Source organism: Tachypleus tridentatus, chromosome 4 (genome assembly GCF_004210375.1).
Source record: "Tachypleus tridentatus isolate NWPU-2018 chromosome 4, ASM421037v1, whole genome shotgun sequence".
Lineage (NCBI taxonomy): Eukaryota > Metazoa > Arthropoda > Merostomata > Xiphosura > Limulidae > Tachypleus > Tachypleus tridentatus.
The window spans coordinates 79,834,793-79,978,971 of NC_134828.1; the positions used below are offsets into that span (position 1 = coordinate 79,834,793).

The 144,179-nt window shown below is 31.9% G+C and overlaps 1 protein-coding gene across 2 annotated transcripts; it reads left to right on the top strand.

The window, feature by feature from the left end:
• The first annotated feature begins 1,330 nt into the window (after positions 1–1,330).
• LOC143248367 (zwei Ig domain protein zig-8-like) lies at positions 1,331–113,320 on the top strand. 2 transcript variants are annotated; one of them, XM_076496729.1, is made up of 6 exons: positions 1,331–1,747; positions 60,054–60,253; positions 106,655–106,865; positions 108,227–108,523; positions 111,510–111,699; positions 112,733–113,320. In XM_076496729.1, exons 1-5 carry the CDS (start codon positions 1,642–1,644, stop codon positions 111,635–111,637), a joined length of 942 nt encoding a protein of 313 aa, XP_076352844.1. In that variant the 5' UTR covers positions 1,331–1,641; the 3' UTR covers positions 111,638–111,699; positions 112,733–113,320. The 2 variants fall into 2 exon arrangements, with proteins under 2 accessions (XP_076352844.1, XP_076352845.1); XM_076496730.1 differs by having other exon boundaries at positions 111,513–111,699.
• Positions 113,321–144,179: the final 30,859 nt, after the last annotated feature.

A 144,179-nucleotide genomic window follows, 5' to 3' on the forward strand; every position in this document is an offset into this window, starting at 1 on the left:
GACCTCGCGATCTTCAGATTACGAGTCGAATGCCATAACGCACCTGGCCATGCCGGGCCAGATTTTAAAAAGAGCATTACTTGTTTGCAGCTACTGCCGATTATTTCTATCAATTTTCGCGCAAAATTGTACGAGATATACCTGCCTTAAGCCATCCCTAATTTTGAACTGATAGAGAAGAAAGATGACAGATAGTAAACACTACCCACCACCAATTTTTGGATTACTCTTATCTGACCAAAAAGTGGGACATAGGTTTGCAGATACAAATTTAGTCTAATTAAAAATACAGGAGGAACTGCTAAGTATTCATAGAGGAAAAAATAAATTATCAAGATAAAAAAAATTAAAGTGCGAATAGCGATATGTTTTTCAGTAACGAGATGCGAAATGTGAAACCCAATTTTCACTATTCGCTATGTCAATCATTATTCCGCAAGATATTTGTTCAAAGAGCGAAACTTTTATGCCATTTCAACGATCACAGACCTTCTTTAACACTAGTTTACAAATTGGTGTAAACTTTCTCTTAAAAAAGTTTGGTACTATATTAATATAACACATTTTAACTTAATGTTATAACACGAGCGAAGATGTATCCACTGGAATATATCTACTTTGCACTCATATGATGTATTAGAATTTAGTTGTTTTTTTTAAAGATTTCTAAATTATCTCTGTATTATGAGTCCTACTGAATTAAAATTTGTATTCCTTTTTGGACAGATGGTGTAGCCATACTACGTAGCTGAACCGAAAGAAATATGGCCAATCAGATAAGATGTAGAGGTGATCTTAGTGGTGGTTCAAACATCATCAGACCGTCACAAAACTGTTCAAAGAAAATCTTTTCGACTTTCTTTTTGACAATTAAAAAGAATAAATAGAAAAAATTAAAGGCAAAAAATCCCATTTCTTTTCTATTTAATAGCAAATGACTAAAGAGGGGTTCTCTTGCACATGCTCCCAAGCTGTCTTTTTCCCTTTTCTTCTCCCAAATAAAAAAATCCTGGAATCTCCACTGAATTCGAGGCAATAATTTTATGTTAATAACTAAATCTTCAACTTAAGTTTTTAGCGTCATCATAACGTAATCTTTAGTATCACATAAAAACAGAATAATAATAAAAAAAACAGTTCGAAGGTTTGGATTTCTGTTATAAGTTTTACATATTACTAATGATTGAATATAAGCTTTTGTTACCTTTACTCCGCATGTTCCTAATCACAAACCGTTCACTCCCGTAAGCAACGTCATACTATCACGTGACCTACACCGCCTGTCTCAGAGACAGTCGACTTCAGAATTGTATAGTTTTCTTTAAGAATGTAGCCGGTGTTGTCACGTAGTTTCCTTTCTACTATATACCTCTCTCTACATGTAACTACTGTTCAAAAATAAAAAAAGGGGAACATTTACAGCAATTATTTGAAATAATGTTAGTTATAGTGACAAATAAAATTAACCCAAAACTTATTTACCCAGTTGTGACGAAAGTTAGTTCGAATTTTCAGATAGACTCATTGTGTAATCAAATATCTTTCGTTAACTTTATTTCAATAGGACAGAAGGAACTGTAAGGCTGACACAACGGTTCAATACTCTGATCTGTACGTTTTACGTCACCTAACTAGTGAAATATGAAAGAAACTAGTCTCAGTAGAGTGATCCTCTTCAGTCTAGTGAGCGTGCTATATCTTTGGGCGAATCTCGCGCTTCTGGGCCGACCGAGTAGGGCTGAAGACGGTAAGAGCTTGTCGTCTCTCTTCTTAATCTAATTCGTGAACTATTTCAAACTAGAACAAAGTTTCTCTTATTTAGAACTTTGCATAAGTTTTGTTTTCTAAGATAATAACGTAATTCCCAGTCTTAGAGTTTTGACTAAATATTCTTTACTTAGCAATCAAGATACTTGTAAAATATTTTATAAAAGACGTTTCGATAAACAAATACGTACAGACACCAATAAAATGTGTAAATTATTATACATGAGATGTAGTTGGTCTCTCAGAAGCATGTCATACGTTAATGATTGGTTTAAAGTCCAGTGAACATGCACTTCATTTTATTAGACCAGTCCCTCTTTCTTCACGGAATACTGTTGGTCAGATTAGCATCATATTAATTTGTAACTTTAACTAGTTACACTACCATGTAACTGAAGTAAGAGTCAAAGATTTAGTCTCTCTAGTATTAGTGATACATTTTGCAGCATATGGTTAGTATAACCACTAACGATTACTCTTGTTTGTAAATTTTTATCACTTTTCTGTATAAATATGGAGTTTTATTTGGTTCCATAACCTCTTCAATGAGCATAAGCTTGCTGTCTTTGCAGGGTAAAACTTCATTTATTTGTAAAAATGAATATTGCTTCCCATGACTTTGTCTCTTTGGAATCGTTTCATGGAAGTGTTTTATTCCTTGTAAGTGGAATTCGTATTATTAAGCATCTGGAATACATGTCGGACCAACGAAATCCTGTATGTATATTTTCGTCATGGCTTCCATTCGTAGTTACCTACAACTCATTCAGTATAAGAAAAGGTACTATATGATTGCGACAAGCCAGAATCAACAAATTGTTGTTGTCTGCCTGTCTTATGGACTTTCTTATGTTCTTTATTGTCTAGAAGTCAGAGCAATCATATGACTTGTATAGGTTCCACATCCTGCTAACGATACCTTGAGATAGTGGCAACACCATGCTCTGATTATCCAGCTTTTATTCATCCGATAGCTCTACACGTGAAACCTAATTATGCTGGATGAAACATTCGTAGGAAATGAAATCTTGTAATTCATTTAAAACTGTAATCCGAAACAGGATTCTGTGAGATCATTATATATGTATCTTTCTCACATGGCAAATCATAATTTGCCTGATTTACTTTGCAATGAACCTTAGTGTCATTTCAGAAATGTTATAAATTCCAACTATTCTTTAATTATTTTGCGTAACGTATCTTTTTCTTATAAGTTTCGTGTCATATAAATTGTGTGACAGTTATTAGATTTCAATAGCGAAAACGTATTAGCATTGAATGTTATATCTTCCAAAAAATAAGCCTACAAAATATTATTTAACCAATAAAAACAATTATCAAATATACACCATTAGTACTTACATACGATGTTTTGCATTTTGATGAATTAGGTTAGATTGTTTTACAGCATATATAGTAGGCAGAAAATTATAAATTTCTACCAGATACTTAAGCTGTTCAGTAAACTTATTTGTAGTTTCACTATTGTTGTATACTCATCACTGTCATAAATAAAATGAAGACAGGTTTGAGACAAAATCGGTCATAAACACCCATATGTTAATCACTTTATTTTAACATGAGAACTGGGCATACTTACATATTCCCTCGTTATTATTCCATCATGATTATTTCTATTACTAAACGTGTTTCTACTCACACTGAGTTCTGGAAATGAAGCCTTCGTATTTCTATAATATGTTCTGATGTAACATCAGTATTACAGAACATATATTTTACAAATGAACCCGGGTTGATTATATTGTTCTCGTTTTCCCGCTAAATCAGAATTGTTAGTTTTAATTCTCAATCGTTTTATGTGGATATCTAATTATATATTCCTGCATATGTATTTATCTATGTATGTGTGGATGTCTAAGCATGTGCACATTTGTGTATAAATGTATATCAAATAATTTTGAATAATTATTACTTCATACTTGTTCTATAGTAGATACTCCGAAGACATGTATTCTGTTTTAGATATATCGTTCATGTATGGTATAATTTCCTTTGTAAACTAACACCTTCATGATTCTGAAATAAGTACTATCAATTTTGCATGCTTAGGTTCAGTTTATATTGAGTTGAAATTGCGTAACAAGTTGTTTCTTTGTCTGGTGTGAAACAATATTATTCCAGTAAATTGGTACGATTATTCTCTGTTAATATATTAACAATGAATAATTAACATGTTTTTAACAAACTTACCTGTCCCTTATGTTCATATTTATAGATTTAGATTAAACATTATGGTATGTAATTTCTTTTAGGTAAATTATATGCATACCCAGCTATTGTAACAGAAAATATATATTTTATACATTACTTATGATACATTATACATTATGATATGTATTTTTTCTTAGGTGAATTATATTCATACCCAGTTATTGTAACAAAACAATATATATTTTATACATGTGAATTTCATGAAAACGTCAAATTTAATAATATGTCGAGGGGAGCTTGTTATCTGCTTGTGTATTTATACAACAATATACATCATGTACCCAACAAAGAAACGGATTTAGAACATATATATAGAATAAATATACAATACAGTTTTCATGAAATTCACAAAACTGGTTCTCCACCCAATAATGTTTTTTGTGGGTTACTTGTGTAAAACAAAAGCATAAATTGTGTTATATATATATTATTAAGCGAAAAGAAAGCGTGTTTATATCTTCGACTTTAATTGTGCTACGTAATTTGTTAGTTAGGAATGTATTTACATTTTCTACATGGGGAAGCCTTATATTTGTTTATTTTGGGATAAAAATACCTTCAATGTGTCTTTCTTTTAGTAGACAGTCTGAAAGTTTATAATAAAAACAATTGGGTTTTGATACCCACTATAGTACAAGCTCAAATAGCCATCATGTAACATTGGCTTAACAACAAATTTATGTAATAAACTGTGATACGTTTTCTTTGTATAATAGTTTTAGAATTTGAAAATAAAAGAGCTAGTACAATTTTAATTCAGAAATGCATCAGCAGATAGATAAATATTTCATAATATTTGTAGAAAATATCATTTTGGAGGCTGAAAAAGGTGTTTTTTACTCATTTTGTGATAACATCGTTTCTAAATATTTAATTTTTTAAACGTCTTGCAGTCTTAAAACTGATTAACTTTACTTGGAAAATGAAACGCCGTTTCTCTCTGGGACAGTCGTAAGTCTTCGGATTTACAACGCCAAAATCAGGGATTTGATTCCCCTCGGTGGACTCAGCAGATAACTCGATGTGGCTTTGCTATAAGAAAAACACACACGCACATAAAACGCCTGGTTTGTTGATATTTGTGTTAGTGCAAAATTTTTTTTTTGAAACTACTGACAAAGTGAATGTGTTTTATATTACGTTTTAAAGGTTTCAGGGGTATTTTTACAAAGTTGGTACGTTTTTCAAATTATTTTAATCACTTTTAATTTATACTCTAATCTTGGAACTTACCAATTTTACCACAGTCTTTGTGAAGAAATGGTAAGGAAAAACGTTTATGATGTATTTGAAGTCGTATGTTCCGATGCTGATCTCTTTTGTACAAAACGAATCTTTCATTACTGTCGCTTAAGTGAGAAATCCGTCGCACATACATCATATAAAAGTTTAAATACTTGTGGTGAAACATCTGGAAAGTAATACTTAAACTATGAAGATTTTTACGATGATTTCGGTCTTTGGGATAATTTGCCTTCATTTTAAACTATTGAAATTTAAAAATTAAACGGACAAGGTTTTATAATTAAAATTATTCTCAATCATATGACCACGAGATCTCAAATTAGAGTATATTTTATTTTATTTTATGATTATTTGATCACTGATTACAGTTAATGAATTTGTTTCACAAAGATGTTTTAACTGTAACCCATGAAGCATTAGTGTCCTTAAATCCAAAGAGTTATGACGTAGGGTCTGACTAAATCAATAGTTAATAAATAGTGTTGACTCCAGTGGTATCAAACTAGTCTCTTCATTTCCGATCAGATAGCAGATGATGATATAGATGACTTTGTCTTAAATCCACATTTGGTCTAGCAAAACCTCAAAGACAGACAACTGAATATATATCAGGAGCTTTGCTGCCCAATCCATGTCTTCTCTGTTTGTTTTTAATCACAGTCTCTATAATTAGAAAAGTAATTTGTGTGTGTGTGAATGTATGTGTGTATAAGAAGCTTTTTATATTTCATTAACTATGCAAAAATGAAATTAGGAATAGGGAAGTGCGGATGACGTCATTATTTGTATAATGGAGGTGTTGATGCAGATAATATTATACATTGCAAAGGAAAATGTATTTGTTACCTCTCGGAGCCACATCTCTGACAACAATGTTTATATGTGAATTGTAGTCGCGAAAAGTATCTGAAACTGGGTTTAATACCATATAAATTTTTCACGAGTATAAAATCTCTGCTATCGACAACGTTAGATCATTGTCTGGAGATCAACTATTTGTTTTGTTTTTGAATTTCGCGCAAAGCTACTCGAGGGCTATCTGCTCTAGCTGTCCCTAATTTAGCAGTGTAAGACCAGAGGGAAGGCAGCTAGTCATCACCACCCACCGCAAACTCTTGGTCTACTCTTTTACCAAAGGATAATGGGGTTGACCGTAACATTATAATGCTCCCACTGCTGAAAGGGCGAGCATGTTTGGTGCGACTGCGATTCGAACTCGCGATCCTCGGATTACGAGTCGAACGCCTAAACACACTTGGCCATGCCGGGTCCGGAGATCAAAAAAAAGTATTGCCAAGCGTAAGATCTATAGTAGGAATAAAATATGTCTTCTCATATTTTTTTTTTGTGAATTAAGCGCAAAGCTACACAATGGGCTATTGGTGCTTTGCCCACCACGGGTATCGAAACCCGGTTTTTAGCTGTTGTATGTCCGCAGACATACCGCTGAGTCACTGGGGGGTCTTTTCATAAATAAGCCAAGATCATATTTGTTAAACTTTACCATAGTTTCATTCATAATTACTCTCGATGCCCATGTTTTCAATATTTTTCGATATTGTAAACTCTTCTAGCAGTTTGTATTTTCTTTAAAACGCCCATTTACCTTCCCCTGCAATGGTGTCTTACAATTATCAGAAACTAAAATCGAAATTCAAGCAGAAATCTGTAACATATACGGGTGATAAGAATCATTTATCATTAAATACTATGTAATTAATAGCAAGCCTTAAATTTTACGATTCATCTTTATAACACAAGAAAGGTTTATGGACACTATTTAACTTTTTGGTCCGTCATGGCTGTCCCATTCTTTGAACTAAACTCAAATTATTAAAAAAAAAGAATAAATGAAATCACAAAGCCAGCCTTTATCTTTCATTTAGTTAACAAGTTTTCATTTAAACTTACTTAACTTCTCTTACAAAATACAAAGTAAATCTGTTCCAAATTACAATAACCACGTTTCAAAAATAGCTGAAGATGGTTTATACCCTGCCAGATTTATATTTATATCACCTTGTCCTGCTAATCTCACCGTTAAGTATGAAAAAAATTTATTCGTCAACACTATCAGTTCCCTTTACGATCTTAAACACCTCAATCCGACACCCTCTAATTTTTTTTGTTTCAAGATAAAACATTTAAAGAGATTTTAATCTTTCTTTGAATAACAAACTTTCCATCACAGACACCATTCTAGTAATCCTTCTCTGAATCCTTTCCAACCATTCGATGTCCTTCCTGAGGAACGGAGCCAATGGTTCAACAAAATTATATGCATAGAAATTATAACTAACCTCTTTAGACTTGTATTCAATATTTCTCTAGATACAATCTGAAATTCTATTTGTCATTCATCTAGTAACAACACGGTACTTGGATGGCTTTAAAAAACTGATCACCCACAACACCAAGATCTCTTTCTTTCATAACACTGTTAAGGTTACTTCCTTCCAAATTATACATATGCTTCAAATTATAATCACTCACACGAATTATCTTTCATTTATTGTAATTAAAACCTACCTGCCATTTAGTAAATGATCTGAATTAGTTTTCAAAGCAACAGCTTATCTTCACAGCTAGCAAAATGCAAGGTATTAATACCATCAGCAAATTTATGTAATTTAATGACCATCTTTTTATTTTTGTCAGTCATGTAAATCAAGATCAAAGGTCCTAAGACTGAACCCTGAGTTATAACACCAGTAAATTTTGACTAAACTCTGTTTGTAACAACCCTCTGCTTCCTTCCATCTTGCCACCATTATATCCAATTTGCCAATTACCCCCATACCTATAGGAATAGTCTTTTATTCAAGCCTTTTATGTGGTACTTTGTCAAATGTTTGTATTTTTAACTCCATATATACGAAGTATACACCTTTACTCTTGCCTGTATAAACATTAACCTTTCAAAGAATGTCAAAAGATTTTTAGGCAAGATTTTCCCTTAGTATGTTATCAAAAGTGTTATAAAACTGTGAAATAAAGTCCGTATTTAGAAGCAGTGTATTGTTAGAATTGTTTGTTTTATTCCTCTTTCCTTTTTAGAGTGAATAACATTGTATTAAAGCTGGTAAAACGTAAATTGAAAGTTTTTAGTGTCAATTTTGTTAGATTGTTTGCCTTTAAAATTTTGCTAGAATATAAATCACTTTGAAGCTGAACAAATGTTTAATTTGTTTAAGAGAAAAATTATAGTGTTTCGCTAAAGCAACGTATTTACAAAAGTTATCTTCAGATTCTCTGATCCACTACTTTGAATTTTGATAGCTCATAATCAAAGATCATGTACTACGATAATGAATTCATTTATAATGTTCAAACGTAATTAATCCCAACATTTTCATGCATAAGTAGAGTTTAAGTATGGATCATCAAAACTAATTTTAAGTAAAATTATTTCATTAATAAATTATTTTTGTATATTCACTAAAAGACTTCATTTGAACAGACTTGGAGAAATAAGTGAAATTTTCCAAGTACTTTATAAAGACTAAATGTTATTATTCACAGAGATATTTTCAACATAATAATCATTGATATTTTATACTAATGCTTATTTCATAAGTTATAATAAAGATATAATGAGGGTGTACCGTTGCGTAAGCTAATTTTTACAACTTTTACAGTTTATAGTAGCTAAAATGAAACTTGTGAAAATAGCTGTAGAATTGATATGGAAAAAATGATGATTTAATTTTTTTTCACGAAAACGAGAATGACATTTGCTTTTAAACCGTATTGATGCTGACATATCTCTTTCTCACCTATTAATTCTATGGGTTGCTTTTTACATTTTTTCTAACCTATTAATTGTATAGGTTAGTTTTATATCTCTTTTTAACTTATCACTTACACATTTATTTGAGCTTTGTTATGAGATAGAAAATATCGCAAGAAGTCAGAGAATATACATATATAAATATATATACATACGCATAAAGGTTAATCCTCTAGGTGTGAATAAACGTTGATATTAGCTCTGTAACTTAGAGAGTTTCTTTTATCCATTTTGTAGATCACACCATTTTCGTTCTGTTATCAGCTTTCCAGTATCATAACTAATGAAATTTTGTTTTTACATATCATAAACGTCTCTTACATTTGAAACAATGATTGATATTTTTTGATTAGTTGAATAATATGTTTATTCCTAGAACTAATTTTATACTTGAAGTATGTTTGGTTAGTGTCACTGATTAAATCTTCACTAGCTTTTATGACTTATCAGTCGTTATGATATAGTTAGATTAAGGTAAACAACATCATTTTTAAGTAAGGGTAAACAAACTAAAATAAGAGTATTGTAAGATAGTAATTATGCTTCACAGATTTAACATATATTTACCATAATTCTTATAGTATTGTATGGATCAAAATATTACAATATTTATTATATATAATCAAATACTGTATATGCATAAATTACTTCCCGCATCAACTGAGGTCCAGATATAAAAACCACTTACATTTGTTATAACCTAATAATTTATTGAATATGAATTTGAATTTTATAACTTATAATTAGGTCTTATAATTTGTGGAACATTTACAAGTCTCAAACAAGAACAAATATCTTACCGTTTTATTGCTAATCTCTAATTTAATTCACAAGAAATAAAACGCCATGCTTTCTACTCTTCCACTTCTTTGCTGTCTATCCATTTAGCTAGCTAATATGAACAACAAGATTTTTAAGATATTTCAAATTTTCTCTGAGAAGATTTTTTGTTTTGTTTTTTAATTTCGCGCAAAGCTACACAAGGGTTATCTGCGCTAGCCGTCCCTAATTTAGCAGTGTAAGACTAAAGAGAAGGTAGCTAGTCATCACCACCCACCGCCAACTCTTGGGCTACTCTTTTACCAACGAATAGTGGGATTGATCGTTACATTATAACGCCCCCGTTTGATTACGGGGCGAACGCCTTAACCTACCTGGCCATGCCGGGCCTCCTCGGAAGAAAAAGAACAAATATTGAAGAATATAATGTGTCTTTTCCATGTGAAAAATTAGAAATAATTGTGTAAATGCACAGATATATGTATATATACTCTTCAAAAAAAGAAACGCAAAAGGGATATTTTTGTTATTTTAAAGAGAAATATATCTAATAACGTTACAAGCTCAGAGTATATGATGTTACATGTGTTAAGGCACTGATTGTCAGACCAAAATGACAATAAAAGTTGTGCACTTTGAAAACGGAGGAAAACATCGGATTTTTGGCCAAAACGCATTCGTGTCCAATAAATTTGTTTGAGAGATATGCATGTTCTGCAAGTGCAACATGTGCAAAATCCCTATAAAAGTGACGGGTTCTTTGTTTCCATAGCTCAGTGTTAAGCCACCGACACGCAATACAGTTACGCCAAGACTGACTGAAGCACAATGCAACAACGCCATTGGTCGCTTGGAAGCAGGCGAATCTCGATCAGATGTTGCCAGAGCTGTGAATGTCCACCCAAGCACCATCACAAGGCTATGGAATCGTCACCAAAAACATGGATCAATTTGTGACCGTCCACGATCTGGCAGACCTCGTGTGACCACGCTCACACAAGATCGCTACATCCGGTTACGTCACCTTCGGGATAGGACCACCACTGCGACGTCTACTGCCTCAACCATACCAGGGCTGCGTAGGATTTCCGATCAGACCGTACGCAACCGTCGACGAGATTCTTAGGTCCTATGTGCAACCCATCATGGTGAACGTCAACGACGTTTTTCAACATGACAATGCCCGTCCTCACACAGCCCGACTCACCACTTTCATCTTGAGACACCACAACATCAACGTTCTTCCCTGGCCCTCCAGATCACCAGATTTAAATCCCATCGAACATCTTTGGGACGAGTTGGACCGACGTCTGCGACGGCGACAACCTCAACCGCAGACTCTACCTCAGCTTGCAGCAGCTTTGCAGGCTGAGCGGACAACCATTCCACAGGATGTGATTCGTCATCTCATCGCTTCCATGGGCAGGAGATGCCAAGCAGTTATTGATGCTCACGGGGGCATACTCGTTATTGACGTTGAGTGACGTTAAACTTCAACTTGTGAGCGTGGACTTCGCCTTTGCAGACTTTGGATGTTCAGCAGTGAATGTGCAAAGTTTCACACATGTCACACAGAACTACCCGGAATAAACTTGTTAACAATATGTCTTAAATTTTGCCTTTTGCGTTTCTTTTTTTGAAGAGTATATATATGAACACAATAAGTATTTGCAACTAAATGGTCAATATTTTATTAGTTTAGTACATTAGTCCCATGAATAATAATAATAATAAAGGTAAGCCAATAAATTATAAAATACACTCGTATTGCATTACGCGTTAATGAATGTGTGACTGTAAAACATTGTTTCTAATCTCAGCTTATATAAGGTGTTGGGTTGTCTTTTGACATTGTAAGTTTTCATATAAGCCTATGCTGCCTAAATGATATTTATATCGATAGTTTGTGTTGGTCAAGACATTGTAGCAGGTGTTCCACCAGTTTATTTTTACTTCTAGTTTCATTTCACCACATTTGCTGTATGCATGGAATAACTGTCTTCCTGAACTGGTTGAACATGTCTTTTTCCTGAGAGAATGGTTAGATGCATACAAACCTGATGTAGCTAATCATCAGTCATGGTGCATCAGTTTTGAGTAGATTTCCGAATTCGATGACTGAGAAGCAGCCTGTCTTGAACTGGTATACCAGAATGTTTCACTATATTTGTTATGGAATGACATTTTCATGATTGTTGCTATCAGTTTGAATTATTTTAAAGAGACCACTTTCTCTCTGGTTTTACTACTTCCATTGTTTGAATTTCAGTTCCAATTTCAGCTTTGTCCTTTAGAAATCTCTCATATGGAATGGTTTGTGAGTATATGAACATCCATTGAAATCACTTTGTGCTGATTTTTATGATATTTTTCTGGAAGTAACATACACCTATACTAGGTTATTGAAAAATTTTATAATATATTTTTGTCACTTAAAGAGTACACATAGAGTTATTTAACACCAATTTTGAAGAGTTTGAGCTCTATACCCTGATCTCTTCTCTTATCAAATGTACTTGTTTTGCATACCCTTTTCAGAGTTTCTTTAGATCTTCTACTGAAATATAAAAGTTCGTCTCAACTTGACGTAGGGAGTAGCTTTCATCAGACAAATCTTCGCTTTCTTTTAACAACAATTTTGTTCTAGAAGCAACGACTATAATCACATCACTCGTGCTTGAATTTTTATAAGCATATATTGGATTGGCGTTGTCTGATTGGTTAGATGGAAGCTAATTATAATGTAAGCTGCAAAACTGTCGTTTCTCTGATGCAGATCGTTTTCACATGCAGTCATGTGAAAAAGTTAGCACACCATATGAAAGCCTGTGTAGTTTTGAAAAGTTTTTGGATATATAGATATTCAATCCCAATTTCAACAATACTGAGATATTATAGGAATATAACCATACAATTAAAACTGAAGAAAAGACTTTTTAGGATCTTCTGAACATGTAATTTTACAAACATGCATATTCTAACTGAGGAAAAAGTTAGGACACCACTACATTTATTCCCACTTTAAAATGGCTCAACTCACACACAGATGTATTACACCAGGTGCACATGATTAGAAAATCGTTGCTCAGCATTTTGAATGAGGCTTGCCCTATCTAATCCTCAGACATTTAGTTTGGTGTGCTCCTGACTGTCGAAATGAAAGTGATCACCATGGTTAGAGCAAAAGAGCTGTCTGAGGCCTACAGAAAGAAAATTGTAGCAGCTTATGAGTCTATTAAGAGACTTAAAAAGATCCCAAAAGATTTTGAAATTAGCCATTCCACTGTCCGGAAAATAGTCAACAAGTGGAGGGCTTTCAAAACAACTGCCAACATGCCCAGGTCTGGTCGTTCAAGCAAGTTCATCCCGAGAGCAGACCGCAATATGCTAAAAGAGGTCTCCAAATACCCTAACATGTCATCACGGGACCTACAGCAGGCCCTGGCTACTGTTGATGTGAAAGTGCATGCCTCTACAATCAGAAAGAGACTGCACAAGTTTAACTTGCATGGGAGGTGTGCAAGAAAGAAACCTTTGCTCTCTAAAAGAAACATCAAGGCCAAACTGGAGTTGGCCAGAGAGAATGTAGACAAAAACCAGGACTTCTGGAATAATGTTCTTTGGACAGATGAGTCCAAAATTGAATTATTTGGACATCAGAACAGAGGACATGTTTGGCGTAAACCAAATACAGCATTCCAAGAAAAGAACCTCATACCAACTGTGAATCATGGAGGTGGAAGTGTCATGGTTTGGGGCTGCTTTGCTGCAGCAGGACCTGGACATCTCACAATCATAGAATCCACCATGAATTCTACTGTGTATCAGAGGGTGCTTTAAGTACATGTGAGTCCATCTGTAAGAAAATTAAAGCTGAAGCGGAACTGGACCCTGCAACACGACTATGACCCAAAGCATACCAGTAAATCCATCAAGGACTGGCTGAAAACCAAGAAATGGGGAGTCCTGGAATGGCCGAGTCAAAGCCCAGACCTTAATCCCATTGAGATGCTGTGGGGTGACTTGAAACGGGTTGTACATGTAAGAAACCCCTCAAACATCTCACAGCTGACAGAATTCTGCATTGAGGAGTGGGGCAAACGTTCTTCAGACTGGTTTCAGAGACTGGTAGATGGCTACAAGAAGCGTCTCACTGCAGTTATTTCAGCCAAAGAGGATAACACTAGCTATTAGGGGGTAGGGTGTCCTAACTTTTTCCTCAGAATATGCATTTTTGTAAAATTACATGTACAGAAGATCTTGAAAAGTCTTTTCTTCAGTTTTAGTTGTTTAGTTATATTCCTATAATCTCTCAATATTGTTGAAATTGAGATTAAATATCTATATATCCAAAAATATTACAAAAATACACAGGCTTTCATAGGGCGTAATCCTAACTACATGACTGTAATTGTTTTGTGCACATTTTATTCATTGTTTTCATAGCTAATTCCAACTGATACTTTTATTCACCTTTTGATACAACCTTTTTTCTATCGTCTGAAATAGGTCATTTCTCCAGGTTACAACACAATGGAAATTTAGTTTTAAAGGTTTTCTTTTTCTCGGCTTTCTGATATTGAAAATATCAGATCAAATCGCATTGCTTCTCCAGTGTTGTAGCTCGCTTGAATTTTTACGATGACATTTACTTTGGGAATCCTAGGAAATGGTATAAAAGAAAGCACAGAAAAACTACTACCTCAAAGGTTTAACGAGAAACTGGAACAAAGTCAACATGATAGAGTATGAAATGAAAAACAAAAGTTTTAGTTACTGTGAATAGAAACTGAAACTGCATGTAAAGAAAATCCAAGTACATAGTGTTAATTAGAATAGTGTCATTAATGCATTTTTTTTATATGATGATTGATTGTTATAAAACATAGATCCATTGATGCATACCATTAATTGACAAAAATAATAACGCTTTGTTATCCTTTAGTGTATGGACAATATGTAACTGTAGATAACTTGGAATTCTGGGAAAGACGTAACAAAACTACCGCTCCATGTCATATGTCTTAAAAGCAGAAGATCGAAAAATTCTGGCGCCGATTCATAAGATTTTCTCATGTATCGAACAACTCCTGGTAGTAAAAGACCGTCAACTAGAATAATTGTAACTTTGAAATGGCCAACATTGATTAAATATTTGACGTATTCACACATGGGATGCTACTTCTGTCACGCTGTGCAATTACAGTAAACTCTTTAATTAGTGATTAACCACTTAAATTACCTCTTAAAATAGCTCATCTAGGACATGTTCTACCTCTGGGCTTTAAGACCAGAGATTACTTTGGAGTTTTGTTTGCTGTTATAAGGTGATAGTAATTTATCTTGTCTTGTAAGCTTAATGAAGACATTGAACTGCGTACACCAAGAAGTAATCAAACAAGATTTTGAATGTTATAGCATCAGTAAACACATGATTAGTGTGTTTGAAATTACAAGAGGTTAATTCTAGCTCTCACTTGTTTAGTTGTTGTCAGTTTTCAAACATACACATACGCTGTATAGTCTATATTTATTTTATAAATAAAATGCTATTAGATATTATTTGTTCTCTTGTAAATTTGACGATGGCGTTTATACTTTCTACTTCACGCGCGAATATTAATGTTATTTAAAATGCAACTGTTGAATATTTAAAAAAAATACAGTGAAAAATTCAGTCTTTTTTTTCAAGTGTTAGAAGTATAAAAATGAATTTTCACTATCATACAGATCTTTTATGGTAGAATTCATATCTGTAATAATTAACAATGATAAACAGTCTTAATAGTTGTAACGTTTATTTAGCAATAATTATCTAGAAATAAAATAATACGGTTGTATTTTGGGTTTAATACTGCAATTTTAGAAATTATACTTTCAAAAACAAGTTTAAAAAGTCTTCACGTTTAAGGTTTCTTAAGTTGTTTAGGTTTGCATCTCATATTTATAAACTACTCTTTTGTTTTATATTTACTATTTTAATTTTACAAAAGTAATGCTCACTTTTACTACTCCCAGATCCCGCCATATCAAGCAAGACACATTTTAGTGTGTCGTGTGGCCAAGACAACCTGCTCTAAGACACACTGTGTTATTAACTGTCATCTACAATTTTGATTGGGTTTCTTCCTTCTTTTTAATACGCACCAAAAATACGGTAACTTTATTTGAAAGAAAGCATGCTTAACTTTTTATGTACTTTTTTCACATTTATAACACGGAGAAATATTTTCGACTTACAATTTGAAATCTCAGTTGGTGAAAATATAAGCCACATTTGCAGAGTTATTCAAGAAAAGCTGCTCAAATTTATTAAAATGTTTGTGCACGCACACGCAAAAAAAGCTACGTGAGATATCGGTCTAAAAGTTTTATGCCAACTTCGACTAAGAGATAGAGATGAGTATTTTAGGTTTTGTAATTTGGATTAAGGACGGCTGATCTGGAGCAGCAGAAATCTAAGATGAAAGTACTGCAGATGCATACTTATTGGTTAGGCCAAGCAATCTAGATTAAAGGTTTCTAGCTCAAATTTTCAAAATATCATAGGGGTGTACGGTTATTATTAGTTATTCATTTGCAACTATTCAGCACAAGTTTACTAATTTTTTTATAATGCTGTCCTAATTAAATAGCGTTTAGCGTCACTTGATATTAACTTAAGTAATTAACAAAAATAATGATGCTTCATACGGCTACTTTACCACTTGCATAAGGGTAATGTTATGAAACTGTTTATCTAAATTCCATGGTGTTACTATAAAGAAAGCTACCGCCATATGTTTTAAAGAAACTGGTTGGTTCTGTAAAGTAAAGATCTGTTCTGAATAATAGAGTTGCCACCGTGAAACTAATGACTTGTGGGTTACTATCGAGTTTCACTTTCTTACTTTCTGTATTTTATTGGTGTGTATTGACATAAAATCACGTAATCTAATCGAAACTGCCTAAGGTACGTAAAAGTGCAGCTGAGTGTGCGACTTAAGAGAATAAAATCAAAGTTAGCAGCCAAACTTGTAGCTAAATTTATGGCAATGCTAATAATTTTACAGCAAATATTTATTCATTAGTTACTTGGACTGCTTACAATGAATGAGGATTTACATTATAAAATTCTTATCAATGACGAAAGTGTGCTTAACAGTTTGGCTGTCAATTTTGATTTTATTCCTTTAAGTTGCACTTTCAATCCTTTTTTTGCAGCGCCCTGTTCCATGTTTCCACACTTAAGATGTTTCTGATTAAATAAATAAGAGACTGGTGGTGGTTACGTATATGGTTAATAAACTATTAATACAGCTACCAGATGTCCCAGTAAAAGTGGAATCGTCGCATCTTTAGCCGCAGATGAGCAGCTCATAGAATGTGTGTGTGTGTGTTTTATAGCAAAGCCACATCAGGCTATCTGCTGAGTTCACCAAGGGGACTCGAACCCATGAATTTAGCGTTGTTAATCCGTAGACTTATTGCTGTACCTCATAGAAAGGCTCTGAGTTTGTTGTTTTATTTCAAGTACAAACTTTTGGGTCATAGCTTTGTCATCTCTTGACCGATTTGAGATCTAATTAAGAGTTTTTGACACAGAAGGTCAAACTCTTTCGACTGATATTTTCGACCTCGCCTATGGTCTCATACACTAATGTATTCTAATTCTGTCTAAAAGAATTTCAAGGTAAGGTCCTGACGAGTAACAAAATCGAATCGGGTATACGCACATCCCAATGTGTGTTTTCTTATAGCAAAGCCACATTGGGCTATCTGCTGAGCCCACCGAGAAGAATCAAACCACTGATTTTAGCGTTGCAACGCCGTAGACTTACCGCTGCACTAGCGGGGGGCCGCACATCCCAACCAGGAACACAAAAATAATAAGTTCTGTGGATATTAATGATTCCCTTTTGTTTAGTCTGGTACTTTAATTCAAATAAAAGACAGTAAAAGTATTAAATTATCTCAGATTCTATGTAAGCTTCGTATGTACGATTTGTTATTATTCACTGTTCCTTTGAATTTTAAATTGAGAATTACCTAATCACACAGTGCAGTGTTTTTAACATAACCTCTCACTATGCGGTCGCAGTAATTGAGATTTGAAAACCTATGAAGCAGCACTTGCTTTTAAATAGGTTCAAAACAACTTAAGCGTTTTTATTTTATTATATTTTTAAACTATATAAGCTATTACTAGATTTTGTTTTTCTTTGGTTTTAGAGCGCGATGCATTAAACATCAGGTTATTTAGCAAATGCAAAACTATGTTATGTAGTTTTAACTGTTTATAAAGAGTTGTAATGTCAATCCATACAGAGAGAAAAGGACCATTTTTCACTCTAAAAATACTGTAATTCTGATAAAAATATGTGACCAAGCTAATTTTATTTTTATGTTTTTATAACTTAAATCTTATTATTATTATTATTACTTTGCTCACTAACCATGATATCTAGTAACCTATAAATAAACTGTTCCGATGTGTTAAGCTGAATTATAACCAATTTAAACATCTCAAATGAATCAAATCAGCGTTAGCGAACTGCTTGTTTCAGAATACGTTAGAATCTAACCAAAGATCGAAGTAAACAAAACATATTTGTGTTGCTTCCTTAATTCAATAAAATATGTATGTTTTATATCATTCTTCCATCGTGATATCTCTCATCGATTACTGTGACATTTTAACTGAAACTATCTCAATTTCTAGAATTCACCTATAAATAAGCTATTAAGCCTAAATGAGTAAAATCCTACTGAAAAAGATGTTGTTATTTGATATTTTTAGTTAGAATACGCGCAATAAGTTATCCGCACTCTACCCACTGCACTTGAAACCAGTAAACTTACCAGAGGACAAAGAAAGAGTAAAAAGTTTTTCTTATAACATCTGGCTATCTTATAACAAAGCCACATCTGGCTATCTGCTGAGCCCACCGATGGGAATCGAAGCCCTGATTTTAGCGTTGTAAATCCGTAGATTTACCGCTGTACTGGTGGAGAGGCCAGTAAAAAAGAAATAGTATATTTACTGTTTAGTTACATTTTCTTGATGTTACTACCAGTACGATTTTTAACTTGACAAACGTTTTTATTTTATAGGTTTGTTTATCGTTCAGTTAAATATTTTCTCAAACGTTTACATTCGTTCTTGTTAAGTGAAAACACATCTATTCTTTGGCTGCCAAATATTTAAAAACAACAAGACCTGTAGGAAATAAAAAGAATCGTTTAGCAAGCATCTTCACCCCCTCCCTCATAAAAAAAAGTTCAATAAATGCATTAGTCCCAGCACATCACAGCTCTCTGAACCATTAGTATGATCTATTAACATACGCAGTAGAATACGAACTTTTAGTCGCGGCATAGTGACTTACAGAATGGCTCCAAGTTTGTTTTTTTTCTATTTCAAGTACAAACTTTTAGTTCATAGAGCCATTACTTCTTGGCCGATTTGAGATTTGATTGCAGTTCTAAACTCAGGAGGTCAAACTCTTTGGATTAATTTGTTTGACTACATTCAAAGTCTCAAAGATGAACTTACTGTAATTCTGCCTAAAAGTATTTCAATTTCAGAGTAGGCTGGTAGAGATTCTGATGAGTAATAAAATCTAATAATCTATACACTCGCCCTGTGCTTGCTTGAATTTGCTGGCGCACAAAAATATGGCTGATAAATGTATATATATATTTTAAAAAAGGTCTCATAGATTAATTTACTCTAATTCCACGGGTGCTAAGGATCAACTTCTATTTTATATTTACTTTGAATACCCCATTTGGTTAATGTCCTTCTACTAATAACATAAAAAAGCATCAGGAACTTTATCCATTTGCCACCCAGTGGCACAGAGGTATGTCAGCTGACTTACAAACCGGATTACAACACCCTTGTTGGGAAGAACAGAGATAGACAATAGTGCTTAACTTTAAACAAACAATATATCTATTCATTACTCAGCGAGAACGCTTATTTGGTTTAGACCACCATAAACACCCACTTTAAACAGAAAATGCGACGTGGCTAACGAATGAATGTTTTATGTTTTTGAACTTCGCACAAAGATACACAAGAGCTATCTGCGCTAGCCGTCCCTAATTTAGCAGTATAAGACTAGAATAAATGCAACTAGTTATCACTGCCCACAGCCAACTCTTGAGCTACTATGTTACCAAAGAATAGTGAGTCTGACAGGTTCATTATAACATACTTACGGCTGAAAGAGCGAGCATGTGTGGTGTGACGGGGATTCGAATTCGCGACCCTAGGATTACAAGTCGAGCGCCCTAACCACGTGGCCACGCCAAGTCACGAATAACTAAATATTTACTGTAATATTCTTACCGGTGTTATTAGTGTAGTTTGATTGCCACATTTTTTCTTCTCCTCACTGAATCCTCTTTTGGCCCCACTTCTTTAATACCTATGGTGTTTTTGGCTAGATCTGTTTTTGAAGTCAAAATCTGACTGGAGTTGTTTCTGATAATTCCAGTATTAAAATAAATATTGACATAAAACTGTTTAACTTCTAAATGCAAGAGTTAACTATAAATGGTTTTGTCAGAGCCAACTTTTTGAAGTAAATGTCTAATTTTCAAATATGTATCTATGCTAGTGTTTATATATAGTAATTTATTTATTACATTCAATTAACTCTCACATGAGCCCGGCATGCCCGCCCTTAAAGCCGTGGGAACGTTATAATGTGACGGTCAATCCCATTATTTGTTGGTAAAAGAGTAGCCCAAGAGCTGGCGGTGGGTGGCGATGGCTAGCTGTCTTCCCTCAAGTCTTAGAGTGCTAAATTAGGGACGGCTAGCGCAGATAACCCTAGTGTAGCTTTGCACGAAATTCATAACAAACAAACTTTCACATGTGTCCAGTAGATGGCTCACTTTTTATACTCTTGACAAGCTTGTAATTTATATTAATAAACATATATTAGTTGTGTTTATTCTTTTCTTATCGTTTGACATCTTAGCTTTTCCTGACATCACATTTTCTTTTGTTTTTGATTCCAATCACGATAATATTTATTTCAGCTATCTTAATTAAGTTACAGTATTCTTTGTGTCTTTTTCTTCGCTTGTGATAATTTTTTAGAAACAAATAATGAAAATTTACGTCATGACTTAAAATTGTTTGATGAATAATATCTACTCTAAGTATTATAAACTATATAAAAGCTATTAATGCTAATGGGTTCAATGACAATTAGATTTTTCAATAGATTCCCTTTACAGTTGCATAATTAACTTCATACTTCGAATTTTAAAACTGTTCATTTCGTTTAGCTGTAAAAAAAAACTTCGTATAAAGTATGCAATTTCACACGATCCAGCTATATTTAAACTGATTCTTTTCAATGTCAACTAACAGTTACGTTTTGAATTTTAACACTTTAGTTTATCTGGTTTTCGTGGTTTTATGTTTGAATCTACCATGTACGCTAAGCCAATCACAAGAAATATCTCTGCAGAGTTAGTCTCTTAGTGTAATACTTTTTGCTGAGATAAAAATATTCATCGCAACGTAAATGTTCCTTTTGTTTTATCTCTGTCTACATTCCACAGTTTATTCATGTAGTTCAACCTTATCTCCATAAATAAGGGTTACCAACTTCCAATTTTTACTCTTTACGTGCCACTGTGGCTGGTCATAACTTGAACTTTAACTACAAATATATCCCCAAATACCCATATTATATCTGCTTATAAACTTGGAGATTTGATGATCCAGTAGAGATACAGGTAGACGCCATGTTTCAGTACTTGTGTTTAGCGCCACTCTGAAGTATCTTATAGAAAGTAATGATATTGGAAAAGCTGTCTTCATGTAACACATGCATATACAAAATTGAAGTGTATTTCAATAAACCTGTCAAAAGATAAAGTGGCATCTACCAAGACTGACTTTTTTCATTCATATAATTGTTCTCGGAACAAGATATAAAACATAATACAAATATATCACTACCTAAATAATAATGATTTTAAGCACAAATAATTCTGAAGATTAACAGTTGATCAATAAAAGATACATAAACTTGTCAGATTTTGTAATGTGTTATTTATATCCTCGTTATTATGAAAAGAAACGTATTTATGGTTCTAAAATGCTTATATATTAAACTCAACTTCCAAGAGTCAGAAAAATTTATAAAAATCGTAGGCACTGCATTAAAAAGTAAGCAATTTGTTTAACTTGTGGAAACAATTATCTGAGACTTAGCAGCGTCGTCTATGTATAGTGTATCTGAGTAACGTCTAGTTTCGAGGAACGAATAACTGGAGTCAATAAATTACTAATTTTTGTAGTAGAAGGTAAAATTTATTATTATAATATTATTTTCTTTCATCAGACTCGTATCCAACTTTCGTCATCTGAAAATTCATTGAGCTCATATACGTAATTGTGAGTGCAACCTTATTAAACAAAGAAAGACTTTATTAATTTATTTATAGTTAAGCATATGCTTAAGAAAATGGGCTATATGTGTTATCTGCACCATGGGTATTGTTGCACGAGCAAAGGTAGCCCATTGTGTAGCTTTGTGCTTAACTTCTGTTACGTATTATAATTTATGCCGGTTAAATCTCTGATGTATTATGTTATATACATTACATATTACGATTTCAAGTAACAGAAAATTTTAATTTTAATTTAGAAATTACTTGAATGCCGATATGTATTTAATTTATAATATTTGCCAATAAGATTGATACACGCAATTTTCTTTCTTAGCACAAATATATTTTAACACACATACAACAATACAATTTATAATAACGAATATTCAAATTGGTTATCAAAAATTGTTATTTATATATACTAGAGTTTCCAAACTTATTAACTGTTCTAAATCTTTAATCTGGTCTAGAACTGAATATTTTTCGATGGTTCAGGTCCATGAAGAGAACATTAATTCTGATTTAACATTGTTACATCTCGCTTAAGTTCGGTAGCTAGGTTGGCCTCACGCTGCTTCTAAGCTGACATTTATCAACGAAGATATTTAATGTTCTCATATCAATGCTAGTATCAGGAGTTTACTGAGTTGAACAGTTGATAATGTTCGAAATCTATAAACGTTCCTAGTCAAATTCTGTAGTTTTCCGATTAATAAGCGTTAATGACAGATAAAGCTTTCGAGGCTTATAGTATACCGATCGTGGATGACAAACAACATAAAACTGTCTCTCGATGGCGTTGGTTTTATATATTTATCATGCGAGATTCTCGAACTTTCAACAATCTTGAACAACATGCTAGCGTTTTAGTAAAACAAATATTGTTGATTCTTACTCTCGAGACTCTTCTAGACATTTAGAAAGCAAGTGAACCTGTACAATACCCATTTAACTATACACGTCACGTGCATCAAACTGATACACGGATAGGTATTAAAATAAACGTATAATAGTAAACCCATTACAACGTTACTACTTGTATAACTGGAATATTAAACTACAAACATATCTTCAAATATCCATATTATAGTGGTTCAAAATGAGGGGCCCTCATAGAAATGTATCATAGACCAAATCATATACATTATTGTTTGGAACAAGAAACTGGACATTTCATATGGTAGTTAATGACTTTTATCTTTATAAGTCCACATATTTCTTAACAGCTAAATACTTTGTAGGCTATGAAATAATTCTTTGTAACAGCAAACTATAACCAAGTTTCCACGTTTCTGAGATTTTAATAGCTGAATAATTCAACTTACTGAATAACAGTAAGTTTAGTTTCAACTCAAGTATTTATTAAGCAAATATTAACAGAAAACTAGCAGAGACTCGCAAAACATTTACTATCACATTAGCATATTTATTGCAACAGTACTTCTATAACAGTATTTCTAAAATAATACAAACAGGCACCAATATCCATAAGTATGCTTGTCTTAGGCCTAACATTTGTTAACCCTTTATTAACTACGGCCTACACTGGATAAAGATATAAGTTAACATTGTAACTTCTGTAGCTTTTAGTTAAGGCTAAACTTTTTCTTACTTAATGTTATCAGTGAATAAACTTGTAATATCACTCTTCAATTTAACATTAAACATTTTTAAAACTTTGATAAACTTTTAATATGTTGTTGTGCAAAATGTCCATTAAACTATATTAACGCCTGCCTTTTATTCACGTCCCTTGAAATGAAGTGCACGCGCATGCATATTTAGATCTAAGATGCGTCAAGTTTATAGGATATACAAAATCTAAGTATTATTGTAAAGGGTTAAATGATTCTTTATTGTTATAGGCCAGCATTTTATTGTCGCATTTCTCAAAAAGGAATACATTTATGTTAATGTAAGTCTCAAGACTTTTTTTTACGTATCATCCATGAATGTATTATTAAATGTTGTCAATATAAGAAATAAGCAAAATAATGTCATTTAATTAACTTTCGGTTTCCCACTTGCATCGGTTTTCAATAGTTCTTATTATTTCTACTGAAATACACGAGAATTGAAAACATTTTACAGGAGAATAAATCAGCGGTAGTTATGAAAATGTAAGTGTGATTGAAATAACTTTATGTGGTTAAACATATACAGCTTTATTTATATTATAAAGCTGTGTGTGATAAGACCTATTACGGGAATATTATTAACTCCAAGTCACGAGTTCGTACTAAAGTAATTTTAAAAGTATATAACCAAGTTATATATTAACTCACAAGTGTATTTATTTGTTTTAGAGCAAAGTCATATCAGGGAATCTACTGTGTCCATCGTGGAGAATCGAAATCCGAACTTTATTAAAGAAATGGAAGTTTAATAAACCTAAATTTCGAAAAATCTTCGTAACAATTTAGTTTGATTTGCACTATTTATAATGTAAGGGAATGATGTCTAGGCGTTAGAATAGGTTATGATTAAGTAAGATTGTTTTTCTTCAACTTTTAACTGGTAATTTTGAAACATTACTTTTAGGGCTAAACAATTATGATATAATTACACTAGCTTTTTATTAATGTTTGCTTCACCTCATGCGTCACCCTCCAGTGGTGCAGCGGTATGTCAACGGACTTAGGTTGCTAAGAGACCGGATTTCGATACCCTTGTGTAGCTTGGCACTTAACTACAAACAAACAAACATCTGGTGAGCGTGCTGTGTCTCAGTTTAGTAATATATGAAAATATTGACAATTATTCTTTGTCAAATCGTATAAATATATAAATACCTATCATAACAATAAATACTATTGTTTTTTTTATAAACTTGTAATAAAATGCATTGCTCATGCTACTCAAGTAAACATGTTAGAAGCTTAACTGCTGATACTTCCAGGTAAACATGTTGACTCCATCTAGCTTTTTTTACTCATCTCCCGAAGGTAAACATGGTTAGTTATGTTTTATGTAAATATGAAACGACTGTAATGCAGCGAAATATACAAGTAGAAAGAAAAAGCTGCCTTCCCTAATTTAGCAGTGTAAGACTAGAGGGAAGGCAGCTGGCACTCTTGGGCTACTCTTTTACCAACGACTAGTGGGATTGACCGACACATTATAACGCCGCAACGGCTGAAAGGACGAGCACGTTTGGTGTGACCGGGATTCGAATCTGCAACCCTCGAATTACAAGTCGAACGCCTGAACACGCTTGGCCATGCCGGGCCAAAAATGTAATACACAAGTTGCATCGGCCGGAAATCGAACCCGGTCCGCCCGCGTGGGAGGTGAGCATTCTGCGACTGAAACACCGATGCTTACAACCAAAAGACTTCAAAGTTCAAGGTACAAACAATAATTTTTGAATATTGCAATTAAAAAATGAAAACAGCAGTGATTTGGTGTATTTTTTAGTATAAAGTATATAATTTATTGGTTTGATCAATAAGATGTTCCTAAATTTATTGTACATCAGTTTACAATATGTTTCTTTTCTTAAGCTTTCTGTATTTTTCTGCTCAACAAAACAATAATTACAAGAACATTTGTATAACAACTAATACGTTTTGAATTATCTTAATCAGATATTTATTCTAAATACATGGCATAAGTTTTTCCTAATTTAACATCTTGTTGACATGTATGTATTATATTGCATGTACTTTCCTAATTAACTTGGTTTTGTCCGAAGTGCAAAAGAAAGAAATGCTTTCGCTCTCAAAAGTGAAACACTGTTATTGATTTATTTTAGAATACACTATGTGAAATATTGTAAAATAGCTACTTATTCAATAATTCTGGTTAACAAACCTATATATAACAGTGATTTCAAGTTACAACTCAAAGATTGATTTGAGTTCAAATACAAAAGCTAGGAAAGAAATATTAAGGGGTTTATTTTCCTTTCCATATCACAAATAGAGTACAAACTACAGTAATGTATCTGTTATAGTAATTTTATTTTGTATTCTCCATTTGTGCTAAAAGCTTTTCCTTTCGATGGGAGAGGGAGGTTAAACAAATGTATTTATAGATATAATGTTCAGACGAGAAACTTTGAACAAACTTTTGGTTTGAGTTGCAGCATCTGAAGATTTTTTATTGATCTGTAGTTTTTTTCTAATGTAATTTTAACATCACGTTTTAGATGTGTTTTGTAGTTCTTTTTTTTACTAACTTACGTATCTTGTCCGAAGAGACTCATAATATGGCTCTAGGTGAACAGAGAAAAATTCCACATTTTTTTCTATTTTAATCGTATGTTCGCGAAGTTTGCATGTTTATTATTTTTGTTTTGATGAACGCTTGGCATTCGTGAAGTAAACCGTATGATGTCAACAAATCGAACTTGTAATAAAAAATAGAAAACAAGATATGCAAGTTTCTTATACTTTTTGTCAAGTTTTCTGTTTCACTTTTCTAGTATTTTTGAGAAAGTCGATAAGACCTGTTTATCTTTGTAAAAGTAGGACAATTATTCTCTTGAAGTATATAATACATGCATTATTATTTTTATAGAATTCTATAATTCACATAACTTACTTCAATCCCTAATTAATATAGAATGTTCAATCAAGTAATACTTCGTGCTATTTAAATATATTATAAACATTAATAGGCTTATAAGCACAAATTACGTAACGAAGGACAAACACAAGTTTACAAAATATAAAGATGATTACTCCGACTAGTTTCGACGAACAACTTAGAGCGACATCTTGCGAGTGTTTTTTCTGGGATCTTCGCACATATTCTCTTGAAAAATGTTTTCCACAACTGATTCAGTTGAAAGCCCATATCTTTGTTTATGCGTTTGTCTGCATTGTATTTCAAAATTTTCTTTACTATTTCTTTGGTAAAATATTTAAGTTTTGCAATAAGTTTCGCTCCTCTGAATTTGATTATGTGGTCATTTTGGTTTACATGAGCGGTGATGGCTCAGTTGCTTTTTTCCTATTTCCAAATGACTCTATATGCTCTTTTATCATTACGTTCAACGACCGTTTAGTTTGACTTATGTATATTTTTTACCATTGGCTCGAATGTATTCCTTGTCTCTGGAACCAATTGATGGCGTCATTCCAATGAGTTTTAAGGTTGGTTTGATTTGGTTGTTGTTCAATAATGTGCCTATTCTATTTTAGACTACCAGATAATAACGTAAACATAGAAATTTCGTTTTGCTTTCATATTATTTCCCATGTTTTGTTCATGAAACGTTTTTTTAAGCCTGAAGTTTGTACTTTGTGTGTGATATGGAAAGGGAAAAGAATCTCCTTAATTTTTCTTTCCTAGCTTTACTATTTGAACTCAAGTCAGTTTTTGAATTGCAACATGTAAAATTTTAAACCACTCTTATATATAGGCCTAGGAGTTGTTAATTAATTAATTAAATCGATATTAAATTCTTGTGAAACATCAACATCTTTAAGTAGTTGATTTGTGGTTTGAGCAGATTTTAAACATATGTGAAGTTAGTGTGTTGTAGCCACCAATTTTTGGTTATGTGCTTGGTTTGATCTCTTTCATGGGAGTAGACCAACAGTGTTTGGTTTTCAATAAACTTTTGTTTCAATTGTGTCATCGGAATTTCTTGGGACTAAAACATCGATTTTGTAATACTTTCGGCTTCGTGAGTGAACTGTATGGAAGAATCAATGGCGTTTAGTAAGTCACGAAATTTTCTTATCCAGTAGTTGTCTTTGGATATAACAGTGAAAGTGTCATCCACATAGCATGTTAAAAATGTTTTTTTAGCAGTTACTGGTTGAACAATTTGTTTTTCAAAGTCATTCATAAAAATGTCAGAGATGAGAGGTGATAGAATATTTCCCATTCTTAATGTTTGATTCTGTTGATGGTGTTCATTGTTGAATGAAACATGAGAGTTGTTAAAACATAATTTTAACAAGGTAATTAGTTCTTTTTTTTCGCTGAAGGTGTGCTTGCTCATCAAACTTCTTTGATAAAACATCAAGTTAATAGAACTCCCGCGAACAAACTTTTTTACCTTAAAATGATGACATGCATTTCATTTTGAAGTTGATGTTTTTTATCTTTGAAACACGATTTTTGAAGTTCTTAATAGTGTATTTGTGTAACTCTTTTGATTAAATATTTTGCTAAAGAGTAAGTTGAAATGTTGCTGCATGTGATTATGGGTCTAAATGGTATCCTTTCTTTCTGTAATTTAAGTAAACAGTAAAATCCTTAGAAGATGGTGTTGAAAAGTATTACTTTTTTGGATAAGCATTTAATGCTTTTTATTGTAGTTTTTAACTTCTTGTGTGGTCATTTTTGTGGGGTCACTTTTTAGTTTTGTGCGCTTAACAACAGACAATAATTTAAGAGTTTCTTCATTATAATGTTGTCTGTCTGCTTTTGTTACGATCATATCTTCATTTTATTGTATAGATTATATAGCTTCACCTTTACGTTTTGTTAAGTTATATTTGGGTTTACGACTATTGTTCAACATTTCATACGTTTTCTATCTAGTATTGAATCGAGTATTGTCATCTAAGTTACGAACGACTACTTCTATTTTTGAAACGAGTTCTTCAGAGTTCACTTTGTTACAGGAAATTGCAAAATTAACCTCAAGTCCAATATATGTAGGTGAGTTTCTGGTAAATGGTGGCGTAATATATTTTTAACGGTATTAGTTTAAACAACTGGTTTAAAATTCGGATCCACTTTTCTTTTCTTGGTGAAACATCTAGAGCATCAGTTAACGAAACTTTCGTCATGAATTAATGGCAAAATAGTTCTAAAGTATTTTAAGGTATGAAGTTCTTTAATACTAAATAGTTTTTTGTATTCTGTAGGATTATTATTTTGAAACATTTTTTATTGTGATATTCTGTAAAAATACTTAAGATCTTATGTTCGGCGAGTGATAGAATGAAAATGTTTTGTCTCGTAACAAACAGGTATGTTGAGTATAATAATAAAGCATACAAATATCAAAGCGAAAAGCAATGGATACTACGCATTATTATTATTACTTTCTACTACGCGATCTCACTGTCATTCTAACAGATATAGGACTTCGGTACGGCTAATTCTTTTTTCAAAAGAGCAGACTAAAACTATTCGGAATGTCCAAAAGGGAATAACCTATCACTATATCGTATAATCTATACACTCGTAGCTCGAGCACCAATAACAAGAAGGAATTCCGAAAAACAATATCATAAGGGAACTGTTACACTGGTTTGTGAAAGTTGACAGTTCATGAAGCACGTGTTAGAAAAGTCATGCGTTTATGACAGACCATTGGAGTTCTTCAGCTAGAAGAAACAGGAAGTAGGTTTTTCTTCATTACAAATCAATAGTCAGCCTAGAAACAGCAAACATTTGTTTAGCATACTATGCTGTTCGGTAATATAAGTAGTTCATAATTTTACAAATTTATTTTTAAAGATAAAACACATTTTTAACACCCTCATTGAAATTCTCGTTATCGTAAGCATTTCTTCTTACCATTTGGAAAAATTCTGAAATAAATCATGGTTCAATTTTTACCTTACATATGGTTATACATAAACGTCCCATTTGTTTACCACTAATCCTAACTAATGATACTTTTTTGTAACTCAAGAGAGGTAAAAGTTTGAGTGATTAAAGCATTTTACTTCTTGGTGAATATATTCAATTTCTAAAACTATGTTTCTTAACGGCGAAACGACCAATTATACCTATAGGAAGAAGAGTGCACAAAGAGTGCAAACGAATAAAGTTTTCTCTTTTTCTAAATGTTTTAGTTGGAATTTTACCCAAAGAGTCTATTTATATGGTTATAGTTTCGAGTCCTTATTTTTCTGACATGGTAGAGTAGTTCCAGATCAAGTTTCACAAGTTTGGACTTAGAATCAAACTGAACTTGGGTCTTGTAATCTTGGACGAAAACTTGTAACTTTGATGATGAGCAGCATAAGACACAAAATCGAATTCGACTGAAATTCAATACATTCTAACAATACAAAAGAGATATGGATTAATACACTCTTTGTACATTTTTTAAAATAAAATAAAAGTAATAGACTAAGAAGTGATAAGTACAAAGTATAACGTGTTTATCAGACAAGAGCCTGTTGTTACTACATTACTATTACGTAACACTGGTGAGAATTGGTGAAGACTATGTATTAACATGTAATTAAATAACATATTGAACAGCCCGAAGTTTTGTACATATCTTTCATTAAAAGAATGAAAACGTTTCGAGCTAACCAGATCAATGTCTTAACTGAATGGTTTGTTTTGTTTTGAATTTCGCGCTAAAATACTCGAGGGATATCTGCGCTAGCCGTCCCTAATTTAGCAGAGTAAGACAAGAGGGAAGGCAGCTAGTCATCACCACCCACCGCCAACTCTTGGGCTACTCTTTTACCAACAAATAGTGGGATTGACCTCACAGCTAAAAGGGCGAGCATGTTTGGTGCGATCGGGATTCGAAATCGCGACCCTCAGATTACGAGTCAAACGCCTTAACCCACCTTGTCCTACGGGGTCCTTTACCGAATGAAATGTAAGGAATGATTATTCGAAATATTTAAATTCGATACAAAATACCGGGCCTGGCATGGCCAGGTAAGTTAAAGTGTTCGACTCGTAATCTGAGGGTCGCGGGTTCGAATTCCCGTCGCACCAAACATACTCGCCCTTTCAGCCGTGGAGGTGTTATAATGTGACGGTCAATCCCACTATTCGTTAGTTAAAAGAATAGCCCAAGAGTTGGCGGTGGGTGCTGATGACTAAATGCCTTCCCTCTAGTCTTACACTGCTAAATTAGAGACGACTAGCGCAGATAGCCCTCGTGTATTTTAGCGCGAAATTAAAAAACAAACAAACAAAATACCGAAAGAACGTTTTCAGAGATATTTTACACAAAAGTGTTTTGTATTTGAGAATAAAAACTACTCAATATTATAAGCAAATCGAATGCAATTGTGAACAAACAACACTGGTTAAACTTTTGCTTTATTTGTTGCAATAAAACTTTTGTTATAAAATCACATGTTGATTATTACAGTGAGATCATCTTTTTTTTTTTTCTTGAAAATTATAGTTTTCTGAACGAAATGAACCAAGTAATTTTTTTCGTAGTGGACATGAGGTTTTAAACGTTTTTGTGAAATTAACCTAAATAAGACAGAACTATTATTCATTAATTTATTTATAATAGAAAAAATTATTTACTATATTATTTTATCTATATAAAACAGAATCATTATTTTGTAAAAGCAATGCTTAAATTTTAACTGTGGTTAGAATCTCATAGCCAATGATTTTCGCTTATATATTGCATTAGGATTTTTCTTTTATCAGTGTTTAGTAATGATCAGTCTGTATAGTTGGATTCCACATGTCGTAATAGCAATTCTCCATGGCAACGTTTTGGTGAAACCTTTCACTATGTTCATCACTCACGTCACCAAGGTCGTGTAGGAAGAAACTTCGATGAGAATGAAGATAGTTTATCTTCAATGACATGTTACATCGCATTATCTTGTAAATTTTTAGGAGTTTATCAACTAGCTGTTTGTAGTTTGATGCCTTGTTATTTTCTAAAAGATTTGATAATAACTTGAAGGTATTCCATGTATCAAATTCAGTATCATTCAGAGCATCATCAGAAGTCACTATCATTCATTTCTTCTGTGATTTGTGGACCAGCAGAAATATCTTCCTTGATTCTGGCATATCTTATTCTAGTAAAGTTTTGTTTGAGATATAGAAATCCTTCTTCATCTCTGTTGCTGGCTTTCACGAAATATTTCATCAATCTAAATTTGAGGTGAATTGGTATAAACTAAATAATACTTCCAATGCCCACGAATCAAGCATTGACAAAGTGGCTAGCCTTTCACTAAGTTGTTGGCATTTTGGGCGTGACTATTCCATTAAAAAAGAAACAAATAATACTATCTACACTAAATACTAAGAATAAATTCTATGACCTACAAGTGCCCAGTTCTACGTCAGTTCTACTTAGTATACTCTATATGACGAAGAAAGTCCACATTTTCGTAAGACTCTTGCATATGAACAACGCTCAATGGAAACGGATGGATGCACATTCCTAACGTGTAATAACACAGACTTTAACCTTAATTGTAAAGATTCAGTAAAAAATCGCTGTTCACGTGGACATGTTCCAGACTCAGAGCATTAATCAAACCATTTATTTCATTGCAATAACATAAGTTTATTCTCATACTGAAAAATGAAGACAGGTTTGTTTGTTTTTTCTGACGATTTCTGAAAACAGTAATCATTGTTTTTTTTGGCAAGGACATTCCTCTCTTGTTCTCTAAACCCCAAAATTTATAGTTTTCTTTTAAAAACATTTAAATCTCGAACAAGATAATTCAGTTCAACTTGACTGATTACATGAGATTTAATGGCTACCAGCTGCCTGAAATTCTTCACCTGAATTTGTTGATGTTCCCATGGGATTATTTACAGGATAAAGGTCTTCTAAGGTCCAGCTTTTAAGAGGCTTCAATATTGGAAGATTCTCATTGCAAATGATTATATTTGGGTATTAAAAGTTTTATTGGTTTTCGGAAAAGCTATTCATACAAATTTGAGGTAACCACTTTTACATTTAAAATGAATCATGACTGTATAGTACACGTCAAGAAATAAAGCTAGAACATTTCTACATTCTGTTGGTCTGCTTAGAACTTTAACCTTCAGTTCATGAGCTTGTAGTAAAATAAGCATTCAAATATATAATATAATATAGTTTCTTAAGAGTTTCATATACAAGATCGATTTTCACATTAAGAAAGATAAATAGGTGCTGTGTTCCATGAAAGAACACGCTGATTTAGCTTTTCCGTTTAGCTCCTTGCACGCCATCGGAATTACCCTACAATATTTTATCATATGAGGAATATTACCTTCCATTAAGTACATATTATTCACATAAACTTTTCACATAATATCCTTTCCTAGAACAAATACAGCTATATCCACTTAAGCTCAACCTATTTTCTTTTAACATATTTATGTATAACTTTTAATTAGGGGTTGTAAACAAATATGCTCTGTCAGGCAGTTTGTAGTAAATTAATATTAGTTCGACACTATGACAAAAAAAAAATATTTTCAACAATACAAAGTTATTTAAAATTTCAAAGTCAAAGGCCCATATTTTCACCCACAAATAAAATAACCTATATTTGTACTAATTAATTTAACTAAGAATACCGCTTTATCTTGATTAATGTTTGCATAAGGACATTCTTTATTCGATACATTGGTAACTTCCAGAAGATGAGGATGTATTTTAATACAAGCAAGACTTCTCATTCAAAGGTATTTTTCTCTTTTTCATGAGAAATAATGTGCGTAATACTACAAATAACTCGGTATGGCCAGGAGGTTAAGGCGCTCAACCCCTAATCTGAGGGTCGCAGATACGAATCCCTGGCGCACCAAACATCCTCGCAGTTTCAGTTGTTGGGGCGTTATAATGTTACGGTCAATCCCACTATTCGTTGGTTAAAGAGTAGCCCAAGAGTTGGCAGTGGGAAAGTATTGTAACTGTTTGATTATTTGTATGGCTCTAAATTCCTAGCAAAGTTTTATTTATATTACATTTATTTAATACACTTAATGTTTTGTTTTTAAGTCAAGTATTATTTGTGATCCAAAATTGTGTTTAATTTTGAACAAGACATGTGTAGCATTCAGCGAAGCTGAGGTTTTAAGACACAACAGTCTTCATTTAATCAAAATATTAATAATTTTATCTGCCCCCCTTTTATCCATATTGTTGTCAGTAGATGCAACATTACATTGTGGTTGCTGTAGTAGCTAAAACTTAAAGTAAAATTATTCTGGTCAAAATAATAAGCCGTGATAAATCTGAGCTACTGTGGGCCGTTGTGAAACATAGCATGTGCGAAGAGAAAAAAACGGGCACGGAAATCTTGCTATTGGCTGATCCTCCCGTTGCTCAGCTGCGGGTTTATAATACTAAATCTTTGGGTTCGATGCCAGACAGTCCATTGTGTAGTTTTGCGTTTAACTTCAAACAAACATGCAAACGTGATTAATCCATTTTACTAGGTATGATCACATGATGATGGGAAATCTTAGTAACTGATGTGATTAACAACAAATATAGTCTTAATCCTGTTGGAGAGAACTTCCACAGACGAAACACTACATTCTGCATTTCAATGTATTCATCCAGGGCTTTTAGCAATATAGTGTGTATGTCAATGTGCTCTTCTGTGCAAACATTTATAATTCGGAAATACAGGGTAATCTTTGCCCACTCGTTTGTGGCTTTGAAAATAAATCTTATAATTCCGATGCAGAATGATGAAAAATCATCCGTGATGAAAAACACAGTCTTTATTTCCTGGATCTAAAACAATGTTTCCTTGTTTGATCTTATACATTCTTTAGAACACAATTACATTAATGTAATTGGCAAGACCTAACAAGACGTTCTAGCAAAAATAAAAATTACGTTCATTAATAAGAATTTGTTGAATTAGTTTTAATTTATGAATAAAAATATTAAAGATTTAAAGTTTATTAAGCTTCTGTGTGTGTGTTAATCAAGCCGATCGTATATTTAACACTGTATCATTCTAACTGAAGACAAACTCCATCTGTGATGCTCTTTAACGAATGTTCTATTAAACTCTTTTCCTTCTTTCGTATACATTAATTACTTATTGATTTCCTCTACGTCCTTCGTAAACAGGCTCTTTGATGTTGACGAGAACATCTTTCTTCCTGAAAAATGAATTTTTCGTCTCCAATGGAGTAAATATTGACCTGCAAAGAATTTTTTGTTGGAAAAGTGCCAGCAAATTGTTATAACGTCAAGACTGACCACTTAGTTACTACAAAATGAAAAGTTTTATGTTTTTATAGTGAAAGTAATCAATTAACGTGTTATTAGTGGGAAAATGCATAAAATGTCATTTATCACTGAGTTTTCTTTTAATTACATGAAACCTTTCTTACATTTAACAGATTAAACAGCAACTTGTAAGAAACTAATATTTCTTCACATAAACACATCAACTACTTTCTGTGAAGGACTTGTAATAAATTCAGATTTGGAATAGCAAGGTATTCTTGTACTTGAAAGAGCTACACACTGTGTAGTTAAATAACGTGGGTACATATTTTATTAAGTCTGCATGTTTTCAGTTGAAATTGTTAGATATCAATACCCAGTGTAACCAATAACCAATACCCAATATAAATGTTTATATGTATGCATGAGTGGTTTATACTCAAAATATCACATGTTTTTGTTACAGTCTGAATGTTACTTGGTCAGGTGGATTCAGAACGTCACTTGACATGAGTTATAAAACTTTTATAACAAAAATACCATCTTCTACTAATTATTTAACAGTTAAGACATTATTTAGATTGTATGTTTGGTGAGTTGATTATAGTTTTGATTATTATGTGGTGGTAAAGTATATTTTCATTCAATTCATATTGTCATCTAGTGTTTTACATGCTGACTACAGTCAAAACAATTACTTGTTATCATACTCAGAACATTAGTTGATGTGTGTGTTTGTGTGTAACGATTATAGTTGGAATTGTGATGCTTGTAACCTTAAACCGTATATACTATGAGCTCTTGACAGTTTGACTAGAGTGAATAGGTATGAAATAATTAAAGTCGTTCGATAATGGTAAACCAGTTTGTGTTGATTATACAGTCAGATGGTGTATGCAAGTTCACTATAAATGCACTTCACATTATACACTAGAGTTGATTTTTTTCAAAATGAATGGAATTTTATGAAAGGCTAACAATTCGAAATCTTTCTTGTTTAAATATCATAATTTACCCAGCTTAGGATGTCTGTGATTGTTTGTTTGTTTGTTTTTGAATTTCGCACAAAGCTACTCTAGGGCTATCTGTGCTAGCCGTCCCTAATTTATCAGTGTAAGACTAGAGGGAAGGCAGCTAGTCATCACCACCCACCGCCAACTCTTGGGCTACTCTTTTACCAACGAATAGTGGGATTGACCGTCATATTATAACGCCCCCACGGCTGAAAGGGCGAGCATGTTTGGCGCGACGGGGATGCGAACCCGCGACCCTCAGATTACGAATCGCACGCCTTAACACGCTTGGCCATGCCGTGCCCCGATGTTTGTAAGATGTAAGTATAATACACTGTAGAAATACACTTTTCTGTTTGAATGGAATAGTAAACCACGTATATTGGTGCCCGTTGCCTGGATCAATAAGGTTTCTTTAGAATTAAAAGCACAAAGATACACATTGGGCTATCTGTGCTTTGACCACCACGGGTATGGAAACCCGGTTTTTAGCGATGTGAGTCAGCAGATATACAGCTCTGCCACTTTGGGAGGGGGTTCAATAAGGAGAAAATTGACAAATTTACATAATTTCCTGGAATGAAATCTATTTAATTACAATTTGAAAAAATAGTTTTCGTGTTAGATTTGGGACAGGCGTGATCTACTGGTTAGCATGATAAACTGTAACTCCAAGGTTTCCTTGTTCGTGTTCCGTTGCTGAAAAATTGCTTTCCAGACTTTGGTCAAAGGTGTGTTAAAGAAAATGAAAGTAAAAGCCTACTACTTAATTAAAATAGCCAAATAGTGAGCTCTGTGTACCGTATACTAGGTGCCTTCTATAATTACAATCTTAAGAGATATTTCAAAGTGTTTTAAAGATTATGTATGTTTACAATAATCTAAAACCAGAAAGTTATGCGATATTGTTTGTAGTAACTCTGAGTACTAAGATATAAAATTTCTCAAAATGATTTAAAAATAGGTGTGAACTGCATCATAGATATGGAACTGCTCTTTATCAACACAAAGTATGGTTGACCGTCACACTATAACGACTCCTAAGGTTGAAAGAACGAGAATTCTTGATATAGAAATTTGAGTTCACGACCCGTATATTGCAAGTCGAGTGTTCTAGCCATCGACAGAGCTGAGGTCGAAAAGGAAGAATAGATAAAATCGGTTACTTTATTCGAATCCTTCTTGGTAGTAACTTCAAATATTGATATATGAAAGTTGCAATGCAATAAAGATAACGTAGAATATTACGTAAAATAGAAACAAACTTATAAAAACACAAAACCAGTTAACTATCTTTGAAATTCCTTTGTATATTCCAAACTGCGAACCAAAAATGGCATTGTTTTTTAATATTTTGTGCTTTACGTTAACGTAAACTTTGTGTTAACGGAACCAAAAGAGAGCGTAAGATTTCGACAGCTTCTTCATGCAAAAAAACGTTTTGCTTTCTGAAATAATCCACGTGTAATAACTTCACATATAATACATGGAAAACTCAAATAAACTGTTTATTTATGAGAAAACTGAGCAGCAAAGTACAACTCAGTCACATATCAAATGAAGGTATTTTGTCAAAAGCAAGTTAAAAAAAAGAGACAGTTGGACACATTATGAAGAAATAATAAATCGAAAATCTAGTCGCAACTGGAAAGACTGAAGGAAGGAGTGACCGTGGAAAATAAGGTTTGACTTATGTCACGAGTCTTATCTAAATGGGTTAGTGTATCGACACTATAATTCTTTGTGCTTCAAGTAAAAAAGACCTGTGGAAGAAAATTGTCACCAACGTCGTATTTCTGTACATTGAAAGATGTACAACACGTACATTTTTCTTTCTAGTGTCTTATCTTCAACTGATTTTCGCCACGTATGCTAACATCATATATTTACAATCATTGTTATTTAGACAATTAAAACTTTAAATTTTTAAATTTTGTCATTGGACAAAAATGTAGACTTGTATTTCAGACCTGCATGAGTAAGATTAAAGTATACAAAGGTTTGAGATGTTGAATATCTTCTGTGCTCACTCCTGAGGGATCTTTAGCTGAGTGTCACTCGTCTGTGTAAATTACGGCCCTTTATAACTTTTTCTCCATAAAGAAGGTGAGTGAGTAACATTTGCATGCGCCACCTACAGCTAACAAACTTGCACTGCTTAAATAGTTATCACTTGGTTTACCACACTGCAGCTTGTCTGTTCTTCTGAAAATACTTTATCCATATCCAGGACCAAATCGGGTTAGCTGCTTCAGTAACATTCTTACTGTGATCTCATTTCATTCCTAGTGAAACCCAAATCATGTAGCCACTTATGGGGAGATGCTGCCACATAGCTTCAACGTCCAAATTGGGATGGGTAACATGCAACTTTCCACCTTTTATATTCACAAACTTCTGTTTATACAATTACTGCAAATAATTTTTCCAGCGTACTGTCAAATCTTCAATAATCAACCAGTTGCTAGCAACCGTTTATACGATAATATTCATCCTGAGACATGTGACTGCTCTCTCAGCTGGAAACGTTCCTTTAACTTACTACCATCACTACCTTTCTTTGATTCATTTGCAGCAGAGAATATGTTACTTCTATGTAAATTACAGCCAGATATACCTGACCCAAGACTCTCTTTCAGCTCTCACTTTTAGCACTTTATTTGTGCTGCCAGATGTACATTCCAGTGAAAAAACACGAATACATATCAATATAGAATGTGTTGCTAATTACTCTTCTCACTATATGAGTAGCAACAGTTTGCCTTGCCATCATATCAAACGTCGAAATTGGTTGAAGTAAGAAGAGGAAATTATAAATGATTTTCATAGAAATATAATTCTTATGGATTTCATCTCCAACAACACGTTCTATGACACATTTCTTTGTTAGTCAGTTTCTCATCTTCTCGCTCACGTGCATTGCTTAGCCTTACCAACAATGTGGTTACCCTTTTCTTCTATTCACCTTCTTTAATATTTTGAGAAATTACTCTCTTTTTTTTTTCGTTATTAGCTAATGATCAGTATGTATGACTTGTCTAACCTAATTCTTGGCACCCTACTTGAAAATTTCTGTAAAGTTCTTTTCTTTGTGCCTAAACTTTACACTCTCTTTCCTCAACTGTCCATTTTCTGCCAGGTATGGCATTAGGTTGAGTATGTTCTTAATGATTAGATCTTTAGAGTATCATAAAGTCATGAAATATCTTGTTGTGCCCTGTGAAGCCTGCAATGTGAAAGTTCACTGGAAGAACCAACTTTGTGCAATGGCGTTGAATAGAAGCACTTGTCAGTTATCCGTGATGGCGAGAAAACCCACTGGTAGAGAAAAATATATATGAAAAACGGCTGGTATTGACAGAGGAAAGTCTCTGTAGAAAAGCGAACAACATTTCGACCTTCTTATACAACAACTCAAGCCCAAAATAAACTAATACAAAGTTAATAAATATAATCCAAATTTAGGTACGCCCCCTACATTCCTATACTCAATTACACAACCGCCTTCAAACATGTTGTCAGCTATCGGTCATTTACCTCTTTTTTTCTTTGTGAACCTGACGATGACCGAAGAAGGTCGAAACGTTGTTCGCTTCTCTATTAATGCTTTCTTTACCCATACCAGCCGTTTTTACATATATATTTTTCTCTACAAGTGAGTTTTCTCGTCATCACGGATTATTATTTAATCACGGCGATTGTACGAGAAGTGTAAGTCTTTGTGTTTTCTTTATGTATTTGTACATATCTACGTACCCATTATGTCTGAACTAACATACATTACACCACTATTAACAGTATACGCTCATATGATGATAAAGAAACTAAGAAACTCAAACCAAAAATTATCAATAGAAGAAATGACATCTATTTTATCCAACAATGTAGAAAGAAACAGCTAACCCCTAATTTTGTAAAGGTGAAACTGTCAAAAAATTTTAATCAATGCACAAACATTATCCAACATTTATAGAAAAAAACTACTTAAAGCCATGTTGAACACGAAATACAAAGAATTACATGACTTACAGAAACAAAAAAATAACCCAGGCCATCAACTGGCATGCTGCATTAAACCAGAGATTTACGGGCTTATACAACGAAACATAAACCAAATCAACACTAGAAATGACAGGAACAAAAAGATCTGCCACAAGAGAAGCTAAGATGCAAATAACAGAAAAGACACCAACACGACAAACCATTGACTAACCTCATAATTAACAGATCCTACCAACAATTAAACACAGACGAGATACATCTACTTAACAAAGGACTCAACTTCGCAATAGCACCTAGGTACATCTCAACGTTAGAAATTAAAGCATGTTTAGAAGACCTGTCCAGGAGACTTGTGATACTTTTCTCAGAAAACAAAAACAACCGAAAACAACCAACAGAAAAAAGTCAACACAATTTCACAAACACTTTATTCCTACCTACACAAGACCGACTCACGCACACCACAAATATACGGCATCCCCAAACCTCATAAACCAGATTGTCCACTACGACCAATAATGCCCACATAAGAATCGTTTAATTACAACTTTGGTAAATGCATACTTTGGGCATTCCCAAAATATGTAACATCAGCCAGCTCTTTCATCAAAGACTTCTTTAATTTCAAATATAACCTTAATCTATTTAATCATAAAGCCTTAATGACCAGTTTCGATGTCATATCCCTCTTTAGAGAAGTTCCAACCAGTAAAGCCTGCAAGATAGCCTTATAACTCTATATCCGAAACCCTAACCCAGCAACTAATTAGCAACTCTCATACAATTCACCACGATGAAGACAAACTTCATGTTAAACAACCACAACTATATACAAACAAACGGACAAAGCATGGGAATCCAATATCACCAGTTCTAGCCAATATTTTTATGACACAGGTTGAAACACAAGCAAATAACACAGCGTTACATCCACCACTAGTAATTGGTACAGATATGTAGATGATACGGTTGCGGGATTCACATCTACAGAACACACACTTAATTTTTCATTCACATTAACTCTATATATCCCAACATTAACTTCACATGTGAACAGGAAGAAAGCAATCAAATGTCATTTCTTAACCTCAAAATTACAAGAACCGATATACAATTTAAAACAGAAATCCACCAAAAAATCACCCATACTGGACTATACATTCCTTGAGACTCAGTATATGAAACAAAAACTCAACATACTAAAAAAAAACAAATAAACACAGCCATAAAACTATGCTCACCAGATAATATTAACGATGAATTAAACAAAATAAAACAATAGTTCATCAACATCAATAAGTTTCATCCACAAACATTAGAAAACATTATACGCACACAAATAGACAAACAGCAAAATCAACTAACAAAAGTAAATATACCCCACGATTTAAAAAATCACGAAACCATATACGGCTGCCTACCATATATTCCCGACATCAGCAGAAAAATAACCAACATTTGTGAAACCCTAGCAACAAGATATGACATTCCATTGAAAAACAAATTAATTCAAAAACCAGGCACAAAACTGAGGTCTATACTATGTAAAAACTACACTGACAAATTCAACACCAACATTATTTATAAAATACAATGTTGTAACTTCCACGACTTTTATATTGGAGTACAAGTAGAAAAATGGAAACCAGATTCAAAGAACACAAAAAGTCACCTTCACACGTTTTCGAACACTGCAAATCAAATAAACACAACATAACCATAGAAAAACACCCAAATACTAAATAAAGAAACAAACATAAACAAACGCAAAATTAAAAAAACCTTACTTATACAACAACTCAAGCCCCCCCCCAAAAAAAAAAAAAAACAATAAAACGAAACACCTTTATACCTATATTAATAAATATGATCCAACATTTAAGCACGCCCTCTACATACGTATCGGTCAGTAATACTTTATTTCTTTGTGAACCTGACGATGATCGAAGAAGGTTACTCCTCTACATACAGCTTTCTCTACCCGTACCAGTCGTTTTTACATATATATTTTTCACCTCTCAGTTAATTAGAATTCCCAATGATCTTTAGATGTACTTATTGAACTGGTACTTTATTACCTCTACGTGGGTAATGGCTATCTCATATCCAGCGAGCAACAACATATGTCTTAGCATACGGTTATGCCGCAAACGCAAGAGTTTCAACTGACTGATGGTATCGATATATATTGGTTGTATGCTACTTATCACTTATTAAAACTTGTTATGGACTCTCCTGGCATCTTTCAACTTTTCAGTATACCAACGGCCATGATTTGTTTTTCACAGACTGGTCGTAGATTGATGGAACTGCCTTACCACATACAATAAAATGAGTATTAATCAACTTCCTCTTCTTGAGATCCAAACTTCGAGATTTATGGTTTTGAGTTTCATCCTATCTCAGATAATCGCAAGGTTAATTTTCAACTTCTGCCATAATTACACTCGTAATTGTTAGGTGCTTAGTAATATAAAATCTTCTGCTTTGTTAAATACAACTTCTGAACCAAATTTTTTGTGTTGAGCTAATGATGATATTCATTACCAAAACAAATAAGATAAGCGATACCAATTTCAAAGTCTAAACAACTTGCCAATGTTCCCCTCTGGTACAGTGGTAAGGCTATGGATTTACAATGCTAAAATCAGAGACTCGATTGCCCTCGGTAGACTCAGCATATAGTCTGGTGTGTTTGTGCTATGAAAAAAACAAACAAACTTGATAATGTAGTCATGAGTTGAGAACGTCATCTGGAAACCTTTCTAATATTTCATGATTTTATTTTTCACCTTCTTGGGAACCAAGAAAAAGTACATATTTACTTAATCAATGTGTGTGGCACAAGCATGTATGTATTAGCAAGATCAAACCACATACTCTAATCGTTCCTCAATTTCATATATTCCTAGATGATCACACTACTACGTTCAAACAATCTGGAATGTCTAGTTCTTCAGCCTTCTTCTCGGAAATCCTAATCATCCATTTCCTAAAAGAAAGGAAGACATTCTTTTTGCTAGAATCTCAAACATGGTCTTATTAAACACATTCTGCAGTGAAACTGGGTTTCCTTGGAACTGGCCAAGAAAATGATTTAAACCACATCGCACTATTCTGCCTTTGATCAGTTTTTAGTTACTGTAACTACCTCATTATTTCTTCTACCCAGCGTAGATTTCAATTCGGAAGGGCTTTTAACTGTATATGAAGTGTATCTGTATATAAGTAAATATACATAAAAAATAATACAAATATATCAGTGGCTTCTTATGTTTTACAAAATCTTCGTCTAGAGTTCTTTGCTCTATGCTAATGGGGTGAAAGGTCTTTCATATTTCTCTCTTACTATCAACATTTTCTTAGGGTTTCTTGAAATCTTTGAAAGAAACAAATACATTACTTTGTGAATTTTTCAATTGTTTGTTTACCTAAAAATTATCCTTTTTTGTAAATATATACCACCTAAGATCAGGGTATTTGTCTGAAAAACTTTCCTTTGCTTAGAAGCTTTGTAAATATATTGAAATTGCAAAAGAGTGTACGTTAAATCACTTTGTATGTATTGTGTATATTTCATAGTTTAGTTACATTATCCTAGACATCATGCACTTCTATCGACATAACGAAAACATAATAACCCAATTTTCACAAAGTTTTCAAACATCCATATTACATGTTGAGAAATACACCAGCCTGGTATGGCCAGGTGGGTTAAGGCGTGCGACTCGTAATCTGAGGGTCGCGGGTTCGCATCCCCGTCACACTAAACATGCTCGCCTTTTCAGCCGTGAGGGCGTTATAATGTGACAGTCAATCCCACTAGTCGTTAGTAAAAGAGTAGCCCAAGAGTTGGCAGTGGGTGGTGATGACTAGCTGTCCTCCCCCTAGGCTTGCATTGCTACATTAGGGAAGGCTATCGCAGATAGCCCTCGAGTAGCTTTGCGCGAAATTCAAAACAAACAAACAAAAAATAATTTAGATAGAACTAATATCCCTGTTATTAAAGCTCTTATTGATAAATCTGTATAATTATCAAAGTAATATTCAATTTCTTTCAATTCTAAAATCATGCAAAATACTCAGATGAAAAGAAGTAATATCAAATGACGCCTTCTACAATAAATAGTGCGACTTGAAGTATTTAAGAAAAATTGGGTGCCAAAAATTTCAGATCTTTTTGTCTTTAAGTATTTTTTATTAATTTACTTTGATATCATTTTGATAAAATAAAATTCTCCTCTTTCGGCAAATCCAAATTCATTTCCATAAATCGTCGTATTACAATGTTATAGTTTTCTTCTCTTCCGAAATGTTCTGTTTTCTTTTAGGTGTTCCAACAACCACTTTTCTTCCTTTAGTCAAATTTTTTGGCCTCGTCTCTTTTATTTCTTGACACGATATCTGCGAATGTTTTGTCAAAATTTCACAATTGTTTTTTTTTCTCATGAAAAAGTTGTATAATGTGTTAAAATGTCGAATTTTACGTATTTCTGCTTTAGCTTGTAATGCTTCAATTTCTGTTCTTAATTTTTCAAGTTCTAAATGTTCTTGCACATTCTTTTCTTCTTCTGATATAGCTTTACTAACTCACGAAATTTAGGAGAGATAAATGATGGTTTTTCTTCTATACACCTTTACCATAAGGAGCTGAATCTCTCTGCTCTCTAACTCCGCAAAACATTAATTTTATTTCGTTTAAACGATTTGCGGTAAATTCACAGCATCTTCAAACTTTTTAAACCCTCGAATGTACTTGTATTGCTTTCATAATTATCTGCTTGGATAAATGAATTCTGGGAAAACCATAAATCAATTTCTCCTACACATACACTTGTCTTGAAAATGACTTCCTGTTGGATTTATAATTTTATTTTCAAATTATGTAGCAGTTCTTCTTTCTTACAATGAATCTCAAACATTTTTGATAATTTAATCTTAAATTATCAATAATTGGATTTTTTTCCAATATTCTTTATTAAGAGATGAAGATGATTATTTCCTAGTTTCCGAGGGCAAATATGTTGAAAGAAAAATAAACTTGTTCATATAAATAAATCATCTAAGATCAGTATAATTACATATTCCTGTAACTCTAACACAAAGATCATATACATTAATATCGAATTCGGGGGTAATACTTCTTGGAGTAAAAAATTGAAATGATTTTTGATAAAATTTTATTATCCGTAGAAGATTACTGATAGTGGTTTTAAGTTACTTAAAAAGTTAAAATTGTGTGTGTGTGCGGGTGTTTACTTATAGCAAAGCCACATCAGGCTATCTGCTGAGTCTTAAAAGGTTAATAGAAGAAGTAATTGAATATATTAATAATTATAAAAAATGATATAGTACTACTCAAAACTTAATGTACAGATATATCGAATAATATCAAATTTATTTAAAAACAAATTTGTTGAGCTGTAGATGATGTTGACGATCCCTATTTACCGTTTTTAAATTAACAACATTAATTAATTTTATTTCTTAATTTTATATATCCATTTATGGAGAATAAAATTTAAGCTACAAAAGCGCACCATCGGAAAATACCGGATTGTTTTATGGTGAAAAGTGAAGAACTTAGAAAATTTCGCAGGATAACAAAATGAATAACGATTTCGAATGAAGTTCAGAGCTATTATCTTAGTTTCTGAAAAATTGTCTATGCGATTCCACACTACGGTATATAACACTTGATATAATTTTAAGTGGAATCATAATAGGGATTTGTTGTTTGAACAAACTGTTAGCAGTAGATCTCCATCCTTGTTTGTTTTTTCTTTATTTTTGCAATACCTATTTGTAGATTTTAAATTTTAAATCATCCTCTACGTTTTCAATCCACAACAATGAAAAAATATAGGCCTAGAGTAAGACATAATATTCTAGAATAAAATACACACACATACATCTTAACATTGCCTTAAGTATAGCTTTGTGTTTTTTAAAGTAATTTTTTACTGACTCGAGTCGCTTTGTGCCTAAAGTTTCATATAAACACACGTCGAATACAAAGGCAACCGCTAATAACGTCGCATTTATTATGTATATATAGTCATGTAAATCAACTTTCAATAAAAATTAATGAATATTTTAAAAGAATCTATCCAGATTCTGAGGTAAAATACCCACCTGATTTTGCTGTAGGCTTGTGAAATAATAATGTGGTCTTAATTATTGAAAAGGATGGTTTTGATCGTCTCAAGAATACGTTTAGTTTTTTAAGGTGGTTTTGACCTAAAGTTCTATTATAAATTTAGCATATTTGTCTTCGTCCTTATTATGAACCACCACAGTTTTTGTCTCTACTTTAAAAATAAACATGTGAACGCGAATTTCCTTTCAACAAAAGGCTAATATAAATATAATTTAATATACATTTTGTACAACAATATGTTAAAATCTTATCAAAGTTTTTATAAAGCTCTAATGTTCAGTTATAAAATTATATAATAAGATTATTTATTAACAGGATTAAGTACAATAAAGTTTTTAGTTCAAACTTAACTAAACCAAAAGCAATATACAAGTTACAGTATTAACTTTTCTTTATCAAACATGTCGTACTTGATAAAGGCTTAACAAATTTTAGAAGTAAGAGAAGAGTGTCCCGGCATGATCAGGTGGTTAAGACACTCGACTCGTAATCGGAAAGTTGTAGGTTCGAGTCTCCGTCGTACCAAACATGTTCACCCTTTCAGCCTTGGAGACGTCATAATGTCACAGTCAATCCCATTATTCGTTGGCAAAAGGGTAGCCCAAGAGTTGGCAATGGGTAGTGACAACAAGGTGCCTTCTCTCTAGTCTTACAATGCTAAATTATGGACGGCTAGCGCAGATAGCCCTCGTGTTGCTTTGTGCGAAATTCAAACGATGAAAAGTGTACTTAGAGATTTCAGTATCTGAGACTAGAAGCACTTGGTAACATTTTGAAAATCCCGTATTTAAAAATGTACTGTTGCAATAAAGATACCAATTTTACTGCATATGCTTTGCTGGTTTCTGTTAGTATGTGTATATTACCATACACGAAATAAAACTTTTTTATTTGTTTTCTTTTACTTTTCTGTTCAGTTTGTTAGAGTCCCGTAGCAACTTTTACTTCCCTTGTGTCTGCCTTAAGTTACAAATAAATTACTCTACAGATACACTTTTGTGTTATATTTATTTCATCCTGCAAGTAAAATAATCCTTAACTTCGAGAGATCACCTTTATGATCCACAATCGTTTTATTATTTTAAATGCCATACTTATAATACCTCGCCCTCATATCCTGCTACTTTTTTATAACTTATCGTTTATTTACTTTTCATAGTCAATACATGTCTACTCCAATTTTTCCTTAGTGTTATAACGTGTTTTCTTAACATTAACTGCTGTTAGTTATTGGTTGTTGAACTGAATTAATTCATATATAAACTGTCATGAAGTTAATCGTAAACAGCCATTTAATAATCGTGGAGTTTAATGGCAATATATTATGATGCAAATGTAAAGAACCATAGAGAAGTATTGCTATTTTTTTCCTTTTAAAGCAGTGTAAAGTTTACAATATAAAATTAAATTCGAAGTTTTTCTACTGAACTAAAGCTACTCGGTTAGGAATTAATAGCTTACATTTATCTAATTGCAATATTTCAACTAAAGACTCATTTAAACTGTCTTTAGTATCCATATTGGTAGATTATTTAAACGGTTGTTTTCCCCAAAGTACAAAAACTTCTAAAATAGCAAGGTCCATTTAATACAGGGACTACTTTCGAAGCAAACATATGAGTCAAAGATCACTTTTCTTAATATATTCACAAGTAAACAAGGTTTTTTCAACAAATAAAACTGTTGGTAAGAATGTTCGGACAAACCAAAAGTGAATAAATGAAGGATTCACATGGTGTTTACTCAGTATATGGGTCCTCAATTATGCACACAGATTCCGATTTTTGAATTTGATTACATTGGTGGGTGTAGCATTGGTATCATATATGTTTTGGCACAATCAAACACTAAAGATAAACCACACCAATTTCTTGTTCCTGTGCTTTTTCCTTCCAAACATTCCAACACCAGCTGTACGTATTTTAACCTCTAGGTATTTTTTTATTGGCATGTTCATTCAAGACGACAAAGAAAAAATTAAATAACTATCCTTAACAGTCTTTTTTTTAAATTTCAAAACATAAAGAGTAACACCTAGTGAACCTTCTGTATAAAACCATACAGGAATTTTACATGAAATACTACGTCCAGCTTTAAATTAATGCCTTATTTGATTTAGCTACCTTCACAGACATTTTGGTATTGAAGAAGAAGAAACTTAGCTACCTTCACAGACATTTTGGTATTGTAGAAGAAGAAACTGGCTCTAAAGATTTCAAAGTCATACTTCCCGTGTCTTGAACGAATTCTCTCTTGGAGAAAAAAAAACTGATACTAAACATTTTAAATCTATTTTTTTCTTTCCTAGAACCATTTTTACTCGTTAGAGAAACTTTTCAAAATTCTCACGAGGAATAATATCTCTGAATGTTAATATTACACAACTAGATTTTTCTTGGTCAGTTATCATACCTGTTATAACTAAAAGCGCTATGGCTTAAACTGATGTGGAAAAGTTACATCACCTTTGTACCGTCGTTTACATGATTTTACAGTTATGAAGAATTAGATGTTAATCCACTATATTTCACCATGTGTAAAGGAATTTTGGGACAGAAATTACACACTTTACTATTTCCAAATGATGATACAAATTCCTTACCTAAGCTGACACGGAATGTTTTATCAGACAGACGGTAGCATTATCTATAAAGGGCTCGGATTATTCATCGAAATGGTATTTTAAATATCTCCTCAATATATCATCAGAACTTTACGATACTATAAATTGTTTCCTTTTATAATAATATCTATGTAATGATTGCATCATGAGTTCTAGGAATGTTTGTAAATATCATTGCAAAACGTTCTAGTGTCTTGTTTTATTTGGTGTCTCAAGTAAAATTTGTGATTTATTTTACAGAAGATAAAGGGATTCTTTTAGTAGAATCTTTTTAAGTTAGGACAGTGGCGGTGCTTGCTTGTTTTGCCACACGTCCGGTCATTTGACTTTCTTTTTGTTTCTTGTTTCGATATACTGTAAGTCAAAGTTTGACAGATAAACGCCAAATTGAAAGTTTCTGTTCGTTTGCGTTTCTGTTATAAGCTGAGGGTGGCTTAGTGATTATAAAAAGTAACCGTCACTCCTATTATTTGATTTTAAAAGTCCAACAAAACCTATATTACCACGGTTACTGTTGACTATCTGCTCTTCCTCTGGTCAGTAATTTAAGATAAGCAACGAAAATTGTGCTCTTTCTAAACTTAACTGACCAAAATACAGTAAAAAACATTTGCGTTTTTGAATGTTCATGATGTTGAACTTATCAGAATATAAACAAAGCGTTTCTTTCAATGTATTATTTTCCCTACTATACACAGTTTTGTTCTGATCCTACATGCTGTGCCATACTATGTCCTTTTAATTAAGCACTAAAATGTGAACAATTTTAATATAGAACCAAGAAATGTTAGAAATACTAAAGCGGAAATGTCACTTCTTGAAAGAATTTTAGTGCAAAAATACCCCATTGAAAACCTGGTAATTACCACAGTGTTTTCCAAATGAGATCATTACTGTAATGTAGGCCCTTGCTGCGCAAGTAGAAACAACACTATCCACTTGTAATTAGAATGTTTTCATGTTCATAGCAGTGTATATAATCTCATATCATTTTGCCTATGTGTATGTGCGCAGAAAGAGATACAGGAAGAAAGAAAAATTATTTTTTAGCATGACACTTTGAAAATTATTCATGACACTTGTACACTATTATATATTACAAAATTATACAAATCCATGTAGTAACATTACAGAACGTTAAACATGTATAAGATTAGTTGTAAGTAAACTTAGGTGCATTTGGTCAAACAAACCAAAAGCATATTTTTGGCTTTTTTTTTTCATTAGAGTTTAAAGTATATACATACTATTTAAGACTTAATTCTATAGTACTTTAGCCAAAATAATAGCACTATTTATCAGTGGAAATACAGTGTATTATTTATGTAATATTTGAATACATTTTTGTTAACATGAAATAAAGTTTCTAGAAACCCATTTTTTTCTGTGTTTAATTGATCACTACACGTGTGTAGTTTGTTTCAGAAATTTCTAAATGTGAAACACGTTTTTATTATATTGTAATAATTAGCTGAATAATCTAACTTTAAGAACCAACGTTTTAAGCTTGCACTATAAATTTGCATAATATACACGAGACATTTAACATGTTTTACAGAAACTGCTAGAAACGAGATTTATTTCAATCTTTTCCATTGTTTAGATACATTTTTGTAGTTATCTATCAAACAGTAGTTAATGCAACTCACAAATAACACACCAACGATATAGAATGGGTCATTTGCACTTTATAAAAACAACATGCTAATTCTCAAGTACGTCACCACAAATGCAAAATTTACGTGCAATGTATTCTTTATGTATTTGATTTAAAGCAAATTCCTGGATATTTTTCAGTCAATCATCTCCGTAGATGACTTAGAATCACATGATGCTATATATATATATATAATAACCCTCTCAGACTAAATATTATTTTAGCTAGATCAATAAATAATATAGAAACAAACAACACAACATCTTGAACAAAAAAAAACTGTGCATGTCCTAAAAAGGTCAAAACGTTGTTCTGTACTTTATTTTAATTATAGTTTTAATACTCATACCAGCTGTCTTAAGAATACAGTTTTAGAACTTTGAGTTTCTCGATTAAGCGGAAAGCTTTCAGAATATATACATTTAGGAAGTTATGGACTCTGGAACCATACTGATAACATTGTAATCTATAAAAGAGGTTATAGTTGCAAAATAAACCCTGTGACCCTAAACGCCACTGCGTTGAAGCTGTTCATATATTCTTGTACTTTTTACAAGATAGTAAACAAGGATTAGAAGTTGATGAGGTCTCACCTGCATCCAAACACGCTTCGAAACATTGGCAGTTTCATGGGACAGATGGTCGAAGAAATTGAAAAGACAACTATGATATTGGGTGACATAAACTGTCGAGCTTCTACTTAAAATTCTAATGGATTTTTGTTACTTTCATCTTCTAAAAAACTTGAAAACCGACAACTACGTACAACAGAGAATTTATATAAAGTCTATCAAAGGTGCATACTTTAGATGGATGTAACTAAACATGATTAACAATCCGGTGACGTAGTTCCAAAGGCATCATGGAACATTGCTTTTATGATGTATTATTAACCTTCGATGTATCTTAAAGGCAAGAGTTTAGTTTAATTGATTTTGTTTAGTTATTGGAACAAGATAAAAACGTCTTTAGATTATATTATAAAAACGTGAATTGATAATTTGATTAATTACATTTACATGTGTTTCTTTCAGATCATTAAACCACCATGTTAAAGATTAAAATTTATATATGTATATTCAAACTAACGACTAGTTTCCTTTTCTAGAGATAGAAACATGAGATATTTAAATCAAAACAAATACTACCCATGAAATGATAGATTAATCTAATATTACTATATAACATCATTTAAATGCAATGATATTTTGCTCATATTTTAAGTTATAATTCTCATTAAATTTTAAAATACCAATATTAACGATGTTATAATTTTTAAACTTTTACAGTTTCCGTGTTTTAATAGTTGGGTCCAAATATGTTAGTTCGTAAGTCGTTGAGATAAATGTAAAAACCCGCATATCTTTAAATATTTCACTCCATATCGTTTCTTTTCGCTCGATTTGAATACAAAATCAGTCTTTACTGTTATAACAGAATAATTTATTGGAATAATTAAGATATTTATTTCTCAGTTCTCTTTTACACGAGTCTCTGCCATTGAATATGTGATCAATTACTTTGTATGCGTTATGTTGTAAAACCAAGGAAATGTCAATGGTGCGAAAGTTAAAGCTACGTTAAAGGACATTAATTATAGACATGAATTCTCAACACGTTAAGAAGTTCCATCAAACAACCTTCCATTTAGGCACAGATACTCTTTCTACGCCCATAGACAACGTATATATTACTGCAATGACAGGCAATTTCAACTGCGAATTGTGATCAGTGTAGTTAGATTAATGACAGAATGAACATGACATTAAAAAGCACTTAGACTATAATCGATGGAAAGTAATTTTTTTATGAATAAGTTATTTCTATGAACTTAAAACCCATTATTAGCAGCTAAAAATAAAGATTAGTTAGAAACAAAATCGTAAGTTCCTTCAGTAAACTAGCGGGTTTGTATAGAAATTGAACTGAGAAGTCGTATCCTTCCAAATCATTTCACATTTCTTCTGTGTTATGTCAAACTCAGAGGTGTAGCAACACCAATAAAATGGATTTGCAAAACCTGTTTGATGAAACTCTTTATATCAGAAAGTGTTCCCTTAGCTGATGGACCAAATAGAACAAAGTCACGCCACATAAACTTCTCACATGAACAACACGCCATAGCAAGCTACGTAGTTCATCTTCTCTGTTTATATTAATACCATACCTGAGGTTGATTAAAAACGAGGTAAGAGAAGTTAATTATGCGAAAAAAATCAATTTAGCCAAACGTAAATTACACTTACTGTCCATATATAGAATATATGAAAACAAGTTAAAGAAACAATATAATTTACTCAATATACAATTGTATGAATATTTGAAGGGGTGACATACTGGTACCTAAAAAATCAATAAAAGGCTGGATTCGAATGCCCTCTAAACTATAGTTGTTTGGTTGTCAAAATAAAAATGTTATAATACAAAACAATATAGAGTGTAATATTAATAATCTGATGGGAATGGCCGAAAGAAATGTTTATTATGATGACGACATACGATATAAGAATGGAGTATTAACAACAAGAAGTGATGTAGACGACCAAAGCTCTAGATTATTTTTATCTAACTTAAGCAACAGAAAATATAATTACAACTTTGTTATTTTTTCTTCAGCCAAACTTTGTTCTTGAACATATGTTTACTCTATTGACAAATACCAGCTGTGTTTAATTTTTAGAGAATGTTACATGCCGTACTAGGCTGTTTAATTTGTTCAACAGCATCATTTATATAAAGACATTATAGGAAAATCCCTGTTAGACCTTTAGAAATAAATAAATTCATATTTATTTAATTAAAGGCCTAATACCAAATGTATACTTGCGATACTTTATTTTTAAACTGATTAACTACTGCAACGTGGAGTTGAGCATAAAAAAAAAAGACTAAAGCTTCTGAAAGAAATAGTAAGTTTTACTTAATAAATTATTTGGGCAATTCATAACAGCGCCATTTTCCTTCTTTAAAATCATGATTCATGATTCATTATTAAAAGCAATGCATCTTAAACGGAGGCAATGCCAACAAAGAAACACGAGAAAATTAAATTATTTAAGCGAGTTTAGGATAAGTCATCGAATTTCAAATTATCTAGAAAAAAAACGAAAGAGAATATCAGATAAGAGGAACGATGTAGCTTATAGAATAGTTCATGAGCACCGTTTTCCACAGGAACGATGTAGCTTATAGAATAGTTCATGAGCACCGTTTTCCACTGCTATGTGCTTATAGAATAGTTCATTAGCACAGTTTTCCACTGCTATGTGCTTATAGAATAGTTCGTGAGCACCGTTTTCCACTACTATGTTGAAGTATTTATATATGTATGATTTACTGAGTGATATTTCAGTTAAAGAAGGTTGTTGCAAAGAACGGATTAAGTTACATGAAAAGGACATCAAGAAATGTCTTAGTGTTTCTTAATTCATATTTCATTAAATTATTGACGTAGTTCTTAAGATATTAGAATACTATTTCGTACTTGAAGTGGATGTATTGAGGCTAGTTTACAATGAAACAAATATAAAAAAAAATTTTTCTAACAAGAGCCACAAAGCGACTACGAAAACAATATATATATTGTTTGAATTTCGCGCACTTGTAAGACTAGAAGGGAGGCAGTTAGTCATCACCATCTACCGCCAATAGTGAGATTGACCGTCACTTATAACGCCCCCACGGCTGAAAGAGCGAGCATATTCGGTGCGACTGGGATTAAAACTCATGACCCGCAAATTACGAGTCGAATGCTTTAACTCACCTGGCCATTCCGTGCCGTATATATTTTCCATTTTTTTTCCCAGGGGAACAATAACACGTCGACAAGAAATACAAATCATAATTATTTTGTGTCTCAGATAATTAGAGATAATTCTGATCTAGTTTAAAATTCCTTATAATGAGATATTCTTTTTTATAACTCTGACTGTATGAAACTTATGAAACACAAAATAGATCCAATCCTATAAGGCACGAAGACAGCTACATGGCTAGAATATAAAGAACATTTTTTGCCTCAGTTGTTTTATTAAATATTATTATTGCTCACTTACTAAAATGTCATATAAAGAGCGAAGTGGCGTGTATTTCCAAAAATGATACACTAAAAGCATAATATACTATAAATATTTTCAAAATATCGCCAAACTTTATGCAACATATGTTAAATGTTGGCACTCAATAAAGGCTCCTTACAGGTCTACCACAACTATATCGGTGGTTCTTAAAATATTGATAATAATAAAAAATCTGAACACTGAAAATGAAAACAGTAACAGTAATCTGTGTGTAGTTCAAAAATAGTGTTATGTATTGTTCTCAAACATACACAAGTATCTTCAGTGTAGACCGTAAATTTTTGTAGAAATAAAAAGACTTGAAATACCTGTCCAGTAATTTTGGAACATGAAAAAGTTATAGACCAAAATGATTGAATCGCTACGATACATAAAACGCCAATGACATCACAATCTATACACAATGATATAACTGTGATATCAAGTTTCTAAAGCTTATATGTATTCGAATAACTAGATTAATGAAAGGAATGGGCCTTTATATTAACATAAAATATCGTATAGAATTAGAATAGTTCAATTCAGTGGCTAGATGACAAAATCACCGAACGTTTTGTCTGTATCTGTAAAACGGTGTATATTTCACATATGCGAAGTGTCTTGACAACTCTAATATACACAGCTATATATATATTGTATTGTATTACCACTAATAACAAAAACTTTTTACTTCCCCGTTTTTTGTTTTCTTTTTCAGTTATAATCATTTCTGTCTTTATCTACTGCTATTTTATGAGAGATAATGTTTTGTCTTGAAAAACATCAATAAACAAAAAAGTTTTTTTTTAAGGGGAGCTAGCAAAATGTCAATTATATCCTGTCAGTTGGAAGAAGATCAAAACACCTTAGAGAGAAATCACCTGTAGTAACTGTAACGCTCTAATTAGACCTGATTGCACTCTCTAGAGTTTGAAGATGTGCTTGACCTCAGTTAAAGGTCAACGTTAATTGTGAACAATAACAAATTCAATAATACGGGCATTTTTATAATCGTTAATAAGAAAATCTATAACAAAACCATTTCAACTATCTTATATGTAACATATATATATCATTCCAATATACGTTTGGTTTACTTCCTTTAGACTGAAATAACCGAAATATTGCTGTTATAAAGTCACCTTAAAATATGAACTATAATATATGCATATAGCTATTTGACGATTAGAAATTTAGTAAACAAATTAGAAAGGACACAAATTTATGAGAGAAAAGTTATTAATTTTGGGCTCAAATTATTTCTTTAATAAGGCTTTCTTTATTTTGCGATAGCTTATATATTTCATAGTTTTTTTGCCTGAAAAATAAACATGCTGATGATAAACAAATCCATAAGTTTAAAATTTTTCACCATCTGGTTGGGAAAAAGAGGACTGATGTTTCCAACAAACGACTTCACACAGTTTTCACTCTAACCCAAAGAAAGACGTTAAGAGAAACACTGAGGCACATATTTTACTATTGATCGGTTATCCTAGCCAGTGACGTAGAACTATTTCTGAAAGTTATATCAAAGTAATTACATATAATAACTAATAATAAATTTATTTTTGTTAGTTTTCCTATTGCCTTTAAATTTAATATTCATTATGAAACATTGCTAAAATATTCCAAGCTATTTTATTTATATACGAAGTAACAGTGAAGCAACACATGTTTTTAATAGTTGATAATCAAAGCGTTGCAGCAATAAACTCAGATGAATACGAAAAGGCATGTTGTAATGTAAAACTGCCATGGAAGTGTGTGCTATAAAAAAAAAAACTATTCTAATCGAGTGTAGGCATAATCTGAGGACCAGCTTGTTTAAGAGTGTGTTACGACATTGGCCGTCATAGAGGATAACGTAATTTAACAGAGAGGTTAGTTATCGCTGCTTAACGTGGACGCTGAAAAGCAAAAAATACATGTATCAAACAACAAGAAACCTACGTTATCAATTACTACATATTTTTCTCTGCTCTAGTATTCTTTGCGCGGTGAGCCCTATGTACACGTTTTTAGTATATATACATATATTAGTTTGTTATAACCAAAACAATATATATATATTCCTACTGATTGTAATTTGTAGCTTCAATGATATATCTATATATATATATATATGTATTTTGAATAGTTGCGGATTCACTCATTCCAATAATGACTTGAAAATAAAAATATTTTCTAAGAAAACACCAAACGATTAACACCTATTAATGTAAGACCAACAAAATGTGACGAAATATGCAATGGGTGTAAAAAAAAATTAGAAGAAAATGCATATGTTAAAATTTACAATATATTTTTGGACATATTCGTTTAAAATTTATGAAACAAATCTTAAGAAATAAATATATTATCGAAGTTTTTCTCTTAGTGTTTCTTACTTCAGAATAAATTATGTTTATTTTATGTCCATGTAACTGTTTCGCAGGGCACGGAGGTTCATCAGGTCCATGCAGGGGTACTTACAAAATTTCAGTTTTGCATTTTGCATATTTTTTTTACCATTACTTCGCCCTCTCTCGATGGATATCTACCAGCTTTAGTATCGAGGTTTAATAAGACCGTGGAAAGAAATATAACTAATTTTTAGCTTTGAATTTTCGCTTTTATTGGCGTTTTTGCATTCTTTTTTAGTCGTACTTGTCATGAAGGTTCGATGGGTCCATGCAGTGGCACAAGTTATTATGAAGGTTCGATGGGTCTATGCAGTGACACAAGCAAATTTGCGGTTTCAAACTTTTATGTTTTGCACTTTTATAAGTGTTTTCTTATAACTGAATATAAGGGAAGGAACTTGTCATGTCCTAAGATAACCTTTCATTACTCGTGAATTTACATAACTTCTATCCTGTGGACAGAGACCCCCCGCTAGTACAGCGGTAAGTCTACGGATTTACAAGGCTAAAAGAAGGGGTTCGATTCTTCTCGGTGGGCTCAGCAGATAACCCGATGTGGCTTTACTATAAAAAAACGCACACACACTCCCTGTGGAATACCTGTCCACAAATCTTACATTTGTTTTCAAATGTTTTAAGGTGTATAATTACATTAGCCGTATTTCCTTTATATGCACCACTGTCAAAGGTATCAAAGTTCGTTACTCCTACTGTGTTATAACATAAAATTAGTTTTATTGAAGTACTGTTAATATTAATGGTTTATGACACATACAATACTATGTTGTGTTACTCGTAATCAGTCAATTACCTGTTACTGAGTGTTGAAATTCTTAGTCACGCTAATATATAATACCTTACATCGGGTTTCCAGTAAATTTTGTTTTTGAATTTCGCGCAAAGCTACACAAGGGCTGTCTGTGCTAGCCATTCCTCATTTAGAAGTGTAAGACTAAAGGGAAGACAGATAATCGTCACTACTCACCATCAACTCTTGGGCTACTCTTTTATCAATGAATAATGAGATCGATCGTCACATAATAACGCCCCCGCTGCTGAAAGGGTGAGCATATTTGTTGTAACGGGGATTCGAACACATGACTCTTAAGATTACGAGTCGAGCTATGCCAGGTATACGTAGCATTTGATGCATTCTGTTGTACAATGTTGCCGTCGAAACTTTTCACTCAAACCTGAGAAAGCAGCAGACGAGATACAGCTCTTGGAATATTTGTAACTCTTTGTTACTGAATATAAATCATTTAATGTTTGCTCAGGTGGTTTCTATACCTATATACATCTATAATTGCAGCAACGTTTTGTTTGTTTTACTTTTCAGTTAAAGACGTAGTGTTTGTAGACACAAATATTTAAGATAACAGTTACAAGCACATTTAAAACAATAAATCATAATCAATTTTTTCAACCATGTAACCTATTATAATTTATCTCGGACGATTCTTTGTTGGTTTGTTTATTTGTTATGAATTTCGCGCAAAGCTACACGAGGGCTATCTGCACTAGTCGTTTCTATTTAGCAGTGTAAGACTGCAGGGAAGAGAGCTAGTCATTACTACCCACCGTCAACTCTTGGGCTACTATTTTACTAACGAATAGCGGGATTCACTGTCACATTATGACGTCCTCAAGGCTGAAAGGGCGAGTATGTTTGGTGAGACGGGGATTCGAACCCGCGACCCTCAGATTACGAGTCAAGCGCCTTAACCACCTGACAATGCCGGGCCTACAAATGGTCCTGGCAGCAATACTGGTATTTACATACACATATACGTTGTTGAATCTTATGTTTGAGAATCTTTAATAAATTTAGGGAACAGGCAGGAATTTCGCAATACACGATTAACAATATAAATGAAATGTATTTCTACATATGTACTTAAGTAAAACAAACATGATATTAAAATAAATATGTAATAGTAAATCCTTTAAATATATAATGGCTTAACTATTGTTAAAAATTGTAAGGTTTTATTAGAGTGTAATGATTTACAAGGTAAAACACAAGCATATTGTGGCATAACAATAACAAATAAAATACAAATAATGTACATCATTTTTAAAAGCGCTACTAACACACTGGCAAATTTCTTCTTGCAACATATGTTCACCTGACCTTTCTTTTTATTACCACACAAATATATATACCGTAGATGACAGTTTTGGTTTCAGAAATCTCTGCAAAACAGTTGCTGTTTGCTTACGGATACAGGGTGGTTTTAGGATTATATGATAAGAGACATATAAAAGCAATTGGGTTTGAAACGTTTTCTGTGACTGATGTGTGATCCGAAGAAATATATTCATAAAGCGAAATTGTTTAACAACATAGAAACATAAGGCTCAATAATTCGAAGAATGTAATCTTTAACATTCTCATAGGGATAGGAACTCTCGCACAAAAATATATCAATGGGCTCCATATTCACGCCCCAAACTAATTATCGGCTAGCACCTTTGTCTGCGAAGCGAACACTATAATTGCTTAGCCTTCCATATCTAGGCATGTCTACTAATTTCATTAACAAAGTTGTATACAAGGATTTAAACTTAATATAGTCTCACAAGCTGAAAGTTCACAAACTTTTACTTATACCTCGAATTAACACAGTCAGTAATAATAACTAAGGAAACTAGAATGGTGGGAATTCGTTTTAAACACATACCTATCAAGTCTTTGTTGCAACTTCAATAGATTTTGTACCTTTGGTCCGTTTAATATTATAGGTCTAATAAGTTAACCGGTTCACGGAAGTATGCACATGACTAGGTTTGTGTGTGAAGTGTAGAGTCACTGACATGAGTCTTATCACAATAATTTTGACCTCATGAACAATTACAACAGCAACAGTTAAAGGAGAGAATGAACAGAATAAGATCCTACGAAAACCTACGGTTTTCAATACTCTGTATCAAAATTAAGCATGATTTTGTAGTGTAAAAACTTACTATACATACACAAATTTTATGAATATGTAGAAAGTAAAAATATCTTTTTGACACACACATCATATAACTAGATGGGAATTAGAAATGTCCAATATTTTATTTTATTTTTAGTTTTGAACGAGCCCTTGGAACTCTACAATACGGAAGAAGTTGATCGAAAAAAACTCGGAAAAATAGTTTCTCCCTCATCTACGACACCAGAAGATACTCTTCACCCAACATTTGGTGATGAAATCCCAAGAAACGTAACGACTCAACTTGGAAAGAGAGCTTACCTGCATTGTGTAGTTCATAATATTGGAGACAAAACGGTATCTTTAAGTGTTATTTTTAGGAATATTAACATTTTCACGTTAGAATCATTATGTTTATTGCAAATGTTATGATCTTGTGACAATTTAACGTAGAATATGTTTAGATTTTACTCAATGATAAGCGAAAATGTCGAGTGTAAGACGTTTTGTGGCCCAGCATGGCCAGGTGGTTAAGGCATTCGACTCGCAATTTTAGGTCCGTGGGTTCGAATCCTCATCACACCAAACATGCTGTGGTGGCGTTATATGTCATAGTCAATCCCACAGTTCGTTGGTTAAAGAGTATCCCAAGAATTAGCGGTGGGTGGTGATGACTAGCTGCCTTCCCTCTAGTTTTACACTGCTAAATTAGGGACGTCTAGCGCAAATAGCCCTCGTGGTCCCCCACTGGTACAGCAGTAAATCTACGGATTTACATCGCTGAACTCAGGAGTTCGATTCCCTTCGGTAAACTCAGCAGATAGCCCAATGTGGCTTTGCTTTAAGAAAAAACACACACACACATCTCTCGTTTAGCTTTGTGAAAATACAAAACAAACTAAACAAATCCAGCCTGAGACAGAAATGTTATTTATATAGTTAAGAAAAATCCGTATGGTGTTTAAAATTTAATACCACTAAAACAGTATTTGGCCCGGCATGGCCAAGCGCGTAAGGCGTGCGACTCGTAATCCGAGGGTCGCGGGTTCGCGCCCGCGTAGCGCCAAACATGCTCGCCCTCCCAGCCGTGGGGGTGTATAATGTGACGGTCAATCCCACTATTCGTTGGTAAAAGAGTAGCCCAAGATTTGGCGGTGGGTGGTGATGACTAGCTGCCTTCCTTCTAGTCTTACACTACTAAATTAGGGACGGCTCGGTGCAGTGGGCTAACAACCTCCTCACCTAAATACCTCTTGAAGAATTCGCAAGCGATTGCGGCCCTATGTTCCTTGATGGAATCAAGTGGTGAATGAATGAATGAAAACAGTATTTAATGATTTAGGTTTCTCTTAAAATTATTTCATTTAGAATTAAAATAAAACATCACTTATTTTCAACAGTATATGTTTTCTTATAGCAAAGCAACCATAGGCTATCTACTGAGTCCACCGAGGAGAATCAAACCCTTGATTTTAGGGTTGTAAATATGTAGGCTTACAGCTGTACTAGCAGGGGACTGTTCAACATCAAAAATAAATATTAAGTAGTTTGCCACTTACTGCAATTTGCTGTTTCTGTGTGTTAATTTCATTGAAAAAATGGCATTAGTTTTCTGGAAAGTTTGCTTCTAGTTAAGTACAAAGCTACACAATGGACTGTCTCTACGAATAAAATTCGTACTTAAATTATTTTTAAATGCAAAAAACTTGAATACGACGTTTATTGTTAGCATTGTTATGTGTCCCTTGTCACAAGAATGTTTAAAAGTCGTTATGTTATTAATAGTTTCCTCGACTAATTAATATTATTCATTACTTAAGTTATGTGACTAAAAGTTTAGATATAAAAAGTCACTTAATTTAATAATAATATGTTTGAAATCTCAGGAATCTTTGTTTATTTTTAATAATTGAAAAGTATTTGAGCAGTAACTATATTTCTGTTAGTTGATTTCTGAATTTAACCATCCATAAACGTGTAACCCTTAGAGCATGCTTCATTAATGCCTTTTATCTAATTAGTCCCCTGCTGGAACAGCCGAAAGTTTTAGTATTTATAACGCTAAACTCAGGAGTTCGGTTCCCCTCGGTGGATACAGCAGGTAACTCGATGTGGCTTTTCTACAAGAAAACACACACACGTCTTATCTTTAATAGAGAAAATTTTAGAGCAATATATATAAAGAATCAGTGAAAGAATGATTTGCATCGCTTCAGAAGAAAGATTGTATTCGGACATTTGAAAACTTTCATAATTAACATCTGAAACAATTTCACTTGTGTTTAATATTTAAGTGAAGAAACATCACTGTTTAAAGATTATATTCTCAAGTTTAACAATCACTAGTAAAATAAAATCACTAAGTGTAAAGATTAACGAAAACCACCCAAGTATACTATGTTAGCAAGAAAAATGAAATATCAAGGAATAATATACAACACTGACATCTATCCATTGTTCTTATAATAATTATAATAATAATAATAGTATACAACACTGACATTTATCCATTTTTCTTATAATAATTATCATAATAATAATAGTATACAACAGTGACATCTATCCATTCTTCTTATAATTTGTGATTTATATAAAATATTTATGATCTGCTTTTTCTTCAAATCATATTATTGATATCAAAGCTAAGAACGGACAAGAGAATAGAAGTAATAAAAAATAACCAGTAATCTATTTCTTTCGATCTCTGGTGTATACAATAGGCTAGATGCAAAAAAACAACATTTTTTCACCTTCCACAGTCTTAGAAAACAATTTCCGCCTAAGTGGTTTGCTTCTGAATCTTCTCAGGATTGAAAATGTAGAAGAAGGTACGTTTCTGTGATGAATGATCATTTCGTCGAGGGAAATAGGCTTTCACACACCCGTTACTATTTTGGTTAAAGTTAGAAACCCTAATGCTAAAGGGGAATATGGTTATAATTGTACGTACACACAATTTTTTCCCAAATAATTTTTTATTCACATTCTCTGTGACACAGTATAACCACACACACACGACAAGGAGCTACCTGCGAGGAAATATTTATTCTTACAAAAGTACCTTAAGAAATAGCATATTCTGTTTTATAGTTGAAAGAAGAAACCTAAAGATAGTTGTGCCGAACTGCAAAATACTTACTATCAAGAGATGGTATTAAAGTATTTATTTCACTCTTTTAAAAAAAAAAAAACATGTGGACGAATCATGATAGGTATTCAAGGGTTTGATACAACTTAGCAAAATATACTTTATGATACGTTTAATTTAATGTAAAGAACAAAATGCGATACACATATTCTATATTTTAAAAAAATTAGTTTTATAACAGTTAAAATAATACTGATTAACGTTTAAAAACACACAACTACAATGAATAATAGATATAACACACATATGAATAATTATTCAAGTTTAGCTAGTTTTGTATACATGTAATAGATTTGGCAAAAGATAAAAATTCAAGTTGCTCTTAATCAAATACCAGTTTTTAAGTTTTAGCATGATTAGTTTGGGTAGGATGGTATTTAGCTTTAAACCTTTGGGGAGTTCAAAATTAAGTGTACGTTTCTTTCACTATTAATGCCAGTTTTGTTTAATTCCTTCCAATTCGTACACTCGTAGATCAACATAGAAAACATTACAGCCATAAAAACCAAACAAATACAAAAGGAAATCAAAAACCAAATGAACTGCAATAAAACTAAGCTTGACTTCATGTAAAAAAAAAAAGACTATTAAAATGTATGTAAGTCGAATAGAGTTCAAATGCTTTGGTTATTAGCTTTACTGCATATAAACTAATTGAGGTAGCGAGTCGCACATCAAAGGAGAATGTTGATGAAACTGTGTAAGTTATCTAATCACAGAAATATAAAGTACAACACAACCGATACAAAATAAAATTAACGGTAATATGGAATATAAATCTACAAAAAGAAAAGGAGTTCAATTGAGCTGAAAAATACACTTTAGGTCCATATAGTTAATGATATATTTACTTTTAACCTTAAATTTTGTCTTAACAGTGACAGAAAAAATAAATACATTTGATTTTAATGTGTTGTAGTTTGAATTATATTTGGTCACTCGCTAGTATAGAGAAGGAATTCATAATTATTTCATTCTCTTCTTTCCTCCAAATAATTGTCTTTAAACTTACATCCAAGATATAGACATTTGTTCAAGCACAATATTTTAGTTATAAATTGTGAGATACCTGTTAAAGCTTTCAGTATTTTCAGTGAAACATAAAACCTATTTCTGTGTACAATACAAACGTATTTCGGTGTTTCATACCAATCAGACCTTAAAATGCGTGGCAATGTGATTTTCCTATGGGACACGTTCCGGCATGGCCAGGTGGTTTGCTTGTTTATTTTTGAATTTCGCGCAAAGCTATACGAGAGCTATCTGCGCTAGCCGCCCCTAATTTTGTAATGTAAGACTAGGGGAAAGCATGTAGTCATCACCACCCACCGCCAACTCTTGAGCTACTCTTTTACTATCGAATTGTGGGATTGACCGCACATTAGAACGCCCCCCCCCTCAGTTGAAAAAGCGAGCATGTTTGGTGCGACGAGGATTCGAACCTGCGACCCTCGGATTACGAGTCGAGTGCTTTAACTCCTTGGTCCCCCGTCGGTGGGTGGTGATGAGTAGCTGCCTTCCCTCTAGTCTTACACTGCTAAATTAGGGACGGCAAGAACGATAGCTCTCGTGTAGATTTGCGCGAAATTAAAAACAAACAAACAGACACATCTTTAATGAAACATGGAAAAGAGCAAGACTCTAATAAGAAGAACAAAATGCATCCAATTAATTAGTTCTGCTTCATTATGAAAAAGAAACAAAGAAACCTTCAGACAGTTAATTGCTATTTGTCTTTTTCCTGTAGCTGAGCATAGATTTTTTTCTTATTTGATTTTTACATTATCGTTTCTACGTTTTGCTATTTCAATTTTTATCAAATTATCGACTTGTTTTATACTTCTCTCAACTGCTAAGTTCCACCTATTGCATCTTATTGGTTAATGTCTTGTTCATGTTATAATACTCACAGTTAATAACTGACCAAAACACTGTGAAATTGCTCATTTTCTTTACAAAATGCACAGAAAATGAATGGTTTTACAGAGTTAGATCAAATTAGTACTATTTATTTTACGTATTATTGTGCAAATAACAAAATCGTGCGCTCAGAAATAAAAACCTTGAGGAAAATAGATTAGAAAAATGCAACTGTTTTTCATAATGACTCACTTTCGCTTCATCACTTATTTCATCATAATCCGAGGGTTGCGGGTTCGAAACCCCATCACTCTAAATCATGCTCGCCCTTTCAGCCGTTGGAGCGTTATAATGTGATGATCAGTTCCACTATTCGTTGGTAAAAGAGTAGCCAAGAGTGGCGTTGGGTGATGATGACTAGTTGCCTTCCATCTAGTCTTACACTGCTAAATTAGGGACGGCTAGCGCAGATAGTCCTCGTGCAGCTTTTCGCGAAATTCAAAACAAACCAAACCACTTGTTCCATTGTATGATTTACATTTTTAATTTTAAATAAGTTACCTTTCTTACTTGTTATGTTGTTGTTATTTTAAATGCTTGTTCAGTTTGTCACTTATTTCTTACAATTTTGTATCTTTAGTATTGACGTTTATGTTTTTCTCTTGTTTTCATAATTCCATAAGTTAATATTTATTAAAGATTTATTTAAAATTGTCATTAATTTGTTAAAGAAACCAAACATATTCATGATTCATTAAGCGTTTTGAAATACAGTCATTCCACCATTAATAAAATCCTAAAAGAAGCACCGGTATATATAAAAATAAAGAAATTTAATTATTAATGATATTGGAAAACATGAAGCCTGTAAAATATTGAGAAGAAATGAGTATTAGAACTGACACATACAAACCTTGAAGAATACTTAATTAAATTATCAATAAACTAAAGTTAGTAAACAATAGGGTAAACATGTGAACAAATAAAAATTTTATGTGCAAAATAAAACAGTAATACATCAATTTACAATTTTGGTCACAAGAATTACAGACTGATGGTTGGTTTCATTATGCTGTTCACAACTGTTATACTTGGAAGAACGTCTATTAATTATCTATATCAGGATAGTCTTTCACAGTTATAAGGCTTTCTTTAGTGGTATGTCGATCCTGTTGTAATGCTAAAGTAATGATATGTTAAAGCCTGTTGACCCTTCATGTTATTAGACTGCTGAGTAGTAGGGTTTCATTAAATAAAGGCCTATTCTACTCGATACGTAATTATATCGTCTGAAGTTTTCAAAAGGTTCTTCCATTTGTCAATGTTTATTGACTGTACAGTCAATACAGAAATATTTGTATACAAGCCATGAAAGCAGAAATGTCTTAAACCATTTCTTATGCTGAAATTCAGTATGTCTTAATTCAGTAACCAGGTATAGAGAGAAATAAGTTCAAACTAAGAAAGAATTATTTCATATATCTAGTGATAACCTTCTTAAGGTGTAAACTTTGAAAACACACGAATAGTAAAAAGGTAATGAGAGGAAATCTGAGACCAGTGCATGGTTTGTTACGATCATAGAATTTCTTATTAAGGTTTTTATCATTCATGTTAATTGTAAAGTTTGGTAGGTAAATACTTTGTTCTAAAATTTATACATCATAGTGGGAATTTTGGGAAGAAGGATGTCACTAGGGCAGATATTAAACATCTTGTTTGATAAAGACGTGACTACTTGAGGTGCTGAAAATTTAAGTGTACCAGAAATTCCAGAACTTTGTTTACAGAACAAAACAGTAAGAATATTTTACCGATCTAGCACTTGAATAACACTGATTTAAAATCAGACATGCAACTTGTTTATAAGTAGAAGCGTAAGAACGGTATATTTGAAAAGTTGTATTCATTGTCGAATTGAGCTTTGGTTTCGATTGGAGTAAGTAGTTTGCTTTAATCGGCTGAGGTTGGTCCAAGAAAAGAATCTATGACCATCTGTTTAGTCATAAGATGTCTCATTAGGAACACAATGATTGAAGTTAATGGTAAGGGTTAAAAATTCGTATAATTATTTCTGGTTGAAACCATTTACTTTTAAAGTTTCATCTTGGAGAGGGGGATATTAGAGTTAATAGATTTGATATCTAGATTAATCATAACATGTTGATTAAAAGAGAATAATTTTGAAATTTGAGAAGCAAATTTGAAAAAAGTACCACACTTTTATTTAACAAAATGATATTTTCAACAGATAGAAAATATTTTGTAAACTAGATTATGGTAACTGAAATTGTTTTACACATAGTATGGATTACTGAGTCGATTTTAAAATCCAATTTAAAATGTCATTTTTATAATTTCGTTTATTTATTTCAATTCTATTCTTTCCAGCTGAAAAAAAAAAGGTAAACATTTTCACGTTAATTTTCACTTGCGTATTATTATGATGAATGTTTAAAGTGAACACGTGTTTCTAATGGAAGAGGTTTTTATTTGTATTAAAGAGATTCAAAAAGAAAACTTGGTCAGTTTCAGCTTGCTAATCGGAAGGTTACCGAATAATTTTCGAATTCTAATTAAATAACGATCGAAATGATGAGGAAATGTAAGCAGATTAAAAAAATAAGCGGTAATCTTTCATGTATTTAATTGATGTAAATACCGTAAAGAGATCTCTGAAATTATCGTATATTGAAAGAAAATTGGATTATAAATTTTGCTGATATGGCTCTGATCGAACTCTCACTTGGGATATTGATCTTCAATATTTAGACAATCACAGAGGATTTTTCACTCGAGTGTAAATAAACTAGAGGCAACTTGCCTTAGGTGTTTCAAGCAAATTTCTCATAAATTTGCATAGTCAACTCATGGAATATATTGAGTGGTGTGAAAGAGATATTGTAAGTAGGCGGTAAAAGTATTAGAAGTAAAATTGAGACATTGGAATTGAATATTTAGAGTTGATCATAAGCAAGCTATCTTTTACTTCTAATTATGAATATAAGAAATAGATGAGTTGAAAGATGGGAAAATAGGCTTAATTCATTCGAACATTTAGTGATATTTATGTACAGTTGAGTTGCGTTAATGATTTCTCTGATTGTCAAAACAAAATAATAGTGACACGAGTAAACATTAATGTGTCATTTTGGTATTATTATGTTCTTGTCATCGTTCTATTACTATAACGAGCGTAATATCTCAGTTAAATGTTGGACTAAACATGCACAGTCTATTTGTATTGAACTGATAATGAGTACAATTATGACGTATTACAAGTCAATCCTTAAACATTCAAACATTTTCAACACACATAAAAAGTACAATATATGTAACATTGAGATTTGTAGAAGTTTAAAAAATTCAAGTTGAAATGTAAACCGTTATCTATTTTTGTAAAATGTTGTACTTTTATCATTATTTAGTTTGCAAAGCTCAAATTCTGTTATTATCTATTGAGAAGATGAAATTTACTAATGTTTTACTTTAATGAATGTCTTTTAAGATTGTAAAGTCCAAATAATTTTAGTTGAAAGAGTCAGTAAATTTGCACTAAATACGATTCTTGATGTTTAATATACACAAGTGGTTTTAATCAAATAATTTTATATTAATAAACTATGTATGTTAAAACCAATATGCCCTCTAGTGGCACAGAGATATGGCTCCGGACTAACACCGGTAGAAACCGTGTTTCAATACACGTGATAGGCAGAGCACGGCTAGCCCACTGTGTAGCTTTTTGCTTAATTTCGAACAAACAAAACAAATATAAGGAAAAAGATTTGTTCATTCAATTGTGTTAAAAGTGTGTGATCACACGTTAATTATATTTTTTAAAATTTTGGATGAGTATGTGTTTTCTTAGAGCAAAGTCACATTGTGTTATGTACTGAGCCTACCAAGGTGGAATCAAACCCTTGATTTGCACGTCGTAAGTTAGAATATTTATCGCTGTCCCACCAGGGGTCATTGTGCATGAATATTCTAACTAACTCTGCTTCTAATGATGGTTTTGATGAAATTGTGTTAGCAATGATAATATTGTATATTTGTTTTAAGTATAAAAATTTTAATTGTTTTTAAGTGACGTATTGTCGTATGTATTCGTAATATTCTTTTATACAACTATGAATGAGCAGGTTTATTTGTAATATTTATAACGTACACATGTATGAAGTGCTGTAAAAAGAACGCTAAAATAAACCTAAACAAAGTACTAAGTAATCAACTAAATAAACATAAGAGAGTACTTAATTAATTATATAGATGAAAAGAAGCTAACAATTTGAATTATAGATTTGAAGACTAATATATATAAACAATATTTAATAATAAAATGAACATTTTTTGTAAACAAAGCAACAAGTATATTTTCAATTCTATACAACATTTGTCTAAGGTTCGTACTTTTTGTATGTATCCAATTCTCCAGTAAGTCAACGGTAAGCTTACGACTTACAAAGCTAAGTTTCACGGCTCAAGTACCCGTGGTGGACAAAGAGTAGCTAGTCTATTGTATATCTTTGCATTAAAACAAACAAATTGTTTTACATATATGCAAACATGTTTAAAAAACACTTATTATAAATCAATGTACTACATCTGTGAATTAAGCTTTAAAATCGTATGGTGAATGTAGGCTTTGTTACAAAAAAGTTGCTGGTTTTAAGACAAATATTCAGTCTCTAACACATTAAACAGACTTGTTTAACTTTATCTGAATTACTATTATTACAAACAAATCAGAATAAACATTTGAACTTTAATGCAAAACCTTAATCTTAACTTTTAATGTTGAAGCCAATATTTTTCGAATACGCTTAGAGTAATGCCCCAACTTTGAACTATGAGTCATGTCATAAAGCCACTCTGTTGGCCGGATACATATCAGCGTTAGCCAGTAGCACTTAAAAACGTATAAGTGGAGTTTTATTTCAAAAGGAGCTTTAAAAATTTCAATTATTTTGCATCAAAAGGCTCTTCATGAAAATCGTGAAAAATTGGTAAGTTATATGTTTCTAATTAAGCACAATGGGCTCTCTGTTCTCTACCCACCACGAGTATCTAAACCCGGTTTCTAGCATTATAAGTCCACAGGCATACCACTTTGCCACTGTGGTTGGGGTTAAGTTACGAATGCCTGCCATAAGTATGTTTTATATCTTAGATTTTGTTTGTTTTAAATTTCGCGCAAAACTACATGAGGGCTATCTGCACTAGCCGTCCCTAATATAGCAGTGTAAGACTAGAGAGAAGGCAGCTAGTCATCACCACCCACCACCAACTCTTGAGCTACTATTTTACCAACGAATAGTTGGATTGACCGTCACATTATAACGCTTCCACGGCTGAAAGGGTGAGCATGTTTGGTGTGAGGGGGATTCAAACCCCCAACCCTCAGATTACGAGTCGAGTGCCTTAACCACGTGGCCATGCCATGGTTATATCTTAGAGCAAATATTATACTCAATAAATGGCTCAACAACCTTATAAAGCTCTAATGTTTATGAATTCATATTTAGAATAAAAGAAAATCAAACAAAATGCAAAGGAAATCATTCAATTTTATGGAAAAAAAAAGGATATAAGGTAACCGATCAAAGCATAAAATAAGTTGAACTTACTATTTTTCACATTACATAAAGTTTTTCGTACTGGAAATATAAAGCTTAGTAACTACTTCAGATTAAATATAAATGAGAAAGGGGTTTGGGACTGTATACATATTTAAATACCGGCATATTTAATGGAATATTTTAATTATCGTATTGGATATATATACATATAAGAAAATACTGGTATATCAGATTATTCTGTTTTCTTTTCATTTTATTAATTTCTTTATCTGATTTTGTGACTTCAAAGTTCACTTTTCACGGTATAATTTTACTGAGAATTTATAGCAAAAACATGTAATTATAATTCATATTTTGAAGAGTGTCCTTTGAAGTCACGAAACCGGTTGGGGAAATTAATTAAAGCCAAAGAAAATAGAATACTCTGATATTCCAGGGTTTGTAGTTCGCATTCGCAGTTGAGTCTTACTGGAAAACTAAGAAAAAATATTTGTTTTTTATCCTAATTTAGTGGGTCCGTTCATTAAAGAGTTTTTATTATTATTTAATTTTAGAATTGAAAACCAAATCAAAGAGAAGGTTATCTTTATAAACAAGCCACATCCCATAAAGGAGCAACAAAAGTATATGGGTTATAATTTTATGCTAAAATGTGTTCAGAATACACACACTAACATAGTATTCTAGAGCAAGTCAATCTAATAATCCGAGTGAAGCCAGAAACTTTCGCTAGTATACACATATATAATCCAGGTTTTTATCATACTTTATAATATTTTTAATATACAATGATTTCAACAGATACAAAAATTTTAATTAATATATATAAATGATGAAATGTCCAAACAATAATCGTTCTTTTCAGGACGACGGTAATTCTATTTCTATGGCAAAAGGCCTCTACCCAGTATACAGCAGCATATCTACAGACTTAGAACACTACAATCCGGATTTCGATACCCGTGGTGGGCAGAACACAAATATTCAATCGTTTTTATTTGTGTTTAACTTCAAACAAACCATCTAAAATAAAAATAGTATATGGGTAACCTTACAGAAACTATTAAGAACAAATGTACAAAGTTTAATAAGCTCAATATATAAACAACACGTATCTTGCTTCTTTTTGGAAGATAGAAAGCTTGCTAAGAAATGCCTGCAGATATAATTTACCCAGGACTAATGTTTGTAATAGAACTTTGAACAAAGTTCAACGTAAAGTAAAAGTCTTCTTTTGTTTGTGTGTTTTTGAATTTCACGCAAAGCTACTCAAGGGTTATATGCGCTAGCCGTCCCTAATTTAGCAATGTAAGACTAGAGGGAAGACAGCTAGTCGTCACCACCCACTGCCAACGAATAGGGACATTATAACGCGCCCACGGCTAAAAGGACGAGCATGTTTGGTGCAACGGGAATTTGAACCCGCGACCCTCAGATTACGAGTCGAGTGCCTTAACCCACCTTGCCATGCCGGGCCTCTTTTCTTGTAATGATATAAGAAATTACTGAAATTAACATATGCATATTGGTCACGTAAGTACAATTACAGTACTGATTACAGAAGTGGTTTATATATAATTAAAAAATAATAATGTTTTGTTTTCATTTCAGATAATCAAATGGAAAAATAAGTACATAGTCTAGTGATAAAAATTTCAAATAGAAATCAATCAAAGATGCAAATTAACAATTATGAAATAAATTTCAGTATTATAAACAAAGGTCAACTCATATCTTCACAAACAGGATGATATCATAAACTCTTATTATATCATTGACCTTGGGTGAACCCATATGAAAGTATTGTTATAACCTTATAGTGAGCCTTTATATACTACCAAGCCTTTTTATGTTGTACAGTAATATATATCACAAAGAATGATATATAGAAATATTAAATATATTTGTTTTGCATGTGTCAAATTTTTACAAGAAAGCTGTGATTTTTTTATTCATTCATTTATCTGTTTCACACTCAACGCAGAAATACGAGAAATACGTTTTGTTGAATGTCTTTCATATTTGACACTTACATGTGAATTATTTATTCGTTGAGAATTTTGAAATTTTGAAAAAAAAAACAGCAACAATCTTCTGAATAAATTTTCTCATTGTAAACCGAGTTTCTATGGGTTTACAAAAAACTCATAATTTTAAGCAATATTGTATCTGTTGGTAATCACAAATTATAAATTTCATTGAACATTCCAGCTGTTGTAGTTGAATAAATTTTTCGAGCCAATGACTATTTGCTAAATTCGTTCAACCATTCTGTGAATTAAATTCAGCTGAAATATATGAAAGTAATCTAACGCATTTTGGAAAATATAGAATATCACATTCACATTGTTTTTACTGCGTTCCTTCATGGGACTTAACTCGGTATTGACACATTCACAATTGACACTAATAGTGCAGGTACATAATACAGAAACCCCTGAGCAGAGTTATTTTGTCCTACAAATTTAAAAAAGCATAATTTAATCTTAGCTTTGGTTTAAATAAAGAGTTTTAGTTCAGTTGTTTCAAAAGCTTCTTAATTTATTGTGTCCCTTGAACTTCAAAACAGAAAAGTAAGCAACTTGATACACTAGGTTGTTTCATTGGAGTATGAACCTCTTTAATGTCGACACATTAGATTGCTTCATAGGATTACAAACTTCGTTAATGTCGACACACCAGATTGTTTCATAGGAGTATGAACCTCCATAATGTCGACACACCACGTTCTTTTATAGGAGTATAAGCCTATTTAATGTTGACACACCAGATTGATTCATAGGCGTATAAACCTCTTTAATGTCGACACACCAGATTGTTTCACAGGTCAATCTCACTATTCGTTGGTAAAAAAGTAGCCCAAGAGTTGGCGATGGATGGTGATGACTAGCTGCCTTCCCTCTAGTCTACACTGCTAAATGAGGGACGGCTAGCGCAGACAGCCCTTGAGTAACGTTGCGCGAAATTCAGAAAACAAACAAGCAATAGATATGCCATCAGTCACATCCTGATATATAAAGGTAGGGAAATAAGATGTTCAAAACTATTTAAATCGACGTTAATATAGTAAATAAATATTATAGGCTCATTGCCAAATGTCTAATTTGCAGTAAGGGCTTTTTATTCATAATTTTTTAGCTTTCTTATACCTGTTAATACAAGTATACTTGTGCCCTATTATATTACTGTCTTTACACTGTCATTTTTCAATCTATGATAACGACATAGCAGGCGTAGAACGTGTTCCTGTTTGCATTGTAAAAGTCAATATATTTTTTATAAACATAACAAGAATAAGGTTCACAGTAGGTGGATACTATTAAAGCTGATAGCGAATGATTACATTAAGATCTTGAATGATTACTGCTCATGTAAGTTTTAGATTAAACTAAGAACGGCTTGATTTAAAGGCATAGAATTTAAAGTGGAAAATCAGCATGATAGCCATATCTTCGTAACTTCTGTGTAACTAACATGAATCATTTATTCAAGGAAGATATAATGTTAGGAAAAGTTGGACAAACTCTGTTTAAAATTCGGTATCGTCAATCGTCCAAGTTTCTGTGTAGACTGTATTGATTGAACACACACTTGTTTCTAAGACGAGACTCGTATATTTGATACCAAAAACACTTTTAATAGTCTTTGAGAATCGATTCTAGAATTGCCGACCTCGTTTATTCTGTACACTATCATCTTCATATGCTGTCTGAGGAGAACTTTGAAGTATTTCAACAATACCGAAATGCAATATCTGCCTCAAATTGAATAGTTACGAATACAAATTAAACAGATGGCGTTTCTATCATGTATATTCTACTTAATTAAACCGACAATGAGACGTTCTGGAACAGAATGTTTAACTATGTTCTGCCTGGTAAAGCAAATCTCTTATAAAATGTTGTGCATAGCATGTTTAGTGGAAATAATATAGTTTCTTGATAACTGTGACGCAAAATCACAGAGGTTCGAAAATAGAGCAATAAAAATGTGGTTATTGATTAAATACTGAGTCATTTATTACACCGAAAATGAATACAACGCTGGAAACCAGGCATCAGTTCACCTGGTGGGTATAGCAGAGGTAGTTTCTTTTTTAACTTTGAGCTTAACTACAACCAATTTATGCCAAAGCACGAAGATTCTCAAACTTACTTTTACTGAATGAGACTTTTTTTTATGTGTGTACTTTTAGAATCGCCTAATTTAAGTTGTGAATATTTGGATAAAGTTAGAAGGCTATTAATACATTAACTTAAATAAGTTAAACTTTTCTCGGGCAAGAGACACACTGAATAATGGTAGGAATGCTAATAATAAAGGCTCCATTTATACAAGCTGCATTAAAAACAATTTAAGAACGGGTGTTATTTTCCGCTAGAGAAACTTTCTCGAAATTTATTGTCATCTTTCCAGTAAAATTACTCAAAAAATCAAAACACACAAAGAGCATATTGCAGGAAGTAGCACGCTACCTTATATTTATTTTTGCTGTTAAACATAAATCCGAATTTTCTTATGTTCTGAATTAAATAATTTTGGAAAAATTTAAATAATTAAATACACTTTTGTTGGTATTAATTTTACAAAACCATACAATTTTTCTTAACTATATATATAACATTTCTGTCTCAGGCTGGATGTGTATGTTGTACTGCAAACTTAAGTATTCCACCAAACAACCCACTACATCGTAATAAAAGTTGTGTTAAATTTTTATTTATAATACCTTTTTTGTTTAGTTACTTGACTAAAGTTGTGGTTAAAGATACCTTACTGTCTATTTCACACATATAGCTGTAACTAAGTATGTTAGACAACGATTACACTTTTAAAAACTTTTTTTTCAAATTGGGAAGAAAGATATTTTTGTATATTTTATAGTATAACTAAAAAATCTGATCTGTGTTGTGCAATGTAAAAATCTATGTATTTGTTTAACTTTGACCAAAATATACAAATATTTTCTTTGTTAATCTTAATTATTATTTATTCTGTCTTTTTAACTTGAAGTTTCAAATTTTGATTTTCTATATTATTCTGTCAAACTGTTACACATTTCTTATGCGTAGCCTAAAGTTAGTTTTCATTCATCCATAGAACTGTCTTAATAGAATCATAATCTAACATTCCTTAACAAAGTTTCTTGTCATCCAGAAGCTGTACGCATAAAACTGGTCGACACGGTGCATCCTTATGAAAATTCACCATTCTTTCAATTTAATCTCTGTTTATTTGTACGTCTATCTATACTCATCAAATAATTTTGGGAAATTTAATAAACATAATATTATTCAGTGCGTCTTCTAGGATAAAGAATGAAACTTCATGAAGTCAGTCATATTTCATTGTTAGAACGCACACATAAAGAACATGCAATTATCCGTAGTGTTGTTGGCAACCAGAATCTTTATTGCTCTACATTGTAACTATGCGCGAGCTGTCTAAGTTAAATAAGCTGTGGAACAGAATAAACAATTTGAATATAACAATCCTACAATGTTTCTTTTTTCTTTCTCCATTTTACTTGTGTAATTTGTTATTGTCCTACGCTAGTACAGCGGTATGTCTCCGGATTTACAACTCTAAAAGCAGCCGTTCGATTCCCATCGATGGGCTGAGCATATATCCCTATGTGGCTTTTCTCTAAAAACACACGCACACTTGTCATTCCCACACAACCTTGCGTTTGATTATATTTCAAGCATAAATATGCTTATTTGTCTTTTCACAAATCAGACAGTGTAATTAAGAATACCATTGAAATTAGAGGATCTAACGGGCATAATGTTAAATTTTGAAGATATGAATTATAAAATAGAGACACTTTAGGAACTGTGTTCATCAACAATACGAAAGTATCAAATCAATAAAACAGCTTGTTGGTAATCGTTAATAAATATTCAAAATAGGATAGTGTAGATCAAATTATAACAACATTATTAAAATGTCGTATACATATCTATAAAGGGAAATTGAGATAAAATCTAAGTTAAAGTGTAAATTACTATTTTACTTTTGCATCAAAGTATTCAGTTTCGTCATTTACTGGGAAGTCAAATTTTCACACGTGTGACGAATTTAATACCATGTTAATATCTATATTTATTTCAGTTTAATATATATTTGGAAATGTTCGTAACTTATATTGTTAAATGCGTATTGCGCAAGTCCCGCCCATTCTCTAAATTTGTAGAAGATTCTCAACCGTAAGAATGAACAATGTATACATGTACGTAAATGCCAGTATAAGTGGCAGCTGAATTTTCTAGAACATTGCCTAATGAGTATAAAAAGTAGCCATTGCAACACGCAAGTAGACAGTTTAATGATGCTGTTGGTTTTCTACAGTCAGTATACTATAAACCTCAGAAGCTATAATTGGGATAAACACTTATTAATATCAAAACTACAGATATTTGACTAGGAACATTTATAGATTTCGAACATTGCAAACCGTTTAGCTTCTGTGAATTAACTTCGAACGTTAGTATTTTTACAAAGACATTAGATATTGTTGTCAGTGAAAAACGTACGTGTACTTTAAGAGTGCTAGCCATCAAGATAAGTGTATCTGTATAACAATATAGAATTATTTCCCCTCCATGAACATCGGTAAAATTTTCAGACCATATATAAAACTCATTAATGTTTGTAAAACTCTTTGATCTCAATTGATATATTAAATTACCACCATTTAATGAAAATGGAGTTGATAAATACTTTCAACATTTAGAGAAGGTTGTCCAAACCATAGGATGGCTCACAGAAAATGGTCATTATTAGTACGGAGTATTTTAACTCATAGTCCACAAGAAGCTTATTCTGTTTTTCTCTAAAGGACTGATAAGATTAAAACCACTAAAGCAAACGAGTTATTACTGGAGGCTTATCGACAAAAGTTTCGAGGTTACAAGTAAGATAGCCAAACTTAAATGGAGTTCGCTCATGAGAAAGAAGTTTATTTTAATTCTATGTATATTAACAATAGTTTCCACAAACTAAGAGAGAGAGGTCTAATTGAGGAATTTAAATATTGTACAAGTGCCGACTTCAAAACTTACTTGGATGAAAAAGTTGAAACATTGCAGGAAGCAGCTACTCTTCCCGATGATGACACCTTAACACATAAAACCACTTTTCATGAAAAGAAATTCCTACCACGCCACTAAAAACCAGTATCTGTTGAATCCACAAAAGCTGAAGATTTTTCTAAAAGATCTACTTCCTTCAATTTGAAATCTTCTGATAGTCAGGATAAAACTTAATCAAAATAATCAAGGCCTGCCTGCCATTTATGTAAAAAAACAAGTTATATTATGTCCAAATATTGGTGTTTGAGAAAGAAAAAACGAAAGGAGACAACATCTAGTACATTTGTGTCCACATACGGATGATTTTGTTCACCTGATTACTCGAGTCTGTTGATTTGGCCACTGATAAAAAAGCTGATGTATTTAGTAGGGAATTTAGACCTTTTGTGTCCGTTGGTTTTGTGTCTTTTACAAATAACACTGCTAATCCCATACCAATATGTATTCTACGTAATACTAGGACAAATCAGTCATTGTTGTTAGAAGGTATATTGCCTTTATATTCGAGTTCAGCCTTTTATTGCTCAGGGTATAGAGAGTGGTTTTGTTAATATTCCTCTTCATAGCATTCATTCAGCATCAGACCTAGTTTCACGACTAGTTGTACTAGGGAATAAGACATACTCTGCCAATTAAGGTATATCATTATTGTTGGGAAACGATTTAGCTGAGGGAAACTTGTTGCTAAGCCCAAAACGGTTAGAAAGCCGATCACTGTTTCATTAAAGGATGACGTTGTTAAAGAGAATCCAGAGGTGTTTTCCTCATGTGCTGTGCCTCGAGCTCAGGCTAAGACATTCATCTAAAAATAATAATAGACATGCATTCAGATGGTGGCATTATTGAATGTTCTCAGACATTTTTGGATCAGACAGGAATCTTGTGAATAATTGTTCTATTGCCAATTCAGTGGTAAATGACAATGATAAATGCGAGAGATTTGGTTCAATGGTGAAGTTCTGCTTATTAGGAATACACAGATTGATGAGTAAATTTGTTCTTTTTCTTTCTCTACGAGCTTGTTCTTTCTCTTTTTCGACTTCGATACAAGCTTGGTCGGCCTCTAGACACTTTCTTTTTCCGCTTCGATACGGACTTGCTTTTTATCGGCTTATATACGAGCTTGTTCTTACTTGGCTTTAATACGAGATTGCTCTTTCTAGACTCTGATATAGGATTGCTCTTTCTCAGCTTCGATACGGGCTTGTTTAAGCTCAGTTTCTTTGAGTTTTAGCTGGACTTTTGACTTATCCTGATCACTTTACTCTTATTGGCTAGTGGAGATATTCCCCTATTGATTCCTCAGGTAAAAAAAATAATCAATAACAAACTATTTAGCTCATTTTTTCTCATGAATTTCAGTTGATAATAATGTAAACCATACATTTTTTTATTCTTATAGACGATAATATTCTACGAGTACAGATAATATGTGGGAATTTTGCAACATATATTTAACACATTTCTAGATATATATATTTAATTAAAAAACAAAATAAAAGTAAATCTGTCACAATATATACGTACAACATTAATATTATACAATATTATGATAATTTTCAAGTGTAAGAAAAATATATAGTATTAAAACTTATATATTTTCAGTTATGCATCAAATATCTATTTATATCTCCTGGGCCTAGTGTGGCATGGTAATTAGAGTGTTTGATTTGCAATCTGTGTGATGTGTGAGCAGAACTAGTCACCAAACATTTTTGTGCTTTTAGCTGTTAAAGCATAATAATGTAATAATCAAATGTGGTATTCCTGATAAAGAGTAATCCAAGAGTTGTTGGTAGGCGATGATGACTAGGTACTATCTCTTTCATCTGTCACTTCAGAATTAGTCTTTCAGTTGTTTTCGCGAAATTGAGCAAAAAACAATTTATATCTATGGGCATGTCTATTAACAAAAAGATTATAGTTATTGCAATATATCCAAGTATATGGGTAAGATTTATTAAGATATAAACAACTGTAGAATTCCTAATAATTAACTTACCAAGCAAGTGAGGTGTTTTAACACACTATTCACTTATACATGTTCTATTCAATGTAATTTTAATTTATATCCCATTACAAGATGAAGGTAGTTTAAGTGTTAACTTGATGCTATTGAAAGCTATCTTATCTGTCGAAAATTAAGGATCACATGAGTAAAAACGTATGTATAATGTTGTCATTAAGCAAGGAAACACATTATAACTTATTTATGATTTATTTTTAATCTATCTTCCGATATTAGAACCTTGGATCTGAATATGTATATATATTTGTAATATTTTAATAAGAGCGAGAAGAAGAAAAGTTATTTTGCTCATGATTTAACGAGTTCACTTTGGAGAAGAACAAATATTCTGACTGTCCATAGAAATCAAACTTTCTCCAGCAGATTTGAATTACAAAAGGATGGTCTAGTCGATGTGGGATTTTCTCTTTTCGAAATAGTTCTGTTAATTGGATTTATTTAACTGAAATTTACCTACTTTTACTATCCTCATTATTTTTCTAGTCCATCAGAAATATTTTAACATTTCCTAGTTATCTATTACTTGAAGAATCGGAACATATGAAAAACTTATTGCGTACTTAAATCCTGGAAATAAGCACACAGATTCTTTAATTGATTGGCGTATAGCACTGCTTTAAAAATAGTTACTTTACATTATGAAATTACAGAGTAAAACAATAAAATCAATTGGCATAACTATTGTATCATATGATGCTTAGAGATGGGCTAATATAGAAATGAGATTCTTTGTAACCAATATTTCTAACAACTTAATCCGAATAATTGTACATCTTTCGCTACTAAAGGATAATTATTTTTGGATATGCAGAGTCGTTTGAGTATAACAAATAAAATGCTATAAAAACCATTTTGTAAGAAATCCTTACATTATGATTCAAAGCTTTAACATTTATTTATCTGTTCTATTGTTATCTCTTTGACATGAATCTTGTTAGAAATTTTCTTCTTACTGTTATTTCTAACATATATCAAAATATTTGCTGTCTGTCTTTTTGTTATATCATTTTATTATTTCATGAGAGCGCGACAAGTATAAAAATTACTTATCTGGCATTTTCTTTTCAGACAAATTTCCATTTGTGTCTCCTAAATATGGTTATATGACTATGATTGGGTTCGACTTAGGCAGGCACAAATTATTCTGCTAAGATATGCGGTATATAAGGTCGGCTCTGCATAGCCAGTAAGATTTATTTTGCTAAACGACTTGGAGATTAATATTTCTTCACTAATAATTATAATAAATTAAATTAAGCTTGAAAAAGAATTAATAATTTTGTTTGTTTTATACACACCTTGAAGAAAAGAGTTCAACTTAGATTTAAATTTTTTGACATGTCTCTTGCAAGCCGTGAATTCAGTCATATTTTGTATATAATATTACAATCAAAATCTCATGGCAAAAAGAGTTAACACTGAATTAAAGTACTTGTTTGTAAGCTTAAAATTAAATCATATGGAGTAAACAAACGAAAAAGAGATAAATTTTCATGGTTACGACTTTTAATTCAGAACTAATTAAAACGAGTTTAACCAAAACAGCCTGTCTCTCTTAAGAATAGTCAGTATACATATCTTTGTCTTTCTTCTTTGTAGTGTAATTATATTAAATGTGAGAAATATCTGCAGGTCTAATACAAACGCATCCATATTTTGTCTTGCTAGTAAAAATGTATAATCAGTCTGAGAATATAATATTTAAAGTTTATCTTAATTAACTGGAATCACTTTAAGTGTTAATTGTTAACAAGTATTTCTTTTCATGCCCATATTTATATACTTCATCAGTATTAATGTTCCCTTTTTTCTATAAATTGCGTAAACTTCCATTGTTTGGAAATTCATATCATTTAGTAAACAGTGTTTTCAAATTACATCCAATTCTTTACATTTTTTTTCATTTGTGCATCAAGTTTTGGAATTAACTTTATTGTTTACTTTATGGTTCAATTGTAGGAAAATCTCGCTTTGAGTTTCTACATCTTCTATGTACTAGTTCTGTTTTGAAGTTTCACAGTATATCTTATTTGTTAACACTTTAACACGACAAAACATTCTCTTCTTTTTAAAATTAAATTTTAAATGTAAAGAATTAAAGGATGAAACGTTTTTGGCAAACTAACTTAGTTTTAAGAAATGTTGTATTAGAGGATATAATTTCCAAGCTCTTCAGCCGAATGTCGCTTTAAAATATGGATTTACTGTGTTTCATATACAAATTTCACAGCTTATTCAACATAATTATGCTATTTCTGATGCTCATTAAATGTTTGTGTGACAAATATTGATTAAAAGTGTCTATAATATTTTGTAGAAATACAATAGTATTTGAACATTAGAGCTTTACATTACATAAACTATATTTTGATAAAACAAGTTATCGCAATCATTAGAGTATAGTATTTTAACGAAAAGTAAATTAACTTTTAAATACTCACTCGGTTATTCTTAAATTATTTGATATTCCTTGCAATGTTGATAAATTATTGTGTTAAATTTTTTGTCTTTTATTGAAATAGTATAGAATTAAAATTGCATTAGAATTCCTAAACAATTCTAGAAATACGCAAGTTTCATTTAAAGTAAGTTATGGGAAAATGTTTTCAAAAATCCAGCGTTCGTATTGTTAATTTTTTTCAACCACTAGTGATTTCCTTTATAGTTATTCAAACTAACTAAAATCACCCTACAGCTTTTTATCGTAAGTTTAAGAGACTCACTTTAAAAATGTTGGATTGATTCGTAGTGAGTGTAAGAAATATTAAAAAAACAGGAAAATCCATCTCATTCAACTTTCCTTCTTTCAATCCTTTCAAACGAACTAATTTATTTAAATGGTTTCAAATTATCCTTTTCAGACAATAGCCTGTCGAGTTTTATTAATATTTGTTTTAATAAACACATAGATTACAGTCTTTGATCAAATCTGAGCATTCTTGTCTTTGCATAAAATCAGATTTCTAGCTTTTCAATGGATTAATTACTAATAAAAAGTTCATTAAATTAAATTTTTGATTTCATCAACTCTCGCAAAGGTACCGCAGTGTGTTCTGCACTTTCTCAATTTTCTTCAAAAGAGTCTGAATACCTTAAATTTTTTTTATCAAAAACAAATGTTTGTAACTCGTTATACGTACCTGAACTATTGTTATCAAAGTTTTCTGTGTTATAATTATAGCCAATCTCTTTTCCTCCCATCAGAAGTCTTCGTTGCCTTGTATCGTACGATTTCTTTATCGCTGCACGTCACCTTGAGCAAAGCCCTTATGCAACCCTAAAATAGTGAACTTCTCCGTGACAGCATTATTCATTACCTTTAACATCGACGTTTCGGTTTTACCATGGTATTTGTCAGGTCTATCATAGCCTTCTGTTCTTGTTCTTGTGACAGCTCAACATTCATCTTCTCTGTCTAAATGGCTTTTTTTTCACATACTTTATATTATGTAGGCTTGAAAATGTGTCTAAAGTTTAACCACACATTTCAATATTTTCATTCAGTATTATTACAGTCTGTTATTGGTTCTGAGGTGCATCTAATACCAAATGTGTAAATTTTACCCATATCTCATTTGGGTTTCTCCAAATACCGATGCACTCATCATCTCTGCATTCAGACTTTGATACATAACGCTTTCATTCCTCGTAATTTATTCTACCTCGCATTCATCCACTTTGTGACATATATTTCATTTTCAGGATATATCTTTAGTTTAATTCGTTAGAAAAATATTGCTGTTGAAATAAAAATATAAAAGAACATAATGCAGTTCAACAATACTTATTGTCTTTTCAATTAAAGATTTAAAATCATAGAAATCGCCCAATTAGTTTTCCCGAAAAGTTCATTTTTTTTTAATTTTAAATATCATACTTCTGAGATTCACTTGTCATTGCACTTTATTACAGTTGTCTCAAATTGCATGGAACTTTTACTAATCATTGTGTAGCTATAGGGAAGTGCTAAGAGTAACAAGGCCTTAAGTGTAGATATGCAGAATCTTTGCTTTGTCAAACGTTTCTAAAAATTATGCATTAAAAATACGCAATGAAAGACTGCAAATAAACAAGACGAAATCTACTGTAAATAAAATTATATTCATTTATCACTTCATAAAAAAGTTATTAAATCTCCAAACAAGCAAAGAATTGGAAATTTGTACATTTATAAGCTTAGTCTTTTTCGATTAAAACATTTAATTATTCTATCATAATGACATGAAACAACTGTTTCTTTAAAATAATCTTTTGAAAAATCATATTACTTTTTAAGAAAAAGAATACAGTTATTTATTAAACTCATTAACCTCTAACCACAAGATGACCGTAAATAAAATTAACGAGTTAGCTCAAACCAACTGATCCTGTCTTCTGCCAAAAGTAGTTATCGTTTATATTGACGATTCTCTGAATATGTTTTATGTTGTACATTTTATATTACATTTATTTCATCTGGAACGTTCTCAGTTTGATAGAATTTCTGGAGATATGTGTAAAGTACAGGAAACTGCATTACGAAGACTTGGCCCTGATAATATTAAGATCCTCAATGAAAAAATATAATTTAAATCAGCTAATCGTAAGAAGAAAGATGATTCTACAAGTGCATCAGATTTGAAATCCATAAACGCGTCACTGGTTGTCCAAATATTTTTTAATTGATATAATATTCAATTTCGGTACAAGTTATCAAATGGCCTTTTAGTTAGTTGTAAGTGCTATTTTCACCAATATCAGTGTTCTTTGTATAAAAAAATAGAAAAACAAGATTAATGTACATATATAAAGTTGTTATTTTGTTTATTACCGTAATTGCATTCACGAGATAGTTCTCCACTTTGAATTACAACTCTTGCTATTTAGATTTTATCCATAAAAAAATTCATGTGTTAGTTTTCAAGGAAGAACTCACTTCTTAAGGAGTTTCGTTTTCTTGTATACAATTCAAAATTAAGTTAAAACGCATTTTTAATGTATCATGGAATACCTTAAATTATTATTTTAATAAATATCTCAGAATCATTCCGTTCGTAAATCTAGACTACTATACATAGTTTTAAGCAAAGTGTAAAACTTAGGTACTTTAAGAATGATCACACTAGTGATTGAAAAACCGTACCTGTTCTAAAAATTAATCTAATTTACCGTTAAAACTGTTCTTGTAATAATATCTAATGTTAGTTTAAGTTATTTTTTATTATTGTTTGCATTGTTAAATAATACAATACATATATTTTTCAACCATTGGGCTTGAATTTATCGTTTATTCTAAGCTGTATCCCCTCACTGCAATGTTTGTCCTTCTGCCAAGAAAGTCCAAGTCTGTCTATCAACTGCTTTCCTTGGCTATGTAACACCCTCTTTCTCTAAGATGTCATCATGCCATCTTCTCTGTAGTCTATTTTTTTATGCTCCCATTCTATGATTCTTTTCTTTCATATTTTGTATTTTAAGTTATCGATGTGTCCTGCTCATTTCCATTTTGATTCTGCAATATACTTGGAGATGTTTCTTATTCGGGATTTTTTCTGATCTCTAACCACAGCTGGAGTTTGATCTTTAGTATCTTTCTTTACATTGCTTTTTGTGTGTTGTCTTCAAATCTTCAGTTAATCTGTTTAGTGATTCTCCAAGTTTGACATCCATATGTCAAGGCCGGTAAAATACATTGGTCGAATACTCTTCTTTTTAGGGTTATTGGTATTTTTTGTCTTGAAACATCTCTCGATACTTTTCAAAACCTCTTTATTTTCATACATTTTTCCTCTTTTGTTATATTTTTCATGTAGGTTATTTATCTGAGGTATTTGTACTTGTTCGCTTTCTCAGTAGTTTAATTTTCTAATTGACTTGACAGTTGTCATTTAAGTTTATCATATATTTTGTTTTCCTCTTATGCATTTTAAGGCCGATCTTTGTGCTTTCTTCATTTATCGAGTGAGTGTTCATTCATGGAATGAGTGTTCCATTTGTTGTATGTTCTCCGTAAATAGTTTGTTTGTTATGAATTTCGCGCAAAGCTACACGAGGATTATCTGCGCTAGCCTTCTCTAATTTAGCAGTGTAAGACTAGAGGGAAGGCAGCTAGTCATCACCGTCCACCGCCAACTCTCGGACTACTCTTTTACCAACGAATAGTGGAATTGACCGTAACATTATAACGCTCCCATGACTGAAATGCCGAGCATGTTTGATGCGACGGAGATTGGAACCTGCGATCCTCGGATTACTAGTTGAGTGCCTTAACCCACCCGGCCATGTCGCGCCTTTCCGTAAATAAAGCCACATCATCTGCAAACTTGAGATCTGTTAATTTTCTGTATTGATGGTACATTCCCTAATTCACCTTAACTATTTACAGCAACAATACAAGATATTTTGAAATTTCCTGTATTGTTGTTCTAAATACCTAAAGTGAATTAGGGTTTCCTTGTCTTATATCTGTGCCTTTTAAGAAATCGTGTGATTCGTGATTGTCTTGGTCAATTCTTACTGTTGCATCAGTGTAAATTATTCTGGTTAAATACCTCAGCACTTCCTTTTCATCTAGTATTAAATATCCCACCTGTTCTTTTGTTCATTTGTTTCGTTGCTCTTTACACTTCATACTGTATTACCGGTGGCACTGTGTCTGAACTTATTTTTACTGTGTTTGGTCAATGAGTGTTAGCTAATAGAAATTATAATATAACTTGTACAAATTTCCAACACTTCTGTTCTTTCTGATCTGATCTCCTTGATAACTTCTTAATTTTTGCAATTTTTCTTTTAGATTAGAGCGTGTTTATCTCCTTTGGTTCACCGCCTTTCTCTAATATTTCTTTCTATCATTTCTTTTATTTTATGTTTTTATCTCGCCCTTCTTTTCTTTTAGATTTTGTTTAGTTCGTCATATTCTACCACTTCTCTTGTTCTTTTATTCTTAACTCACTTTTTTCAGTATCTAGGTCTTCGATGCCCATGCCTACTTCTGATATGTTTACCCTAGATTTTGCCTCCGCATCTTGTCCTGTCCTTGTTTCTTGTTGTAGGACTATAGTCATAGTTCCTGGAGTTGGCTCTTCCTCACTATCGCTTTAAATCTGTTTTTCAGCTGCAGTTGGAATGTCTTCTCATTTCTCTCTATCAGTTGTATATTTGTTTTAAAGATTTGTTTCCCTAAATTCTTTTTAGACCATCAGTCTCTTGTCAAGTTTCAATTTCCCTCTCACCATCCTGTAGTTGCTTCAAATGTCCATTTTTGTTTTGACTTTGCAGTTCTTAGTAATGTTCTTTGTATGGGTGAGTAAAATCTGTGTTTGGTTTTATATATTTTAATCAGGTGATTCCTATGTCCAGTATTTATTCTTGAGTTTTTAAAATGTGTGCTTGCTATGATCAGACGGTTAACTTCCGCGAACTATATTAAACCCTCGTCTCTTTCATTTCTCCCTCTGGTTTCAAATTGTCCCAAACATTAGGTATTTTTATTCTTATTTTTCATCCCAATCATCGCGTTGGAGTCTCCCATAATTATGTGGTATTTGCACTAGTTTTTTTAACGGTGTTTTCTATTTTCTCATTAAATTGATCTATCTCATCATTTTCATAGTTTTGAGTCAGTTTATACAACTTTATTATCTGATATGGTATATCTCCCTGAAGTTTCAGTTTGCAGGGTAAAACTCTACCTAAGTGTGTTTCAAATTTTCCAATGTATTTTGTCAGTGTTCGATGTATCATGAATTGAGTATTAACTAGAATATTACAAATATTTAAGTTTAATTTTCGCTTACCTTATTAAGTGTAGTTTTGTTAACTACGTGATTATACGGGAATATTTTTTTCTTTATTGAAGTTTATTTATTCACCCAAGTTATCAAGTAAATAGAGAAGTTTCACAATGTTACATGGTAAATACATTGTAATTACAAATTGAAACAAATCAATTAACTGCTAGTTTCGTTCAATTGAAATATGTAGGTATAAATAACTTTAAAATGAGAATGGACTTCGTACAAATTCAGTAAACAAAAATATAACTTGGCAGAGAGAAAAAATATATGCACAATGAAGACTAAGCACATGCAATTCAAATAGAAATATCATAAAACGAAAGAAAAAGTATCATTGTACTACAAAATGGTTGAGTGGCAGCAAGTTAGCCAAGAAGGCATGTTTACCTACCTAATAGACGAATTTCAGGAATAGAAATATATATTAAAATGAAAGGAATACTTTAACAACGATATTTTTTTAAATGAAATAGTATGAAACATTTACGGTTACACCAGGAAGAATATGATTGAGAATCTATAGATAAGTTACAACTTTCGTCATTCGGCTAATTATATTTATACTCAATCGAACAGAGGTCGCTGATTCCATTGCTTTGTCTCAATATAAGTTATAAATTTGTTTATTTATTTTTTCCTGTGTATTGTTTTGTAAGGTTATTTTCCTGTATGTCACATAATATTGTAACTTGTTACTGTTTACCTTTGTAAAAAATAACAAATCTATTGTACTAAATTTACAAGATAGTAAAATATTTTGTTAATAATGTTATTTAAAACGTTCATAATCTTTAACTCCAAACCTCCATCGTAGTTGTAAGCTTTGGTTTTCTACTGTCTTAATAAGACATAGTATAAGTACTATCTTACTTTTCAATTTTGAATATTTATCTAGAAAACAATTAGTCAAACGATGACTTGTTAAACGTATCCTGTGTTATTATTTCTATGCGTTTACACTTTCCTAAACTATTTACGCTGTGTTATTTGGATTAGATATAGACTTTCAAAGTATTTCATCTAAATTTATAAGTACTTAATAAGTTTACGAGAGAAAATGTATCTTAAAAAATAACTCTGCTAAGATATATTAAATGTGTTTTAAAGCAATATTTAAAGTGAATCGAAACAGTTCTATCGGACTTACTTTGATAATAAATACTAAGTGTACAAATCAAAAGTTAAGAAAAAATGAAATATGAGAAATAACAAATAATCAAATGAAAAGTGTTTATATCTATAACCTAAATATAAAAATATAAGGAAATAAATATTTTAATCTTATGATAGTAATGTCTTGTAATTGGGTAGTTTAAAATATATTAAAATAAAAGATATAATCAGGTATACAGCAAATCTAATTAGATTTGTGAAGTTTAAAGGTAAATTATTTCAACAAATAAGATGCCCTATAAACTGAGATTTTATTAGAACATTTATCAGAAAAATTGCATATCAATTAACTAAACAAAACATTTGAAATAAAAAATTATAAAATATTTTCTAGATAAACTGTTTGATTTACACCTCAGAAACTTGACTTTTAGATACAGAAACAAAATAAATGGCTTACTGTGGGATATATTCTTAATATATGCAATCAGCATAAATACGCGAGAATATGAGAGACATTAATCAAAATATGTATATTTTAAAAATTTAAGATTTCTCTGTATTTTTCATAGATTTAATTATTCAGCGATAGATAATTTCAGTTTATTAAAGAGAAATATTTTCACACTTTTAATTTGTTAAACTACAATCCAGGATTTTATCAGCCAACCGATATTAAATTCAAAGTGGCCCAGTATGGCCTAGCACGTTAAGGCGTGCGCTTCGTAATCTGAGGGTCGCGGGTTCGCGCCCGAGTCGAGCCAGACATGCTCGCCCTCCCAGCCGTGAGGGCGTTATAATGTTACGTTCAAACCCACTATTCGTTGGTAAAATAGTAGCTCAAGAGTTGGCGGTGGGTGGTTATGACTAACTGCCTTCCCTCTGATCTTACGCTTTTAATTAGGGACGGCTAGCGCAGATTGCTCTCGTGTAGCTCTGCGCAAAATTCCAAAGAACAAACAAATTAAATTCAAGGAGGTTGTTTATAAATGTCATGTATGAAATTGATTACAAAAGTACCAGAAACTTTGTGTAAATTGTTATTTAGCAATAAGGAATTAAAAGTCATTTAAAGCATGAGTAAAACTGTATAAACAGTGATATTAATGATTGAAAAAACATTATTTTGTTTGAAATGTATCAAACAATTTTATTCATTACTGACTAAATTAACTAGATAATTGCAATAACAGTAATCTTCATTTATTCAGCTATGATCAAATTCAAACTGTCAAGAAAATTCACACCTGAATTTTGAATTTTATCACAAGCAACAGATATCGAAACAAAATTTTGAAATATTAGATCTGTTAAATGGAATAAAAATGTAAAAAATCACAAACAGTTATAGTTAGCAAGACCGAATTTTATAAATGGAAGATTAACAATTTCCTATATCCATCATTACACTTGACTGTATATCAAAGATAACCTGTATTGTTGGTCTGGAATATTTTTAGTTCAGTGGGAAGAAACTTATTCTAAATAATATGTTATCTCGAAACTGTTGTCGCCCTCCCAGCCGTGGGGGCGTTATAATGTGACGGTCAATCCCACTATTCGTTGGTAAAAGAGTAGCCCAAGAGTTGGCGGTGGGTGGTGATGACTAGCTGCCTTCCCTCTAGTCTTACACTGCTAAATTAGGGACGGCTAGCACAGATAGCCCTCGAGTTGCTTTGTGCGAAATTCCAAAACAAAGAAACAAAACTGTGAAGCTCAACAACAAAGAATCTCCTGGATCTGAAGGTGTTTAGAGATTATTGACGTATCGCTTATAGTATGGAAGTTTAATGTTTTATGTATCCAGATCTATGCATGATATATTTTCATTATAATTACAAAATAGGAATCTACAAAACTGGGTAATGAGGTTAATAGAGGACTCTCTTGTTCAGCGTTCAAATTCTTCTGATTGCTTTCCAACCACTTTAAACTTGAATGTTGCAGAATACCCATGTGATGATTTCTGAATCATCAAATTATTAGTTTTTCTGAGATAAAAATAATCATATATATATATCACTCCTTTCCACCTTATACCAAATGTATATCAGCTATTTTGTGACGATTTTGCATTATTAAATATTTTATAACCGTTCGTTTTCTTTACAGACCTGAAGAAAAACAAAATAATTGCACGTTTCACGAATACATCATTTATTCACGACCATGCTTCTAACAATAAACAAATTATCAGGTACTCAACTGGTGAAACCACGGTCATGAATAAATGATGTTTTGTGAAACGTACAACAGTCTTGGTTTTTCTCAGTTCTTTAATTATGAAGTCTCGTCTGGTACCGCAGGTGTCAAGTGTCATTTATATTCGTTTTATTTAGTAACTGGATGTTTTTTCCTCGCAACTCTAAGTGAACATTCTTTCAGCAATGGATGAGGTAAAAATTGATCTTACAGAGTACAGTATATTTAATCATAGGTTAGTAGTGTGTTTATCTTAATTTGTTGTTTGCGATGAGACGTCTTACCCCATTCCTACAAATATTTATCACTAAGTTTTGCATAGCTTTAGAACAACAGCAAAAACGCTAAGTTCTGCAATTCGTTCGATAAAGAAAATTGCTATCAGCTGAAAAACCTGAAATATTCTTAAGTAATTGGGAAAACTAAATCACAAGCTTAGAAACATTAAAACGTACACAAAAGTAGATATATAGAACTATTTTACTTGTAGTAGGTATGCTACTACTAGATGATTTCACTAAATGGAAGCTTCTAGTAAAGAAAAGATGAAGTTAGGACTGTTACGATTAACTACGATAGTAGTTTCTTCTTAATTACAACTTTATGGACTTTGAATTGAATGTAAGTAAAAATAGCAATTGAGTTCTGTCTTTTATCTGCACAAATCAATTCCCAGAGGGTTTTTCTTTCAGTACTCGAAATCATTAGCTTGGATAAAACGATAAGAACCAAAAGGACATATGAATTTGTACTTTAATGTGATACAAAATATCTAATACAATGTAGTACAAAGTGCCAAGCTACATTTTAACATTATACCTTTTTTCATCTAATAGATCATCCACTTTACTTAATATATCCCAAAATATTCAGCGATTTCAACTACACTGCATTACTCGTTCATTATTTATCTAATCATGTTATTTTAAACTAAATCATACGTTTGAACGTATTTATATTGCTGACGAACGTTAACTTCTCTGTCTTCTTATTACCACTCAGAATATTATGCCGTAGTTATGATTCATCCTAACATACAGTAAGCAGATTCTAATACATTATATCATTTTATATTCCATCCAAAACACTAACAGCTATTTATACGTCATCCCAAGATAAATAACCTCTCTTTATGGTCAATACAATGAGCATCCTCATGCTTCATCTAAAACATTAACCTCATTTTGTGCTATATATCAACATGTTGAGATTCTCTTTATATGCCATTAAACACTCAAGTAGTATGACTGTATTTGATGAAGCATAAGAACAGGTAGATAACCCTGATATTTTATATAATAATTAAATAGTGTATTTAAACTGTATTTCTACACATTAATGTATCTTGACACTATATCCTGTTAAAATAAAGGCACTGTGAGGTTAGCATCTCTTTATAAATTTCAATACCCTAAAAACTTTTATACCACAACTTAACATATTGAGGTCTTTTTATATTTCATCTTAATCTACAATCACGTCTTTCCTTATGACATACTGTTTGTGAAATTACGATCATAATGTTCTAACACATCTTTAAAGTGCATCGTATTACACTGTTTATACACTGTCCCAAATTATTACAATGTTACCTTCCAGTATGTTAAAGCTTAGTTAGGTATCACTCCGTTTTTCTAGTGTATATTTTACAGCATCTAGTTACTTTTGGGTTGCTTCGTTTCCAACACTATAATTTGCCAATATGTAGTATAACAGAATATAAATGCTTCATTACTTATCATGTAAACATGTATATTTTACTGCCAATATACTACGTTTTATACCTCAACTCAACACAATAAAATTCAACAAAAGTGATTAAATTCTGTTTAACTTCAAAACGAGATTTAATTACTTTGCTTTCTAATGGTCGTAATGTGTCTTTTCTGTAAATAAATGTAAGATCTTTGTTTAATTTTTTGGATACTACGAAGAACCACTGAAACATTATCACATTGATGTGTTACAAGCCAGGCTAAAGAGTCTATTTTATGCTCGTAAAAGAAACTAGCTCAATATACAATATTCTATAAAAATACATTCGCAAGAACAACCACTTCATACTTCAATGATTTTTCTTTAAGTACTTCGAGAGAACTGTAACCATAATCTAATTTATTAAGAATGTTATTAATTTGTAAAGACTTAAAGGTTACTCAAAAACGGAAAAAAGATATTTTAAGCATGATAATGATTCCAATGTCTCTCTCTCTTTATTGCACTAAAAGTATGAGCTAAATTCGGATAGTTTCCTGCCATATCAATGTATCTGCAATGTGAATCTAGTTGGATACCTCCCCTTTTCTATTGTTTACTGCAAGAGTGAACTTCTTTGGTATTTCATTTGAATGACACTTCAGGTTTCGCCGGTGATGACAAGCACTTTGAGCTTATGGTATGAGGACATGGACTCTATTCTCTTATACATCGATCAGGCTCGCAAAGAACAGTAGCCCATCTTCTGGGGTAATGACAGAGCGGTCTTTGTAATATCTGCGTTTTTGTTCTTCAACTTCACGAGGAAAGCGAGTTATCGATCAAAGTAAGATTCAGATCTTAGGAAGAACCTCTTGGTAGAAAACGAACCTATATATTTCTTTACGACTTTCAGACCATTAGTAAGAAATACAGCATACTCTTAATATTATTCTAAAGGGTTTCGCTGTCTTCAGTCCTTGGTTTTATATGAGAGACCTCACAAACATGAGAGAATGACTAGATTATGTGTACTAGATTTCACATATATAACTACTTGCATATCGAATGCCACTCCTTGCATTACGAAATATTCTTTTATATTTAAACTAAAAATACAGTTATGTTTGTTTGCTTCTTGCTCAACGCAGTAATAATCATAATTATCAACAAAAGACATTTTTACATATACTGGGCTATTTTCTCTTTTGAATAGGTAAAAGGTTATTTTATGCTGGTTCATGATTAACGATTTAAATATGTGTACCATAAAGAATCTTATCCTCAACTTAGTAATAAGTCATAAAACAAATTTTCGAAATCATCATAGACTCTAAATGTATAGGTGGCCAAGGTTTTCAATAGAAACTTTACAAATATGCATGCTAAAGCATCACCATTGACAGAGAGTTTTAGTTTAAACGATTATTGCCACTCACTTTCATTTGTTTCTTTACTTAACATGTTCAAAAACAAAGCAAGAAATCATCGTTAAGATATCAAACCAGAAAGTGACAAACCCACCAAACTGTTCATCTTGCTTTTTCCTGTTGCATCGAGATAACTCTACACTACGTTATCACTTACGTCGGTTTAAATCTAAATTCTCTCAACGTGTTTACGGGCAGTCATTATCTAAGCTATCAGTCGTAATATATATTAGTAATTTTGAAAAAAAAACATAATTATTGCAGTTTATTACATACTCTCGCCATGAAGTCGGTCGAATTGATCGATCTCGTAAACACACTGTGTATATTTTACAGTTTAACATTAAATTTTAATATTGAAAGGCATTAGAAATGATATACGTATAGATGTATCATTCTTATGTTATTGTTTGCATTATTTTTATAATGCCATCCCTACATCAATTTATATTTATATTATGTTTTTAATTCCTCGTGTTAAAATAATACAAAAGGACAAAATTGTTTATGTAAAAAGTTAACTAAATATATAACTACGAAATATCACATCTGAGAAGACTATATTAGTGTCATAAGCTTTCCAGTTTAGATTCGGTTTGGGCCGTTCAACGAAAATACGACTGAGTGATTCTACAGATGGTATTTAGTTGTACGTACAACACTTCAGGCCCCCCACTAGTACAGCGGTATGTCTTCGGATTTACAACGTTAAAATCAGGGGTTCGATTCCCTTCGGTGGGCTTCACATAGCTTTAAGGTCCGGCATGGCCAAGCGTGTTTAGGCGTGCGATTCGTAATCTGAGGGTCGCGGGTTCGCATCCCCGTCGCGCCAAACATGCCCGCCCTTTCAGCCGTGGGGGCGTTATACGTGACGGTCAATCCCACTTTTCGTTGGTAAAAGAGTAGCCCAAGAGTTGGCAGTGGGTGGTGATGACTACTTGCCTTCACTCTAGTTTTACACTACTATATTAGGGACGGCTAGCACAGATAGCCCTCGAGTAGCTTTGTGCAACGGCCCGGCATGGCCAAGCGCGTAAAGCGCGCGACTCCTAATCCGAGGGTCGCGGGTTCGCGTCCGCGTCGCGCCAAACATACTCGCCCTCCCAGCCGTGGGGGCGTTATAATGTGACGGTCAATCCCACTTTTCGTTGGTAACAGAGTAGCCCAAGAGTTGGCGGTGGGTGGTGATGACTAGCAGCCTTCCCTCTAGTCTTACACTGCTAAATTAGGGACGGCTAGCACAGATAGCCCTCGAGTAGCTTTGTGCGAAATTCCAAAACAAACAAAGCTTTGTGCAAAATTCAAAAACATTTCAGTCTCACTAGAAGTCTCGTGTGTAATTTCATTTCAGTCCATTAGAATCCTCAACTGTACAATATTTGCGTCAATTACAACGTTTAGTTAAATAACATTTTAATATCTATTTAATATTAAGTTTATTATTTTTTCAGTTTCTACTAGACGTTTATGTTAACTGTTGTTTAATTTTTGTTACAACCTGGAATTAAACATTGCTTTAGTCTTTGCTGGGGTTTTGTGTTAAACGAATGTATGAATATTTTGCGTTAAGCAGAACTATTAAGCATCGTTTTTAAAAGTGATCAAGTTTTGGCTATATCACTCTATCTACATAATGCCAAATAGTGTGAAACTTTTCTCAAATTAAATAAATCAAGAATTTTTCTGTTTCTTACAGTCAAACGGCTGTTCATCAGAAGCTATATAACCAAGTTCACTTTCAACACATTTAGAGCAATCTTATCATCAGCCATCTTTGGATAGAAGATTTTTTCTTGCGTATCAAATGTGTGTTATGGATAAAATATGCTAAGCTTATTATGTACCAGATAACATAAATGCATAATCTTGTGTTATTAAAGTGCAGTTTTATGTTTTTCATAAAAATTGTTAAGGAGAATTTCTAAAAACATTACTTTAGAAGTAAGAGTTGTTTTCTAATCTGGGATTACTGTCTTACAAATATTTGTTCAAACTGTATTAATGATTATCCTATCGCTCTTACGTGCAAGACCTGAACTTCAATATGTATTCAATTGATTTTTTTCCATCAGACATAGATATCAATTTTAATTTGTAACTGCCAATCGTATATCTAATAAAAAATAATGTTAAAGTATACACATATTAAAGTACTCCTATAGTGTTCAAAGGTCTTTTCGAAACCTTAACTTGTATCTGCTATTTCATTTTCATTCGCTAAACTCTCTTTCTGATCATGTCTCCCAGTGGCTCAGCGGTCTGTCTGCGAACTTACAACGCTAAAAACCGGGTTTCGACACCCGTGGTGGGCAGAGCACAGATAGCCAATTGTGTAGCTTTGTGCTTAACTCAAAACAACATAACTTTGTGACCATACTTATTACGCATGATTATGTAATAAAGTAATTCAAAATAAATTCAAAAGATAATTTATAGTGTTTAAAATTCCTCTGAATATAAGTTAAAGAGCTGGATTCGTGCCTTGAAGATTAATGAAATTTTATTATACCACGAATCATGCAAACAAAAGAGAAGAATCATTAAGAGAATAGATCAGGTGTTTATTTGAGAGCAAAGTCACAGTGATGTACCTGATGTGTACGCTTCGGAGAATCGAATCCCAAACTTTAAAGTGGTAAGTCCACAGAATTATCACTGTACCGCCAGGAGACTATAAAATAATGAAATGTTTGAAATGTTAATTGCTAATGTAACAATCCCAGAAAAAACTTGTAAAGAACAGTACTAAACGTTATTGTTGTTTATTTAATTGACGTGTAGACTATGGAGTGAACCGAGAAATCGTAAAACATACTTTTATAATTTGAAAAGTATGATTAAAAATGTTTTCCTCCTTGTAAAAATTATTTAGACCAGTTGATTCTAACGTTCTCTTAGCATTTCATAAACATTCTAAAACTAATAAAAGCTAAGAATACAAAATTAAATAAATTGATACAGGCTTATTAGCCTCATAGAAAATTATACCAGTCATTCGGTAAATGTTGAAACATTGGATACAAGGGGTAGCTATAGCAACCTAATACAATAACAACATCTTTAAAGCCTTACTGTATACTAATGAAGTTATAGAGACTTTTGTGCCCGTCTTATAAACCAAATCATTGAAGTAAAACATAAAGAAACTAAACACAAAAAACGCAACTGCTACTTTCAATAAATATGTAAGGATTTTGACAAAACAGGTTTTTACTTAAGTTTAAAAGGTCGAATCCATCCTGAAACTAACAAACCTAATTTAAAAACTCATTCCATTATCACATATAAGTAAATTATATAAAATAAAGTTTTACTTTTTAAACATAAAGTAAACTGTATATAAGTTATCCATCTCAGTCAAATATACTTTAAAATATTGTTCCTTTAAAAAACGCAGATATTATTGACATTTTTAATCATTTTCCCAACTATATTAATTAAAACTACTAGTTTATAATACATGAGGTAATGAATAATGGATAACATATTCAACTAACTAGTGTTTTTTTAAGATAGTGTAAAACAACCACGCAAGTAATCGCTATCAAACTTTATTTCATTAAATTTTATAGTTCTTACGCTCTAACAAGTTTGTTTGTTTGTTTTGGAATTTCGCACAAAGCTATTCGAGGACTATCTGTGCTAGCCGTCCCTAATTTATCAGTGTAAGACTAGAGGGAAGACAGCTAGTCATCACCACCCACTGCCAACTTTTAGGCTACTTTTTACCAACGAATAGTGGGATCGACTGACACATTATAACGCCCCCACGGCTGGGAGGGCGAGACGCTCTAACAAAACGAATTAAGTTAAACACTTACGACACTTTCTCCAGCTCTTCTCTTTCAGTAATTCATCATAATGCTATATTCAAGAACACCATCGTTAGAAATACTAAATATTATATTTATATATATTATAACACAAAGTAAAGCAGATAATTGTAGAACTTTGAACTAATTTATCATCTGTTGAATTTATATGTTTGTGAAATAGTTTTTCCATTAACTCAGTTTATAGGCACACTACAATGGCGGCCTGGCATGGCCATGTGGTTAAGGCCTACGATTCAAGGATTCGAATCCCCTTCACACCAAACTTGCTCGCTCTTTCAACCGTGGGACATTATAATGTGACGGTAAATCCTACTAATTGTTGGTAATTGAATAGCCCAAGAGTTAACGGTAGGTGGTGATGACTAACTTCCTTCCCTCTGGTCTTACACTGCTAAATTAAGGATGGCTAGCGCAGATAACCCTCGTATAGTTTTTCTCGAAATTCAAGTCCTACCAAACTTACAATGGTTTCGATGTGTTCTAATCAAAAACGTACAGACCCTCTACCAAGGCTATGGCAATAAATGTGACGCATATGTTGGGGAACAATGGGTGTTTGTGCGAACGGGTTTATTTCTCTATAAAAGTAAGTGAAGATAATGGAGGAATTTGATTGTCTCATTTGAGCCGATATGATTCATAAACCTATAGCGCATTTTTCTCTCCTGATATGATAAGCAGTCCACCTTATATATATTTACTGGTTTTCTGTTTTCAAAAAAACGGTTCGCTAATAAATAAACAGGACGAAAATATATAGTATGTTAACAATAGTAACAATTATCTGAGAAATAAAATTTTGCAATTAAGGTTTTTCATTGTTTACAATCTGTAATCAGCTTTTTACTATATTTTTCTTTAAGGATAGCATATTCATTGTCCTTTATTTCCTCCTGAAGTTGAGCATTTACTTTAGTTCTATAAGTATATATGTATCATTATGCTAGGGCATTGGTGGACCACGTGCTAGAACTCTGGATTTTGAAACTAGCGAAGCACATTCTAATTTGTATGACACCACAAAATAATCATGCAATTTAAGGCGTGGTTGCGCTATAAGAGTCAAACTCAATCCATTAGCATGAATGTTATGGTGCTGCTAATTAGCTAACTTCTCTCTGGTCAGTATTTTAAAATCAGTGACAGTAGAATATAGTCTTAGTAGCTCTGTCACAATTGCATATTCATTACGCTTATTGCATAGTTCACAAGAAAATGATATACATCCAAATTAAGAAGTTTTCTTACAGAGTATGAAAGTTCAATAACTTCCTATGTTTTTAACATGGATAACGGATTTACGTACATTTATTTTAATATATATGTTTGTTTCAGTTTGACGCATGTGACGTATATTTTTGGATATGTTTTGCTCAAGTCCCGCTTATTCTCTAAATTTGTAGAAAATTCTCGAGATTAAGAATCAACAACATACGTTTTACAAAAACACTAACGTATCTTATCTTCGAACGTTTTTCACTTTCGAGAATCTTGCCTAATGATATAAAAGCTAGATATCGCAAGATGCGGAAACAATAACAAAATATTGTTTGTCAGATACAGTAAATATACTACAAGTCTCAGAAGCTATAATTGGGAAAATTATTGATATTTGACCAGAAACGTTTATAGATTTGCCCCTCTAGTACAGCGCTAAAATCAGGGGTTTGATTACCCTCGGTGGACTCAGCCGATAGCCCGATGAGGCTTTGCAATAAGAAATCACACACAAACACTCACACGTTTACAGATTTCGAACATTACAAACTGAGAATTAACTTCGGAAGTTAGTATTTCTCCGAAATCATCGCATAACTTCAGCAGAAAAGAAACTCAGCTGTAAAAAATAAAACTAGCTAGCATTCCCGGTGAGTGAAGTGTATCAACCTCAAAATAATTTGCACTTCGTGGAGCTGTGGTGGAATATTTAGTTCCAGACCAGATAGAAGACTGAATATTGTTCGTGAGTTTGTAAAATTATTGAATATAAATAATTGTTTGTAATAACTATTTCGAATAATCGTTATTACAAATTGTATTTTTTATATTAAAATATTTTTGTGTGAAAAAAAAATTGTTTGTATTAATCTTATTAACAGGTATGAATTTGATACATGTTGACATTCAATTAACTTCTAAATTAAAATTAAATTTTCTGGCTATTTGAAATCTTAATACATAACATAATACGTAACATAATAAATCATAAACTCGTCCAAGACAAATTGTAATGCCTAACGAAGAGACGATATAGTTAAGGAATCTTAAGGTCATACACTAGCTTTAGTTGTTTCATGTTTTTATAAGTTACTTCACACAGCACATTCAATAGTGCTAATTATAAAAGACTGTGTGGAATGACTTTTATTTTCCATATTCTGAGTTAACTAAAGTGCTCAGACTGACCATTGCAACTGCTGTTACCGGTTTTGAAATATTTTCAGAATTTATTAAACAACAAATTAGTTTCAAATATTGGTTTTCTTTCTCGAGAGAGGCTCGGCATAGCCAGGTGGGTTAAGGCGTTCGACTTGTAATCTGAGGGTCGCGGGTTCGAATCCCCGTCGCACCAAACATGCTCGCCCTTTCAGCCATGGGTGCGTTATAATGTGACGTTCAATCCCTATATTCGTTGGTAAAAGAGTTGCCCAAAAGTTGGCGGTGGGTGGTGATGACTAGCTGCCTTCCCTCTAGCCTTACACTACTAACTTTGGGACGGCTAGCGCAGATAACCCTCGTGTAGCTTTGCGCGAAATTCAAAAACAAACAAACTTTCTCGGGATTCATCACACTTCCCCTTTCATTTTAGTATATTGGATATTCTTCGTTGCATAATGTGTGAATGTTAAGTTATTTTACGGTAAGTAAGTGTTTATGTTTTTTTTTAGCAAAGCCACATCGGGCTATGTGCTGAGTCCACCAAAGGGAATCGAATCCCTGATTTTAGCATTGTAAATCCGTATACTTGCTGCTGTACCAGCGGGGGACAGTAAATACGTGAATATTTAAAATAAGAATTGAGTTAATAAACAAGACAATATGATAATGAAGCACTTTGTTTTTGTGAATTTCGCGCTCAGCTACACAAGGGCTATCTGCGCTAGCCGTACCTAATTTAGACACAAATAATGAAAGGGCGAACATCCCTAACCACCTTTCCATGCCGGACGTAAATGAAAAAACTCTAAGCTTAATAAAACGAATAATTGTAAGAATTCAGTTAGAAATAAACATTTTTATGACCTGAAAACTTGGAATAACGCTATATGTCTAGATATTTAATACTATACAACTAGGGCAACAAGTGTAGCCCCCAGCTAGTACAGCGGTATGTCTACGGATTTAAAATACTAAAAATCAGCAGTTTGATTCCCCTTTGTGGGCTCAGCAGATAGCATGATGTAGCTTTACTATAAAAAAAAACGCACACACACGCTACAGAGGTAACAGTTTATTCCAATCAGCTATAAAATAAAAATCAGCTGAAATGATTAACATGTTTAAATTATACTAACTAAGAAAATAATTTTGTTAAAAATAAATTATGAACTGTTCAATATATTTATGCAGCGAAATAACCAAAATACGATTTCTAGCTTAATGTGAGAAAATCATCAGCATTACTCATGCCAAATAACAATCAGTTTTATAGCAAATCTTATTAATACTATTGTCAATTTATACTGAAAATGGAACACAATTTTTGCGATGTCTGTAAAATAACACAAAATATTCTAATTCAACTTGTATGACAGTAATCGATGAAAATAGCTGCAATCTTAAAATCATTCTAAATTAATTTATTATAACTGACAAAAGTAAACTATTTTTATTTACTGATTGTCTTAATATGAGTTGTATGTTATTAGTGAACTAAGCGGTGTTTGTATCAGTTAGAGGAAACAAAAGTGACTTATTTAGAAAATAAAACGAAAGCCCACTGTTTGCGGTATTTGTTTGTTGTTGTTAAGCTACACAATGGGCAACCTATGCTTTGTCTCTTGCGAGTATCGAAACGCGATGTTTAGGGTTATTACTTATCGCTGATCCATTTGGAGGTACAAGTAAATGACGCCAAAAATTATTACTGTTTAACATAATGTTTCTTAATTAACATAGTAATGTTCTATTCACTATTGTTTTATTAACAATATATGTTTTTCACTAAAGGCGATAAAACATCAATTGTCATTTAACTAATTGTGTAATGTAATTTGAATTTGAAAAAAAAATTATATGGATTTATCTAGTCTGTACTAATTCATCCCACTTATTATTTCATTGTTTCAGTGCAAAGCTACACGAGGGATCATCTATAATTTCAAATAATAATCTAAAAATCTCAACAGGAACAAAATTGATTTTTAAAGTTGTATTTTTTGTAGATTATTATATTACCTTAAATAAAATTGTGAAAGATGTAACTATTTGAAAATTTATGAACAATTTAAAAATGTTAATAAATCGAAAAATAAATTCAAAATTGTAATGGTCCATCTTAATCATATTTTAATTTTTTATCGATTTAGTGAAATTTAGACATATATTCTTCATGTTTTTTAGTTTCAAGCACAGAGCTACCGATGGCTTATCTGTGCTCTGCCCACCTTGGGCATCGGAAACCAATTTTTAGCATTGTATGCCCTCAGACTTATTGTTGTACCATCGAATGTTTTTTTCTTCCTTTAGTTCATGTTTAGATATTTCAAGCTGTTAATAAAAGCAATTAATTTCAGCATATCAATCTCTTGATCAATATCGTAAATTATAAATGGTTTTTGTACGTTCTTAGTGGGTCAGCAGTAAGTTTACGGATAAGAATCAAGGTTTTGATTCTTTGTGACGGACAGAGTGTAAATAATTAATTGCGTAACTTTGCGCCGAAATAAAGCAAGCAAAGTTAATATATACATATATATGTCAGCGTATGCGTGTTTGTGTGTGTAAAAACGTTATTTCAGCACTTTGAAGTACATTAACATCAAAAGGGGGACTGTGTTAAAAAAAGCAGGACGAAACCTGTGATGGAAAAGCATTTTAGTTATTAAAACAGCTGCATATATTAAATTGATTACCAGAGCAACGGCTATAATACAAGGATATAAGACATGCCTGGGTTGGGAGGTGACTGATTAAGTAGGACCCAAATAGTAATGTGGATACACCGTCTACCATTCTTAAATTCTGTTCACTAATCTCACATGTTAAAGGGAGAATAGTCAACATAAAATAAATAAAAAAAATAATTGAGGAGAGCGAGATTTTGATGCGAAAATTCACAATGTTCCATATCTATAAAACCTTTCACTACCTGCAGGCAGTTGTTGAAAGGTGACCACTTTCCAAAAATAAAAAGAAAAGAATAACAAAAGTAAGATCCTACATTTGGGGGTAAGTGAAGGAATCTTATCTACTGAAGTTGTCATTCCAGTCCCCATTATAATTTTCAAAGTTATGTAGTTATGATACTTATAACAGAAAAATATAGCATATTACTGTGAGGTGAGAGAAGACTATGTATTGGAAAAGAAGATATTTTTGTTTTATCATAAACATTTAATTTAATATCATTATTAATTATTCAGTTTTTTATATCTAAATGATTGTTTCTACTTTAAATATTGAGGTATTTTCAATTCTAACCGATATTAGTGTTAATAAAGTCATTTTTATCATTATTAACTATACTAATTAAATCATTATATACATACATATATATTTATATGTATTATACATTATATACATATACATATATACAAAAATTTCTAGGCCCGGCATTGCCAAGCGTGTGACTCGTAATCTGAGAATCACGGGTTCACATCCCCATCGCGCCAAACATGCTCGCCCTCCCAGCCGTGGGGGCGTTATAATGTAATATGTTATAATACGGTCAATTCCACTATTCGTTGGTAAAAGAGTAACCCAAGAGTTGCCGGTGGGTGGTGATGACTAGCTGTTTTCCCTCTAGTCTTACATTGATAAATTAGGGACAGCTAGCACAGATAGCCCTCGAGTAGCTTTGTGCGAATTTCAAAAACAACCAAACAAACAAACAAAAATGTCTCTATTTGTGACGTTTTCTACAAAATTATTTTCCATCAAAATAGATATATAAATTGCCCATAGACGTAGAATGTTAGATCTTATTCGAACTCTTATTTAAAAGCTCCCCAGCGACACAGTGGTGCGTCTGCTGGGTTACAATGCTAGAAATTGGGTTTCGATACCCGTTATGAGCAGTACACAGATAGCCTATTGTGTAGCTTTTGTTTAATTACCATTAAATTTGTTTAAATACATGGTTATTATGTATATATAATTATTATAAATTCAGAAACGTAATATATTCCTTATGTTTTTGTAAGTGAAATTTCTTTCTTCAACTACTAGTGAAAGATTATTGTTCTATTAACAAATTAATAACTGAAAATATATTTTTCCATGGAATTCTCGTATATAAAGTGGTAAAATTAAATGTATGAATAGTTTTAATTTCTTCACTATTATTTAGCATTTTAAAATGGTTTGATTATCTTTATTATATAGAAAGTGTGTTTATTGTTATTGGTATTAATATTTTAAATTATATCACATAAAGTATTAACTAACATATTTCAAAAAATGGCTGATTGTTTAATAATTGTTTTCACTAAACTAGAAATAAATTTGAATTTTCTTGGAGATTTATGAGTTAAGAATAATATATAAAAAAGGTACGTCTAAAAAGGATTTGGTCTAGAATGGAGTGATATTACTCATTACTATATTCTTATATGGTTATCAAGTTTAAATGTTTGTATACAGCTAATTTCATTTATTATTAGTAGCGTAAAATTATAATTAGCTTTATTATGGTAACAATGAGACATGTTTCTTTGCAATTATTGGATTTTATTTCTTAATTGAGAAAATGTTATACCTATAGGGAATCTATTTCAATGTATACGAAATACTTTAAATATTATTTTATTAAGCACATAAAACTTTAATTTTAAAAACTATCTAGGTGAGTAGGATGAGATATAATCAAGGTTCAAATGTATTAATCAGTTCTACTTAAAGTGGATTTTAGTATAATTTGCTTATTTCATTTTATAGCAATGTTGTATTTAAATGATTATTTAAGAATTTCATATAATGGTTTATCTCTTACACTATATAAGTTACCTGTAATAATATGTTTATGAAAAGAATTAATACACATACTTTTTTACATTTAGTAGGTAAATTACCTGCCTGATTTACATGTAAATTAATTTTAAGACTTTTATAATTATGTAACAGTAGTGCATTGGAATTTCATATTTGTAACTAACAGGTGGATTCAAGTTTTTAAGGAAAATTTTCTTTTTTACAGATTGATGAAATAATTTAAGGAATTTGAAAGTCATTAATTATTATATGATTTAAATTATTTACTAAAGATGAAGGTTTTATTTAAGGTTTCTATTCTTCAAATCTTTATAAATTATTCACATTTAATAGATTTTTTTTATATTTATTTTATATGCTTATAAGTTTTTCATGATCATTTTGAAGCTTAATCTTTTTAATTACATTAATTAATGTCCTTTTTTTAGGAATATTAAGTTAATAAATCTCTATAACATGTAATTTACATGTATTTAGTATACAGTAGAAATTATTATTTAAATTGCTACAGAATTTCATAAAATCAATCTATTATATTTTGTTTTCCTTTATCTCTTGTTTTCTTCGTTTAATAAGAAAAATAATCTAAAAATAAAAATTAGCAGTACAGTAATCTCTATTGAAATTAAAAGCAAAAGAATTATTACAATCTTGATTTAATCCATAAGGGTGTAATGTTGTAAATTTTTAAGTGTACAAATATTCACGTTAGAATCTATTAAAATTTTCATTAATAATCTGCAATGTACTTATTTTAACAAAAGTAAAAGGAGTAACTACGAAATGACTTAGTTCTATGAAATTCATTAAATTGTATTACTTTGAGATCCATGTATATTTATCAATATATTTAATGGGTTTAAAATTTGATCAACATATTCTGTATTACATTGAATACAAGTTGATAGATAAACTACATTCCTTATTTTACAAAAGGAATTTGTATGTACAACAGGATGTGAGACATATTTTACTATTACTTCTTATTACACTATTAAAATACTCATCTTGCTAGGCTAAATTACATTTGTCACAGTTTGTCTATTATTTAAGAGGATTTATTTTACTTAAAACGTTGGTGATAAAAGAGAGAACGTCTTAATTCATAAACAATTTGAGTCTATAACTGAATCCGTATTTTTAATTTCATGATAAATTTTGTGTATTTGGCTCTAGTCTAGGTAAGTCCACACTACGTCTTTACTTTAGGCTTGTTATACCATTACTCACTACAATTACAAGGTTTCACTGCATCCCCCTAACGGGCCCCTTCCACCCATCACTAAAATCGTAATGTGTATATAGTAACCAAATTATTCTATCTGGATAAATACATATTTGGTTTTTATGGCTTTTCTTATTTCGAGAAACCAAGAGAAGTGAAGCGTGACGTGACACACACTGGATTTTATATAGATTTGATATTTTAGTTGTAAAAGATAATAATATATAATTGCAATAAACACAAAAATTAAACAGTGTAATAGAGACGTGCAACAATGTTGTCAACAAATTACATTTATTGAAGTATTTGTATATGTAGGAACATTATTTCAACAACTAAGTAAATATTAACATCCAACTTTCATTAAGACTTCTATTAAAGATTTATTACGTGGAGAGTAAATGTACTAATTTTGTCTTTCCAATGCTAGTTAGTTAATATATGGTTGCTCAGAAACTAAATTACATATTTTAAACTGTTTATTATAGTTTTCACTTTCGAGAAATTAATTCAATGGGTTTGATATATAAATAAATATTTGGTCATTGTAAAATCAAAATATATTTTCTTACTTATGAATCAATGTGATTAATTCAGTGAGTGTGCTACTTTAGGTTTCATGGATACGAAGAAATGATTTCCACGTGCTCTCAGTTGGTCAAGTTACTTACACAGCAGAAAAAAGGTTCAAGATGATACACATCAAAGATTCAAATGACTGGATTTTGCAGATTGAACTAGTTAAACCAGGAGACACTGGATTTTATGAATGTCAAGTCAATACTCATCCCATGATTAGTTATTTTGTGTATTTGACTGTTCTCGGTAAGTGTTTCAAATATTTTGTTTCTTACAGAATTTTGCGCATAACTACCTAAGGACTCTAAATCGTTCGTAATTTTGAACAGATATGCCATAAGGAATGCATTCTGTCAACAATATTCACTGACATTTCATGGGTTTTTCTTATCTAATCAAATAACGGGATTCTACTGTCACTCACAGAGCGTACTTCTGCAACGGCGACAAACAATGAATCCTGGAATCCACAGTTCGGTTACGCAAACCATTATACCATACCCGTCACATTAATCAACTACACACCAACTTCAAGTAATCAAACTAGAATAAGATGTCTTTATTATCAATCTTGACTAAAATCAAAAGTTAACATGCAGATAAGTTAATAAAACATTTTATTAGCTCAAAATTGAATTATTTTGAAAAGGTGTCGAGCGTAAATAATACTTAACTAGTATTAAGGAATGTTGTTGTTCACTTTGAAAGTGTATTTTAATTTAACGTGTCACTCATCGAATCTTCATAAGCCGGTACTATACAATATATATTTTGTATTGGTCTTTGTAGATAGCATTACTTATAGTAATTTTGTCAGTCTTACCTTATGCGTTTACTTTTGTCGAATTTTTTCCTTCTTTACTTTATTTGGTAAATATATTTGTATTTTTATTTCTTAATTTTTGGCCTAGGATATTCGACTCTCAGTTTATCATTCGCAGTTTCAAATCTAGCCAATCGCACATTTCGCTATTAAAGAATAGTTCTATAATTTGCAGTGTTGGCTATTTGCCATCTCTCTAGTCTATCGTTTTTAAATTAGTGCAGTTAGCTCTAAAATTGTTTTGTGAGTGATTCAACAAAATAAATATTTCTTAGTTCCTCTGCTGAGACAGCGATAAGTCTTCGGATTTACAGCGCTAAAATCAGGCGTTCGATTCCTTTCGTTGGACACAACCGATAGATAGTCCGAAAGAAAACACACATATTAAAACATGGTCCAACGACAAATATTAAGCTCAAATAACACAAGTCTACCTAGAAGTGACTGATAAAGTTTAGTGAAAAAAAAAGTATTTCTTATTCTTTTTTTTTATTATTCCATGATAATGTTAGTTTGGAATATGTGGATTCAATAATAATTAATCTATTTTAATTTTTCAATAAAAATTAGTAGTAACATAAATTAGCCAGATGTAATGGTTTGTGTTGGTCACACAATATAGAAGAATTCTCACATAATTTGAATATAAATCTTTTAATGCAATAAATTGTCTGTTTATAGCGCCATCTCAAAGCTTCTTAGTTTTACATATATTTTTAATCACATTCAAAACGTTCATGCCTTTAGTTGTTTGTTTTTCTGTTTGTTGTTCTTTTCTTTTTAGTCCCTGAGGCTACAATTGCTGGCGCTCCAGACTTGCACTTCGACAGTGGCAGTACCATCAACCTAACTTGCATCATCAAACACAGCCCTTCACCACCAGTCTTCGTTTTCTGGTACCATGGTGACAATCTAATTAATTACGACTCCTCTCGCGGGCAAACAACACTTCAGAAGGTAAACGGAGACACTGCAGTCAGCTCCCTCTATATAAAAAACGCCAAGACTAAAGATTCAGGAAACTACACGTGTGGGCCATCCAATGCAGACAGCACAAGTATCAGCGTGCACGTTTTGAACGGTAAATGCATTGAATGCTAGCAGACTTCCAAAAATCGTCAGCTTTTACAGTAATTATACAATTTTAATAATAAATGGATAAGTAGCTCATTTAGTCATATTCATAAAAAAATTAGGTTACATTTATGTGTTTCAGTAATTCTAATAGGATAGTAGATGTACTGTTGATATTTACATTGTGGCCCGGGATGGCCAGGTGGTTTAAGGCGTTCGACTCGTAATCTGAAGTTCGCGGGTTCGAACCCCCAGTACACCAAAGATGCTCGCCCTTTCAGACGTGGGAGTGTTATAATGTGACGGTCAGTCCCACTGTTCATTGGTAAAAGAGTAGCCCAAGAGTTGGTGGTGGGTTATGATGACTAGCTGCCTTCCCGGGTAGTTCAAATAGCCCTCGTGTAACTTTGCGCGAAATTAAAAAAAAAATACATATGACACTTTGTTTCCACGTTCAGTTTAATACTTTCTTTGTAGTTCCTGATAGATCTGAGATGAAAATTGAACAAACACAATTTTCAATGACTGACATCAGAAACAGTTTCAAACGTTGGACAAACAAGTGGGTTCAATGTTTCTTGTTAATAATGTAGAAAACATAACTGTGTTTGTATAACTTTCCACAATACATGTATATATATTTCCTAAATAAAAATATTTCAGATCTGTATTTGGTAAATATCATTAAAACGTACAAAATCACAACAAGTGCCAACATCTTTTTTATTTATATGTAACCATTATTGTACGATTCTCTTTCTGTTTACTTTATTATCATAATATACATAACGTTATAACAACCTTATTGGAAGAAATGTTTAAGTATTAAATATAATAACTTCATTTTGCTTTCTCGTTGCATAATTTCGCAACTAACTCTTTAGTATTTACAAATGATGCAAGAATGACATAATAACACTTTTATAACACTTGCGATATTAGTGTTCTCAGTTAAATGTGTTAACACTAATTTTCTAAACTTACAATAATAGGAAACCATTTCAAGCATTATTGTATTTACACGAGTGCAATAACCATGGAAAAGCTGTTTGTCCTTCAAAACATCTACACTTAGATTACTGAACAATCATAGCATCACAAACCTTCTTTGGTTTACACTAGTATGATAATATCAAAAGCATTACTAAAATTACGTTGGTATTAAAAACGTTGAAAATAGCAGTAGGCTTTCACTACTGGCATCAAATCATTCTAAATCGTGCTAGTTTTACGCTGGAATCAAAATTTTCAAAACAATACAAGGTTTACACGAGCATTAAACATTTGAAACAGTTTTCTAATTACAACGGAATCAAAAAAAATTCAAAACAATATTCTACTTAAACCAGAAACAGAATGCTCAAAACTGCATTAGAGTGACACTAGCATTAAAACATTTAAAAAGTGCTAAATTTGCATTATTATGATTATTTTCATAGGATTACCAGATCAAAAGCAACATTACATTTCAAGTACTACTAGAACTTAAACAGGATGGTAACCCTTAAAATAATACTATACCTATAATATTATTACATCTCAAACATTCAATACTATGATAACATTTCAAGATTTACTAGACCTTCAACAATATGTTAACATTTCAAGGATTAATAGACTTTCAGAAGAATGATAACGTTTCAAGAATTGCTAGATGTACATCAGTAGGATGAAAATCCAAGCATTATTAGGCCTATAGTTTTATGGCAACATTTAACGCATTACTAGCCCTAAATTAAGCGGAACGTTGAAAGCGTTATTATGTTTGCTCAAGCATGTTACTATTAAAGAACTCTAGACTAATATACACATAGGCGGATCTGTAGTAGAATAATGATGTTTCGGTAGCTTTGCTCGAAAACAGTTTGTATTGATATGAGAAATGTGTGTTACTTATAATAAAAAATTGAATCGCATATTGATCAGTGGAATATTATATACAACGTATGTGGTTGTCGTTAAATGGTGACGTTTTGTTGTAAATGTAAACAATTCTTCATTAAATATTAGTGCCTTTTAGCGTGCGGTATAAATATATTTAAGACATATAAGTATTCATATTGGATTTAGACTTTCAAAATGAGGTAAACAAAGTGTGACGTCTTGTAATATATGAAAATTCACAAACATATAGCTCAGCTAAAGAAGTCGCCCACGCAATTCAGCATATTCTGAAAAGATCTCCGTCTGGAAACAAAATCAACAGGATATGAGTTCACCAAAATAAAGAATCAAATCATATCTCCATTCAACTTGCATACCTTAAGCACCTGGAAAATGAAACAGGTATTGATGCTATTCCATACAACATGCCAATCAATTCCTCAAAGGAAGCACCTATTAATTTCTGTGCGATCGGACTGCTGAAGTGGAAAGTTGGAAACCAATGTCTTCGTATACCAGGTAGATTATGAAAGGCATGCAGGGAAGAATAATGTGGTTCGGGCATAGTAGCCTTGCTACTGAACATTTATCAACGCTAGCTACATTGCAGGCTGTTGTCAGGTAGACTGACAGAACATGATCAGATGTGGCAACTTGAAATATCACGATGTGGCGATGCTCCAAAATTGTTTTAATATAACGTGCTCAACCTCTATAATAACAGAAATGCTTTTAAACTACTTCTATAATTTATTTTTTCAATTATCAGTATGATTTTCACTTCAACTTGTAGACTTGTCTTATTACTAACTTGCAATAAAACACGTTCATTTCTTATTTATTTATAATTTTGAATGATGAGGAAAACCTAGTAAACTCTGCTCTGAAAACTTTTTTGGAATTATCAGGAACTTGAAAGGATTGATTAATTATAAAGTGTTTATGGAGAATATAATTAGAAGAAATTATAAATAAAATACATTTTTATATGAAAGGAAATCTAATTGTTATTGTTTGTTTTATAAGCTTAAGTTCAATGACTTAAAAGAGCTGTGAATGCTTATTTATAGTGTTAGAGTACAGATATAAAAGTCATACTTCTCTGGCAGCAGGTGAACAACTTGCAGCCATGCAACATGATGAGAACACTTCATCTCCTTCCTGTGATTGTTATTATCCGCTTCCTCCTGTAGTCATCATCTTTATTGCTGCATTCCTGCTAATTCGGCCTTGTTGATTAGCGGTTTCTCCTTTTAGTCTACATTTGACGATACCAGCTCCGTCCCCAGAAAATTTTAGGTATTTCAGAATATTTAACAGTTATTTTCCTATCGAAACATACTGAAGTATTAACTTATTTAATTCAATTTAAAACAGAAAGAACGTTTTACCTTAAAAAATACTTCGAAAGCTTTTAAAATTGTCTTGAATCAAAATTGAGATTTTACGTGCACGATTCTATCATCAAAATTACATCTTTGTTTTCTGACTTGAAGAATTTAGTTTGAGTTATGATGGTATACAATTTTGATTATATTTTTCTCATTATAGTTTTTCAGACTTACATAACTCCAACTGGATATTTTAGTAACGTAAATAACATTCTTTTAATGTGAAAATTTTAAAATAAAAACAACTTTCATTGTCAAAAAACGAACGAAACGTAAATTTTAAAGTACAGAATTATAGGTTGATAATTTAGCCATTAGAAACTATATTCAAACGGTCCGGCATGGCTAAGCGTGTTAAGGGGTGCGACTCCTAATCTAAGGGTCACGGGTTCGCATCCAAGTCATGTCAAACATGCTCGCCCTTTTAACAGTGGGGGCGTTATAATGTCACCTTCAATCCCACTATTCGTTAGTAAAAAAGTATCCCAAGAGTTGGTGGTGAATGGTGATGACTAGCTACTTTCCCTCTAGTTTTACACTTCTAAATTAGGAACAGCTAGCACAGATAGCCCTCGAGTAGCTTTGTGCGAAATTCAAAAACAAACTATGTTTAGTTCATCTGACATTTTTTGTCTTATTTTTAAATTTGAGGAATACTAACATTCTGTTGATACATTATAGCAAAATATGTTTTAGTTCAACTCATAAACCTGAGACTATGTAAGCATTATAGTGTCCTTATTCTGTTATTACATTGTTCATGAAATGAATATTATGACATTTTGCACACTTTAAATTTTACTAAATATTTATGTGTTCAATTTGTATTTATTTAAGACTTGTATAATATGAGTTTATACCAAAGAAAGATCGTAGCTATTATGGTAATAAATGACGCACACAAAGTAGTTTTTTATACCAGTTTTTTTTTTCTTTTACAGGTTGGAGACACGTATAAATATCTTTAATATTGAAACCTACAATCTTCTGAAGACCCAAGCTTATTCGATTAATGTGTTCTGCTCAAAATCTGTGAAGAATATAGAAATGATTTTTTGGTAGAAACTTCCTTCTAGGATGTTTATTATTATCAATGGTTCTTCATTTCAGTTTTAAAAAGGCACAACAAAATTCCAACGACTATTTGTGTTGTATAGGTTTGTCTGGACATTCATAAATTAATTCCTTTTTAACTCACCAAACTTATGTTTGAAACACTGCTGATACTAAATTTGTACAACAAAAGACCGTGCAGGGTAAGCGAATAATTTATATAATCATTACGATTTTCCTAAAGACATAGAACAATTATTAAGTAAATTTAATTAACAGCTCCTTCAGCCTTAACGATACTTTAATCACAAGCTTTGACTTCTCACGAACATTATAAATTATACGTGATTTTACAAAGATTTTACCCGGTACGAGACATATTCTGTATACATTACAAATAATGAGTTTTTCTTGTTGTGTGAGTTATTAGGACAAGTTAGTTTCGTGTCGTAATAAACTGTTATTTTAGTAGTTTGTTCAGTGTTTCTTCTCTTGTGAAAACGTGGAAGAACAGTTGGTAATCTATGAAAAATAATAAAACCAATAAACTATTTTAAACTTTGGCATATCTTGTTTATAGCAGCCACGAACTGTTATTTAACATATGGTTTACATACTGTAAAATATTGTTCTTTGCGCTCACTCATAAGCTCTTAGAATAAATGGAGATAAACGTATCTAAATCTATATTCTAATCAGATGTATTACGAAATTCATTACTAACTTGGGACTAATACGTGATAATATTGTTATTTGTATTATATGTGATGATAGGAATAGTATCATAAGTTTTCTAGTGGAAATATAACATTTGATAAAATTGGTGGGTTGAACTCCTAGAAGCGTTATACTTAACAGTCCAGTGAGTTTTTCCAACTAGTAAACATGATATCTGACTTATGTTAATGGAATCCCTGGAGATTAAAACATTCGTATGTAATAAATATAATGGAATACAGTTTACCTAAGCAAACATTTTGCTATTACGGCTTCATTAGGACTAAAATTTATATTTATACACATAATCCTGTTAAATATCTAGATACTGTAGTCGATACAACCTGCAAGTACAATTAAACTATAGTTCTCCAGCTTTAAATGGGTAAAACTTATGAAAGAATTATAATAAATTATTTTTAAGTCAGCTTTTGACGAGTGCAAGTTGTGTTTACACTTCACTTAAATTAATTAGGTATATTTCACTTGTTCTCATATAATGATTTTGCGGTACAATCATAGAGGCATTACGTCAGGCATTTTGCACTTTGTTTATTATTCGGTAAAACTTAGCAATATAGTTCAAAATCAGTTTCGAAATCAATAATAGTAAAAGTATCGATTTTGAACAAAGTCCACGTTTAAAGTAAATTCATAATAGTTTTATTGTACAAGGAATACATTTTTATAAATCGTATATTTGATTATCTTAATGAGAAAAATGCCTATAAAAAACAAAGAATATTTTACGAAGTTTCATCTAAGAAGTCTTAGATAAATCTATTGTTTATAATCTGAATTGTCACTGATATCTTGCAAACGTGAAAGCACATGCGTATCCAGTTATTTACATTTTCTAAACTTTTTTTTAGAAAAATCCCAGCTCTTACTGGAAATATTTATGTCAGATTGCGTTTTTCCTTCCATTCTCCTATATTATATTTTATATCTATATTTATGCTAAATGGGCATCTTAAAGAGAACAGAAGTTACAATGGTGCAACAAATTGAATTTTTTTTTTTTTTAATTTTGTGCCACAAAGTCCTTTACAATTCAGCAACGTTATATGAATATATTTTCTGTAATAAAAAACAAAGACGATTTCATCGATCAAGTTGGTTTCACTTGATTTTCTATTTCCATTCAATCTAAAGAAAACAATGTATTTAAAAAACCAGCAAAGCTTTTTACAAAGAAATCGGAAATGGATAAAACAAATCCAGTACCAATTTCTCAACTTTAATAGCTCAAGGCTATAGTTAATTTTGATTGAAAGAAATGCGTCTTTGTTTTATTTTGTAAACAGCTATCAACAATGATTCGTTGAGCATAGCCCGACATGGCTAGATAGTTAGTGGAGCTTATTCGAACGCTGAGAGTCATGGGTTCGAATCTTCACCACATCTGCTCTTTAAGTCTATATAGTCTATATATGACAATTCCATTTATAACGAAGCATACTTTCGAACAAATAAGATTTTGAAATGTTTTTTTAGAAGCTAGTTTAGACCCTCCATGGCCAGGTGGGCTAAGGCGTTTGACTAGTAATCCGAGGGTCGCGGATTTGAATCCTCGTCGCACCAAATATACTCGCCCTTTCAGCTGTGGGCGCGTTATAATGTGACCGTCAATCCCACTATTCGTTGGTAAAAGAGTAGCCCAGGAGTTGGCGGTGGGTGGTGATGACTAGCTGCCTTTCCTCTAGTCTTACACTGCTAAATTAGAGACGGCTAGCGCGAAATTAAAAAACAAACAAGCAAAATACCGAAAGAATGTTTTCAGAGATATTTTGCACAAAAGTGTTTACATTAAAACAAATTAGCGATAACCCTAATGGCTTTCAATCATTGTTGACGTTCGTTTTACGAAAAAAATCGCAAAAAGTAAAATTTATATCTCTCATTACCCTCGGTTTGTTAATTAGTGCTGGTAACTACAAAAATACCGAAAAAACATTGTTTCATTTTAATAGTTTTGTTTTGAATTTACTTATGGATGAAAAAAGTATATTTTGTTTACAAAGTTACAGCTTTTACACTAAAATCAGGGATTCGATACCTATCGGCGGACAGAGCAGCTAGCCCGATGTGGCTTTGTTTGTTTGTTTTTTTTTAATTTCGCGCAAAGCTACCCAAGGGTTATCTGCGTTAGCCGTCCCTAATTTAGCAGCGTACGACTAGAGGGAAGATAGCTAGTCATCAGCACCCACCGCCAACTCTTGGACTACTCTTCTACCAACGTTTGGCGCGACGGGGATTCGAAGCTGTGACCCTCAGATTAAGAGTCAAACGCTTTAACCCACCTGGCTATGCCGGGCCTCGACGTGGCTTTGGTATAAGAAAACCATACAGACACAGCTTTTATGGTAAATATTATTTGTTTTTAGAACAGGTACGATATTTCAATCACTAATGTGACATTCTCAAGTACAAAAGTCTTTATTTTAAATATTCGTTTTACAAATAAAAAATCACAAAAACTAAGATTTTTATCTTTCTTTATCTTTAATTTATTGATTAATTCTAATAACAATAAAAACACTTTGTTAAAAACAAATACAGACAAAACATAACGACTTTAAACATGAATAAGCATGTCATGTTTCTCAGACAATCTGATTTATTGGAAGATATGTTTATTTATAAATGTGATTATTCTATACAGACTTTATATAATAAATATAAAACTAATTTAACTGCAAAAAAGACTTTATATTTGAGAATGTGTGTTTGTGTTTTTTCTTATGGAAAAGCCACATTAGGCTCTCTCCTATGTCCACCGAGGGAAAACGAATCCCTGATTTTGGCATTTTAAGTACACTTAAAATGTCCCAGCGGTGGACACTTGAGGTTGATCGTGCCAACAATCAAAACGTTGTACCTGTTCTAAAAATAAATTTTAATGATTGAATAAGCTATAAACTATAACGAAATGCTATTTGTCTTTTTTTGTGTGGAAACAGTTTTCACATGTTACCTATTTCTAACGTTACATAATATTTAAGCAGTAACAATACTGCTTAAGAAAAACAATACTGAAATGTCTGCTTTCTAGCCTGAATCAATCTTCAGTAAAATTACTCCATAAGAAGTTTTGTTTAGTTCAGACCACGTACGTGAGTCTGGATTACTCCGTTTAAAGAAAGTCTGATATCAAGCTTACATTTAAAGAGCAAAATATAAGTTAATATGTTAGCCTGGAGCACTTCTTGCCATGTGACTTTTAGTGGTGAATATCTATATTAACTGTTGGAAACTCATGTGTATAAATGTCGTTTTTTTATGATTTTAGTATAATTTGACGGAAATATCAAAACAGGATGAGAAAAATAAAGCCGTTCTGAACTTTAAAAAATTAGTTGTAACATGATAGAAACATGAAATATGGAGTTCATAAAAATATATCTTTGATGTCTTGCTCAGTAAAAAATAATATATTTTGGGGCAGAAAACCTAGGAAGTACTCAAAAACATTATTCATATCATGGAAACCTGTCATTTCAGGATACTGCTCAAGTTGTGAAACCAAACATGTATATATCGTCATCTGACGAATCTTTGACAAAAAAATAATAAAACTAGGGTTTTAGAGGAACAGTGTTAGATATATCTATGTGCATAAACTGGTTTTTAAATATATTCTCCGTTATTTTGATAAAAATAAGGATTTATTTTACAACACTGTGGACTAGAAAGTCTGTATTTATAGAATCCATATAAATTTATGAAAAGAAGATGAAATGAGGTTCTTGTTCATGGACTTTGTAAAAGCAAATGTTTATGTAAATTCTGTTTGCTTAACGTATTCAAATATCAAATAATTGATTCACTGTTATTGATTACTTTACAAATAATTAACTTACATAGTGCGATATCTCATTATTCTTATGTGACATATGGTTTTATGAGAATTCTCTTTAGAAGAATGTTGTTTTAACGCAAAGCTACACATTTTGTTATCTCCTCCGTGTCAGTCTCAGGAAACCAACACTAAATTTATTGTATAAGACCTCAAGGCTACTGTTGAGCCATCAGTGGGGAATAATTTTCTAATATTATACATTTATTCTCAAAGAACTGGAAAAAGGAGACTATAGAATAATAATAGTTTTCGATGTTGCTTATCAAACGTTTTTTGAATTTTCTAATTTTTGGTATTAGAATACAAAAGAGTTCCCATGAGGTATCAGATATAAGATGAACATGTTTTAGCTAATTTAAAGAAATGCTTATTATATTATTATTTGATGTTGGGTCGAATACACAAACTGTGTTCAGACTATTCCCAAGTTGGTCTAAAGTCGTATTAACAGCACTTGAGCATGATTAATATTTACGTTTTCCCTTATTATAACTACTAACATTGTTTGTGACGACATGTGTGTGTAAGTAAATGAATTGCTCTACTCACTTTCGATATACGGTGGTGCTTCTTTTTTAAAGGGCTGAAATCTTGGTTTTGTTACAAAACGTGAGGCCCAACGCTTAAATAGAACATAACTTCCAGAAACTGGTAGTCTTTGTGCTTTATATAAACATGTTTTACAACAATTACAAACTTTAAATTCTGTACTTTAAGTTAATATAAATCGGGCAAAACACAATAAAGTATTCATATGTTTATGGGAGTTATAATATCAAGATGCTGTATCCCTAAACTTCACTCTTTTTCTTCGATAATTCGATCGCCAATGATTAGGTTACTCTTTTACCAACGAATAGTGGGATTCGTCGTAACATTATAGCGTCCACACAGCTGAAAGATCTAGCATGCTGGATCGGGCGAGACGAGGATTTTAACCCCATGACCCTCAGATTACGAATCAAGCGCCACTAACCATCTGACTATGACAGGTCCAAAAGAAGTTGCATAAAATCTGAACAAAGAAAGTTTATCCATATTCGATATGTTGAAATATATTAAAAGTGATTGACAAGAGTCTTTAGATTTTGAAATACAACAAGTGTGAATATAAGTGTATACTTTGTTTTGTTTTTTATCGTGCGTCTAATTGTTGACTTTCAATGACTTTGCAATCCAGAAGTTTCTATTGGAATGAGAGTAATGCTTAACGCTAACAATATGTTGTTTTCAGAGTTGAAACAAGTGAGTGGTAGAATAAGTTGAAATACGAATGCTGTCAGGATGGGAGTATATAACATAACAATGTTTTAAGACAACGTGGACCTGTTGGTCTATCTTGGCTATTTCATTCTGTAAACTAATCTAAAACTATTAATTAGTAAATTTTTAAAAAATCTAAAAGCAAGCCCTTGTGATTCATTTACTTATCAAGGTTTCTTTTAAACTCATTTAAATTTACTACCTTCACAATATCCGAAGGTAATACATTCCAAAGATGGACAATTCTGTTAGAAAAATAAAACTGTCTTTGCTGAAATGACTCCTAATCTTCCAAAATTGATTTTATATTCCCTAGTCCTATTTTCACTTTAAAAATAAAAAAGGTGATCAATCAATACTATCAATTCCCTTTAAAACCTGAAACATCTCTATCAGATCTCCCCTACCCTTCCTTTTTTGAATAAAAAACAATTTGAAAGATTTTAAAACTCCCAACTCCTCCATTCCAAGCACCATTCAACGAACCCTTCTCTGAACCCTTTCCCACAATTCAATGTCTTTCCTAAGGTAAGGAGCTTAAAACTAAACACAATACTCCAAATGTGGCCTAATCACTGACCTATACAATAAAATTATAACCTATTTAGACTTGTATTCAGTATTTTTTGTAGATACAACTTAAAATTTTATTTGCTCTCTGCCACTAGCAACAGCACACTGTTTGTATGGTTTAAGGGACTGGTCAACACTTACACCAAGATACTTTTCTCTTATGATACTGTTAAGGATATTCCCAGCCGAATCACATTTATACTTCGAATTATGATATCCGCGTGTAATATCTTGCATTTATCATAAATAAACTCATCTGTTATTTATTTATCCAACTCACTAAATAATCTAAAACCTTTTATAAATGAGTAACATTTTCTTCACAGTTAGCAACTCTTAAGATCTTTATACCATCTATAAATTTAAGTAACTTATTAACCATTCCTTCATCTATGGCACTGATGTAAGTAAAATAAAAAGTTTTAAGACGGAGCATTGAGGTACCCTACTTTGACATTAATCCAGTTTGACTAAATTTTATTTATAACAACCCCCTTTTTTCCTCTATCCAACTACTCTTATATATACTTAGCTAAAGTATCCCCCACCAATAGAGATATTTTACAAGCCTTTTATATGGCACCTTGTCAAATGCTTTCTGAAAATCCAGATACTCCAAATCTACACTCTTACCCTCTTCTACATATTGGTAACCTTTTCAAAGAATGTCAAAATATCTTTAAGGTAAGATATTTTCTTAGAGAAATTGTTTTTGTGTGTGTATTTTTATAGCAGAGTCACATCAGGCTATTTGCTGAGTACACCGACGGGAATCAAACCCCTGATTTTAGCGCTGAAAATCCGTAGACTTACTGCTGTACCAACGAGGAATCATAAGGAAAGACTAATGGGTGTATAATTGCTGGGACAGACACTTATTATCACCTCCTTTGAAAATGGGTGTTACATTAATTAAGTTACAATCACCTTTTCACTATTTAAGGACTGACAAAAAATAGTAGCAAGTGGCTCCCACATCCAATCTTTAACCTACTTCAAAACCCTTGATGATATATTATATAATCCAAGAACCTTACTTTTCTTCAAATTTAATATGTTCAACATCAACAAGATGTAACTCAAATTTTACATATAAAGTCACTCCTTTTCTCTTTAATTTTTTTCTCTATTAAACAGCCTCTATCCTTATATTTCAAAGAAATTTGTCATCAAAATAACATACGTTTAACCATGTTTCATTTATGTTCATTATATCACAATTCTCCATTTTTACCAGTGCCCTAAAGTCATTTATTTTATTTCTTCTACTTCTAATATAACAATAGTAGCAATTAAGCCTACACTTATATCTACTTCTAAAATAATTTCTTATGTGAAACATTTCTCTATCTCATATTCTTTTTGCGTTTGTTTTTCCTGGCCCTCACCACTGTCTAGTTTAAAACTTTCTTTACATTTGAATAAATATTTTTTGATGACAAGAAGTTCACTTAAAATAAAAATGTTTCTTTGAATGGTTGGTATGGCTATTAACACTTTTATTAATAAATCAGATAACTACGTTTTGATCCTCTTAAATTATCTTTATGTTAGCCTTTGTTAACCTGAAGATGGTCTAGGAAGGTCGAAACATTGTTCTCTGCTTTATTAGTAAAAGTGTTAATACTCATACAAGTCGTTCTGAGATATATTTTGAGTTAATAGCTGTAGCAAACAAGCCAGTTTCTATCTTAATTAAATGTTAACCATCCATTTCAAAAATCTCCCATCTTCCACTGAGCCCCCCGCTAGTACAGGGGTATGTCTACGGATTTACAACGCTAAAATCAGGGGTTCGATTCCCCTGGATAGGCTCATCAGATAACCCGATGCTATAAGAAAAACACACTCTTCCATTGAGATGATCCCATAAGTCTAACTAGTTATCATACAGTTAAAGACTTGTTGGTCAATGGTTACAAAATTAAGTAATGGCTTTTTTCTTTAAATGACTTTATAAATTAGCTCCTTTGACCTATCTTTCTGTACATCATTAGCACCACAAAAATGCATCTCTGCTAGCCTTCTTTATTATATATCCTACTTTGTCAGTTATATTCTCCACTGATTCTTCTCTCACGATATTACCCACATTCCTTGTCAAGGAACCACATATAACTATAACCTCCTTATCATACTCATCCTTTTTTCACTCTTTTGTTTTCTTTCTTCTAATAGTTCCTCGTTTGCAGAAGCCGAGGGCTGAAATTTGTTGCTCAATAGAATAGGCTGATTACAATTAAATTCACTAATTTTAACCCTAAAAGTACTCTTTCTAACTTTCTGAATGTCACTGTTAGCTGATGTATTCCTTGCATGTAAAGTTTAAGCTCCTCTTAAAATCCTGATGCCATTTCCCACAGTCTACACTTTTATTTATCTATTGCCTCTACTTTAGTTATAATAGCCTCCAACTTATCCTTCAACCTATAAACTCTATATACAAATTGCACATCTTCAATAGTACATGCTAGTCCTGAGTTCCGAAACAAACCCTCTCTTTACACCCATTACATCTAATATATTGTGAACGCTTAATATCTACACTATTTTTAACCATAAGATTCATGCTTATAGCCTAAAATATAAATATTCAATACCAAATACAAGTTGCCTATTATCAACACTGTTACTGTTGATCCTAATTTTTAAAAACCAATTATTGGTTTTTTCTCATTATTTTGCCTTAACATTAATATAATAATTTATCTTTAATTATATAGAACTTAGGAAGAAAACTTTATTACAAGTCACAATAACTATTCTTTGGTGTATTCGTAATATTATAATAATAAAATGTATTTAGCCTGATTAATATAACTTTAACAGTAAGTCAGCACCATATCTACCTCTTGTTGTTCTTCTTCCTGGAGCTCTTCTCATAAACTTTCATCATTAAGGTTTCAGTATGGTCTTAAACTTTTGACCAGCTAGGATTTAGGCTAATTTCATAGTGTTCACATTTTCCCAATAAATTCTGAAAAAGTTTTGTTACTTTTATTTTCCCTTTTGTAATTTTCATCTTTCAAAACTCTACTCAAATAAATGGTTGAGTCTAACAACGCAAAATGCATATTTTTTCTTTATGTTCATTGACCTTAAGATTTTGGCCAGCAGTGTATATATCTTCCCAACATTTAACAGACTTTTATTAAACATTAAAGTATTTTATGTACAAAAATAATATTTTTAATGTAGTCCGTTAATATATCGAGTATTTTTTAACTAGTCCACAGATAATTTTTTATACCACTACTAAATATATTTTATAGAGTTAATTTCCTCATCTATATGTTCCCACCTACAAATTACCACCAACCGCTGCTGAAAGGTTTCTCCGCAACCACCGAAACTAAAACCTCAAACCAACAAAACTGACATAAATACACCAAGCGACAACATGACATTCCTTTGCAGTTTACCATTTATTTCTGACTTTAGTTAAAAGTAATCCAAACTTGAAGAAAACTTGTCGTAAAACATAAAATTCCTCTTGACTTCAAATTTACCTAAACACCCGGCCCAAAACTAAAATCATTATTAAATAAATATTACATCGAATCACGCAATGCCAACGTCATTCATAAAATAGAAATTATTCATCAGAGAAACCGGCACAAACCTGGAAACAACTTTCACCAAACATAATGAAAAACCTAAGTTTACCACCAATGCAACTCAAAAACCTCAGTATATCTATACAAAATACTGTAATTTGAAAACAAACAAACAGATATCAATAAACGCATGATAAATTAAGGTCTCCTAATTGAACAAAACAACCCTACCTAAACAACACTCTGTGACCTGTTTATTCCAAAATATATATATATATTCATGTCTGCTAAATACTTGTTTATGAAGACGATACGATGTTGTAGAAAATTTATAATGAAGTTTTTCATTACTCAGACAAGCTGTCTCAAAACCTTTATTTTCTAAATAGTCGGCTCCTTTTCGTCACGGGTTCGAATCCCCGTCGCACTAAACATGCTCGCCTTTTCAGCGGTGGGGCCGTTAGAATGTGATGGTCAGTCCCACTATTCGTTAGTAAAAGAGTAGTCCAAGAGTTGGACTAGTAGAAAAAGTAGAAAAATGGAAACCAGATTCAAAGAACATAAAAAGTCACCTTCACACGTTTTCGAAGACTGCAAGTCAAATAAACACAACATAACCATAGAAAACACTCAAATACTAAATAAAGAAACAAACATAAACAAACGCAAAATTAAAGAAGCCTTACTTATACAACAACTTAAACCCAAAATAAACCAATATAAAGGAACGCCTTTATACCTATATTAATATAATAAAATAAATAAAATTATATATTCAAACATCTAATACCGCCCTCTACCTTCCGACACTCAGTTACACAACCCCTTTCAAACATGTGGTCAGCTTCCGGTCAGTTACCTCTTTCTTTATGAACCTGACGATGACCGAAGAAGGTCGAAACGTTGTTCGCTCTTCTATGTAAAATATTTTCTCAACCCAAACGAGCCGTTTTTGCATATAAATTTCTCAACAAGTGAATTAAGTCGAGTCACAAGTAAAAAAAATTGTAATTTCAGTACAAGTCACATCTCGACTCTAGAACTCTGGCATATAATATCCTCAAAATTACTTCATTTACACTGTGAGTATTTTTACATTCAATCTTAGAGTATTCTAAAACATAATTCAGATATTTAGGCTTATATTCCAGCTCTAGGTGTGATGCATAATGATATAACATTTAGGAGTCATTAGCTTTCAAATTTTCTCGGGAATATAACATTATAAACACTAATGTAACATTGTAAGGAATATAAGAAGATTAAGGAATTCTTGATGACGAGAAACCAACTTGAAATTTAAATGTATCTCAGAACGGCTGGTATGGGTATTAACACTTTTAACGATAAAGAGAGAACAACGTTTTGATCTCCATGGGTCACCTTCAGGTTAAGAAAGATTAAGAAATACAAAATATTATTTATTTTATTCATTACCAACTTATTTTATAATTACTACACCTGGACTAAGTAACTTGCAACACACACAGAGTCTGTTACACACAAGTATTGCACTTATTTAATATTTAATTATGGAGCAGAAAAATCACTATATTTTGTCCAGTGTAATTCGGAATTACAAGGTTTCAAGGCCTTTCGTTACTGTTACTACAACTAGGCCTCGGGAGGCAACATTTGACATAGTAATGCTGATACATAATTCAGTTTTGTATTTTTAACTTTCAAGAATGGCATTTACTTCCACACAGATTTTCTAAATATTGGCAAAATGTTAATATTTATGTATAATGTTGATTTTGTTATCATTACATTTAACGTACATAACATTTCTTATGTATTTTATAGAATGTTAATGTGTAGCATTCTTTGAGAATTAGGAAGGCAGAAAGTTTTGCTTTGTTAACTGTTAATTCACCTCCACGATTTTAGAGTCTAAGGGCAGTTGGTACTTGTATCCTTTGATTGAACATTATTATATTTACAGAATCTTGAAGAAATGGCACCAAATACTAAAAAATATATGGTAGCAGTGGAAGTAAGTGTCAAAACATCTCATTTACATTGGGTACTTAGTGCTAAAAATAATAATGTATCAATATAAATAAATGAAATACCATTGGGTACTTGGTGCTAAAAAATAACTCATTAATAGTAATATATTACAATTAAATTAAATACCATTGGGTACTTTGGGCTAAAAATAATAATACAACAATAAAAATATATTAGAATTGAATGAAATACAAACAATAAATAATATTTGAATGTCTCCTTACGATAGTAATTCAAAAGTAAAGATGATGTCACATTGACATAGGATCCCAGTAATGAAAAAAAAAAGGTGCCTTATATTTTGGCTGCACTAAACACTTCAGACCTATAAATCACCAACCATTTAGTGTAAATCTCTGTAATGTTTTGAGAGTTTTTTAGGTAGGTGTTTTGCTTTCTTTTTTAGATGTTTTTAATAAGTACTAATGCAAAGCCTCTTTAGACGAGATGCAATTACACTGTTACCAACTCCTGAATACTACGTATGGGTGAAATGTGCCGTTTGATTAGTTTATGTACATTGCAGGATTATCTACTGTAAGTTTAGTGCAGGTTATCATGTCCAATTTAAACTACTAAGTTATTTTGTGTTATGTTTGTCTGTTTGCACTGTTATCATGTGTGTTCATCTGTAACATTAGAACAATCACTATATTATATAGCTCTAGTGCTAGTTTTAATTACATTAGAAATATTGTGAGCAGAATTGGAAGTAGAAGCACAAAGTTGTCACTAATATTAGAGTTAGCTTAGTTTAGTTCTAGTATATGATCCGGCATCAGTCTGAGTCTGGGACTCATCTACTGGCAAGATCTGTACTAGTGCTATAATCACTTGTAGTTTAGTTGTATTCAGCTATGCAATGGGTGAATCTCCAGATTTCGGACAAACAAACAAAATAACTTAACTCTCCAAGCTTTACCATACAGATCCACACATGCTAAGTAACTAACAAGTCATCAAGCAGATAGGACAGTTTATCATACTTTGTTACTAAAACGGTACGAACAGTATGTAGATGCTTAGCTACCAGCTGATTGGTGTTAGGTCTTACACCAGTTAAGCCTCTCCATGATGAAAAGGTATTTTTATGATCCATTTGCTACTATTTAAATGGTTTGAGGATAAACGGAAGTTCCATATTAGCAGTTTCACTTTGTGAAAATAATATATATATATTAATTACAATCATACTTATGTCGCAATAATTTAGAATAGGAAAGCTTGAAAAGTTTGAAATATTGTAAAACAGCTACGTAAACGAAAAATGTTTCACAGTTATATACTAAATACTACTGTTATAGATAGCCCTAAAGTAGCTAGTTGTTTGAAATGGAAAAATATGAGCTTGACAATGTGCCTATGGAAACCTCTTCAATCTATATCGACAAAGATACCTCCTTCAGTGTTCTTTATTATAATCTCATATTTGACAATATCGAAAGAAGTTGCCAAATATTATTATAGACAAAAGCATTTATTATTTGTTATAAAGATACAAACGCTTATAGCAGAAACCTTAACAAACACTGACATAAGAATTCTAATTCGCATTGCAAAAACCATTGATGTTTTATTAAAACTTGGCTAACTTATACACAGAAAATAACATATATATATATATATATATAATTATCGGCCTTCCTCCTTTCCTTGCCTGAACTTAATATATACAAAAGCCTAGTTTATACAGAAATCTTCTAACTCATTCGAAACATTTACTTTGAAGCATACACTAAATGTTAACAGTAATGACTGATGTGAAATAGTCAGTGGTTCTTCCCATGTTATGAGATATTTGTTTTGTTTGAAGTTAAGTACAAAGCCATACAATGGGCTATCTGAGCTCTGCCAAATACGGTTATTGAAAACTGGTTTCTAGCGTAGTAAGTCCGCAGACATTCTGTTGTGTCCAAGGGAGCACTATGAGAGACAAATATAAGTTGCAGTGTAAGATTACCCTTTTGTAGCCATTGTATTTCTGGTGGTTTCAACATACAACTTTGATTTTACATATTTCTGTTTAGCCAAACATTGCAATAAAATTTCCAGCACATTGGAAAAAAAATGCTTATTTCCTTTATCTGTTTTGTTTATTTCTATTGCTCAAACTTAACAGTTAAGTTTCCTATATACTGACAACATATTTATTTAAACGTTTATCTATTTGTTTACGTGTTTTAAGTGTGTGAGTGTACATTAGGAGAGTGAGACATTAGCAGTCCTATTTTTACAAGAAACGATAAGATCGAGAATTGACATCAACGAAACCAATTAAAGTGCTTAAGTAGACATTTCTATTAAGGCCGAAGGTTCCTAAGAAACATAATTAATGGAACATAACAATGTAAAGGCTAGTATCAACTTCTCCATATTTACCTTTGTTATAAATGAATAGAGAGAAAAGCTACTTAAGATTTGAAATTAGAAAACCTAAATCTTCTGATCCGGATAAATTGAACAAGTTCAACCTAAACAGAAACAGTTGTTGTTTTGGAATTTCGCACAAAGCTACTCGAGGGCTATCTGTGCTAGCCATCCCTAATTTTGCAGTGTAAGATTAGAGGGAAGGCAGCTAGTCATCACCACCCACCGCCAAATCTTGGGCTACTGTTTTACCAACGAATAGTGGGATTGACCGTCACATTATACACCCCCACGGCTGGGAGGGCGAGCATGTTTAGCGCGACGCGGGCGCGAACCCGTGACCCTCGGATTACGAGTCGCACGCCTTACGCGCTTGGCCATGCCAGGCCATTCTAACAGAAACAATCCAACAACATTTAGTAATGAAACAAAGCTTATTTTGCTCATCTAATTGTACAGTTGTTTCTTTGAGTTAACATTAGGTGGAGTTGTTGTTGTTGTTGTTTTGAATTAAGCACAAAGTAACACAATGGGATATTTGTGCTCTGCCCACCACGGATTTTAAAACCCGGTTTTTAGCGTTGTAAACATACCGCTGAGCCACTGGGGGACGGGTGGAGTTTTATTGCTGTATTTCGCAAACTTATGAATTTAAGTTTCTTTATAGAATTAACCAAACAGACAAAAATATAAGATTTTATTTCTAATTTTTGCCACGCTATGTGCTCTGAAAATCTGTAATTTAAGGCTTTAAATCTTATTTTCAAACAACGCATTATTATTATTTTATAGGTTTAAAGGTATATAGTTAGATCACAGGTATATAATTAAATTAAATGATAAATGATTTATGACATGAGTATTCCAGTGTAAATAGTTATATATTATTTAAACCAAATATAAATTTTAATGTTAAAGTAAATACACTGAAATAACCCGAAAGGTCTTCATCATAAGGCTTTTCTCTCATTTAGAAGAATATTACGCTGTATGGTGCTCGAGTCAGAATCTGAGGGTCGCGTTGTCAAACCCCACGTTATCGAACACGCTCGCTCCTTCAGCCATTGTAATGATATAATGATTATTCACACTATTCATTACTAAAATATTTGTTTGTTTGTAATTAAACGCAAAGAGTTTTCTGTGCTCTTCCTCTCACGGGTATCAAAACTCAGTTTCTAGCGTTGTCGTCCGAAGACATGCCGTAGTGTCACTGAGGACTACTAAAAAAGCAGCCCAAGAGTTGATTGTGGGTGATATGGACAAGCTGGCTTCCCTCTATTTTATTATGAATAAATCTAGAACGGTTAGCGCAAGGATAGCCCTCAAGTAGCTATGAGGGAAATGCAAACCAAACAAATCATATTAGTGTGTCATCTCCGCTTAATACAATTATAAAAACAACTAGTATTACTTCTGAAAGATGTACATTATACAAATATATTACATTTCTAGTAAAAATACTATACTTTGAATTCTTCTTTCGCGTGTTAAATGAGAAAGAATGCTAAAATAGTTAATATAATAAATAACTTACATAAACACTGCGTGTGATGACAAAAAATGAAACTTGCAAAACACAGAAGCGAATTTTACAAAATGCTCTTTATGAGTGATGTATATGTCAACTAGAATTAACACCTGATCGGTCTGCAAATCAAAATGACTAAGGTTCTAGTCAAGATAAAACATCGAATACACTCAACACTTTCTGTTGAGAGAACAGTTGTTATAGTTATAGTCGTTTCAACCAGCTTTTGGTTAAAAAATTAGTTGCTAATTTGTTGTATACCATTTAATTGCCAAGACCAAATGAAACATTATAATTTAAAACATGGGTTGTAACATGTTCCACTTAGATTGAAAATATCAAACACTAAGAACAAAAAATTACATAAATACACAGTGTTGGAAATAATTATAGAAATGCACAGTTCGTGGTGATGCATACACAAAAATCAAAATTAATAAGTAACCTGATGATAATTTTATTATCACTACAATACGTCATTACAGAAATTACAAAATAAAAGAGAATAAGTTATACAATTTACAAGTATTCGATATTTACCTCAATCAGAATGTTATGTTCTGTTCTTATGTTATCAAAGTTCATCAGTGTATGATTGTGAAATATAGTTATAAGTGTTCTGAATTATTCTTCCCATTCAGTTAAGTTGCTTGGTTACCATCTCATTTTCTCATTCTACCTGAGCTCCTACAGTTTTAACGATATTTATATTAGAGCACTTTTTAAATCAACCTATGGTTTAAAGTGTTTATTGGTCAGCTTCAACGTGCCTTCATCAAATTTACTTCGTACCTAGAACCGATGTCTTACTGAAAGATTAATTCCTGTCCAACAAGTCTTGTTTCTAAGGTAATAGCACACTAGGTGGTTAAGAATTGTCTTTTGCCTGTTAGCAGGTAGCGTCATGTGAACTGTGGATATTGTAAGTAATGTTGAGATGCATCACAGACTTGTATTAGTCATCCAGCATTCTGCATTGTGCGTTTTATAGGTGTATTCTCAACGTTTTCCGCTCAAACACCGAACAAACAATTATTAATTGTTACCAAATAACTTGAGTTTAAATAATTTGTAAACAACGCCATCCTTCAGCTTTGCTAATTCCGTCGTTTGAAGACTGGTGCATCTTTCAGTTTTTTGGTTTAGTTATCTCTCCTTAGTAGTAAATTTTATCAGCTATAAACTTGTTAAGGCCACTAATGGTGTCATTTTGAAGGTAATATTCACGGTTGTATTTGCAGCCAAATCTTTGGAAAGATCTCGTCTTGTTTGTCGAATATCACACAATGACCATACCCCGAGTTAGCTGCTTCTATTAGCAACAGAACTAGATTCAAAATATCCAGAGAACTCCTGTTGATAAATGAACGTTTGCACCAAACTTTTGATTTCTGTTCTGTCATTTTTTTGCATGGAAGTCATTAATGCATTCACGAAATTACTGTATAGAAAGTTAACGAATTTATTCGAGTATTTAATACAACAGAACGGGTCGATTTTAACGAAAATCCTAGGTGTATGAGATTAAGCTGATTTGAATCGCACAAAACATTAGCAATATTCCAATATGTTATAATTATTAAAATAAAGTGATATTTAAAAGCTTTGAAAAAGAATACAACTAGTGCTTTATATGTCGATATTATAACTCACTGCAATATTTTGATAAATTATCTCATAAGTACGAGTATTTTATAAATAGTGAGTGTGTTTTGAATGCCCCCAATAAGTGGTGAGTTTTGTACAGATATTCTATTGTACGGTTTATGCTTAACATCAAACAAACACAAAATATATGCTGAATGTTCATCTGTGTTCTTCCAAACAAAAAAAATATATTAATTTTCATCTGTGTTCTTGCAAACAAAAAAAAATATATTGAATGTTCATCTGTGTTCTTGCTCCACATCACCTACAACTACCAAATAAATCTTTCTTATTTTTCAACCTTACCATAAATTTAGTACAACATTCAAATACTATACAGCTTAGATGGTTTCTAATGTTACGTTACTTGATTAGAGTTAGCTTAGGTACATTCTATGCTAATTTTATAGGTAATAATGTGTTTTAACCTTCAAGGCCAAAATGTAAAAGTCAGTGCTTTACTGCAAATATTCTATATTTCATAATTCCATGGGTATGGTTTTGTTTATTTATTGAAAATTGAAAAATATAGAAGTGGACATAGTAGTTTATTCCACCAGGAACTTTGTTTTCTTAAATTTTTATCTAAAAACCTGGGATTTTACGTTAAGTATATATGACAAAAATATATTAATAAATACTAAAGGACAAGAATGTTGACTAATATAATAAAATCGGAAAGTGAATCAGATTTCAAGTCATCTGAAAGGTTAAAGTTATTTCGATATTCAGTTCATATAGAGTTAACTTTACCCAAGAAATTACATAGTTTGGAAATATTAATCTTTCAAAATGTTACCACTGAGCTATTTCTGAAAATCAGATATAAGTACAAAGAACTGTGAATTACTTTAAAAGAAATTCAGTAAATATAAGAACTAAAAGTTTCATTTCTTATCTCTTGCAATAAAAGTAGTCACTCCATCTCTATTGGTATTAAAAATGTATTGAGTCTTAGAATTTTGGTTAATTTCCAACATATATTTATTACAAGTAAGCATGTGAAGTTTTGTCTCTGAAACAATTTATTAAAGATTAGGGAATTTTTGTCACGAGTAAATTTACTTTCGGTTATTTTTGTTTGTTTGTTCCTTACTTTCACTCTTCGGTGTTTAAGTGTTCCTATTAAGAGTGTGCCATCCATTTCTCAGCATGCTTAAGCACTCTTGTAACTGGCTTCATTGCAGTGCTTACTTTACCGCCACTTAAAGCACTCAAACTCAATAGCTGTCTTATTCCTTGAATTAATTCTGTGTAAAAGACCATTAGATAGGGAACTTTCTGATAAGTAGTTCGTTGATTAACATGAGAACGTTATGGTGGTATAGACAGATGAAAGAACAAGGCACACCCCGCAGTTACACTTTGTGAAACGATCAAAGTTTTCTACTTTCAACCTGGATAAATAAGGCGTTTCCTATTCAGAAGTGATCGTAGTCTTTAATTGGAAAACTTTGAAAGCTAACGATGTCTCCAACAGGGCCAGAAAAGAGTATGTAAAAAACAGCTGAAGAGCTGGAAAGGAGGGGGTCAGTTACTTAACGAAATGCAGAAACATAGATCAATCAAAATATGTAAAGTGATAAGAATTGTGACATACATAAAAACATATATATTCAGATAGCTATATTGTTTAGAATAGTTGAAATAAAATCTTCCAAAAATGTATCTCACAACAAATTTATCAAGTTCAGAAATTATGCCAAACTAAATACTAAATGAACAGTTTACAGATATACCAGATACATTATGACTAGGGAATTTTAACATCTAACATAAGATATATTATTTTTCATTAGATCTTTTTGCAAAATATGTTTTATAATAAAGCCATAATTGAAATTTTCTGAATTGGAAAAAATATAAGCACAAAACGTTTTTAATTGGTCAAAAAGTATTCAAAACTGGATATGCGATATACTCTTACGATAAGGTTTTTAATTATTAAAATCAAACCATTCTTTACTATCACAGTACAGGTTTCCACTGATCTGAATTCATAATAGTATTTGTCGTATATTACAACAGATTAAAAGCCTTTTACTCAATGTCGAAACAAAATAAGCATGTCTAATTTACTCGTATATACTTCGGAACCATTCATCTTGAAAGATATATTATGATACTAGTGTGCTGTGTGACAAATGGTAAAACTATCACGTAGGCAGCAAATCTTCAAATATTACATCAATCAAGTCACGCTTATAAGTTTATTTAAAAGTTTCTTTGGCTTTCAAAATAAGCATAAAGCTAAACAATGGGCTATATGTGCTCTGCCCATCACTGGTATTGAAACTCAGATTATAGCAGTGTGAGTCCGCAGACATGTCTCTATGCTACTTGGGGCGTATTTAGAAGTGGAGAAAGATGCAACAAAAATACAAAATCAATGTCAGTGTTATATTATTGAAAGAGGAATTCTTAAGGCTATTAGATTATATATAAATAACAATCTGAAATATTCAATAACCCGAAATGTTTATTGAAAAAAACATCTTTTGTAAACAGGACACTTTCTAGCAAACTAACTATAGTATTCATGATTCTTACATGTCAAAGCCTAAGTCAGTGTTTTTTTGTAAACGTTTATCACTTACGTTTTCAAGGTTTTGCTGTTCTGTTCAGAATGTCGGAAACCACTTCTCAGGAACTATTTTACTAGTTAAATATATTTTGAATAGATGTTTGTCTTCAAACTATACCCTTCAGTTTATTTCTACAATATCTATGCTGAAAGTCAAGGTAGAACATTTATTGTAAAATCATTGAAATTTTAATATTAGTCTGTGCTAACGTTATTTATGTGTTGTTTTTTATTAAAATAATTATGGACTTAAACTAGAAGACACAACGTATCTGTACAAACGATGAGTCAAATGTTTGTAGAATACAAAATGCTATGTTTACATATTTAAAGGTATTCAAGAAGTTCGGTTTAACCTTTTCAAGGTATATAACGTACGGTACAGAGAATGCAACAGATCGAACATGTTATTAAGAAATGTGAACACCAAATATGGAAGAGACACTCTCGAAACCCATCGCAGGAACTAGCTCGGAATATTCCAGACGTGATCTCAAAGGTGGAAGAATTCACAGCTACCAATTCTCGCGCTAAAAAGACGTGATATGTTAAGAAAACCTGAGTCGTTTGACAAAACACATTACAAAATGAACAAATATCACAAAAATACAGTTAGTGGGACAGCAATATGAGATAAAGATGAAGAAACCAAACTTAAATGGTTTGTTCCTATACGCACTAAGTAAACTGTCTTAGATGATTTCACCAAAGATGTTAGATAATGGACAGGAATAAATCCCATAAGGACAAATAACAAAGTGTATTTTGGTTAGAGTCTAATGCAATAATCCACTTGTTGTTGAAAGGACCCACTTGTACAAATCGAAATAAAAGAATTATTTTCGAAATTAGATCTATTAAACTAAAACGCTAAAATTGTGTATATAGTTTCGTGTTTCCGACTCCAAACATAGACTTCTTTGCACTTATTAGTTGCTCCGAGTACCTGCTACAATTCCAGAAAAAGATGGCAATTACCTAGAATCTACAAGAAGTTCACCTTGCACACTCTTTGTAAGTATGCTATTTCTGATCTAGTGTAACAATTTCACTTAAGGTTCAAAGACATATAATGTATAAAGATAGAAGTGAAGAACCTTAACTATAGATAGTTTAAAAGTATTTAAAGTGAGAATACTGAAAGGTATCTTAATATAGTTATACAGACTATAACCAAGAGGATTTCTCGTGTTCATTTTGTTCTTAAGGTCTTGTTAACGAAGCCTAGATCTTCAGTACGAAGAATTCTATAATTTAGAGTGAGTGTTGTTTAAAAACAATTACGAGAGTTTCGAGACAGGTGAAATGCTCAATAGTGTATAAATAAAAATACTATTTAATGTTATTCAGTTGTCTTTGTGTGAATTATTTATTCCACACGTAAACTTTCTCGAGTTTCTGACTTGTGCTCCGCTTGCAAAAGCACGACCCAATATCCAAATATATTTCTTTGTAACAAGAGTAAAGTCAAACCTAGGTTTAAGCCCACGGATGTCCATACGCGCATTACATGAGTACGCTCTATTAAAACGATATTGGAGACTCACCCTATCGTTATATTCATATTTTCATGTGTAGTCATGACCTATGGCAACCGTACATATTGATAGCAATAGTTCACTATAGTTCCCATAACAAAATTCTTTGTCTTAAGGCTTGTGTGATTTCTATTAACCCAGTGCCCGTTTCAATAATCTTATCGTACAGAAATCCATAAACATGTATGTCTTCACATGGCATAAATACTAGTTTCATACTCCAGCTGCTTGAGGTATGCCATAGTTAAACGGATATGTCATGGAAGCAACTTGTGTACACGTGACTTGTATCGCTTTTCCAAATGGACATACGTTTTGATCATTCTCCCCTTAGCTGTATGATAAGTCTGAAAGCTAAAACCCGGTTTCCGATACACGTGGTTAGTTCAGCACCAACAGCATCTTTTGTAGCTTTGTACTTAACTACAAGCAATTTTTAAAAAATCCCTTTTGATTATGTTTTGTACTTTTCCATGGAAACGTGGACGTCTTTTGCTTTTGTGTTTGTGGATTTTTACCTGTTTCAAGACGTCGCACTTTACTTACTGTGTAAGATGCGACTTGTTTCAGGTCTTCTTCTGGATAAATTTTGTGTCCCATGTTCATCCATATCTCTTGGTATTATAACGCTATTAAGTATATAGGATATCCCTGATTTGAAAATTATTAATCTCTAATGAATATTTTGCGTCTGAAAAGGCTATTACACATCTTATCCGAAACGTTACCACATATGATATCACTCCACATTGACTTTAGATTCAAAATAGTTTCAATATAACATACTCAATACTTTATGAAATTACTTAAAGACCGTATAGTATCACAATGCTAATTTGGAGACAGATGTAATTCTATACTTTATTAAAAGGTGTCTTAAGTATATTACTTTATGTAACGTCATTAATAAAGCATGAAATAATATAATACTGAAAAGGCAACGCATTTTACAAAATATTACAGAGAGACCCTCATTAAAAGAAAAATTTGCACCCCGTCAGATCATTTAACTATAATTAGTCAGATTATAAGCTAATAGTTTATTTTTATCAAATAAAACCTAAATGAGCTCTGAAGCGAGAAGGATCTCCAGAGGCATGCCAAGTTTAAAGTATGTTAGTTAATGGATTGGAAAATATAGGCATTTATGATATTCACAGCTGGCAACTACGACTCAAGAGCCTCATTAAGACTGATGAGTACACCAGGGAGTCAGGTCATTTTTTCTGGTAGTTTTTGGCTTGTTTGATCGTTTGTATTTTTCTAAATGAACGCAAGCGTTTCTCAAATAATGCGTCGTCTATTGGTAAATGTTATTTGTCTAACAACAGATAAAAAACCCATTTATCTTTATATGTCAGGCTAAACAGACAAAGTATAAACATTAATCATAGCAAAAGCTTTCTTTTTTAAGTTAAAGGTGTGTCATGACCATGATTTATTAGTCCCTCCTACTATTATAATACCATGTAAAATATTAGTTTCGAAATCTCAAGCTCTGAAATATATCTATATACACACAAAGACATCAGATGTCTCCTTATTTTGTGGTTTACAGTATTACTATACTTGAATTACAGTCCATCTAATATTTCAGGATAGATGTAATTATATTAAGTTTAACTGTAGAAATACGTTTCGTATTAAGGAGCATTACATAATTCACAAGAAAACAAAAATACTTATGATCCTATAATAGATAGTTTTAAGGCTGCTTATTTGCACATGGTATTCTACCATGTACTATCCTCCTTCCATCAGTGGTACAGCGGTATGTCTGCGGACTTACAAAACTGGAAAGGGGCTTTTAATACGCGTGGTGGGCAAAGCACACACATCCTTTTGTGTAACCTTGTAGATAACTAAAAATGAACAAGGTTTAAATATATCCCTACACCTTGTAAAACACGTTTATTTCACAACTCTGGTGAAAATATCCTAGTGTATGACTTTCTGATTTATTTCTAACATTTTTCTTTAAAACTTTTAATCGTTACCTGACATCATATTGTCTTTACTTATATAAATTTATGCAGTGTATTCATAGAATCTTCTCCTTTAAAGTCCGGCATGGCCAGGTGGTTAGGGCGCTCGATTCGTAACATGAGGATCGCGGGTTTGAATCCCCGTCACAATAAACATGATCACTCTTTTAGCCGTGGGAGCATTGTAATGTAACGGTCAACCCCACTATTTACTGGTAAAAGAATAACCTAACAGTTGGTGGTGAGTAGTGATGACTAGCTGTCTTCCCTGTACTCTTACACAGCTAAATTAGGGACGGCCAGCGCAGTTAGCCCTTGTGTAGCTTTGCTCGAAATAAAAATAAAAAAAGCTTCTCCTTTAAAACTGATTTCAAGTCTTTAATACTTGATTATCTATAACCAAAGCTTATATATTGTTATCAATAAAAAAAGGCTGATTGCACATTTCAAACTGTCATATTTATGACCCTATTCGTGTATTTTGCATATGGTGGTTGGTAACAGTTCAGAAAATACATATTCCTTTTCAAACATTGGCCTGTAGAGTAAGTGTATTATTTAGAGCAGAATTTCTCAATAACAGGTTTGTCACAAGCATCTTGTTGGACCTCACGGAAACAACAAACAAAAACTGACAGAATATTTATGTATGATTCGTAATGGATTTTCCTTGTACTTGCATTTTGGTCTGGACTGTTTAGGAAAGCAATAAACTGGTCCATGATATCGAAAGGTCTGAGGAACGTTGATTTAGAGTACGTATTTACGGATTTAGCTTCCTAGAGGTAATGAGTTGTAGTTTATTTTATTATCTAATTTTATCACTAGTTTTTCATGTTTGTTTTGTTTCTGTGAAAAGTGTTTTGCCTGGCGGTCAAAGTGGTGTAGTATAACATATTACGTAAAAGTAAGAAAGCTGCGCTTTCGCGAACACAAATTGATATCTATCCATTTGACCACACCAAACACGTACAAAATGCCTATCTATTTCAAATGGTGTGGAAGAAAACAAAATAACATTTAAACTCATGCTGTGAGTTAAACATTAATTTTACTTCAAGTTTTTATTTTTTATCTGGAGTCTTTTGCTGGAAGCCAGACAGTACGCTATGTTTTTTACTCAGTGAAATTATTCAATTTATGTTACTAAGTAACAAAGTAAACATAAGAGACGCCGTCTAGTGAAAGAGTAATGGGAAACATTTTAAAATTAATGTATAATATTTCAAACAGAAATTGTATTGTACTAAAATTGTAGTTAAATGTTTTTATGAAAATGCTAAATTAATAATTGCAAAATGGCTAAAATAGTTTTTAATCCGTCTTGTATTAAATATAACAGCAAAAATGTGTAAAAATCATTATTTCGTAAGGTAATTTGTTGAGCACATTTTACTCAAAAGTGTGAAGCAACGTATCATCAGTTCTAAATTATAACTTTAAAATTTGTAATGAAAATAAATATACTAAAAATCTGGTTATCAAAGTGTTCTTAGTTTTTATTTTTATACAAAAACAAGCCTAAATACAAACTACTTAGTAAGTATTCCGAAAACAATTTCTTTGCAGGTAAATAATTCCTCGGTAGCTCAGCTTGAATTCAGATACAACACGGGTAGTCCTTTGAAAAACTGTGCACTAAAAATAAGGTAAATATCTCTTTAAATTAACCCTAAAATTTTTTTAAAACGAATCTTATTGTAATTTTTTTACATTAGATTTTTAAAAAAGTGATTAAAAATCAAGAATACCAGAACTGTTTGAAACTATTATTCGGAGAAAAAATATTATATATTATTAAATAGAAAACATGTGGTGTTGACAAAGAAAATTTTTAAGAAATGGAATTCCTATGTAGAAAACGCAATTTAAAAAACTGATAGTGAATTACCCGTGTCTTTAACAGTTATTCGTTAGTAAACAAGTCCTGAACATTAGGATCCGATAGATGATGGCATTGCCATCTTGAAACATCGTGTTCTAACATAGATACAGAATGAGCATTCAGAGTAAGCTTCTTCTTATGTGATACACTGCTCGCCAAAATCTTTAAACCAATGAATATAAAGAAAAAATATGCATTTTCCCTATTAAATGCTAAAAAAGTTGTTTTTTATTTTCCCTTTTCTTATTTTCATCTTTCAAAGCTCTACTCAAATAAGTGGTTGAGTCTAACAACGCAAAATGCATATTTTTTCTTTGTGTTCATTGGCCTTAAGAGTTTAGTCAGCAGTGTATCTTAGTATTTAGATGATGTCATGAGAGGACTAAAATAATTATAATTTAATGTCCCACATCATTATATTAGCTTGTACACATTAACAATTGATATTTGCCTCAAAGACATAGGCACAACCTAATATGCAAAACAATTGTGACAATTTTGCATTTATATCTCTCTAAAAAATCTTCAAATTTTAAACAACGTTTGTAAAAATCTTCAAATTTTAAACAACGTTTGTAAACAAAAGCACGATATAAACATCAATAATTATTATTATTAACCTTTATTTGCTTCTGTGGAAACATGAATATCAATTTTACTGTAGTGAATGACTAACTTATTTCAACTTATAAAACAAGCAGTTCGAATTTAGATTTATTTCATGACAACTACTTGATATTTTCATAATTCGGTTTTTGATTTACAAAAGTATTAGAGATATATAGATTAATCAATATAGATTAATGGAGTGGTAGAAATAGCATTTGGGTTTAGCTTTTATATTCATAGAAAATAACCGATCTACGAATCCTGGAAATTGTAACATTCACTTACTTAACTACCTCTTCACATGGTTTATAATTTATAGATAAATAATTTCCCTATTTGCAATAGAATGCTTACCAAATGTTCCATTATATTCTCAAATAACTATTTAATTTTAATAAATTTCAAAATGGTACGTTAATAATACTACTGCGCCACTTCCTAGCGAATGTAATGTGTGTGCTTAAATTAAACGGTTTGCACGATAGTTCACTTCTATAAAAACCGTATCATGTATTTCACAGCTTTTATAAATTCGAAGACCATTGAGACCATAATTACTGGTAAATAAACCGGTTTCAGCATATTTCGAGGTATAATCCATGTATATTTTGTATTTGAGCTCAACATAAAATATTTAATAAGACGAAAATTTAAATTATAAATGCACTTGTATTTTTCTTTTGTTTATTTGGGAATTAGAAACAATGGGTTTGTTTGAAGTTAAGCACAAAGCTACACAAAGGGCTCTCTGTGCTTTGCCTACCACGGGTACTGAAATCCGATTTCTAGCGTTGTAAGTCTGCAGATATACCGTTGTGCAGATGAGGACAGGAACAGTAGGAATCCTTGTTTTCAACTAGCAGATCGTCAATTTTATTTCACTATACTTATGAAACGTTGTTATTAAGGTCATAAATCATATTCAGGTCTATCTATATGATAACGTAAACGTTTTAAATAAACAGGTGCATTTGGAAAAAGATAAAAATATTTATCTCTAATGTTTCAACCCCGCTGGTACAGTGGTAAGTCTTCATATTTATAACGATAAAATTAAGGGTTCGATTCTCCTTGGTGGACTTAGCAGATAGCCCAATGTGGCACTGCTATAAAGAAAACACACACACACTAATGTTTCTCATGGAGGTTTTAAAATGATTTACAAGGAAAACAGAAACAAATATCAAGATGAACATATAGATGGAAAATTAATAATTGTTAACTTATTTAACAAGTATATGTCTTCGAATCGCACTTTCTTTCTTTGTTTCAATTTTTGTTACTAAGCTCCATTTAGAACCTTTAAGGAAACCGGTTTTTTCATCCTACAATGCGAAAGACATCTGAGATAATAATTGCTTCTAGATGTATAAAAATGAATATGTAACCTTAACCACTCGGGACATTCTATCCCGAAATGCATACACTCATCAGCATATCAGTGTTGACTTTTAACACTGAAAGTAGAAGGAATCGATCGACAAGTAGCCGCTGAAAATAGAAATTGCGACAGAGTTATACACGTTAACATTAGTTTCATAATTAACAATAAAATGCCACGTCAGCATTACTTCTCATCATTAACAGTTGAATGCTAGCGTAATCTTATTTAACAGAATGTTACGTTAACAATCCTTTACAAAATTAACAATAAAATGTAATTAGACGTTTTGCGAGATGCATTTTTTCTTGTATATTAATTCAAGCTATCGGGTCGTAAGGAATGTTGCATTTAATCAGCTTACATCTATACATTGCAAATAAATTAGCTTCTTATTGGTAGAAATGTTTATATTGCGTGTATGCTGTAAAACATTGTTTTTATTATACATAAAATTAAATAGGTCGCAATTCGGGTTTTAATAACTAAATTTTATAATATTATGAAATAATCATTCGGATTATATATTTTATATATTATATATTTTAAGTGTTTTATCAAAAAAATAACAACTGGTATAAGTTAACTTGGAAATATTTATTTTAAATCAAATTTGCTTATCGCTTGCCTTTATGTAGTGAACAGTGATTTTGCTTCTGATGAAATAACGTTTTTCATCGAAACACAGTCCTTTCAGCCGTGGAGGCGTTATAATGTGACAATCAATCTCACTATTCGTTGATAAAAGAGTAGCTCAAGAGTTGGCGGAAGGTGGTAATGACTAGCTGCCTTCCCTCTTGTATTACACTGCTAAATTAGGGGCGGCTAGCGCAGATAGCCCTTGTGTAGCTTTGCGCGAAATTCAAAAACAAACCAACATCGAAAAACAAAGTTTAAATTCCGATAAATTATTAAATAAACGAAGCAGTGAGTAAAATCTTTATACTACCAATAAACGTGCTTTGTATCAAGCTGTTTATTTATTTTTATTGATTACGTACCGTTCGAAGAACAAGCGAATTCATTAAGCTAAGAAATTAAAAATGAAAAAAATATATACGTAGTAATATTGGAATCTAGCGATCCTTTTAACTGAGAGAGAGAAAAAATTAAATTTCAGTAACATGCAGAAACGAAGTGATATTAGTTGATCAACAATTGCATAAGGGAAACAAATGTGTTTTTTTTTTATAATTCATTCACATTTTTCTCATGCCCCGAGAAATATCTTGTTTATTTTTATACACCCACTAGCACAGTGATATGTCTGCTAAAAATCTGGTTTCGATACACGTAGTGGGCAGAATACATATAGCCCTTTGTGCTTAAATGCAAAAAAACAACAACAAATATAAGCATTAGATAAGTGATATCTTTGTTACCATGCAGTTCGTAGCTTAGGTGTTTCTTTAAAATGTAATGAATAAAAAAATAAAAAATAAAATTATTACATGCAGTTAAAAATGTTGTATCAATGCAATTGATTCTATTACAAAGAGGAAATATTAGTAACCACCTAAAGTATTTGAACTCCAGTGGCTCAATAGTAGTCTGAAGGCTTAAAATGCTAAAAACTGGGTTTCAATACCCTTGATAGGCACAGCAGAAATGCCCTGTTATATAGATTTTTATTTGATTGCAAACAAACAAAATTAAATATTTTTCATAATTGTTCTAAAAGAAAATTTCCATTAAAAGTCTTATACAATAAAAGAAAAGAAATAGCTTTCTATCGCTACCAAATAGCGAGTAAAATGTTTATTCCATGATAAATGTAATGGATATGACAAAATTTGTCTGAAGTTGTATTTTTTAGTGGCACATTGCACTTTGTGACAGCTGATAGACATGATTCGAAGTTTGTTCAAAATATCACAGGTAGTCTAATCTACAAATACGTTTATTCTTTTGTATATTTCTTATTTCGTTTTTCAATCACATGTAGAAAGATTATTGAGTTTTAGTTAGCAGGTTAAAATTTTTTGAAAAAGTAAATAAATGAATAAGCTGCGTATAAGCATTTTATTTTGTAATGACGAAAAACCCACTTGAAGTAAAAATATATCACAAGAATTTTTTTTAACCTGAAGATGACCTAAGAAGGTCGAAACGTTGTTCCCTGCTTCATTTGTAGAAGTGTTAATACCAATACCAGTAGCCCTGAGAAACATTTTATTTATAACAAACTTAATTATTAAGAACTTATAGTAAAAAATAACAATAAAAACTAAAATAATTTTTAAAATCCTAAATATGCATGAATAGAGTTAATCCACTTGAAAATGTGACTAGAAATAATTTGCTTTATAAATCAATAAATCGATAATTCAAAACGCATAACGATTACAATTTACTGAATTACCAGTTGGGTTTTCTCGTTATTCCAGAAATTTTCGTCCATAATTCCAATAATATCTCGGGAATTTCGTCCAGCTTGGTAGATTTATGTTAGTTGTGATAGTTGTAAAGACACGCAAGTAGTAAAATATTTTTATTTGCATAAGGATCCGGCAAACGTGAATTTATAGTTTCTTTTATTTACAACTAATTTAATATATTATTATAATTCTGAAATAAACAATAGTTAGATTGATAATAAAGAAAATATCACAAAACCAACCGTAATATACCAACTGTATATTCATTTTCGCATCGTCCCCAATGAAAAAACGGCAATTTTACGCATTCACAACACTAAAATTAGAGGTTCAATTTCCCCATGGTGGACACAAACAACCAAATTTTGGTCCACGATATAAACTCGAAAAACGAAGCACAAATCTCCTTAAATATCATAATTAAAATACCCTTTGAAGCTGACTAAAAATGGAATAGGTATTAACACAACATATAAAGACACTCGTCGTTTGCTATTTAAACTTACGTGATCTGAAGGTCACGAGTTCGAATCACCGTCACACTAAACATGCTCCACCTTTCAGTCATGGAAGGGCTTTAATTTGACGGTGAATTCCACTATTCATAAGTAAAAAAGTAGTCCAAGTGTTGGCGATGGGTGGTGATGACTGTCTAGCCTCTAAATTAGGAACTGCGAACGCAGATAGCTCTCATATAGTTTTGTGCATAATTAAAAACAAACAAACAAACAAACATATCGTTATTAATCTTTATAAATGTATTATAGTCATATTGAGATAAGTTTGTGTTTAGATCCTAAGGCAAAGCTTCCTACTGAATACCCAAACTAATAAATCAATGATAGATCTAATTTATACAAGTTTTATGTGCTTGGTGTGTTTTTCTTAATGTAAAATAAACTTTTCCTGACAACATGATAATGTGCCAAAACATTATTTGATCTAGCACTAGATCTGAAGTAACTATATGTTAGCGATCTAATGTTTTATAACATGCATTATTATTTTTACAAATATACTATACGTTTTCGTTTATTACACCAAACTTTTCACGCAAACTGTTTTTTAATTCCGTTGTTTGTTAGGTTCTTCGAGCAAAATATTGCCTATTATAAAAAAAAAGAACTCTCGTTTGTAAGAATGGTTTACTGTGCTATCAAAATGAAATTATCTATCCTTTTTCTTAGCCTCACGTAACGCTCTTCTAATGCTAATGTTGAAAATAGTTTGCTTTCATTTCAGCTAAATATTTTTCGTTTCTAAAAAATACCGTGAAGTCCGCATTTTTTCATTTTGTATATAAATTTTCCTTGATATTTATTTTCAAAAATTAACCGAAAAAATCCTCATTAGATGTTTAAAGTTTCATGCTTTTTGTTTTTAGATGTGTTAATCATTACCAACCCTTCTTTGTAACAATAAAACTTTATTAATCAAGAGTGAAA

Bases quoted from the DNA above. Each gene is read 5' to 3' on its own strand.
- LOC143248367 (XM_076496729.1), top strand. From the start codon at position 1,642: ATGAAAGAAACTAGTCTCAGTAGAGTGATCCTCTTCAGTCTAGTGAGC. The intron at 1,748-60,053 runs GTAAGAGCTTGT...TTTTATTTTTAG, and splicing joins ACCGAGTAGGGCTGAAGACG to TTTTGAACGAGCCCTTGGAA. The intron at 60,254-106,654 runs GTATCTTTAAGT...GTGCTACTTTAG, and splicing joins ATAATATTGGAGACAAAACG to GTTTCATGGATACGAAGAAA.